Consider the following 144,179-nt stretch of genomic DNA (forward strand, 5'->3'; position numbering starts at 1 on the left):
TAATACAACAAAAATGTTAATATTAAACCTTGTTTAATTAAGTTGAATATATCGTTTAGCAAATATCAAATATATTTAAAAAAAAAGAAAATATTACAGGATGGCATAAGAACTTTTGCAATCATTAACACTTTACACTGTGTAAATCGATTGTACAACACTTGAGGGTATTTTCAAGTACCTGCAAGTAACTTTATTTCGACGTCTTATAACACATAAACGTCATGAATAGCACTCTTTTTGATGACGTCGTATGCTTTAACGGTACATTTTGAAAATAAAATAACAATGTTATTATAATGTCAACTATGTAACCTTAATGTTTACAAAGTCAAATACATCAATAAAGGCAAACCAGGTGAGGAATGTGTATTCAAAATATGCGGAAATTATGCATTTTACCTCGAAAAGATAGGGTTTTGCATACATGAAAATAATAATTATTTGGGACTGAGAGGGTTAACAGCTAAAACATGATAATTTTGTACTTCTTTTCAGCTAATCAAAATCCTTACCGTAAAATGCACGAGTCAAACACTACCCAAGTTTGTTTTACAAGTAGTTTCTTGCCGGACATATAATAACTGCCTAATACAATATCTTTACATCTATATACTAACGTCACGGTACCCAGATTTCACTTTTTGACAATAAACAGCTGAGAATTTCTAAAAGTTTACTTTGATACTAAACAATTTGTACAGTATACATTGTACTTGATTATTTAACATTATACATATCTTAAGATGAAGTTGCCCGTATTCAAAAGGATAATGTGGAATAAACTATAAGCTTTAGAGTTGAAATATCAATCTTTTAAATATGATTTGCAGATAAAATATCAAAGTACCTTTGTCCACAGGACTTTCTTCTCCCGTCAAACCGACAAAACTTGACGTGTCTTTCATCATTTCTATGATTTTTTGACTTTCCTGGTTGATGGGTGTTGCTGGTGGTCCTCCACCAGTTTGATGGGTGTGTCTCTGAACATCATGATATGTCTTTTTTGCATTTGACTGCATGTTTTGCCATTTGACTTTCACTTCTGCCACCGTCCTACCATGTAACCCCAGTGCATTAATCTGTACCGTAATATCTCTCCAAACGTCAACTTTTGCTCTATTTGTCAAACTGTTAGAAAATTTGCTCCTTATAGTGAATAAGTTTTTCTCCACTAACTGTCTTAGCAATGAAATTTCTGATGAATCCCAGTTTGAGCGTCTTTTCTTCTTCTGGGCGTCCATATTTTTTAAAATGACGTCGTGAAAAAAAATCCGGGAAATCGTGACGACGTCGTGAAAATGCAGAAATTCACGAAAATTCGCGTGCTTCATGACGTTACAATGAATATTGGGAATGATGAAGGACTTAATTGACTATTCAACCTTAATAGTCACTTAAAAGTATATTAGTTAATAGAAGCCTTAATAGTGAGTCGTGCAATGCTTTTAACTCACTCTATTAACTAATAGTCAATTAGATATTTAATAGTCTATTAGGAGTTGATAGTCTATTAACTTAATAGACGATTGTGCAACCCAGTCCTGAACATATACATTTTAACTAATTTTTCTTAATTTTCTTCAAAAATTAAAAAAAGTTCGTCTGTTTATTTATCATTCTACATTAGACATTTATGGCATATACAGTAAAAATGATATTTTAGGATCTGCACTTTACATACACTGACTATAGGTGAGTTAATACATCTATGGTTTATCTGAGTCACTGGGTGTACAGTATTAAAGTAAATCAGGTGTTTGATTATTTTTACACCTTCTGAAGAAAGGAAAAAGGTTCAACTGGTATTCAATATATTCTTTCTTTACTCATACAGTCCAGGCACTTGTTACTGTAAGCTATGTTTTCTTTTAGGCCGTACCAGTGTATGTAAAGTGCGGATCCTAAAATATCATTTTCACTGTATATGCCATAAATGTCTAATGTAGAATGATAAATAAACAGACGAACTTTTTTTAATTTTTGAAGAAAATGAAGAAAATGAGTTAAAATGTATATGTTCAGAAATACATAATACTAATAAAACAAAGTTAGAGATGCGAGCGGGGTTTTATCGCGCTTAAGGCCATCCAGCTGTGAAATATATACCAAAATAGGTGAATATTTAGGACATTTCACGAACAGATCGTGCAGGTGCTTTATAACTAACAGGTGAGATGTTGTTGCAGTACAAAATATTCATTTAAATACAATTATTAAAGTTGTATAACGTAGAATATGTTTTGTCTTTCAGTTTCTTCATATTTAACTAAATTCCACTATGATGATTTCGTAATGCTAGTCATGCTTACTGTCGAATAATGATACTATTCTTCCATTTTCACTGTGGAGCGAATCATTAGTATTGTATATGCGGTGCATTTTCACTGTATAATTTTTTATTTTGTTTTTATCTATTACAGCTCATTTCTTTAAGCATGTAGAGCAAGACTTTAGTTGATTTGCTTGCTTTTCTTTTATTGGTTAATCATTATGATAACACCCAATTTAATTCAAATATTAAAAATACAGTTTAAACTATGCCTAGTCATATTGTTTAAAAATGTCAATCTTATTTACAAAGTTTGTATACACAATTATACAAACAAAGCAAGCAAGCCAACCAAAGTTTTGCTTTACATGGATTAGGAAATTAGCTGTAAAGCCTTAATTTAGCCGATTTGCTCAAACAATAGATAAAGTAAGAGAAAGATTCGATAAAATTTAACTTACGGAGGAAAGTTTGGTTTTAAAACACTCTAATAAATTCAATAGAAATAACATTTATTTCAAATGTATTCCATTTAGTTTCTTATAAAGCGTATAGGGATCTTTATCCTTATTTTTTTTATCCATTTCCATGACACTTCACCACTAATTACGTACTACATCTTGATATAGATTGCACCTTTGTTTTCCCGTTTAAAAGGTTTTACACTGGATCCCTTTATAACTTGCTGTTCGGTGTGAGCCAAGACTCCATGTTGAAGACCGTATGTTGACGTATAATGGTCTACTTTTATAAATTGTGACACGGATGGAGAGTTGTCTCATTGTCACATACGACATCTATATATGGCCCAAAAACGAAACGAGACGGGATAAAAAGGGATAAAAAAATCTACGCTACTTTTTTAATATATTTATTATGGGCTTAATATGAGTCAAAAAATAGTGGGTCGTATTTGGGTATAAGCGTCACGCCGGATTGCCGATTTTTGCAAGCGTGACAGGTGAAAGTCAAATGATTGTGTAGTGAAAAACGGGAAATGAAGTCCAGCGGGACACGGATAATTACAAAAAAATAGAAATGCATAGTATAAGCGGGATGCGGGAATCTGACAAAACAATACTAGTAAGCGGAATACGGGAATCTGCGAAAACAGTAAGCGGGATCCGGGATCAGAACCCCCCAATGAGACCCCAGAATAAGATATTTGTGTATATTCATCCTATTGTTACAGTCATACCTTCAATAACAAATGTAGCCAGTGCATGCATTTTATTTATATTTTCGGTCCCTTTTTCAATTTTGTGGGGTCCAAATTTATAGACAAAAGTCCTTTAATATGGATATTTGGAATTCGTTGACATGCTGAATCTAACCGTGTATCTAGTTTGGGGATTGTTTGCCTAGTTGCTGAAATAGCCCACAGAGAGTTCCAAAGGGTCTAAAATCAACAAAAATGAATTGTAGCATGCATTTCGTGTACAATAACCCAAATGTGCATGGTTTTACCTCTGCGGTAGTATCCATTCGCGGATCTAGAATTACGTAAGTAGGGGCTCACTGACTGCCTAAGAGGGCCCCCTGCTGTCACGCTCCAGTGATTCCCTATATAAGTTAAAATCAAGGAGAAATGTAATCTGAAGAATACAATATGACATTTTGAGAATCGCTTTTGTTACAAGTTTGAAAAGCTATATAATTGATGAGGAATGAATGAGGAGTTTGTATTTCAATTTGAAAATACATGTATCATAAATCCTAAAGTCATCAACTAAGTTTTTTTTCATTTGTTGCAAGTGCATTCATCACATAATTCTACAATAAAAATTCCTCGCATCTTTGAAAATTCTACATTAATTATGACTGCACTAACAGTGATAATTCATCGCATCTATAGTTAAAATGGATCGCTTTCAATAATCGATATGCTATATTATGATGCTTTTATAACACTTATTTGAACTTTAATGCTATGTTTGTATATTATAAAGACATATCACAATGAAAATATGTTAAAACTTAACTTAAAATCCTTTAACTTGATATTTTCAAAACGTAAACAAATACAGTTTTCCCATGATCCTTTATTCTACAATAGACATACCCGCATATAACAGTAAAGATGAACTAGCTGGATTCGCACTTTATATACACTGTATAAGTGTGTGTGTTTTTTTCTTGTTTTTTGTTTTGCTTCACTGACTACAACGTACACTTGAACATATAAGAAAATACGTGTTTTGTTCATTTGAGCTATAAAATCATTGAAGTTACTACCCTTGAATATGCTCATTCTTAAAATTTGGAAGTTCTCAAAAAATAAAACATATCTAATTATTACAGGAAAATTCAATAAAAGGATTAACTACCAACATCAAATAAAGGCCAAATAATATTGGCATCCTTTGTAAAAGTTTAAATGCAAGAAATAAAAGTTTTAAATACCACATGATACATTACTTCTTTTTAAAGAAAAGTTTCACTTCAACCATTGGTATACGTAATGTGCTCATACCTAATGCAGTTTACTGAAAGTTTATCAAGAGAAAAAAAGTTTACTGAAGGTCAGTTTGCCGCCTTTCAAGATATAATAGTATGTAATCAAACATAATTTTGACGGATTAGAAGCCATTGCTGCAGAAGTACTGTACATGAATGCACAGGCACTTGTCTCTAAACTTTTTTTACCTAGATACTCTTGTATATATTATAGATTTATGTGGGGTTTTTTTATATTCATTACAACAAAGTTCAATTTTCAGGTTTAAAATTTTGTCGAGTTTCAAAATACATGTAACCAAATACTTTAATTGAATTCTCTTTTATTTTAATTAGGTGGCATCATTGGAAAAATGTATCACCACACAAATAGCCCTGTACTAAGTACTCCTTTCCGCAAAGATAGAGAAAACTTCTGGATAAGGGAATTAGGGACTGCAATGCCATATGGTTGCAATGACAATATTAAAGGAGAAGGAAATTTGTCAAGTCCTGCCTGCAGTGATGTTAATGTAATGAGTTTATTTAATACTACCTTACGACAACAACGTAGTCATGGGCAAAAACATTACCATCGGCCTAATGAAAAACAGTCTTCCAAATCTAGATCACCATCTGGGAGCTTTGATGACCTTCTTTCACATCTTTATCATCCACTAGGGTTACATTACATAAGAACTATTCTCTTTTCACTGCCAGTTAATTTTCTAAAACGTTTGAGAGATTATGCACTTGACAAAGGAGGCACTAATACATTTTCTGCAATATACAGACTAGTCAGTATTATTTGTGATGTAGCTCTTTTCCGTCTTTTCAAACCAGTAAGATCGGGACCTTTACATGAGGAAAAGAGGAGATTCCTTCCTATTGATTTTGCCAATAGAGGAATCGATGCAATCAATATCTGCAACGTTCTACATCACAAGGAGGTAACATCTAAAATTCATATTTATTTTCCAAAATCAGTCTGTTCCTATTGTATCATACAGTTACACCAAAACCATTGCACCTAAAATATTTAACTATAAACAGGCATTGCAGGACCTTGACTTAAAACAATATCTTAAAAACCCTCCGACATGTGACTGTTCCCACTCGCCTTATAATTACAGCCCCTCTGTCATGTTATAACTGGGGATCTAAACATGATTCAACATGAAAATCTCCGAAAGGTGATTTCTCATGGTCCTAAGTTTAGAGAACCCAAACACATCAATTGGAACCATAACTTCAAAATAATTATGGATTCTATTGAGGACTACGCCAGAGCATGGGCAAAGCGAGAAGAAGTTGAACTGGACACTTTGTCAGAATGGGTTAAAACTATCAGGTCTCTGATAAAACGTCGCATTCACAAGTTGAAAAAACTGTGTGAACGATCGACCAAAGTCCGTTTTCAGAGACAAAGAGGCCATGAAATGTCTATCAACTCTTCATGATAAGTATGTTGTTGTTCCTGCGGACAAAGCTTCAAATAAAATTGTCTCTGTATGTAAATCGTATTACTACGAATGTCTTGTAAAAGAATTGGGTATAACGGAGCACTCAGGTAATCCCACATACAAAGACATATCATTTGACAAGGATGAGATTTTAGCAAATCATAAGTCCTTCAGGGCTTCAATAAACATTACATGATTGAAGACCAAATCGGAGGACATACCTTGTTTGTATTGAATACCAAACTTCATAAAATTCCGTACAAACAACGGTATATTGCTGGCTCATCTTCATGTTCCACTAAAGAGTTGTCCATTAGATTGACTAAGATTCTGTCCGCAGTGAAAGAGGGTCTTCAGAAATACTGTGAAACTGTTAACTCGCGTACTGGTATTAACCATATGTGGATTCTTAAAAATTCTAAAGAACTTCTAGACAATTTTAAATCTCGGTCTTCTGAAATTAGTTCCATCAAAACTTTTGATTTTTCAACCCTGTATACCGCCATTCCCCATGTCAAATTGAAAAATTACCTAAAAGAAATGATTCACAATGCCTTTCAACATAAAAACGGTAGCATACGCTATAAATTTATTACTTTGGGATTTCATAAGGCATATTTCGTTAATAGTGACAAACAAACAGGTAAAATATGCTACACAGAAGAACAAGTGGTCAGTATGATAGAGTTTCTCATCGACAACATATTTGTTGAGTTTGGAGGTAGACTTTTCCAACAAATTGTCGGCATTCCTATGGGAACAAACTGTGCGCCTCTTCTTGCCGACCTCTTCTTATTTTCATATAAATCGGAGTTCCTCCAGACACTTGTCAAAAACAAGAGGATCAAAGAAGCCAGATTATTTAATTTCAATTCCAGATATATTGATGATGTTCTTTCCATAAACAATCCGAACTTTTCTGATTGGGTTTCATTGATATATCCCCCAGAACTAGAGATTAAAGAAACAACAGGCACCGCTTCCTCTGCCTCATTTTTAGACTTATATCTCGAATTTGACTTACACAGTCATCTCAGTACCAGAATCTATGACAAACGAGACGATTTTAATTTTGAAATTATAAATTTCCCCCACCTTAGTAGCAACATACCAACTTCACCTGCATATGGGATATATATTTCCCAACTTATTCGATATTCAAGAGCTTGCAGCTCCTACTCAGACTTTGTAAAACCTCATCAGTGTCTGAGTAGAAAGTTGATGAACCAGGGGTATGTCAAAGAACGTCTCGTTCTTTTTCTAAAAAAAAGTTCATCGGAAGGTACCAAGACCTTGTTGATAAATAATCCGTATCAACTTCTCAAATAATACACGATGGTCTTGATGTATAGATTCTGCGTACTGATGTTGTTTATCATCTTATCAACATGTTTTACTGTTCTTTCATTTGTCTTTGTTCTATTATTAATATTACTTTTACTGTTGAATGGTTTTATGTGATATCCGTTTGACGTGGCTCGGTACTTAAACATCTCGTTAATGTGTGTGTATTGGCTTTCATTTTTTGTGGTTTGTTTTGTATATGCGACTCTTTGTATTTCTTTTGTTCTTATTACGTGACTCTGTACTTTAAAAGATCCCGTCAATATTATTTTGGTCTATTATATGTCATTTTGATATATTTCTATTATGAATTACTGTATACGTTGAACCACAAACGTCAAAATCATTCAATCGCGTAGAGGAATTAACTATTTTTGGATTCTCATAAATTCTACCTATAACTTTTGGACTAGTTTAAATCTCGGTCCATTTCTGTAATTTGTTCTTACATACTTTTGATTTTTTAACTCTGTATGCTTACATTGCCTATGTAAATTTTAAAACTGTTTGTATGTACATTGAACGACAAACTTATGTGACGTATACAAATTTTATGACGTCAGACACTCAAGTCAATCCATGTGTTGGTTGAGATACTAGTAGATGTTTTTGTGTTCTGTTGAATTGTCCCTTTTAAAATTGTTATGCGATGATGACTGATGTACCCATATTTTAACTATTTTATTAATTGTGACTGTTTATTTCACGCGTCATGTAAATATAACGGAATTTGATGAGAATTTTATATAAGAGAGAGGGTTAGCGCTATAGAACCAGATGAAATCCACTATTTTCTACATTTGAAAATGCCTGTACCAAGTCAGGTATATGACAGTTATTGTCTATTCGTTTTTGATGCGTTTTGTTATTTGATTTTGCCATGTGATTATGGACTTTCCGTATTGATTTTCCTCTGAGTTCAGTATTTTTGTGATTTTACTTTTTCATGACGCATCCATCAATCATAGGCTTCTTCGGAGAGGTAAACGAGTTTTCTTGTGTGAAAATATACTTACATATTTCCCTTCACACACAAGTTCTAGCTTTTTGACGTGATACGTATTTACATAAAATTTTACCTATAACATTATGTCAAAATAGAAATCAAAGATAAAGATACGAAAACAAAATTGTTGTACAAAAGCAGGCCAAATTGTTTATAATTTTTTTTACACAAGTATTCAGTATGGCGCTACACAGATATTTTAATAACGTACGAGATGGGCATGTATCCGACCTATAACTTGAACTTATCAAACCTTCTGAACAGATCCTTGTATACACTATTTATATTGACTTGCTAAGGGAAGGCATATTTTTCATAACCTGCTTCCAAACCTTTTTTTTAACTGTAAAGATCAACTTTATCAGCGATAAATGTCCGAGTTTCAGCGTTATTGAAAAAATATATCCTCAAGGAAGTGCAAATTATATTTGGATACTTAGATATTCTAAATGTTTGTTAATAGTACGTGCAATGATGATCCAAGTATCTTTCTGAAGTGTTCACCTGCAACAGTATAAACAAACAGCATTTGACTGCCTTCTCCTTACACTAGTATTTCCAATTATAAACTTAGAGTTATATAATATGTACTCTTGTTTCATAAGTAGTTATGAAAGGTACCAGGATTATAATTTAGTACGCCAGACGTGAGTTTCGTCTACATAAGACTCATCAGTGACGCTCAAATCAAAAATATTTATAAACCCAAACAAGTACAAAGTTAAAGAGCATTGAGGATCCAAAATTCCAAAAAGTTGTGCCAAATACGGCTAAGGTAATCTATGCCTGGGATAAGAAAATCCTTAGTTTTTCAAAAAAAATAAGAAGAGTTTTTATAAGAAGAGTAGACACTGTAGATTGAAATACATTGTTTTATGAAGGGATAATTCATACTTTTCTTGATATACAGAAAGGATATAGTTACGATACTGTTGTAAGGTCATTAAGGATGGCATATTTTGGTATTATTATTGATTCATGCACTCATGGGGTCTTTGAATCGGAAATAAACTCATTTTCTCTAAAAGCAGTTGTTGGCATGATACGAGTTATGTTCTCCTCAAATATATTATGTTGATATGATACTCATCCATAACGGGAGGGATTGTGCTGGATTTTCATATGAATAAGACTTAATCTTTCTATCAGTTTAATTGGTGTCTGCAGCTGGCATGTCAGTAACTGCTAGTAGTCATTTGTAAATGTATGTATCATTGTCGTTTTTGATTAGTTGCCTGTTCTAACAGGACTCAGACTTCTTTTGAACCGAGTTTTACTGTGCGTATTGCTGTGTGTTTCATTATTCCACATTGCATGGCTAATGGTATAGGCCGGAAAGTGTTGAGATCTCACAAAACATGTTTAATTCCGTCGCATTTTTGTGCGTCTGTCCAATGTCAGTAGACTCTGGCCTTTGTTAGTCTTGAATATTTTTTTCTAATTTTAGTTCATTTGTATGTTTTGGAGTTTTGTATGATGTCCATATTCACTGAACTAGTACTCATTAAGGTCAAGCTGAGGTCCGCCTCGGATGCAGGATTTCCTCGCTGCGTTTAAGATCCCTTAGTTGACTTCGGCTACTTTCTGTTCTTTAAATGTGCATGAAATGTATGTTCTATGTCTTTTATGTTTTAATATTTGTATTGTGTATGATTGTTATGTAAATGTATGCATTTGTCGGTTATAAAAGCTCAGAGAGCTTATGTTTATTTGTTATGTGACATGCCGACTATAGATAAAGCTTTGAATAGAATTGGTCAGGTTGTTGTCTCTTTTGACATATTCCCTATTTCCATTCACAATTTTATTTGTAAAATAAAATATACTGACATCATCAAGGTAAATATTTGTTTGATACTGATATCATCAAGATAAATATATGTTTGATACTGACATCATCAAGATAAATATATGTTTGAACCTGACATCATCAAGATAAATATATGTTTGATACTGTCATCATCAAGATAAATACATATTTGATACTGACATAATCAAGGTAAATATATGTTTGATACTGACATCATCAAGATAAATATATGTTTGATACTGACATCATCGAGGTGAATATATGTTTGATACTGACATCATCAAGATAAATATTTGTTTGATACTGACATAATCAAGGTAAATATATGTTTGATACTGACATCATCAAGATAAATATATGTTTGATACTGATATCATCAAGGTAAACATATGTTTGATACTGACATCATCAAGGTAAATATATGTTTGATACTGATATCATCAAGGTAAATATATGTTTGATACTGACATCATCAAGGTAAATATATGTTAGATACTGACATCATCATGGTAAATATATGTTTGATACTGACATCATCAAGATAAATATATATTTGATACTGACATTAAAATAAATACATATTTGATACTTACATCATCAAGGTAAATATATGTTTGATACTGATATCATCAAGGTAAATATATGTTTGATACTGACATCATCAAGATAAATATATGTTTGAACCTGACATCATCAAGATAAATACATATTTGATACTGACATCATCAAGGTAAATATATGTTTGATACTGACATCATCAAGGTAAATATATGTTTGATACTGACATCATCAAGGTAAATATATGTTTGATACTGACATCATCAAGGTAAATATATATTTGATACTGACATCATCAAGATAAATACATATTTGATACTGACATCATGAAGATAGTTGATTTATTTATTTACAAAATAGTTGTTACGTTCAACAACCAATCGGTATTCCTATGGGAACTAACTTGTTTATTTGTCGACTTGTTGTTGAAGTCATATGAGGCAGACTATGCATGTGTTCAAGAATTTGATACACATTTTTTTTCACCAATCACTCGTTTCATATTACTTTAATAACAACCCAAATATATGTCATTAGCTTTTTAATACAAATCAAATCATGATTTGTAAATTTTATTCAGAAACATCTTATTTCATCCAAAGTCATTTCTACTATTTTGAAAATGACTCCTTCATTTACGATGTCATTCTTTAAAATAAAACGTACAAAAAGGTTTACATATAAACAACTACTTGTTGTAAGAAAAACATTCACAAATAAATTTTACATAATCTTAATTATATCGTATACTTATTTTCATATAATTCAAAGATCAAAATGTTCTTTAGAAAATCATATATAACAATCATGTTTGAAAGTTAATTTGATAATATGCTAATGTTTAATGTTGGTCTTAACCCTGAAGCTCAAGACTTTTCTGTTTTCCTTTACATTTTACATTGATTTCTGATATACTTCTAACCATGACTTTACTTCTTGTGGACTATATAATTGTGGACCGAGTCCGTTTGCCAAAACTACCTTTCCGTTATTGATGATGTAATATCGTTCGGGGAACGCACCATATGCCAGACATGTTTTATCATCCATGGTATCTACCAATATTGGACAGTCAAAACCTTCTTGTCTGAGAAGTTTAGCCGCTTCGATTCTTTCCTCCAATGATTTATGCTGTAACATATCTTCAAATTTCGGACCACGCATGTTCCAGCCATCTAAAGGGTGTGCTTCTCTGACGTAAATTATGACAAAGTCAGCAACTGAGGCAAACTCACGGATCATTTCCTTGAAATGCACCAGGTCTGCCATAAAAGGGGGTCATGTGCAGCTTCCGAAATTAACAATTAGCGGACGATGGGATTTTTCAAAGTCTAGAAGTTTACTAAATGTTTTCGTTTCTACATTACATACTGTTGTGTTAATAGCTGCTTTTCCAACTTCTGCTTCCCTGTATATTATTTCCCATAAATGTTTTTTCACTACGACTTGGAAAGTTTTAAGAGTTATGATTGGTTCTAACCCTACACCGTACATTTCCTTTGATTTGTCTGCAAATCGTCGTTTTACGATTGTTCCTATACCAGGAAGCCATCCAAGAATCAAAAACAAAATCCAAAAAATGACAGTCTTCACACATGTGACAAGAACATTTAATTTATAAATGAACCCAGACATTTTAGCTTATACTGGTATTCGTCAATGCATCTACAATTAAAATCAAAGACTAGACACAGTGGGAATTGAAAAATAAAAACAAAACAAAAGTAATTGAATTTCAAATCGAGCCCAAATACTTTTTGAATAGATATATATATATATATATATATACAGGTGTGAAATTTATTAGAATACATTGAATTATATGTTACAGTATGTAAAGGGTAAAAGGGGCACTAGCTACGAGATGTATAAAAAATCGAAAGTATGATTTTTTTTGTTCAATCATTAATAAAAGTGAAGTAGTGAAATGTTCAATTTTGTCAAATTAATCTAAATAACATTAATAATGGATTATTCACTTGTAAGTGAAAAACTCGACCTTATTAAATCCGTATTCATATAAACTCCAATTTAACCCCGTAAAAAGAGATAGAATAACGCATGCATTGTCCATGTACGGTTTTTTAAAGGGTGAGAATGTCAACATTGACAAGGGAAACAAAGGTAAATAATTTGATTATCTGATTCTATCCACAAAACATCATTCTTACATAGGTAAAAACAACGATAAACATATTTTTTTTTATCAATAATACAAAATTTAACAGACCTTTAAAAATCCGAGTGCACGAGTTGCTTAATCTATCCATATCTATGTTTATGTTTACATCGCTTATATGGTCATGGAATGTCAACTCGATAGTTAATTAGATGGCGTCTTGGCTAAAATTCACACAAAACGAAGCTAAATCATATTGAGATCATGTCCTGTAAATTGATTATTTTTTACTTTTGAAAGTTTGGAAAAATGTTTTACATTGTTAAAAATAGAATATGAGAATTTGAGTCCAATCGTGAATTTTTGCCCCTTTAAATATGTTTGCTTCTTGATTTATGAAAAATCTACCTTCTTTTATCCAAAGTATTTAGTAGCTATATATTGTTTTAATCAGAGTTGTAACTATATGACATCTTAAAGTCATAAGAAACCTAAAATTTTAAAAAAATATGCATAGGTTTTTTATAACTTAATAGATAGTTTTCATTATACAACTTATGTACATATACTTTTTTCTGAGGAACATTTTTTAATTTGTCCACATTTAGAAGAAGTTTACTTATAATTCATTTTTACAAAGGTAAAAACAACGATCAACAGGAAGCAACTCGCCGACATAATTTCCGTCAATCTAATTGAAATGTTGATCTCTGATTACGTGATACTCATATGCAGTATCACGTAATCAGAGATCAACATTTCAATTAGATTGAATTTCCGTATGCATAGTGACTTGAGCGTAAACCTCCTCGTAAAAATCAGGTGATCGCATTTACGCATAGATCTGTCATTAATATAAACAATTATCTGATTGTACATGTTAATGCCCGCGTCACACTGTCCCGATATTTACGCTGATGGCAACACGATTATGGAAATTTTCAGAATCGGGACTGATCGTAATTAGATCGGGCTATTCGCAGTGCCATCTTTAACCATCGTAGAACCACCGGCCACTTTTTCTAGCCTTCGGGGACAACTTCGGGAAGCGTTCTAAATTTTTTAACATGTTAAAAAATCCCCGAAGGTGCGTCCGATGTTGAGGGTTCGTATTGAGTTCGTATCACCATCCTGACCATCGTAATGTCACAGGGAATGCATCTTTGAACATCGTATTGCATTCGTGTTTCCATCGTTTCCATCGGGCAGTTTTGACATTACGATGTCTACACGAATTAATCACGAAGCTACCCGAAGGTCTTACGATGCCAACACGACTTCGTAAAGACCTCGTAATCCCGTCGTGTTGCCATCGAATAAAAGTATGAAGGCGACAAGATGGAACTACGACGGCAATAAATCCAGCTAAATGTAAGTTAATAAAATTAACGGTACCAATTTTCTTGCACCAGATGCGCATTTCGACAATATATGTCTCTTCAGTGATGCTCGTGGCCAAAATATTTGAAATCCAAAGCTTATATAAAAGATGAAGAGCTATAATCCAAAAGGTCCAAAAAATAATTTTCGCGCTAAAATACATTTAAAGTGCCATGCGCGATATGCACTATTCAGTCTAATACGACAGTTAGGAAAGACGTTCACAAAACATGGAGCTCATATCATATGATTCTTTGAGAACAAGAAAGGCGACGCGTTGTTTCTATTAATTCAAATGGAACAAGAAGAGCAGCTATTACAGGCTCAGGATTTACTTTTACAAGTACATGTAAATATTATTTTTTGTAAATTTTTCATATCAAGTAACATAATGAAAATCATAAACATGCCTCGTACACCATCATCCATCTTAAAAGACTGCCTTCAAGTACTTGTAGTAAAACAAAATAGCTATTCGAACACACCTATTCTGATTTTGTGATTCATTACATAGGTATTTCATTTGACCTATATATTTCATCTTTTGGTACTGTGATTTTTTTATGTTATAAAGTCAACCTGTAGCTTTGCTATATAAAAATGATAGCAAGCCAAACAAAGATTTGTCTTGCTAGCAGCTGTAATAACTTTAAGTTACCCATACGGCCTTCAATAGTGAGTAATTTTTACAAAGCACTCTCAACATTATATCTTTAACTTTAAATTAACAAATGCAGGAAATTATTCGTAAATATGTACTTAACACTGTGGAACATTTTGAAAAACATTTCTCTTTCATATATTAGAAATAAAACCTAGTCTGACTAAAATTCGTTAAATGATTATTTTAAAATTCTTTTACTTTTAGAAGAAGAAAAAACAAATGTCAAAAAATTTCAAATTAATAAGTACTGCCTTTGTAAACTGATATCAAACTGGTTGAAAACTAGTGATTTTGATAAATCACAAGGACGCCACATGATTTTTTTATCAATTTAATCGTTTTTCGTACTAGTACGTAAAAAGCAGTAATAGAAAGTGGACAAATAAAAATCATGATTTATAGGTTTTTTTCGGAATTTACTCATGTTTTAGTGAAGCCACTCGTAACGCATCTTTGTCGGAATTAAAATAAAAACAAAAAAGTTATAAATATATATATTCATTTGGTTTTCATGTCTCTTTCATAAACATTTTACCAAGCTGACCACACTCTTACTTATTAGTTGGCGCACATCAACATTAAAACCTATGTCAAATAACTATGTCGGGAAATAAATGAAACAAAAGCAAAATTATTTGTCCTTTTAATCATTTAATCTTTTAAATAAGAACAACACATTTTATTATTTTATTATGATAATCAACTATTAATCTTTTCGATACAATTGTCAATTTCTTAAATTAAAGAATATATGATTGTTTAATCAGTTGTTATATTATTTGGCACGTGTCAATCGGTTCATTGATTTTCGGTATATCAAAGAAAAATGGGCACGTGCCTAGAAAATGTTGAATATCTTTTTTATTTATGATTATTTTTCTATAAAATTTGAAATTTATGCATTAAATATCAATCTTTAACAGAATATGCAAAAATAACACGTATAACAGTAGTCCTTCTAGTCCTTAGTGGCATTGTATAGTCCTTAGTGCACTAAGGAGTCCTTAGCAGTGTTTAGACGTACCGATGATGCAATGGTGGAATTTAAATGCGGTTGTAAATAGACTACCAACCTATGAGATTCTAATATAGGTCCAGTGGCCGATCAATGCTTTTAAATTGGGACTTATGGTTGGACCCCACCCCCTTATCCTAGGCTTGGAACCCCCTTTTGAAAACGGCTGGATCTGCCCTTGAGGTCACACTGCTATAGCCTATCCACATGGGTAATATTGAAACAGACAAAACATATCCAACTATATCAGTCCTATTCATGACCGATAACTCTGTCGATAGATTTTATAGCGTATACAATATTGTTAAAACCAGATCAATCGTATCATACGTCTCTGCTGGAATGTATACAATAACTCTTTTTTTTTAACACAATTTAAACTTTATATCGATTCATTGTCTGGATTTAGCTTTAAATATTGAATTAAAAAATAAAAAACAATAACATCATATCATTTAAATTAAAATTTGAATCAGAATATTTCTTTGAAATAATTATAGAAACATATACATATTTGAATGCCTTTTAAGCAAAAAATATTTTTTTAAAGAAATTTTCATAATATTAATATCGGCGTTTTGCATTTGCGCCGATTTTTTCTTTCATTTGCTCCGATTTTTTCTTTCATTTGCGCCGAATTTTTTTTCATTTGCGCCGATTTTTATACAGGTAAGTAACAGGTAAATACAGGTGAAATGATAAAAGAAGATAGGGTATGAGTGCCAATGGGACAACTCTCCATTCCAGTAATGTTATTTTCATTTATCATAAAAGACCTCCTCTGTTAGCCAGTTGTACAAGTTATGAATTGTCAATCATAACATGTATGTAACTTTTGTCTCCTGCTTAAAATCAAGAAAGAAGTAAAAACCTAAGATAAAAGCACTTTGTTTATACTTAAATGACGAATTAAAAATATATGTACAGCATTCAAATCCATAAAAACGGAATACATTCAAATCATAAATCTGTTCTTGCCGAGTATGTATATTCTCCTAAAGTTTATTATGAACCATACTTCTTCTGATTTGACACGGGAAGGAGAATAAAGTTATTTGTACATTTATGAAAACTTTTGTATATCACAAAATTTAAACTCTGGTAATACATGTATACACACTGACAGGATGTTGAATGTCACCTGGTTGCTTTTGGTTTGCACGTCTACCTGACAATATATTATGATGTAACATTTAACCCAAGTTAGATTTCACCTGTTCGGTCAAGGAAGGTAAAGGTATAGAATATTTATCTATTATAATTGGACATCGTTTTTTTTTCTCTTAGGATGAAAATATTAATTTTTTTTTCTAAAAGGAATGTATAATATATTTCTAAAGAAAAAATAAAATATACAGAAACCTTAAAAAACATTTTTTTAAAAAGAAGAGAATTCTTTTTATTATAGATATTGTAAACTATTTTCTGGTAATAGTATCTCCTGGATGAACTTTTCATATTATGGTAGAAAATGATATTTAATGCATAAATTTCTATTTTTGTAGAAAAATAATCATAGATGAATAAGATATTCAACATTATTTAGACACGTGCTATATTATTTGGCACGTGTCAATCGGTTCATTGATTTTTGGTATATCAAAGAAAAATGGGCACGTGCCTAGAAAATGTTGAATATCTTTTTTATTTATGATTATTTTTCTATAAAATTTGAAATTTATGCATTAAATATCAATCTTTAACAGAATATACAAAAATAACACGTATAACAGTAGTCCTTCTAGTCCTTAGTGGCATTGTATAGTCCTTAGTGCACTAAGGAGTCCTTAGCAGTGTTTAGACGTACCGCTGGACGAATATCTGTCAAAATAAATGTTCCCGTGTCACGCTTAAAATAAAAAAAATATTAAAAAATTTTGAAATCAATGATATCGAAATATCACAAAAGAAAAATAACAGAAACATCAGAGATTCTTTATGAAAAATTAGATATAATCTAGGAAAGTCTTACTATAGAAATCATTGATGTGATGCAACATTTCCATATGATACATCAGCCGCCATTTTGAAAAATCTCGGAAAATTTCCTTTTTGAAATCGATGTTTGGCCGAATTTGCCCTGAAATTAAACTGTTTTAAGTAGTATTTTGCGCCAGCTATATGTTTGTATATACTTGATCGATTTGCAAAATTTGTGTTTTATTTACAGAATTTCTTTATTTGTTGTAAAAGTAGACATGGGTATCGGTAATTTAGCATTGAGTCAACGGAGAAATGACGAGAAAAAGTGCATGTTTTACGATGTCGATTTGACCGAATTTAATCAAAAAATAAACTGTTAGGACCAACATTGTTTGATAGAAATATGTTTGAATATCAAGGATTGATTTGCAAAAATAAGAAAACGGATCAAGTTTATAAGAAAATTAAACTTTATTGAAGCATATATGCATTTTATATGGGGAAATAATAATACAAAATGGCGGCTTTTATACGTCACAAAAGTCACGTGATGTCTAACTTAGTTGGATATGACTAATATGTCAAGGCAACACGAATTGTCTCGTCTTAAAATGTTGAAAAAATTGCAATTTCAATAACAAATGTGGACACAAACATGATGGTAGTCTCGCGTGTCAAAAATCAGCTCAAAATCTAGAGGCGTATAGAAAAGAGTCAGTATAATAACTGTGATTTTCAACAATTTTCGAAGTTGTTAACCCTAAATTTTGGCCAAAATTAGCGGAGCAAAACAATTTTCAATTTCATCTGCAAATCATCATAGTTATCTCACATACAAAAAAAAATCAGTCCAATATCTGAAAGCATTTAGAAAAAAGTCTGTATAACTGAGATTTTCAACAATTTATCAAAGTCCATAGCCCATAATTTCGGCAAAAATTAGCCAAGCAGAACAAAACTTAAACATGATCTGTAACTGATCATGGTTAACTCACATAACAAAAATCAGCCCAATATATGAAGGCGTTTAAAAAAATAATTCCGTATAATGGTTTGCTACGGAATGACGGAATTTCGAAATTACGGAATTTCAGAATGACGGAATTTCGGAATTACGGAATTTCGAACAAGGGTAAAGCTGTATGGCACCGATAACTTCGTTGCGGACCATACATATCATTACTTAAGAAGAAAAAAAACATTCTTTCAAACAGTCCAATCCAATACAGCTCCAAATGACAATAAATATTCAAATGGTAAAATAAATATTCCAAAAAATTTTTAAAAAATGTACAAATGCTGATGACCCCAACTTTGAAGATACCAACTGAGTAGCCTCAGACTATAAATTGAACAACTTCAGATGCAACGAAAATCTTGGCAAACAGAAAATGTATTTATTATAAACATAGAAAAAATATTGAGAAGGAAAACAGTTCTTTTTTATATCAAAGACTTTCCCCGTTGGTAAATCGATATCACGATGAACATAATCAGCTCGCCGCCTGGGCGCTCTTTTAAATCGCGATGACCGTGAGGGCATTCCGTTGCTTTGTTGCCACACAGATTTGACTTGCGTTTTTGACTAGTAATCGATCGTATAAATAACAATCCGTATCGCTTGTTATAAATTTATTTCTCCAATGAATACTAAAAAAAGGAAGGGAAAACAAATGAATAAGATGTAAATGTCTGTTGACGTTAGAAATGTGTATATATTTTTTCTATATTTATACATTTAGATCGTTCATTGCTGTTTATTTGGTATTTTTGTTGACGTAATCGCGTTTTGAAGGACAGGAAAGCCGTTAATTATAAGTGGTTTATCTAATATAAGATTTATAGATATATTAAGAAGATGGTGCATGAATTCGAATGAGAGAACTTTCCATCAAAGTAATAGTTTGTTTTAAGTAAACCATTATAGATCAAAGTAGGGCCTTAAACACGTAGTCTTGACTCTCAGCGAACACCACGATATATAGGAACCAAACAATTACTATTGTCAAACCCCTCAAACAGGAAAACCAACAGTCTTATTTGTATAAAAAAAGGAGATTCAAAAATGCACAGGCCAAATTTTGTCGAATCAATCTGAACGAGGACAGTATGATTCATCTTTGTCAAAAGTTAGTTTCATTGTTTTCAATAAAGAAAGTCTTCCATGCATGCGTTGCGAGCATATCTGATATATATTATTTCGGTGCGTTCCTTGTAAATTTGCTAAATGTTATATATTTGTGAACAATGATTTTGATACTAAGCTATTTGATTACGACATTGTTTATTAAACCCCATCGGTACTGGCATTTTCAAATTTTGAAAATGGTGGATTGAACCTGGTTATATTGCGCTAAACCTGTCACGTGTATGACAGTATCATCAAATTCTGTCATATTTACAACGATGCAATAACAAAACAGACATAAAAGGGTAAAATTGTCAAAATATGGATACAGCAGTCAAATATTAATACTAATAAGTACTAATATCGATATTACAAAAACACCGCTATGATATTTTAAAAGTATCGCATTGATATTTTAAAAGTATCCCATTGATATTTTAAAAGCATCGCATTGTTTATTTATGTATATAAGAAAAACACAGCACTTCAAATTTCACACGGACATAAAATTTAGCTTCTAACTAACTTCTGAATGTATATTTAGACTCAATTGTTGTTTATATTTGAACAATAAGTTTTATAGTTAGTATTTTCTTAATTTTTCGTTGCCGAAAACAACATTTTCCGCTTGGAATGTCTGCATATTTACAATTGATATTAGACAATATCGCTCATTGATATAAGAAAAGTTTTTATCGATACGCTTCTTCCATAGACTGAGACAGAGAGAAGAAAAAAAATGACGATTAAACGATATTTTTGCGTAAAAATGATAAATTCTTGCACAGAGGACTAAATTTATGATATATACATGCATTGGTTCAAGAATTGGATAACCATTACTTTTCACCACTCATTCGTTTCATATGACTTTAAGTATAACTGGATCTAGAAAAAGTTAGAGTGGGGTGCCCATTTTCGCCACATTTTTCCATGTTTTCTACAGTTTATGGTCAGGTCTAAATGTTTTTGAAGTATACACATATTTCTATATGAAGATAACTTCAAATGCAAAATTTTTCTTAAGCTTGAAAACGTGTTTGTTTGAAAAAAAATCTTCTGAAAAGTTAGATTAAAGGGTGCTTGAAATTTCCGGATATTTTGTCAATGGGGGACACATATTCGCCGTTTTTACACATCTATTTAAAACCAAATAACCGCAGCTTTTAACATTTTTTTTATCAAATCAATTGCATTATAGATGAATAGCAGAATTTTCAAAGGTGTAAAGAATTCAAAATTAGGGCATTCAGTCAAATATTTACTTAGAAATACTTCTTTGAAATCATATTTTTTATTCAGGAAATTGTCCGAAAATCGTTGTCCGTTTTTCGATCATTTTCGGTAGGAGCCGCAATTTTGTTTCAGTTTAAAAAAATATCATATTTGTTATAAAAATATAATTTACCAGTACATTTCTTCCATTTCAGCCATCCTTTGAAGTTTTTACACCTCAAAATCCTAAAACGGCGAAATTTGTGTCCCCGGCGAAAATGAGCACCCCACTCTAACTGCACATCAAGTTTCAAATATTGAAAACTTAACTGGATTTTGCCATCATTTATTGCATCCCTTCCCTTAGAAGGCACAAAATTAACTATGTTGGGAAAAAGTAAGAGAGAAGAAATTTTGTGAACTATATTGATGCTCATGAACAATAGTGGGACAATAGGTTTCTGCATAACAATAGATGATTTGAATTGTGTAACCAAGTGGGCCGTAACAAATGAAACTCATATGTTTTTTTTTATTTTACTACTTTCCAACTAAGCTGTTAATTTTGTGAAACATCAAATAATATACTGTAACAGGTAACTTCTATATATCAAGGACCAGCGATGCCGGCTAAAAACGTGTCTTAATGAATCGGTTTGTCTGTAAACATAGCTATATCTGTCAATTCCTTATGATAAACCTATTCCAAAATGTTTTAATGCAGGGAACTCGGAATACATATCTAAACGTGTAGGTTCATTTATAACAAATGAACAAAAAGGCGGTCTTTACATCTAAAAAACTACTCTTAGTACAGACTAACCTGTCCAGTTGGAAATGTTTTAGACCTGACATCTACTAGACATATAAAAGTTGTGTGCATTTCAGGAGCGGATCCAGCCATTTAAAAAGGGGTTCCCAACCCAGGACAAAGGGGGGTTCCAACTATATGTCCCCATTAAAATGCATTGAGCGGCCAAAAAAAAAGAGGGGTTTCAACCCCGGACCCCCTAGATCCGCCACTGCATTTTGTGTTTCAGACAAATAAAATCTGTTTTTGGATTTTGATGAACATTTTTTTTTTTCTGTTCCTTCAGTTGTAAAATTCATAAGTTGGGATACAACTTTGAGATGCTCCCTCTCAGATAACAACGGTATTGTATTGTATTAATTGTCCTTGATTAACATGGACAAATAGACAGACATGAGAATTTTACACAACGACAAGTGGGTTAAAGGGTGTAACTGAGTGGAAGTGGACAGTATCAAATGAAATGCAGGTGTTTATTTTTCACTAACAACAGGAACAAAAACAAAATGCCCAACAAAATCCAAAAAAGATTTTATCTTTCTAAAACTTTATATACATTTAGTGGTATTAGCACTTTTCCAACTGGACAGGTTCGTCTGTACTTAGTAGTTTTAAGGTGTGAATGCAGCCATTGTGTCCATTTGTTGTGATAAACCTTAAAAAAAAATGATACTGGCACTCATACAGGTATACAGAACTTGTAGATTTTTCTATTGCTCTGTGCTTTTTTGTAGAAATTTTACAGATTGAAATATACAAATAAATAACGTGTACATGCTAAAAATATCTGACTCCCTTTTCTTGTATAATTAGCAAAAATAAACGAATGCATAAAATTTTGAATGTAAGAATTAGCATTCAAAATAAAGTAAAAAAGTAATTTGTTTTGAAGTTTTTACAAAAAGTAAAGTAGATTCAAAGTAACAGATAAAATCAACTTACCCCTAGAATACCAATGATGTTAATGTCAAATCTGTGAGTTTTTAAACTGCATGACAAATCAGTGTTTGTTTAAGCTGTGTATATCAAACAGGTTAAAAGGTGGGACGTCTATCCAGTTGTTAAATCGGTTCGAGTGTTAAATTTTAGGACAAATACAGTAAACACAATGTATACGAGTTAATTCATTAATAAAAAAAAATCCACGTAGGCACGTACCTAGAGGGTGATTTTAGAGATGCAGTGCTTATTTATGATGTTTCTTATTTAAACTTTTGCTGAGTTGTCTTTAAAAAATAAATTCTTTCAAAAATTATGCCGTGTTATCAGTAAAATCAAATAGCATCTCGAGTGATTCAGACGAAACATTCATTAATTAGAAGAATTTCTCTGTAAAATACGTGTAAAATTCATTTTTTTTTCAATATAAGAATTCAAAGTAAAGACGATAGTTATCATATGTTAAAGTAAAATGATATGCGACCATTCCGGAGCATTGGTATTCACAACTGCATGGACCACGGTGGGAAGCATGTTGCTCCTGACCATCCCGGAGCACTGCTATATAGAAGAAAAAATTCTGAGACAATTGCCTATGGTTGGTAGAAATAAACCGAGGAGCGAAATGATAAACACCTATCATAACTCTAAATAAAAGTTATTTCAAAATTATAATTATGGAAAAAAATGTTCGCACCGAATCACAGGCGCTGGGGTCATGGACCCTTGTTTTTATCTTTTTGTGATTTAATTTGTTTAGTATATATTCTTTGTATTTTATATTTCCATCTGTATTTGTATTCTTGCTTGCGTATGGTACCCCTTTTTTCTCCTTTTCAGGGGTGTTTTAATTTTGTAGTTGACTAATCTTATGTGTGCTTAAATTGCTCTTATCCATACGATAGTCTACATAGATATATTTATGCCACGCTCTTACTCTTGCTGGAAACAATCAACTGGACCCTTTTAAGCCAACCTGACCCAAAGGGCGAAGTGAGATTTTCTCATCACTTGACATCCTTCATCGTTTTTTTTTTACAAAACTCTTCTCCTCTGAAGCTACTGGGCCAAATTTAACCAAACTTGTCCACAATCATTATTAAGGTATTTAGTTTAAAACATGTATCGGATGACCAATCAAGATGGCCGACATGACTAAAATAAGAAAATATGGATAAAAATTTAAATGCAGCTTTTAACTTATATCTCCGAAACTAATTTAAAGCATTTAGAGCAAATCTGACATGAGATAAAATATTTGTCAGGTTGAGATCTATCTGCCCTGTAATCAGTTTCAGAAGAATCAGCGGAGAGGGGGGCAAGGGGTTTAACTGTTATGCTGTTATGGGGCATTTTAATTCTTTGTTATCTGTTATTCTGAAAATATATTCACTGTTAGCTGTTATTGTCTAATTCTTTGTTAGCTGTTATAGGACTTTTTTCTATTTTGTTATCTTTTATTGTGAGAATCTATTTGCTGTTAACTGTTATTGAAAATTTGAATGTTAGCATTTTGACAGCCAATCTTCTGTAGAAATTGAAGATAATTGAAAATTGTGATTTGAATGGATAATAGTCTCATTGGCACGCTTACCACATCTTCTTACGGTGTATATCTATTGGGGTCTTTCTACTGGTGATATCCGGTAGCCCTGTATTTGCAGAAGAATTTCAGTAACATATACATCACAAAAAACATATAAAATCAATTGGACCAAGGACCATTCCAGTATATATTATTATTATCCTTTGTAATAAATTCCATTGTCTGTGAACATGTAGCATTTTGTACAAATTATAATTCACTTATTACTTGTGCAATAACTTATAGTATGGATTTTGTTATAAAAAAGCATTGGTACACCCTATAGATTTTTTTTTATTCAATGACCACATAATAATCTTCTTTATGTTGTACTAGCTTTTACACCACTGTCCCTGATTAGGGGAGGGTTGGGCACCAACTAGTATGCTAAAGTTGACACAGTCACATTCTGTATGTGCCTATTTTCAAGTCAGGAGCTTGGATTCAGTGGTTTTAGTTTGTTACTGTGTTACTAAGTTTCTCGTTCACTATTTTGTGGATAAATTAAACAGTTAGTTTTCTCCTTTGAAATGTTTTACATTACTAAGTGGTGTGGGTTTGAGTTATGGCTTTAGGAATTATTACTTTTAGCATTTATATTATAGGTGCAACTCCCTCTCTTTTCATTTACACAAAAGAGAACCCTGACCTACATATTTTTAAAAGCTTTTTAACTGCTTCACATGGCGAAAATTGAGGCACAGAAACCATTGATGCAAATACAGATGTGTCTTCAGTTTAATTTTTCGACAAATACCCTTTTTAAAATCCTACAGCTTCTCCAATGCTGTACCTAACTTTTCCATATTCTATAATTTCACATAAGATACATAATTGGTGTTTCACATGGTGTCATCCAAATTTTCACTAGGTCCAATTTCTATTATACTATCAAAATTTCTATTATCAGAATAACCATAACTGACATGCGTGTTTCAGTTACATGTCCTGCATGTCCTGTCACCACTGATCATGGTATTTTGTATTTTATAAGTAAGTTTTATCATGAGGTCATTAAATAAATAAAAATACTGTGCATCAATGGTTTTTTTAATACTTGTAAAGTATATATATTGCTTTTCAGAAGAAAAAAAATCTCAAAATCAAATTGGTAACTTAGTATCACTGGCTGCACTATTTTCAAAAATTAAATAAAAAAACCTAAATCATTAAAAATTGATCCCTCAAATGCTCTAGATTAAAAATATCCCTATATCAAAAACAGAAACTAGTAATTTCGTTCAGAAAAATTCAACATGCATACTATAACTTCATAACTTATTGTACAAGTTACAGAAACAAAATCAACCAAGGCAGAACTGCCTCAACAGCCGAAGCGTTTTGTTTACGTGACAAAGAACAATTTTCTAGGTCCATACCACAAGTTATATAATAAGATCTGGGAGTTATCTTCTGGATTGGTCCTGGACAGATTTAGTTCAAACAATATTTTATTCAAAAAGTGCATGAAATATAATAATACAATATAAATACAGGGATTCGGAAACAAGAAGAACTTATATATGAATCCGTCTCCCCTTTATTTTCATATTTCATTTAATGTTATCTGTTATTATTCCTATTCAATTCCTTGTTATCTGTTTTTCACCAAATCAATTCACTGTTTTGCTGTTATGGGGACCCCCTTGCCCCCCCCCCCCCCCTCAGCGGACAACCTGTTGTTGAGTTGCGGTCCATGGATGGTAATTTGAATGAAATGTTGCAGTTTTAATTGGTTAACTTGAATATTATTACTATAGATAGAAATAAACTGTAAATAGGATAATGTTCTTCAAAGTAAGATCTACAGGCGCGGATCCAGAGGGGGGTCCGGGGGTTGGAACCCCCTTTTTTGGACGATCAATGCATTTGAATGGGAACATGAAGTTGGACCCCCCTTTTGTCCTGGGTTAGGACCCCCCTTTTAAAATGGCTGGATCCGCCCCTGATCTACCATGGATTTGTATCTACCAGTTTATCTATATAAGTACCAGTAAATCAAATAATCTCATTGTATAGGCCCCCTAATGACTTATCAAGTACAAACAGAAGAAGATTTATTTTATACAAAACAAGCCCATTAATTTCACAGCAATTGAATTTGAGTAGTCTCCCTTATTATATGCAATCAGGTGTGTCCAGGTGAGTAATCAAACGCACAGGTGAAATCGACGATGTTGTAAATACAGGTATTTCAAAAATGGCGACAGAATAAAAAAAATAGTTTGAAATATTTGACAGATCAAGCACACAAAGGTATCATTTTCTTGTACGAAAAAAAATGCATTATTAATACGTTTCTAATAATTTTGTTTTACTATTTACCTGTATTCCTTATTTACACAAATTTGTTCATTGCAGTTAGTAAACAAAAAGTCCGGAAGTGTAAATTCATAATGGGTTCTAAAGAAGAACTTGATACCTTGAAATTGGAGGACATTTCTACTCTGTTTAAAGCGGGATGTGTTGTTCTGATAGCAGCATTCCTCTTCCACACGATAGGTATGGCAACCAACCACTGGGCTGTATCAGTAACGGATGCCCATGGCACCATTCAGTATAATGGTTTGTGGGAGAAGTGTGCTGATGTTAGATTAGGGAAAGGAGATTTTGAATGCCAAGGTTTTATCTGGTCAGATCCACAAGTCAGTCGTAAGTATTGCTCTCTAGCTGCCGAACTGTAACTCTTATGGTCCTTTTTATTTTATTTTTATTTTGTGGTCCACAAATACAAATAGTTAAAATAAAACATAAGGACCTAAGAGCTATGGTTCCACAGCTAATTTATCTCCGTAAGAAGGACTGTAGTATACATGTATGCGTGTTAACTGAACATGTAGATTGTTGTTGTTTTGCTTAAATTTACTGGTCATATGAAGTACAGATCGTATACATGTTGTATAATTGAGTTTAAACAAATGTAAAACGATTCAAACGAGAAAACTAACAGCCTAATTAAAGAACAAAACAAATAAAGCTGTTCAACATGTTCAAGCAAATATGTCATACAGCACATGCAGCAACAAACTACTGAATAACATTTAAAATAAGACTACATATTCATTTTCTAATTAGAAATCTGCATTCCCTAATGATAACCTCTCAGGCTGTTGGAGCTGTGAGAAGCTTTAAAGTTTCAAATATGTCATTATGAAATGTCTCAAATTATACCTTTAACCAGTGGCTTAACTTGAAATGAGGTATAAACAGAGGCAACTGCCTTGTTAAAAAAATAACTTAGAAAAAAACAAACATAAATTTAACAGTTCAAATTATTTTCAAATTGTAATTCTATATAAGAACTGGAAGGACTTTTGAATTCAAACAATACATGCAGTTACATGTACAATAAAAATAATTAAATTGAATTGAAATCTGTCAAGGAAATGTATTCTTACATTGGACATAAAAAAATCAGCTCTGATTCGGAAAAGAATTATCATTTAGTTTCGGTTTTTAATGTTCATACCAAATTTGGAGCCAGGATTTTGAAAAAAAATAGGCAACTTATGGAGTTGAACATGTAAGAAGTTTCATTCTGTATATGTATTTTAAATGTACATTATAAATAGTATATTAAATACATGTACATCAAAGAGATACAAACTTATTGGTTGTCTCTCTCTCTTTATATTTTTCTTTATTTAAGTGTTACATTTTATCTTTATAGTCTCACTCTTTTCATTTGCCCACCTACATGTATTATATAATATATAAACATGCAAAGCAGATACTCCAAATATCGCTATTTTTTAAGTTACATATTTTGATCATTTCAGATTGGTTTCGTTATGTACAGACAACAGAAGTGCTAGCATTCTGTGCAATGATGATAATGATTGCATTTGCTTTATTGTACCTGTTTGCTAAATTCATCAACGAAGATCATAAAAAGAATCTAAGAGTTCTGGCCCTTGTTTTAGGTTTCCTCAGTGGTAAGTTAAAGGGATTCTTTAAAGTTCTATAAAAAATTTGAAACCCTCATATGAATAACCCTTGTCATGCACTATTGCACAAATTACTATAAGTACTGTGCTTGTTCAGTAATGTCGTTACACTTTCTTGTAGAGATATATGTAAATAAGAACTTAGATGTTAGTTGTATCCCCTTTACAATAAGAAATATGCAGTAATCATATACAAAAAGCTTTCTTTTGTCAGTTTTTTTTTTAAGTGGTGACATTTCTAACAAAATTTGAAAGAAACACATACAGCAGTCTCATTTGCAGGGACATAAAAATTTAACAAAATACATGAGTCACTTGTACAATTATGTTGAAAATTTTATATTGGTTTTAAATTGGCTGTAATATGCAAAATGTTGTTTCAATATATACATTGCCTGAGAGGTTGTGTCCCTATTTGCTAGAGGATTCTTAAATCTTTTAATAATACACAATCTTAATTTGCATATGATCTTTATTTTTTTTATCAATATGTTTACAAAAGACTGGAAAACTTGATTCACAAGGCAAGATATGAACTTATGCCATTTTTTTCGTAGTTGAATGCATTGTAAAAAGTTTGACAAAATACATGTACATGGGATCTGTGAATCAATAAGACATGGCCAATGCATCCTTAGAAGAAACACCACCTGGTTTATGTAAAATTTAGCCAAATTAAAAATGAATGTTATATTTACATTATACATCATGTACTTATAACCTAATACTGTACACATTTGTATTTTCAGGTATTCTTATCATTGTTGCCTGCATTGTATTTGGATCACTTAAAGATGTACAGAAACCAAGAAGGATGCAAGCAGCCTCTGTCAACTTATCATGGAGCTTTGCCTTTAGTTTGATTGGTGGATTGTTGTCAATAGCAACAGGAGTCATTTTCACAATTTCATCATAAACATTTAAAAAATTCAAATATTGATATCAGGATATTGTATATATTCATGTGTAAAAATTTCATATCATTTTCTATAGTTAATTTGAAGCATTCATACATAAATGTACATATAATGATAATTTTATAACATTTTTTGTATCTAACAATATCATACAAGACCATTACATAAGGAGAATAAAATATAAAAAAAACAATTTTGAAGATTTATCCTCTGTAAGTACATGCATCTTATTTTTATTATTGTTTGACTGTAGTACAGTTGGAGTGTAAGAATACAATTCCGAGTTGCTAAAATGTATACCGTAAACTGATGTGTTGCTTAAATAGCAATTACCAGATAGCATTTTTGGAAAATACTAATGTTTTGGTCAAATGTTTTTAAAATTTTATGAATTTGAATGCAATTATTCATTATCCTACATTCACCACATATACTCATTACTTTAAAAAAAAAAAAATTGTATAAACAATAGACTAAATCTCAGTTTCTCAATAAAAATGCTGTTTAAAATGCTTGTTTTACACAAGTCTTAAGTGAGCTTGCTGTTGGAAAACTGTCCATTATTCTTATTAAAACTATGTACAAATCAAACTGTATCATCTCATATTTCTTGTAATTAAATTATTTTATTATAATTAAAAGAATAGAAGTTGGTGAACCAGTACTTTAATAAATAAGAGAAATAGTTTTTTTTTCTACCTGTATTTCACATTTTGTCAGGAGAAAGATGATTTAATGAGTTATCAACATTATTTAGTATGAGGTTTGTTTTAATCAAACCGTTTTGCAAAGTTGTTTAGTTTCTGTAATCTTCTACAAAACTTTATATGTAAGAAATAAATCATCTTGTGCCATTTTAATTACAATATGTAATCTTGACAAGTTTTATCATGTATATATGGTTATTTTTTATATCAAATCTTGTATAAATAAAGATAATAAGCCTATTATATTATTATTATGATAACTGTGGAGTAATCAATTTTTTCCTCAACAGAGGAAAATTTGAATGGGTTCAGGGTTTTCACTAAGGCTAGTCCATGTGTCCTGGACTCATCAAGTTCTGTCTGGATTCATCATTTTTAAAACTGGTGAGTCCACAGATGCATCAAGATTGAAATATTTTGTATAAACTGAACACAGTTAAACACAAATATCATAGATCATAAGTGAAATATTTTGTATAAACTGAACACAGTTAAACACAAATATCATAGATCATAAGTGAAATATTTTGTATAAACTGAACACAGTTAAACACAAATATCATAGATCATAAGTAAATGTTTTTTGAGACAGAATTTTCTAATAATTTGCCAAAATGAAAATTTTACTATGCTTTTTTAAAAATTTGGTTAGTTTGTTCTTAAAAAAACACATAGGAGTGCATAAAAAAAATTTGAGATAGAATTTTGAAATAAATTGTGAGAAGATAGGTTTCATATGTTTTAAGAAAATAAAAAGAAAACATGTTGTCACCGATCTTGTTTTCTTGCCACAAGTAAAAATAAAAAATTTCTCTATTAGCCAAGTATAAATTTTGTATTAAAAGAGTTATCTCCCCTTAATGGCTCATTTGAAAAGAATGATTTTTAAAAACCAAAAAGTTTGATATTTGTTTAAATAATTTGTATAATACAATATATTAACAAGTTTTCTTCATATAATAAACAGTCTAACTATTCAATTGCAAATCAGTGGCAAATAACTTGACCGATTTTGTACTGTGATTGTACAATCCAAGATGGCGGTATACCATGAATCTACCTTAATAGCAAAAGTTTAAAAGTAATCTGAATTTAATGTCATTTCAATCCTCTGTTAGGCCATTGCCACTAAAATATTACATTATATTGCAATAAAATATCTTTTTCTTGTTGTTGGACTCACCATGGCCGAAAATGATGAGTCCCTGGATTAGCCTTTAAACATCCTTAGCAAGAACCCTGGGTTTATTTATCGCAATGGAACCCCAAGAAAATTGGTTTCACATGAATGAGACTGTTTCAATAGCACATGTTTTATTTTATTATAAGTGTTATAAATTTTAGTTGTTGCCCAAATGAGGAGTCTTGTTGATGAAGAATGGTAAAGATCTATCCCTTTGATACAAGATCAACTCCAGTTTTGGATGCAATATTGTCTCTTATACATACTTTCAGCTTCATTTTAGTATAAAATAATGAAATGCTCCACAGGGCCCAGCTTGATACTACTGCAGAGGTCGTACTCTGAACAATAAGGGCCAGTATAGACACAACATTCAAGCTTGATAAAGCTCTGAATTTGGATTGTGATTAAATATTTAACACAGCATAAGTTTCTGACACAGAATGAATGTGGTATAATGAACCTAAAAAAAATAATTTACCTATTGTGGTCCAATATCCAAAATCTAAATAGGATTGATTCAGCATATCAAAGAATCCCAACTATTCAATTGTTGATAATACTAAATCAAAGAACTCTATACATTCATTTTTTGTTGAAATCAAACAAAGTTGAATTTTGGACCTTCTTGAAAACTGGACCCATAATCGAAAATCTAAATATATGTTTAGATTCAGCATATCAAACCACCAAGAATTACATTTTCGTTAAAGTCTAACAAAGTTAAATTTTGGACTCTTTGGACCTTGAAGATGACCAATTGTAAACTAAAACTAAAGTTATTGTCCAGAAACTTAAGTGTCTTCTGACAAATCTAACAATGACAGGGAGATACCAATATATGAATGCAAAAATTCTAAGCAGTCGTATGAAAAATAGTCAAACAAGCAATCATAGCACTAAAAGGATCAAGATTTATTTCATAAATGCTTTTATACTGAATTCCTAGGTCATAAACAAATCTCAGGTGAGTTGGTAAGTTCTTGATCATACATGAAAAAGTTGACAGGTATTGGGTACCAAGTTTAATGGCATATGCTTTATCAATATGATGCTGACAATTTAATATAAAACATTCATGATAGACATTTTAATTTAGTATTTGAATGACATTATATACTCCTGTATAATGTGTGTAAAGTTTATGGATGATATGACCACTACTCATTGCCTTCTTCAGCTTCGGCCTCATCATCATCCTGTAAAAATAAATATATAAAATTAACAAAGGGGGTATCTAAACAATCTATTTAATAATGAAAGATTCTAGAAATAAAATTATGCCATTTTTAGTGTTAATAACATGGGAGGTAACTCTGAGGTGTTCCAAAATTTAAAAGATTTGAGGTACTTTAAATGAACCTGGCACCCCATTAAATAATTACTTTTTATTGAACATATAATCCTAAGGTAAATGCAATTATCCATATATATTATAAATCTGAGTTCCCACATCACCAGAAAAAGTTTGGTCCAGTGACTCCACTCTTCACTGAAATTAATGCAAATAAACAATACACGTAATAGAAAGAAAAAAACTGATGTCAATGTCTTCTTTTTATTTTATTGTGGTGAAAGAATATCTTTATTCTTTGTCAATTTAGGCAGTTAAACAAATTGTCATGATGACACATTCAATGCTTATGAGCTAAAAATGAACACAATCATTTCAGGTCCTTTAATAGCCGACTATGCAGTAGGACTTTGATCATTTTCAAACCGTACAATGACCTATAGTGATTAATTTCAATGTCATTAATTTACAGACAGAAAATATGAGAGATAATATACTAAATATAACAGGATTTGACCACACCTACCAATAAAACATGACTCCTCTGAAATAAACAAATGTACAAAGATGTCAAACAACAAACACATGCAGGTCAAAATAATCTGAGTGCGAACAGTCACAAAATATTGTTTTATAAGTTTCAACAGTTTTTCATTTGCACACTGTTTTTTTTGCCAATCTAATTCAAATGTTTTCAAATCAAACAATAAAACAATTACAGTGCAGCTACCAACAGGATGACTACTAACTTGAACAAGAAATTAAAGACATCATTTAATTGGGGTCCGGATGTGCTCCCTACAAAATGCTGTTTTTTAATTGCACAAAAAAGTTTGCTGGTCAGACAGCACTATGATGTTGAACCATCAAAAGAAAGATGCCAACCTAATAAAACTATAGGTAAAATGATAAAAATCATTCTAAAGGCAAATAGTGAAATACATCAATACAGAGGTATTATATCACTTACAGAGTCATCTGTAGGATCACATGCTTCACAATGCCACGACTATCCTCTCTGTTTAATTACTTTTATTACAATATTTAACTTACAAAGTCATCGTAGGATCACATGCTTCACAATGCCACGAGTATTCTCTCTGTTTAATTACTTTTATTACTTTATTCAACTTACAGAGTCATCTGTAGGATCACATGCTTTACAATGCCACAAGTAGCCTCTTTGTTTGATTACTTTTATTACAATATTTAACTTACAGAGTCATCTGTAGGATCACATGCTTCACAATGCCACGAGTATCCTCTCTGTTTCGGTGTCTTCTTCATAGGAGGATCCAAACATCCAAAGTGATACGATAATCTGCACTCATCACACCTAATAATGGAATTATTAATATCAAAGAATCAATATAAAACTTGCTCATATAACCATGAGAATTTATTGTTAAGCCTATCACTGGATTTATTATTCTTTGTCAAAACATTGATGTATCATATTGTTTCTGTGTGTATTGGTAGAGATTTCTCAAGACTAATGATTTAAACTGTTTCTAGAACCAAGACCCTATTACAAATATCTTTGGATTGGCTCGGGCTATTTCATTATTTATAGCAAAAACAATTGATGGTGTATACAATCAACATGGTTTTAGACAGCTGTTCATCAATAAAGAACCTTTATAAAGTTTTTTCTCACAAGGCTAATTTTAAAATAATAGAAGAATGTGTCAAAGCTATAACTCTCGAAAGGGAAATAATTCACAACTCAAATTCGAGATCTGTCTGCTTGTTATCATTCCTAGCATTGTGATTTTTGTTTCGTAAAATTTTCTTGAAGCAAACTAAAGTTAAGAGTGCAGAATTGAAATTGAAAAGAACAGCAGATGGTTAAGGGTAACACTGTAAAATGCCTCCATTGCTAAGGCCTGGTGCATAAAAATATAACCAGATTAAACAAAACAGTTAATTGTAAATCCAACTAGATATTTTAAACTGTAAATTTAGAAATTATTGCAAGATTTTAATTAAGGCTTATTATGCAACTGGGTGAGTATTGCAATAATAAGAACTCGCATTCTGATATTAGTATGCAGAATTTCCTGAAATCGCAATAATTAATCTTGCATTTTTGTCAATTTTTGAAAAATGGCAATTATAAATGCAAAAAATATTTTCTAAATTTACAGTAATTTACAGTGCCAACAAAAGAGCTATGTTGGAGTAAATTTGTACATTTTACACATGGTTTTCTAAACCATCACATACCTGACAGTATCAGAAGGGGTACCAGGTTTACAACAAACCACACATTCTAGTTCTATTGTTTCTTCTTTTAATTTCTTTGCTGGTCTATTGTGTTCTATTGGTCTCTTTTTCTTAAAAACAAAAAGATCCATATAAAATAAAGAAAGTATGAATAAGAATTAAAAAATCTTAGTTTTAAGTTAGTGAAGAAACAGATTATTTTTTATTCCCCAATAGGTTTGTAAACCAAAATCAAACACTAAAGCCAAATTAGAAACAAGAGGCTCTCAAGAGCCTGAATCGCTCACCTTAATTCTTTTGGTTAAATCTCTCATCAATGATTATTTTGGCTTTTCAATTTATTTAAATGTTTTTTGGATCGTCCTATTTTCTTCAAAAGCCAAAAAAAATAATCATTTTCTCCTATGTTCTATTTTAGCCATAGGAGCTATGTTTCTTGACATCCAAGGAAATAAAATATAAAATTTATACTAGATACTCTGAAACTCATTTAGCCTAAGTTTGGCTGAAATTGATACAGCAGTTTCAAAGGAGAAGATTTTTTAAAGTAAGTCAACATGATGAACAAATTGTGAAAAAAGTCTTTAAAGGGCAATAACTCCTTAAGGGGTCAATTGACAATTTTGGTCAAATTGACTTAATTGAAGATCTTACTTTGCTGAACATTATTGCTGTTTACAGTTTATTTCTATCTATAATTATATTCAAGATAATAAACAAAAACAGCAAAATTTCCTTAAAATTATCAACTCAGGGGCAGCAACCCAACAACAGGTTGTCTGATTCATCTGAAAATTTCAGGGCAGATAGATCTTGACCTGATAAACAATATTACCCAACGTCAGATATGCTCTAAATGCTTTGGTTTTTGAGTTATAAGCCAAAAACTGCATTTGACCCCTATGTTCTATTTTTAGCAATGGCGACCATGTTTGTTGATAGATCATAACTACGGATACAATTTACAAACTAGATACCCTAAGGAACATTCAGTTCAAGTTTGGAAGTATTTGGCCCAGTAGTTTCAGAGGAGAAGATTTTTGTAAAAGATTACTAAGATTTACGAAAATGGTTAAAAATTGACTATAAAGGGCAATAACTCCTAAAGGGGTCAACTGACCATTTCCGTCATGTTGACTTATTTGTAAATCTTACTTTGCTGAACATTATTGCTGTTTACAGTTTATCTCTATCTATAATAATATTCAAGATAATAACCAAAAACAGCAAAATTTCTTTAAAATTACCAATTTAGGGGCAGTAACCCAACAACAGGTTGTCTGATTTATCTGAAAATTTCAGGGCAGATAGATCTTGACCTGATAAACAATATTATCCCATGTCAGATTTGCTCTAAATGCTTTGGTTTTTGAGTTATAAGCCAAAAACTGCATTTGACCCCTATATTCTATTTTTAGCAATGGCATCCAAGTTTGTTGATAGATCACAACTTCGGATACAATTTAAAAACTAGATACCCTAAGGAACATTCAGTTAAAGTTTGGAAGTATTTGGCCCAGTAGTTTCAGAGGAGAAGATTTTTGTAAAAGATTACTAAGATTTACGAAAAATGGTTAAAAATTGACTATAAAGGGCAATAACTCCTAAAGGGGTCAACTGACCATTTCCGTCATGTTGACTTATTTGTAAATCTTACTTTGCTGAACATTATTCCTGTTTACAGTTTATCTCTATCTATAATAATATTCAAGATAATAACCAAAAACAGCAAAATTTCCTTAAAATTACCAATTCAGGGGCAGCAACCCAACAACAGGTTGTCTGATTCATCTGAAAATTTCAGGTCCGATAGATTTTGACCTGATAACCAATATTACCCCATGTCAGATTTGCTCTAAATGCTTTGGTTTTTGAGTTATAAGCCAAAAACTGCATTTGACCCCTATGTTCTATTTTTAGCAATGGCGACCATGTTTGTTGATAGATCAAAACTTCGGATACAATTTATAAATAAGATACCCTAAGGAACATTCAGTTAAAGTTTGAAAGTATTTGGCCCAGTAGTTTCAGAGGAGAAGATTCTTGAAATAGTTTACGATGACAGACGACGACAGACGACGACGGACGCCAAGTGATTGCATAAGCTCACTTGTCCTTTCGGGACAGGTGAGCTAAAAAGATGAATAACTACATCATACCTATATATTTAACGCCTTGTCAGGGTGTGTACTTTCTCTAGAGAAAGGTAAGGTAAGCCTCCTTTTCAGTAAGTAATATTGCCCCTACATTTAAATCATCCATATCTTGTTTTCTATTTTTTACTTGTTATTAAAGATGTGAAAATAGCGACATATAATTTCTAACAAGAAAATTAGCTATTACAAATTTACCTTTAAGTTTTTAGTCATATCAACTATCATTTTTTCTGGGCTGTTAATTATCTTATCTTGGCTATCTGTACTTTCAACCTCAACTTTCTCTTTCTTTATCTTCTTTGTTTTCTTCTTCTTCATTTTATATTTTGTTAACTGAAAATATTTATCATTTATACATTTGTTAAAGGTAATATCATTATTATCTACTATGAATTCATTATTATTTGTTGGATACTAGTTTTTATGCATTTCATGGTCATTAGGAAACCATAAATTTAAATTTTCAAAGAATTAATAATTTTTTTAAAGGAATGGATGCAGACTTCTATGAAAAAAATAGTCACGCAAATGCAAATTTTCCTCAATCAACGAAATTGGTACCCACCAAAATAAATGAATCTACAGTATCTGAATCAAATTGAGAATGGAAATGGGGAATGTGTCAAAGAGACAACAACCCGACCAAATAAAAAAACAACAGCAGAAGGTCACCAACAGGTCTTCAATGTAGCGAGAAATTCCCGCACCCGGAGGCCTCTTTCAGCTGGCCCCTAAACAAATATATACTAGTTCAGTGATAATGAACGCCATACTAATTTCCAAATAGTACACAAGAAACTAAAATTAAAATAATACAAGACTAACAAAGGCCAGAGGCTCCTGACTTGGGACAGGCGCAAAAATGTGGCGGGGTTAAACATGTTTGTGAGATCTCAACCCTCCCCCTATACCTCTAACCAATGTAGAAAAGTAAACGCATATCAATATGCACATTAAAATTCAGTTCAAGAGAAGTCCTAGTCTGATGTCAGAAGATGTAACCAAAGAAAATAAACAAAATGACAATAATACATAAATAACAACAGACTACTAGCAGTTAACTGACATGCCAGCTCCAGACTTTAATTAAACTGACTAAAAGATTATGATTTCATCATATGAACATCAGGCACAATCCTTCCCTTTAGGGGTTTAGTATCATACCAATCCATCATAACATATATGAGAAGAACATATCCTGTGTCATGCCAACAACTGTTTTTAGAATAAATGTGTTTAGAATTTTGAATACAATATTTTACATCTGTAGTAGAAAAACAATAGTATTCATATAATTAGATATGGAGCACCCAGTGATATTGTTGGCTTTTTACCTCTACCCTTTTTAATTGGGAAAATATGCGTCATTTTCATCAAAGGAGTATGTTCGATAAGGTCGTAAAATGGCCCCGTTTTTTAGCCTAAATTTCAAAATTCATATTTATCGACCAATATCAAGATAAATTACAGCAAATACATTGACTAGCTAGGATATAAACCATTTTGTTGAAAATTTTACGTTTCTGCGTTTCATTATGACGTCACAAGTTGTACTCCTATCGATTTTTCACGAAAAAATCAACCAAAATGGGTAAATTTCCATAGAATATTGGACCGGAAACATAGAGCGCATACGTCGACAACAAAGATCTTTTAAAATAATGTTTGTGAAGACATTTAACATGTCTTCTTTGAATCTTAAGCTTGTCGACGCCTGCGCTCTTAGTTTCCTGGTCCTTCATTTGGTTGAAATCTAGCTGATTTTGTCAAATTTCACCAAAATCCCTTATTTTGACCTTTTTTGGATGTAAAAATCAACGTGTTAGAATAAAACTTTGACAAAAACAGTTCTGTTTAACTTTCTAACATGTCTTTAGGGTAACTTGAAACATAGTTATTGTATTGTAACTATGAACTTTATAATTGGGGCCAAATATGGCCCTAAACGAACTTACTCCTTTGGGAAATTTAAAATAAACCATGAATTTGACTGAAACTCCAATTTACAGGCCCATTTTCAAGAGTCAAACCCTGCTTGAAAATAAGACCCCATTTTGTCAGTGATGATACATAATTAGACACTTAAATTTGCACACATGGTCATTTTAGGCAAGAAAATTGTGTAAATGTGTGTTTGTCAGTTTGTATTCATGCACAATTACTACTGAAACTCCCCTGTTTGGGAAAAAAGTTGTCTCTTTGGGAATAAGTTGAAGCCATTTTTTTTTCAAATTGGGATTTTTCTCCAGGGGAAAAAGCCTGTATTCTCCACTAATTTAAGGCAAACAATATCACTGGCACCCCATTAAAGATACAGGACAGTCTTTAGAACAATCATACTATAGGGTTATGCACATACAGCATTCATAACTTAAGTCCATAAAATAGAAATTTTCTTATATGTATTCTAAGAAAAATTATACAAGGTCCAAAGTAATTTCCTTGATTAGAGGAAAGTCGTCTCCTGACTTTATATTTATAATCCATAGTGTGCTGATTAGAACAGTTTTGAAAAAACTGTCCCTTTAAAAAAGATTGATTTCTAGTATTTTATGGATTGGTCATCTCTTGTACATCCAGTCCATATCCCTTGTATCAGTTTACTACATCAATGATCAACAAGATGACACATCTTATTCCTTGTTATCATTTGGCAAAATCTAGGATGGTAATTTCTAACAGTAAACAACTTTGTCTTATTGTTTTTGTATAAAAAAAAATTCTGATCAAAATATATATTTCAAAACTTTGTATTTTTTACTACAAGTTGACAAAATTTCATATTCATCCATAAATCTGAAATAAAAAAATAAAATAAAACAAATGTTTGTAATTCCAAATATATCAGAATCTAATGGTTTTATTTAAATATAAGGCATTGAATAGAGGATTGCCTCCTGCAGAATTTCTTCGTGACAAAGGTTTCTTTTCACAATACATTTCTCATATTTAACACATACCTTAGCAAATTCAAACTGTAAATCATTTCCCCATTTGTTTGGTTCTTTTATTTTTTCTCTAAGTTTTCTGGGGGCTTCTAGTTCTTCAGCAGGGACATCCTGTTCATCACTACTGGATTTGTCACATTCTGAACATTGCCTTAATATTCATAAAAGAATTGTTATCAAATTAATATATAAAATAAGCTTTCTAAAGATTTTTTTTCTCTAGGTCTTTGCTAGTTTGTACTTTATCTTGGCATTTGTTTAATTTTGGTAACCAATGCATTGCTTGTTCTCATCTCCATATTGTTCAACGTTATTTTTTTATGGTAATTCAACAAAATAACCGGTAAACCTTAACAAAGCACCAAATGACCTCAATAAAATCCTAGCTTTAATGTGAATGTCAATCATTGAACTTGCATAACAACCATTAATTTGACAGTAAAATGAATACTGAATTCATTGGATAATACTTCATTTTCATGACCAATTGTTACAATTGGTATAAAAGTTACCATATAGTGTTTTTTTTTTATACTTATTGGCCTGGAAACAGAAAGTATCCTGCCCAGTTACTTATTACAGGTCATTTTATTTCTCTTTTGAGGGGATTTCCAATAATGAATAATGGCATTACATATTTTTCATTAAGGTTTCTTAAAAATAGTCATTCGATTCAGTTACTTTTATTTCCCATTGTAAGCCCAAAAAAAAATTCTCTTTTTGAAAGATTTAAAATATTGGCGTTACATATTTATTTATAAAAATTTTGTTTATAATACAGTTATTTGCCTCATTGACATCCATTTTCCAAGTCAATAAAATAAATAAATCCACGAAGAAACAGTTTTAAATTTAACAAAGTATTACCATCCCATAAGTTTTGTTTTCTTTGGCATTCTTGTGAGTGGTGGATCTAAACATTCCAAATGGTAATACAGTTTACAGCTATCACACTTCACCATCATGTGGGTATCTGTTGACTTCTTACATACAGCACAGCTAGAAACATAGTATAAAAAGGTTATAAATCATAGAACAATTCTATATGTTTGTTCAATCTAATTTAATTCAACTATTCAAGGTTAAAATATCCAAATATGTAATCATAGTTTTATCTGTTCAAGAACTTTATAAAACTTGATGTGTCTGTACACCATGATTGCCCCTGCATGCAGACTTATTGCAATAGTGAGCTGATATTCTGCCAAAAGAAAGTCAACCGTCACAAAACCCAAACGTACTCAGTAAGTCATCATTATACACTAATGTATAAAAAATCAGATCAAGATCTCCAGGCCTTACAAAATGAACTTACTTTTGGTGTCTTAATAGAGGGTGGTAATGCCCGTTACCATCTGGCTTGAATTGGTCATACTCAGCTACCATTAGCTTCAAATTGGTTAAATTTTTTAAGGTGAATTGTTAAAATATCCTTTTCATGATTTGTCAGAGGTCTCAAACCATTATTGTTACCGCCATTATAGGTAACAATTTAGCATGATTTGTCAAAATCAGTTGATTTTTTTATCAACTAAAAGAAAGTGTACATTTTATGGTCATGCACCAAAAAATACTGATAAGATTATTTGGCAAGAATTTTGACCGTTATTCGTCATGAAGGTGCCCCCATTACCACCCTCTTAACAGATAAAGTGGGTAACAAGTACCTAGTGCACTAACAAGTAAGGTGATTAACAAGTAACTTGTGTACAAAAAGATTAGTTGAATGTTATTATTTACAAATGAATTAACGGATAAGTTGTGAGTAACAACTTACTGGTATATTAACAGGTAAGGTGAGTGTAACAACTTACTGGTGTATTAACAGATTAGGTGTGAGTAACAACTTACTGGTGTATTAACAGATAAGGTGTGTGTAACAAATTACTGGTGTATTAACAGGTAAGGTGAGTGTAACAACTTACTGGTGTATAAACAGGTTAGGTGAGTGTAACAACTAACTGATGTATTAACAGATTAGGTGTGAGTAACAACTTACTGGTGTATTAACAGGTTAGGTGAGTGTAACAATTTACTCCCCATGTTACTTGTATTTTCTCTTCTGGTGGTCATTATCAACTTTACTGGTGACTTCTTTACTTTGAACACATCTGGTAGTGGTAAATTCTAGAAAGAGAAAAAAGAAGTTGAAATTCTGAACATGTATTTCAGATATTTCCAATAAAGAACAATAAAGGTTACATTAAAGCATAAGCATCATGTTCAGTATCAACTTGATTTACCAATGTCAACTACTGAAGGACGCCTACGGGTGCCAGAGTTTCTCGCTAGATTGAAGACCCATTGGTGGTCATTGGCTGTTGTCTGCTCTATGGTCAGGTTGTTGTCTCTTTGACACATTCCCCATTTCCTTTCACAATTTAACATAGCTAAAGGCATGAGAGCTGATATTGGTTAGGTTTGATGAAAATAAAACTTTTTCCATAATACTATATGAGGATCAATAAAAAAAAAATTCAGATAAGCAAAAAGAGAAATTCTTTCAGAGTTCCAATTCAATAGCAACTGATTACATTTTTTCAATATTTCATTTGAACTTATTTAACATATCAGATACATTTAAAAAATTCTAAACTAGAAAATATTGAAAAATCTCACCTTTTTACCAATATCATTGAGAATATTCCATAAGCTTTCTCCTTCCTTCCTCATTTTCCTTCCTGATTCTCTCAACTCTTCTGCATCTTCAAATAACTAAAACCAAAACTTTTTTTAATATAAATAGAGAGAGATGTGGTAATATACATATGATTACAAATTCAAAAAGTATTCACCAGTGATCAAAGGACAAGGATGAAAACAACTATAGGCCACTGTATGACCTTTAATAATGAATTTCTACCCTAAACTAGTTAAAGACAAGAATGTGTTCATAGTAAAGGGTTGCCCAACTCACACTATTATTTTCTATGTTCAGGGGACCGTGAAATTGGGGTAAAATCTCTTTTTTGGCATTTAAATTAGAAAGATAGGGAACTTGTGTACTACCTTGACCAAAAACTTTAACCATAAGCGGGACAGAAGACAAAGGAATGAACAGATGAACAAACAGACGTTCAGACCAAAACACATAATGACCCTAAGTGGTGCACAATAAGTGGGGCATAAAATGTGCAGAGTTCTTTAACTGCTTTGCCTATTATTTCTTAGTTCGAAAATGTGATCATTATTCAATGTTACAACTTCTGATCTTTTTTTATTTATCCTGTACCCCTATTCATATAATTATAACTTGGATGAAGAGTTGTCTCATTGCCACTCATACCACATCTTCAAGATATTCTACCAGTTGTTACATCAGAATGTATTGGTTTAATTCAGAGATAACTGTATTGTACTTTAAGATCCAGCGGCATTAATTGAGGATTTGATGGTCACAAATAAAGTTGACTAGTGACGCATAAGCAGAGACGTTAAATTGGTTTTTGCTTCCATCAAATCACCAATTGATGCTGTCGGAGCTTTAAATACAATATTGTTATCTCTATTTTAATAAAACTGTCAGAAAACAACATCAAATCATACATTTAAAATCTGTCGTACATCATTTGTGCTTGCTCATACATTTTCATAGCATCAATTGTTTATAGACGCCATGAAAATAAGTGATGTTATCCAAATAAAATAAACGTTACAAACAATGTTGCATTTAAATTTTGATTCTTTCCTCCATTCTTGTCATATACCTGATCATACTGTCTCCTCAGTATCTTTTCTTGTTCTTGTAGTTTTTTGTTCTGTAATATTGTATCTTTTATACTGGCTTTCATGCTGTCTATTTTGTTATTTCTTTCTATAAAACAAAGTAGTATCAAAGTTTAGGATTTTCAATTGCAAAAATGAATTACTGACCTAGTGATATATGTGTTTGCCTGCTTATAAAATAAATTTTTTTTAAACCAAATTTCTACAAAAACTTTATTTCTGAATCTGATTTAATGTCAAGCAAGAACACACCCAGCTAGTTACAAGAATACATATTTTCCCTATTAGGATCACGATGAATAATGCTAAAATAGTCTTCTGATAACATTTTTTCCTTATTAAACATAGGTATATCAATTATATGACAATATAATAAATAGTTAAAAGCATGCAAAGCAAACCTTTGATCAACTTGCTTGATATGTTTGTTTTGATGTTTGTAAACAGGTAGGTAGTTAGTTTCAGTATGTTTACTATATTATACTGGAATTTGATTGGAGAATAAACATTAATAGACCACTTTCGATTTCATCCATCACCGGAAAAAACTCGTCAATTAGACGCGCCTTAGTGACGTCATTTACCAGATAGAGGGGGTCACCTGTATCCCTGCACTATTTACGCTCATCAAGCGTTTAGGTGATCATCATTGTGCAGGATAAACTAGAAATAATGGTTGTTCTGTAGGTAGTTAATGACAATTCCCTAATGACAGCAGTGTAAATTAGCAATTTTGAGAATTCAATTTGCCAATTAATTCGTACAATATATAATTATAGTTTTCCAACCACTTGCTCAACATTGGAAAGGAAGTGACGAAGCCCCTAAACGCACAAGATGTTCTCTAAAACAAGAGTTTTTGACGGAAATGCATCATTCTCGAAAGTTGTCTATTCATTTCATGTCAATTTTTATTGTCCAATCAAATTCCAGTATATATAAAAACAGATTGAAACTCCACCTACCTATTGTTTGCGAACATTCCAGCAAACATAGCAAGTAAGTTGATCAAAGTATTGTTTTTGCATGCTTTTATAGAAGCGCTGTAATCCTATTATTTTTCAGATCCAGTACAGTTTTGTTACAATTATATACCTAAGAAGTAGCTGACAAATTCTACAGATAATGCTGCTGGTACATGGGATTTCTTTCTTACTTCCTGCTTCTCATCAGATACATGTGTGGTCTGTAAAAAAAAATTAATGTCATCTATAAGTTTAACAACAAATATTTCAAAAGAATATAATATTTCAAATGCTTGTATCTATGACAAATTTTCTATGTCGAAGGAATACCACTTTGATTCCTAAATATGCTCAATTGAAATATAATAGAATTTAAGTCCTGTACTTAAATTCAGTTATCACGGTGCGCTGTACTATTACATTGGTTGGTTATTAGTGAGTTTAAGAAAACTCAAATTTCATTGGTGGTTAGTGAACCATACAATTTGACGTCACGATCCTTTTTTAATTCGGGTCCAACAGGAGAGGCTGCTTTTAAAATAACTTGTTGTTATCAGAGGAAAATTTTATTCAAAATAACTCAAAACTCATATTTTGACAAATAGCACATAACTTATATTCTCAAGCAATTTTCTATGTCTAAGGACCACAATGCTGCAAAAAACTATCTTCACCATCTTATGATATGACTATATACCAAATACTTTATCAATTGATTCTGAGGTACGATTGAAAAAAGTGAGAAAAACTTAACTATCGGGTAATATTGCTAAGGAATAACTTGTCCATGGAAGCAACCTTGCAAAAATCACTTAAGAATGTATTCTACTGACATTTCAGTCTCGCTGAAATCTCGTTCTAGAATTATTTCCAAACATGTAATAAAAGTGCCAAATATCAATGAATTTAAAAAATGTTATTATCAAAAGTAAGTCTATGAACAAATTGTGTATTAGCAATAAACAATGAGTAGCTTTTGAGTAATTATTTTTTCAAATTTTATTACCAATCAAGTGAGTTTTGGATTATTATTATTTTTTATTTAAACTGGTTATATTCCACAGATAGCCAATAATTTCTTTTGATGTCAAATAAGTATGAAATGTCTTATTTGCATGTTACACAACAGGTTCTTTTAAGCCACAACCGCTGGTAGGAATTTGACAGTTTTAAACCAATTATCTGAACTTTTAATTCATTATGCTTTAAGTTTCCCGACCCATGATTTTGCAATAACAACAATATAAGCTTGGAGTCTAAAGTTTTAAAACAAATGTCTAACAACAGTAAAACAAATGTCTGAATTTCTTTTTACATAAAATTCCTACAACAGATTTCAGATGAAATATAAGATAGTTTTTGGAGATTCATTCTTGCATTTCTGTCTGATAGAAATATAAAACAAACCTGTGTAATAACACCCATTAATTCTGCTTTCTTTAACATTTTCCTCACACACGAAGGACTTGATGTCAAATATCTTACTAACCTGTGTAATAACACCCATTAATTCTGCTTTCTTTAACATTTTCCTCACACACGAAGGACTTGATGTCAAATATCTTACTAACCTGTGTAATAACACCCATTAATTCTGCTTTCTTTAACATTTTCCTCACACAAGAAGGACTTGATGTCAAATATCTTACTAACCTGTGTAATAACACCCATTAATTCTGCTTTCTTTAACATTTTCCTCACACACGAAGGACTTGATGTCAAATATCTTACTAACCTGTGTAATAACACCCATTAATTCTGCTTTCTTTAACATTTTCCTCACACACGAAGGACTTGATGTCAAATATCTTACTAACCTGTGTAATAACACCCATTAATTCTGCTTTCTTTAACATTTTCCTCACACACGAAGGACTTGATGTCAAATATCTTACTAACCTGTGTAATAACACCCATTAATTCTGCTTTCTTTAACATTTTCCTCACACACGAAGGACTTGATGTCAAATATCTTACTAACCTGTGTAATAACACCCATTAATTCTGCTTTCTTTAACATTTTCCTCACACACGAAGGACTTGATGTCAAATATCTTACTAACCTGTGTAATAACACCCATTAATTCTGCTTTCTTTAACATTTTCCTCACACACGAAGGACTTGATGTCAAATATCTTACTAACCTGTGTAATAACACCCATTAATTCTGCTTTCTTTAACATTTTCCTCACACACGAAGGACTTGATGTCAAATATCTTACTAACCTGTGTAATAACACCCATTAATTCTGCTTTCTTTAACATTTTCCTCACACACGAAGGACTTGATGTCAAATATCTTACTAACCTGTGTAATAACACCCATTAATTCTGCTTTCTTTAACATTTTCCTCACACACAAAGGACTTGATGTCAAATATCTTACTAACCTGTGTAATAACACCCATTAATTCTGCTTTCTTTAACATTTTCCTCACACACAAAGGACTTGATGTCAAATATCTTACTAACCTGTGTAATAACACCCATTAATTCTGCTTTCTTTAACATTTTCCTCACACACGAAGGACTTGATGTCAAATATCTTACTAACCTGTGTAATAACACCCATTAATTCTGCTTTCTTTAACATTTTCCTCACACACGAAGGACTTGATGTCAAATATCTTACTAACCTGTGTAATAACACCCATTAATTCTGCTTTCTTTAACATTTTCCTCACACACGAAGGACTTGATGTCAAATATCTTACTAACCTGTGTAATAACACCCATTAATTCTGCTTTCTTTAACATTTTCCTCACACAAGAAGGACTTGATGTCAAATATCTTACTAACTTTTGGGTAGGTACTGAAATTAAAAACATCTATGTAATTTTTGTTTAGTGTATATTCAATAAGTGTCTGTTTATGTATAAATAAAATCAGACTTAAATAAGATATTTCCTCTAATATCTTTTCTAGGTAGAAATTTGATACATAGTTCTTAAATGATAAGGGAATTTTAACCTACAAAGTCCATTATTTTATTTGAAATAAGACAGTTCACCATTGAAAATGTATTAAGCTGGTAAATTTGGTAAAATAAATAATATTATCAACACTGCATCAGGCTCTTAAACTGTATTCAAATTAGTACTTTCTATGTTGATATAATGTGGATTAATTAATGTTCTTGGATACCAACTTTCATGGGAACAGTGGAAACACAAACTTAAATGCTCAACAAAATACAAATTTTCTTAAGTAATTTATGCAAACTTTTCTATAACTACGAATTTAAATATCAACAAAAAATTGCAAGTTTTCCTAAATCCACAAAAAAATTGTTACCCACAAAAAATAAATAAATCCACAGTATTTGATATTTTGATCCTTTTTTTTTTTATCTAAATGGAAAAGAATATTTCTAGTTATTCTCCATCACTCCAAAAGTAATTCTCATTATGTGCAAGACAATGTTATTTTGAAACATAATATTTACCCCATGCTGGAGGTCTCTTTCCCATTGCTAAGTGAAACTTCTGCCTATGTCTGTTTAATTTTCTCTCAAATCTAGCCTGAAGTATAAATATGATATCAAACTAAATATCTAGAAGACTCGACTAAAATGAACAAAGTTAATTTATCATATACTTAGTACAAAATACAGCAATTTTGCATATCTGATAAAGGTTCTTTTTCCAATCGGTATCACCTACCCTGTATCGCTAGCTAAACCCTTATTGCATACCTGTATAGCATAGCAAAACCTGTATCGCATACCTGGCGTGACGTCATAATTCGAATGACGTCAACATTCTTTGACAAGGTATGCACCAGTCAGACAAGAGATTTCTATGACTTGTTTTCTTTTTTCTTCCCTGGTTTTACTTTCAAATGAATTCAATAATATTTAAAACAAAATGTGTCCCTAGTACACAGATGCCCCATCCGCACTATCATTTTCAAAGTTCAGTGGACTGTGAAAATTTTGTAAAAACTCTAATTTGGCATTATAATTATAAGAACATATCATAGGGAACATGTGTACTAAGTTTCAAGTTGATTGGACTATTGTTTTGTTGTTTAAACAAAAACTACCATCACCAAAAATGTAACCTGAAGTGGGACAGACAGACAAACAAAAAAATGAATGAATGAATGGATGGACACAGGCACATACCAGAAAACATAATGCCCATAAATGGGGCATAAAAGAAAAAACAAACTAGATGTTTCAAAGCGACATGAATGGTCCCGTCTCAAAATTTCGAAAAATCTGCAATTTCAATAACACATGTGGACACAAACATGATGGTAGTCTAACATGTCAAAAATCAGCTCAAAATCTGGTGTCGTATAGAAAAAAAGTCTGTATAAGTGTGATTTTCAGCAATTTTCAAAGTTGTTAACCCTTAATTTTTGGCAAAAATTAGTGGAGCAAAACGAAATTAAAACTTGATCTGCAACTCATCATAGTAAGCTCACATACAAAAAATCAGCCCAATATCTAAAGGCGTTGCCAAATGGCGGAATGACGGAATTTTTTAAATTACGGAATAACGGAATTTCAGACAAAGGTAAAACTATATGGCACCGACAGCTTCGTTGCGGGCCATAAAAAAGAGGGTAAAGGGACCTTGTCTCATCCAAGAGGTTGAAAGAGACCTCAATTCTCGACCATAGCAACAATTTGATTGATTACTGAAAACAGGACTGAGAACTTCCATATATTTATATTGTTCATCTTGCTCTGTTCAGTTTCTGTTTAACTCTTTTTCTTTTTATTTATACTGGGGAAGGTTATTGTTGACAAAGAAATGCAATGTAATGTAATTGAATACATACTGCTAGTTATTATTTATTTTCTATATTAAATCCTAACCTTTTCTTTTTCATCTTCAATTTTGTTTACTGTAGCATGTTTCTTTATATGTGACTGTATTGCCAACCAGTTTCTTCTCTTAGCTCGTGCCATGTGTTTTTCTGCATGCATTTTACAGTAGGCAAAGAAAGGGTCTGCTATATCCTAGAGGCATATATAAATACATAAAAATACATAGCCTAGAAAACTGACATGAAAGCAAGTGTTTAGGCTTGCCAGTTTTTATGAGAAAAAAAATATATTATTCTAATGCAAACAAGTGACTAGGGTATAAAGCTTTCTAGATTTTTTGAAACATGAAATTAAGGATTAAATTTCATTGAATTTATTATAGCGGTATTTTTGTTGGACAAATAGCAGTTTGAATAACACCAATTTTGATAATTGAGAAGCTTAATATTTTCTTTAAAAAAAAACTTAAAAGGAACAGCTGATTTTTAGTGAGTTATCTCTGTGTTGTATTATGTACAACCTTAAAGACTATGTATATACAAATTTGTTACTTACCATACATTCATCTGGTGCAGCCTCTGACAATAATCCTTCTTTCTGAGCACTGAAAAAAAGACAATAAGAAAAGGTTTACATTTGTACTATTTACAGATAGTTGACAAGAAAAATGATTTGCATGATTTCAATAAATAGAAAATAACACAAATCAATATGTATGTATCTATTTTGGAAATAGGCTGTACATTAAAAGATAGCCTTCAACAAATGGAAGGGATGTCTCAAACTTGCAGTGAGGTGAGAGGTTTTACTCTGTGTTGAAGGCCTCACTATGACTTTGAGATGAAGATCAGCAATAAAAGCACTGTTCTTTTCTTTTATGTGCTTTTGCTGTGCATGTTCTGAATGTGTGTCATGCATGGATACTCCTTAGCCTTTCTTTTCTATAAAATAATTTCTGTCTTACCATGTGACATTAAAAGATGTCCTACATATTCCTGCATCATCTACCATGTGACATGAAAATATGTTCTACACATTCCTGCATCATTTACCATTTGACATTAAAATATGTCTTACATATTCCTGCATCATTTACCATTTGACATTAGAATATGTCTTACATATTCCTGCATCGTTTACCATTTGATATGAAAATATGTTCTACACATTCCTGCATCACTTACCATGTGACATGAAAATATGTCTTACATATTCCTGCATCATTTACCATTTGACATTAAAATATGTTCTACACATTCCTGCATCACTTACCATGTGACATGAAAATATGTCCTACACATTCCTGCATCACTTACCATGTGACATGAAAATATCTTCTACACATTCCTGCATCACTTACCATGTGACATGAAAATATGTCCTACACATTCCTGCATCACTTTCCATATGACATGAAAATATGTCCTACACATTCCTGCATCACTTACCATGTGACATGAAAATATGTCCTACACATTCCTGCATCACTTACCATTTGACATGAAAATATCTTCTACACATTCCTGCATCACTTACCATGTGACATGAAAATATGTCCTACACATTCCTGCATCACTTACCATGTGACATGAAAATATGTCCTACACATTCCTGCATCACTTACCATTTGACATGAAAATATCTTCTACACATTCCTGCATCACTTACCATGTGACATGAAAATATGTCCTACACATTCCTGCATCACTTACCATGTGACATGAAAATATGTCCTACACATTCCTGCATCACTTACCATGTGACATGAAAATATGTTCTACACATTCCTGCATCACTTACCATGTGACATGAAAATATGTCCTACACATTCCTGCATCACTTACCATGTGACATGAAAATATGTCCTACACATTCCTGCATCACTTACCATGTGACATGAAAATATGTCCTACACATTCCTGCATCACTTACCATGTGACATGAAAATATGTCCTACACATTCCTGCATCACTTACCATGTGACATGAAAATATGTCCTACACATTCCTGCATCACTTACCATGTGACATGAAAATATGTCCTTCACATTCCTGCATCACTTACCATGTGACATGAAAATATGTCCTACACATTCCTGCATCACTTACCATGTGACATGAAAATATGTCCTACACATTCCTGCATCACAGCTTATACAGACACCTGTTCTACTGAATCTTGGGTCTTCACAAAGGGTGCAGTCCTTTTAAGAAAGAAAAAAAAGAAATTTTATTACTGACAATACTTTACTATTCATGGTAAACTGATTTTCGTGGATTTCATGGGTAAAGGAAAACAATGAATTTTGAACTTCCAAAGAGTATAAATTTTCTATATAGCCTTGTATAAAATTTAAATCTTTGACAAATCAAGGAAATCATATATTCATGGAGATACATTTTTTTCATCAATCAACAAAATCAGTACCCCCAAAAAATGTATCTGTTCATTATTTCTGATAGAAAAAGCATGCTTTTGATCTGGAACATAACCATTGAATTTGAAGATTTTTGAAGAATTTTTTTTTAAAACTTATTTTCCTTTGATAATTACCCTTGCACCCCATCTGGAATAGGACATCTCAAACAAAGTTACGGGACTGAGTTTATCCACATCACCAAAGGCAACGCCAGGAGTATATAAAGCACATACAAGGTGGACCCATCTGAAATAAAATAACACTGAGTTTATCAACATCACCAAAGGCAACGCCAGGAGTATATAAAGCACATACAAGGTGGACCCATCTGAAATAAAATAACACTGAGTTTATCAACATCACCAAAGGCAACGCCAGGAGTATATAAAGCACATACAAGGTGGACCCATCTGAAATAAAAATAATTCTTCATAGTCTTCTAATTGTCTGTTATGGCAGATTTTCACATCATAGTGACATCATAAGTGATATCATAAAAGCAAGGCTTCCAAAATTGTCATATATTCCGGACTTGACCGAAACTTTCATAAAAAGTCTGGTTTGCCACTTTTTGTTATTCAAGGCATTTTTCATAAAATTTAAATGGTCATTTCAATTTTGACCAACTATCGATCATTAAAAATGTCTGTTTGGGTTTTGGACATGTTCGCTTGGGCATACTATTCACAAAGACATTTCGGTCATAATTGGGTTCATTACACAAAATGCAGCATATTTAAGATTCTTTGAAGTGTCTCAGTTTAAGACAGTTAGTCTAATTCTCTGGGTACATAAATGTACGACTTGGTCTTTAGCTTGTGTACATCAAGAAAAATTAGAAAAAACAGGTTTTCTTTTATTTAAATAATAACAAGCTGTCAAACAATTATTCCTTCAATAAGTTATATTGAAGCCATAAATCATTCACTGATTACAGGTTTGTTACCTTTGATGAGGTGTCCTTAGCTTGTCTTTATCAATAGAACTTTTATAATAAAAGTGAAATTTCTGAACTTAAAGAGTACAGATCTTATCATATTTCTCATTCTCAAGTGATATAGTTTTGAAAGGCTTGGAGTGTTGCACTTTTTGGATAATTTCAAAGCCAAAAAATATCAAAGCTCCTCTTAATTCCACAAGCATTCACATATTGAAAATTAATTTGTTCTTTTAGTAGATCACATAACAGTGAGTAATGTTAACAATTGTGAAAGTTAAGAATAATTACATGTGCTGACGCTTTATATTTTGCTTGGTCTTTTTTACTTTGAGCTTTGTTTACTCTTCAACACATTTGACTTTTAAAAAATGGGTTTTTTTTAAAGATAAGGATAAAAAAAAAGTCATGTTTTGAGAGTTTACAGACTGACCCCAAATTTTGATTTGATTTGTTTTTGTTTTTTTATTGCCATTTTTAAGCGCCGCATTTAGACTCTTTCATAGCGGCCAGTTTTTATTGGTGGAAGAAGCCGGAGTGCCCGGAGAGAACCATCAACCTTGAATAGGAAAGCTGACAATCCTAGTCAATTGAGATTGGAGTCAAGTGCACCTGCACGAGCCAGTTTCAATCTCAGAACCTCAATGTTGACTGGCTAGTGATTACAGTAGTAACTACTTAGACCACTTAGCCACCAAGGCCCAGACCAAAAATTTTGAGAATCACCTTTAAATTTTATGAGGACATATAACCACTCTTTTGATCAACATATCAGTTGTTGTTACAGCTAATTGTTCTATCAATTATATAAAACAGAACTGTAAAAACCATGACTCTGTTCAATTAGAATAAGCTAACTATTTGGTAAAACAGTAAGTATAATACTGGAACAGGACTTCTAGCTTAAATTGCAAAAAATCCAACCAATAGGTACTTAGCTAGGGGAACCATAAGCTAGCTCATAGATCTTTATGTAAAAAAATATCATAAGGACCTATGAGCTATGATTCCTCAGCTAAAAGGTACTGACTACATATAGTTGTTTCACACAAAAACCCTTAATAAACATGTATTTTGTTGGTCTTACCTATCTAACTAAATATTTCCTTTTCAATCAATAAGCACATTTGATAAAGCCCTGTATAAAAATAGGCTTGCCATATGCTTATTAAGCAGTGCATGATCAGTTTTCATAATAATGAAGTGTTTCTATGAAGAATGTTTTGTTAAAGTATCTAGTCATTCTTTTTTTTCTCAGAACCGCCAGTTACCATATCTATATAAATAGGGTGCAATCATTAATCCACCATTATTCCTCTGAAGAAGGTCTTTTTTGGACCAAAACCGGACAGGCTATGAAACATCACCAGGCGCTGTTATTTATGTGTATTGGCATATATACTATATTTTTATACTTTTTTTTTCAATTTGTACAAGAAGTAAACAGCTTTTCTATAAAACTTACTTTCCAGCATCTGTTTCCTTGAAAATACCTCCAAGGTTAGGACAGAGTTCACATGTCTGAAAATAAAAATGTATTCTAAAGCCCATGTCAACATTCAAACTATATCAATCATATCATAATAAAGAAATGAAAACTAAAGTTATTGAATGAAAACCTATAAAACTGATTTAATTTATGGCCATGTAAAAATCTTTAAGGAAATCATCAAAATTCAACTTAAGTGTGCTTAACCTTCAAAAAACTATATTACTTTCTTCAGGCATTATAGATTATGACTTTATACTAGATTTAAAATATTAATTTATTAAGGGTTTAAAAATGTGAACAAACCTAATATTTTCAAGTAATTTTTTATGTACTAGATCCTGATCTTCATAAAAAATCTCCAAGTCAAATAAAAACTATATCTTTAAAAAATTCTCAGATAGACTGACTTGTGACAAGACAGGCTGAATGAAAACTTTGGTGCACTTTTGGTTGCCGGTATGGGAATCATAATAAAATTTTAAGCTGCAAACTTGCAAGCCTTGAAAAAAATGATCTGTTCTACAGACTTACTGGATTACATCCTGCTTTACATGCATCACAAAACCATGGTTCTGTACTAGCAGAGGACACTGTACTGCATGTTGACTGATTCTCACTGATACCATAGCAACCTGAAACAATTCATTTGGTAACTTCTATACAACATTGCAAAGAAAAAAAATTATTATAACTTGTAAAGCTTTAAAATTGGATGGCAACAAAAGTGCATATCTAAGTCAAACAATTTGCAAAAAAAGATTTTTAAATAGGCATTTATGAAAGATATTTTTCATGTATATGAATATTGTCTTTCATCCTGTTAAAGTGCATGATTATAATCATGTTAGATATGAGATCATTTAATCAACATGCAATAATTTCAGAAAGGAAATCTATAAATTTCAACATTTTTTATGTTAGGCAATCACAATCAATATTCCTATCAAGTACACTAGTTTCATGTAATGAAGTTTGAATCAAAAATTTCAACAGCTAAACACTCGATTTAGTCACATAGTTGTGATTCACTGTACTAAACTAGACCGTTGGTTTTCCCGTTTGAATGGTTTTACACTAGTAATTTTGGGGCCCTTTATAGCTTGTTGTTCGGTGTGAGCCAAGGCTCCGTGTTGAAGGCCGTACTTTAACCTATAATGGTTTACTTTTTAAATTGTTATTTGGATGGAGAGTTGTCTCATTGGCACTCACACCACATCTTCCTATATCTATTTTAATGCATTATTGAAACATGACTTACAAAGTTTCAAAGCTTCAAAGATTAGTCTATTCTAGGTTTGGAAATGTAACAGCCACAAAAAATCATTCAATCTTATATTACCTTCATGAACAGATACTCCACAGTTGTCACACTCAACAATTTCATCATCTTCTACACTGAAAATACACGACTTCTGTTTTATTTTAATAAAAGATCAGTCTTTTAACAACTTAAATCTGTCTAAGGGTAAGAACAATAACTCCAGCAATTATTTTGAATCCATACTCCTTTTCTTTTTATTTTGAAAGATGTATTGCCAATATAAACCTTTCATATCAATTTATAGATAAAGTCAGTAGCCCTTACCAGTTAAAAGGACACACTTTTATGTAAAAAAATACCAGCACTCATTTTCAAACTCATATGAGACATTGCTGACAGTACCCTTTATAAATTGACATGAACTTTATTAAAATCTAAAGAGTAACATAGGCTTGAAAGAGTTTTCTATGGAATTTTTCATATAATTTACATATACAAGGAACATAATTCCTATAAAAATATTCAATATGCTGTGTCCAAAAAATTGGAGATATGAACTTTTGATATTCTAAGAGTACTTGTAGGCTTGATATGGCTAAGAAATGTAATTTTTCATACAACTTTCATTTCAAAGGGGCATAAACCCTGTAAATATATTTGAATGGAACTGATTTTCTATGTCACTGTCAGAAATAAACATTTGATAAAAAAAAAAAAAAAAAATCGTCAAGAAATGAAGGCATGAAAGTGTAAACAAATTGTTAGCCTTTAAAGTTCAATTATTTAACCTCAAGGAAAAAACAATGAATATTTCTCTTCCTTTGTATATGTATGATTAATGAATAAAACATAAAAATAATCTTTACCTTACATCCCCTAGACAAACACAGCATATGGTCAATTTTAAATTCTTTGGTCTTGCTGAATTGGCATTTGGTACCTACAAGATAAAGTACTTTAGTCTAACACATTCAAAAGTCTCACTGCCTTCATTCAATTCTAAACTGCTTATCTGGCAGGAAAAATGAAGCTTGCAGTCTTTCTAATGTATATATTTATAGTATTAACATGATATTGTCTGGAATTTGTCCTTTATAGATAATAAACACATAAGAAATATGATAAATCAAAGAGCTGAAAGCTCTGAAGAAAAATGACGCCACTGTCTCTAATATTGGGATAGTTTTTATGCAAGTCTTGATTTTCACATACCGTAATTAGTTTAACAATGCAACATATCTCGTAAGCATATAATTGATATTCGTATATGTGTGTGTGTGAAGTGAAGGTGCCAACTGGCTGTTTTTTTTTAAGACAAATGAATAGGTCAAGACTACCTGAATTGTACAAATAAATACTGTAGAAAGGCTTCTATATTTCTCACTGGTACATAGGCTGAATCCGGGTCCGTTCGAGCCCATTCACGTTTGCGCCAACTCATGTTCGCCCCCTTTCACTTTCACACCCTACATGTTCGCAACTAATCTTAATTGGTTTTGTGTTTAATAACTCTGTAAGCAAGTGTTTTCTTATAAGTATAATTGTTGTCATTGTCTCAAAATAAAGTGAGACAGCATTTTTTTTTGTGTTGAATAAATCTTAATCATGTTTTGGATAGCGTATTGTTAAAGATAATAATAATCCTTTCTAAATAAAGTGGTATTTTGTCAACGTTTTATTTAGCGTGGAATAACTCTTAATCATGTTTTGGTTAGTGTATTGCTATACTTTGTTTCATTGACCTCTTTCATAATGAAGTGAGATTCTGACTATTTTCTTTTCTGTGTGTTGAATAAATTTTATCATGTTTTGGTTATAATAGTGGATTGCTATATTTTGGTTCCTATATTTTATTGTTTCGTTGTTTCAGATCAAAGGGCTTAAAAACAATTATCTTTTGTGTTTTTCCTTTAAAATCTTCAATGTTTTACTCATACCAAGCTATAAATACATTCAGTATTTACACCAAAGCAATTTAAAACAACAATCATGATTTTCCAATTATTCAACTTGAATTTGAATTAAAATTGGGCGCAAATGAGTAGAGTGCGAAAGGACCTTGGGTGTGAACGTGCGAGGTGCGAAAGTGTATTGGGCGCAAACAGACCTGATACCTTATAGTCTGAACCCCCTTCTCCCACAAAATATGAAGTAAATTAAAAACAAATTGTTCAGAGAACAATTGAAGTCTTTCCACTAGAAAAGATCTATTTTTATATTGAAATATGAAAAATCAGTTTAAAATGTTAGTTCCTATGGCTTTATGACGTCCTATTAACCTATGACCTTGACCTCAATTTCAAGGTCACAAACCATGGACCTTGAATCAAAATATCCTAGGTCTTTAATATGTTTGGTTAATGAGTACTACCACTTGACGCGTAATTTTAAATGTAAGATGGACAAAAACTCCCTTTTATTGTATGCGCAGCCTTTCAACCAAAATATACAAGTAAGGACATGTCGCAACTAATAATTTATGAAAAATTATTTGTCAAAATGTCATACAGTATTTGAAAAGAAGTGAAAATAAGCCAAAATCAAAATTTATAATATGACCTTGACCTTTGACATTGACCTCATTTTCATTTTTAGTACCAATGACCTCATGAAGACCTTAGGTCTCTATCAGTTATGGTTTACCAGTTGAAAATGCATATCGCTTGAATCAAATGAAAAAGGGGGAATAACTCTCATATGGAGTCCCCATAGAGCTATGGTTCAAACGAATATTCTTATCCTAAATATGTAACGAGCAATTTGGTAAAATAAAATCTTTTACGGTTACGAAGGAGAGGTGGCCACAAGAAAAACAGTGTTTGGGGAGATAACTCTTACAATGTAATGTACTTTGTTATAACTACATTTGATATATGTTTCATTATAATACTTTATTCTGATTGGCTAACTGCACATCACATGTTATTCCTCAAGCAATTGCATCACTCAATAAAACTTTTCATTCATGATAACACGTGGTCCCACAATAAAGTGCACAGATGAATTGAATAAAAAAGTAAAAAAATTCGTGTTTTCATGATCCTAGCTAAAAAAAGTAATTATAAGTATTGAATGTTTCTTTTTGTAACCTCATAGGGTTGCAAAAGCGTTGACCGTGTGCACATTTTTAGAATGAAGCGCTTACGCTTACGCGCTTCATACAAAAAGTACTTCGGTCAACGCTTTTACACCTCAATGAATTTACAAAAAAAAAGCATTCAATACTTAAATGCAGTTGTAAATTTTTAAAGCAAAAAGAGTTAATACTAACTTTCACTTTTTTGGATGTTCATGTACATTTTGTATGTATTTATTTTTCTCAACTACATGACTTTTTTGGTGTATTTTTAATGATATATATGAGTAGTCCAAATAATTATTACGTCTAGCAAGGCTTTTTAAATTTTATTCTGGGACACCTTCCTATGACCACAAGGCTATGTTAATTTTTTTCTGGGACGCCTTCTTAGGAAGCCTTCCTACGAACGTCTTAGGAAGGCGTCCCAGAAAAAAATAAAATAGCCTTGTCAGACGTCATTATTATTTGGACTAATACATGAGATATTGGATATTTTTATGCATTATTTAACCAGTTGAGTCTTTTACAGGATTGTTTGTTTAATGCTGTTTAAACATTACTGGAAAAAAAAACCACCTTAAATTTGCTAATTATTTGGCATGAAAGTTTGATTTATTGAAAGGGACTCATAGTTTTCCATTTAATTTTAATAATTGTCTAATGGTTAAAACAATAGCTTCGTTGTTTACTTTTATACACAACAACATATTCACTTTGGTATCGTTGTTTACCTAATATTCACTATGTACTTGGTAACAGTTATTAATTAATTGAATAGAAAATATTATAATAAATATTATTGGAAGCCGAATTGACGTCAAATAGGTGCCGATTTGACTAGATGCCAATTTAACCAGGTGCCGACTTGACTTGTACGTTTCAATTCCTTTGCGATCGTTTGCGGTATTTTCTTGAGAAAACCTATTTTCCATCATCAAAGAGAAGAAGAAACTGCTTGAAATGATTCCCGAACGCTTCGTGATTGTTAAAATAAGTTTAATTCACTCAAAAAACAATTTTAAAACTTGCGATGTTTAAACAGGAAGTTTCAAAAGCACGTGTAAAAGAAGAAATTAAACGGTGAGAGTGGAAATCCGTACATAACATATATCACTATAGTACGACTTTTAAAGCAAAACAGTTTCATCCTTTTGTAAAACAGTCTTAAATATACCTATCACATTAATGTTTGAAGGGTCTTAAGCTTATTCAAACCATATAAGTCGGTATGAAACACCAAAACGGAATGATAATAACCGATTACGTTTTGTAGTTTACAAAATTCTGGACTGGTTCCTGTCAAACTACAACACTTTGTTCGACTGTAGTGGAATACAAACAGAAACCAGTTAGTTTGTAAACTGGTTCCTGGCTGATTACTACATAATGCTCATGCATATTAATGATAACACAAGCACATTCCAGTTTGTATTGAAATTAGTAAATACGAAACCAAGCGCGGTAGGCAGAGAAATCAGGTCGGCAGTTATGGAACAATGACTGCGTCATTTTCCAAAAATGAGGTCAAATAATTTAACTTTGATTCAATACATCAATTGTCTATTATCAATATTAAAATTACAATATAAATTAGTCTTTTCATTCCTAAGTTAGTTAATCATTCATCAAAAAGAATCAAAACAAAACAATCCAATCACATTTTGGCAAATGTTCACTAAGTTGTTTATCTTTTGTTATTTGTTCAGTTGATATGAATCTGGTTCCTGGAGATTGACAAAGGTTACTGTAGTTATGAGGGACAAATTTTTAATTTGTCGCTCATTACTAACAAAAATACATTTTGTAACTTTGTTAGACATCATGCATTGTGTTTATTTGTTTACAAAAGTCTTACGTAATCTGAATCTATGGAATTATCTCCTGCATCCTCATTCTCTTCTTCATCAACTTTAGATTCTTCGTCTTTATCACTGTCGGATGACTGAGATGATGAATAATCATCTTTATCATCTTCTGAATCTTTATCATTTTCTCCTCCTTCTCCATCAGATTCTTCTGAATCTATTAATAAATAAGCATTAAAAAAATCAGTTTAAATATAGTTAGTTCTAATAGTTGAAGCAGAAAAATTACCAATGTCTATAAGAAACAGGAAGGATTATTCCAAATTTTTTAAGGATGTATATGCATTTATTAGAATCGAATAGGTGACCCCAAATTTTAAAACAAACTATTCATTGTCATTAAACATGACCTATTCTATTTTGTTTTGGTTAAATTGTTTTATTATTTATTATACGCTGTAAGTTTTCTCAATTGAATGGTTTCATGTCAGGAACTTTTAATACCTGACTATACCTGTATACATGGTATACAGTCAGGAACTTTTAATACCTGACTATAGCTGTATACAGTCATGGTATTATGTTTTTTTTTCATTGTTTAGAATTGAATTGTGTGTTCTGTAATCTACCTTATTTGCTAAACTTTAATACCACCTAAATAATCTAAACCAAAGTCTACTTGAATTAAATACCTGCTTTATGGTCTCCTACTTCAAAGTCACTGTCATCATCACTATCATCTAAACCAAAGTCTACTTGAATTAAATGTTTTTCTACTGGTTTTACTTTTCTCTTCTTTGGATCTCTTTCTACTACAATATAAAGGGGAAATGTAAACATACATGTAAGGAGATGTGGTATGTGCACATAATACAGCAACATTTTCTATTTTTATGTAAATAACAAAATTTTGGTCATGCATTTTTTGGGTAGAGTCGTCATTCATAAAAATAACATGTGGTATGATTGCGAATTAGACAACTCTCCACCATATACCAAATGACATAGAAGTGAAAAAAAGGTCGAAAAATAAGTATGTCTGAATATGTAACAAGGTGCTCCGCAGGGCAAAGATTTATATGACCCCAGTGATCAAACCCTGAACAGTTGGGGCAAATTTGGTCACAATATTCAAGCTTGTTACTGTCTGAATTGGATTGTGATCAAATTTTTGACATAATGTAGGTTTTTGTCACAAAACTAAATTTGGTCAAAGATCTAACAAATCTATTGCACAATATTGTGAAATTGAAGATTTCTTCTGGAAACTTTTCAAAATTTTCAAAATTTTGAAAAAAAAGAAATCCCTTAAAAAAAATGGTAAACAAATAATTCCCCCAACTTATTGAAACCTACCTTGGAGCAATAACCCTTAAACTCAATCCAATGCTCTCCTTTGTAGTATTGAACCTTGTAGTACAATTTCAGAGAGATCCATACACTTTAACACAAGTTATTGTCATGATTGTTTGGAAACTGGAAACATGCTTCTTTTTGGCCCTTTTTTGGCCCCTAATTCCTATAGTACATATTTAGGGCAATTAACCCATAACTCAATCCCAGCTTCCCCTTTGTTATATGGTACATTGTGGTACAATTTCAGAGAGATCCATACAATTACACACAAGTTAATGTCTGGAAACAAGAAAAATGCTTGTTTTGGCCCTTAATTCCTAAACTTTGGCCCCATAACCCCTAAAATGAATCCCAACCTTCTACTTATGGTTTTAAACATTGCGGTATAATTTCAGAGCAATTGAAATACTTGTACACAAGTTATTATCCTGAAACTAGAAAAATGCTGGTTTTGGGCACCTTTTCAGTTTTGGGCCCCTAATTCCTTAAACTGTTGGGCCCATCATCCCCAAAATCGATCCTAAACTTCCTTTTGTGGTATTGAACCTTCTGAAAAAATTTCATAAAGCTCTATTTACTTAAACTTAAGTTATTATCCGGAAACCATGTGTCTTCAGACAACGCAGACTATGCAGACGACGATATCATAACCATTATACGATCCATTAAATTTGTTGGGGTTGTATAAACATGAATTAATGACCCTAAAATCAAAATAGTCCCTTTTTTAAAAAGATTTCGTAAATGTTTCAATAAATTTGATATCATTTTTCACACTAGTAATAATTAAACAAGACCTGGTATGTACACTGAAAAAGTCTTTAAGAGATACAGCAGGTGTGATTTTGTGAAATTGCGTTTATTGTCTAGAAGAAATGCAATATGAAATGTCTGTAATTATGGCCATTTATGGGGAAAACTCAAATGACCTCACATGGTAGTCCCTATAACATCATTTGGGCAACAAGACATTTTGGCACCCAGTTCCAAACACAATTCAACCCATTTTTGACATTTCAGCATGCAGACAATTACCAATAAAGTAAGAAATTTTAGTAGTAATATTAATTCATAAATTAAATAAGCTTTAACCACTAAAACGTCTGATTCAGTCTATCAAAATATTTATGATTTTTTGTTTACATGATTTTTTTCAACTATTAAATTTTATTAAAAGGTAAATTTTTTTTTTTTTTATTAAAATGAAGAATTATTATGAAATTTCGTATGCCAAAACTGTATGGTCAGACTTACATGATTGATATAAAATTCAATACCTTTTTTATTTTTCATTTTTAACAAAACTAACATACTTGCCAACTGTCACTATTTGTGGGGGATTTCCCCCATAGAGGCTCCCAAATTGAAATTTTGAAAGAGCAATTTTGTCCACAATTAATTTTACAATGACTTTATGCTTATAGAATTGTGCAGAAGCCAAAAAAACAACATTAAAATGTATTTGCAGGCACCCTTGAAGGTTATTTATGACTTATGACAGTCATCTTGCATGCAAAACCCCCATGGGCATTTTGAAAAGTTGGCAGGTATGAAACTTCTCTTTTAAACAACTATATTTGCCTCAAATTATATCCAAAAAAAACTTGGCCACACGACTTTTCCAAAGTATGGCTGAACAGGCATTTTGGGAGTATGGCTGAATCGTCTTGCATCAATACTTGTACCCTCATATATAGAAATTGGTTATCATCTAGTGTTCTCCCCACAAATTTTATATTTTTTTAATGTCATTTAACGTGTCGTGGCGATGTTTATTTCCTTAACATTATACATGTATATGTTATTGTTATCATAAAATGTATTAACGTAACGGTACCCAAATTGCACCTTTTTAGCAAAAATAGCAGCCGAAATTTTACAAGATCTCCTACAGACTGAACAATTTGTACTTTTATGATTTGATACTACGCATGTCTTTCAAAATAGGTAAATATATTTAGATATACACAAAGCGTTCACAGTATTTATCAACGGATGAAGTGTTTACTGAAAAAGCAAAATGTACCAAAAACGTTGACATGCGACGTCATAAAAACGTCATCATTTTAAAATTAGCAAATACAATATGTTTTAAGTATCCATTTCTTACAAAAAGAAGAGTAAGCATAGATAAATATCCAAATGTTCAAAATATTTGAAAAAAAATTAACAAAAGCTCTGTTATTCGACCTTTGGCGATGCGAATTTAAGCATGGATGCAATTTGGGTACTCCTCATTACAATATCATTGATGGTTTGGAGGTTAGTTCAGACCAATTTTTCTTTGATTCCATATGAATTGAAAATCAAATTGGTGTACCTATAGAATGAAGAAGGATACAGCTACAAAATAAACACAAAATGGAAATGTTTGTCTTGATCATAAAAAAACGTAGTTGAAAAAACTGTCAAAATAGGTGCAATTTAGGTACCGTCACGTTATATTGTTTGTGTGTTATAGGCCCTCATTTGGTGAATAAAATATTCTATTCCATCCTATTCTGTATATTTATATTGTTGAAAAGGGCTCTTCACGGTTAGATAGGGGGCAGATTTTTTACTGACATGTAGATCATAAAATATTTCCATACACCAAATATAGTTGACCTATTGCATGTAGTATTAGAAAAAAAGGCTAAAACTCAAACACTAAACTTTGACCACTGAACCATGAAAATGAGGTCAAGGTCATATGACACCTGCCAGGTAGACCTGTACACCATACAACCATTCCATACACAAAATATAGAAGTTCTATTGCATACAGTATAAGAAAAACAGACCAAAACACAAAAACTTAAATGTAACTATAACCACTGAACCATGAAAATGAGGTCAAGGTCAGATAACACCTGCCAGTTGGACATGTACACCTTACAGTGCTTCCATACATAGAATATACTAGACCTATTGCATATAGTATCTCAGATATGGACTTGACCACCAAAACTTAACCTTGTTCACTGATCCATGAAATGAGGTGGAGGTCAAGTGAAAACTGTCTGACGGGCAAGAGGACCTTGCAAGGTATGTACATACCAATTATAGTTATTCTATTACTTATAATAAGAGATAATATAACATTACAAAAAATCTGAACTTTTTTTTCAAGTAGTCACTGAACCATGAAAATGAGTTCAAGGACATTGGACATGTTACTGACAGAAACTTCGTAAGGTATCGGGACCGTTCGCCCTAGTAACATGTTCGCCCTGGGTCCGTTTGCCCCGAGTTCGTTCGCCCTTAGAGTCCGTTCGCCCTACTAAAAATATTAATATTCAGGGCATTGAAGTTGAATAAACTTAATCAGATATATATCTATGGTATATATTCTTGAAATTTATGGAAACATGGAAATATCTAAAAGTTTATGGCTTGTTAAGGATCATTAATTTATTGTTTTATGACAAAATAATTCGGATCACTGCTTATTGTGATACCTGTCTTTTGATGGATTTATAATATAAAAAAACAAATTTGTTTTGATAATATATTCAGCTTGAAATTATTTTTTTAAAAATGTACGAACTGTAAAACGGATTTACAAGTTCATTCATTAAAATACTCTGAGACTAGTATAAGTTATACTGCATACATTAGTGAATGACTGAATACAATTATTTTGTTAACAAATATCAACCAAGATAAATACATTGTATTCCAGTATTTTACTGCAATCAAAGGGAAAATGATGAAATTGATTGTGGCAATATCAATATTCGGTGATTTTTTTCAACAAACTTCAACATATTTTATTCAAATACTTAAAATTATGCCACTAGACAACAATTAGTAAAAAATAAAAATCAGGGCGAATGGACCCTGGGCGAACAGGTATCAGGGCGAACAGGTACTAGGGCGAACGTGAATTAGGGCGTACGGACCCGGATTCACTTCGTAACATGAGGCATCCATATACAAAGTATGAAGCATCCAGGTCTCCCACCTTCTAAAATATAAAGCTTTTAAGAAGTGAGCTAACACCGCCATGGTTGAGCCGCCGTCTGATCACTATCCCTATGTCGAGCTTTTTGCGACAAAAGTCGCAGGCTCGACAAAAATTAGGGTCGGGGCTAAAATCAAGTTACCGGAAACTCAGATTATTTTTTTTTGTCAGTCTAATGATGTTTTCTCGTATCTTTCACAGCATTTTTACCTCCATTCTGAACATCTGCCCCCTATCCAATATGGCCAAACTAACCGTGAAGAGACCTATTCTTTACTGATGATTACAGTTTTTTCAGTTTCTGTTTTCTATATATCATTTATTATTTACTTAATTACTTATGACGACTGGCAAGGCTATTTCTATTAATTTTTTTCTGGGACGCCTTCCTGTTTAAGCTGTTGTAGGGAAAATTAAGCCAGACGTCATAATTGTTTGGACTAATTAGCTAGCCACATAAAAATCAAATTGTTAGAACCAATGGAAATGCACGTACACATTGTTTTGTATAGAAATTCGACACTTGGGTCAACATCTTCTGATAATGTCTCCTCCATGCTCCTTGTTTTTGCTATAAAAAGTTTAAAATAATGAAAACCGGTAAAAATAATCGAAATGTTGTTCGATTTGACTGTGATCAGTGTATTTAAAGTTTTTATTTGCAAAATTCAGTTTTCACTTCAATAAGAACATTAATGACTTAGAAAAAACTTAGACAATTTCGTACCATTTTCATTTCGGACCGGCTCACTTTCAATATTTCCACCTGTGATCTTGCTACCAATGGAATCCAATGTTGTTTTTTTTTCAACTGATGAAGACAAGACATAATATAACATAATTTACTTACTACTAAGTTTGTTTAAATTTTACACAAGGAAGTTTATTTTTCAAAATCATCATCAAAATGTTTTCTTGGTTCGTTTCTTTGTTCGAAAGGCCGTATAGTCATTGGTCCGAAAGAAATTAGGACAAATCGCCCCACTGGAAAACGCACCTAATCGCCCCACTTTTCCACAAACTAGTCCCACTTTTAAAAAAATCGCCCTAAACATGTTTACCAATTCGCCCCACTTTTTTTTAAAGATTAGTTAAATTCCGTTAATTTTTTCTCTTGTCAACTCGCCCCACTTATTGAAAAAAGGTAAAATGAAAACTAATCTACACAGAATAGAGGGCCCTCATGGGGGTTTTGATTATGTGATTACTTGGCCGTTTTTTTAATGATTATTTGATTATTAAGCCAAATATTTCATGATTATTTGATTACCTAGGACTGTATTTTTAGTTTATGATTATTTGATTACTAAAGATAAGCAAATATTTAATGATTATGTGATTATATTGGCAAAAAAATGGTGATTATGTGATTACTAGGACCCCCCACCCATGAGGGGCCTCAGAATACAAAAACATATATCTTATAATATTATTAATTCGTATATCTTAACAATTTTGATTTGTTTAGGGATAGTCACATGTTAAACTATATTTTCGAAGGTAGAGAGAAAACGGCGTATAGCAAGAAGCATATTGACCGGCAAAAAGCATATCGCACAGTTATTTTTAGAATATCTAAAAACCGATATACTATGACCTACTATGTGACGTCATTTCATTAATTCAAGGATATTGAAACACATGATGTCTGTGAATGATCGATTATTTCACGAAAAAAATCTTCAAATACATAAGATGCACAAAAAAATGTAAATGAAATAACAACTAATATGTTGGTATTGTTAAGGAGATAATGTAATGAGGGTGGTAAAGGGTTATTTTCGTGCAACGTGATCGCCGTTTTTTATTTCACGTTCAACGTGTTTTTTACTTTTTTATTTGACGTTCAGTCGTGCAATTATGTCTTATTTCACGTTTTTTCCTTGCAAGCACCCCCCCCCCCCTTTTACCACTCTCTGTAATATCCACAGGCATTTGTCTCAGAAAAAAAATATCCTATATACCTTATTATAATATTATAATAAGGTATATAGGAATATTTTTTTCTGAGACAAGTGCCTGTGGTAATATCTATAAAATTCCAACAAACCTAAATGACGATTTAGATACAAATTTGGTCGGAAATTAATAATATAACAAATATATAGCCTTTTTATGAGGTCAATACATGATATATCGACCCAAAGAAGTTTATCGACCTCGGACTACGTCCTCAGTCAATATACTTCTTTCAGGTCAATATATCCTTGTATCGACCTTATTCAAAGGTTATATTTGTATAATAAATATTATTGCAAATAACATTTTCGTATCATTATTGGAGAATAACTGTATGCTTGTTAGCTTAGTTATTTGTATAACAATTGAAAAGAAACCTGTTAATTATATCAAAAGGAAGGATTTCAATTAACAGCAATGAATTTGATTTTATAGCACTTCACTAAGGTTTTCATAGACCTGTATTGAAGTGGGGCAGGGACATAGATATACTGTCACGGAATAGAAGTTCCTTCATAATATAAGTTCCAAATGGAAAAAATATTCTGGAATATTATTTCCACAGGAATAAATATTACAGTAGATGTTCCTAACGGAATAAATAGTATAGAATATTTGTTCCGACAGGTACAGGTATTATGACATTGTTTATAATAAAGTTTCCACTGGAACTTCTGTTAGGTGGAACAAATATACGTTGACAATACAACGAGGTTTATCTATTTGTCATGAGTGGGTCGAGTTGGCAGTCCTTATTTCATTGTGATTTTACCCTTTTTCATAAGTGGGGCGAGTTGGCAATTAGGTGTGGGGCGGGTTTGTGAAAAAGTGGGGCGATTAGGTGTGGGGCGATTTGTCATGGATTCGTCCGAAATAATGTAGTGACATAGTCTTTAATAAAATGTTTTTAAACCTGAAAACCTTAAAATTGCAAACTGATCACAATCCTATCGTTAATTCAATAAATAAATAATAAATTTGCACTTTTGTTTACAAAACTTTATTCTTACCGTTCTTTTCTTTCTTCTTGAGTAGAGATTGCAAAACAACTTCCTGTGTCCTCTAGTGGTGCTCGTCGTTCTTCACGATTTAAGAAACTCTGAATATATATAGCCCACTTTGCCCTCAACATGGGAGGTGGTGGTCCGAGACATCCACATGTATCTGGAGAAGGAAACTGGGGAAATTACACTAAAGGGACCTTTATACATTCCCTAAGCAAGAGGAGGGTTCTTCACCATTATTCGGTATGACCTATAAATAAAATTTCAGTTCTGTACTTGCACTGACATACAGCATTTATAGTCTACAAACAAGAGCTTTAAAACAAATAAAAAAGATCTGAAAACAATTAACACTATACATACTACACAGGAGTATGTTACAATTTGCTGAGTTTTATACGATCCATACGATGAAAAAAACACAAGGTAGGTAGTCCGAGATTACTCTGACGTCCAACGGCTGTTTTGCCAGACAAGCTGGGGCTGTTGGACGTAAGAGCTTGTCCCGCATCAAAAAGTGGATATTTGCCCACCCAAAATGGATGCGCTTCTTCATCGCTTCTGGAGCCGACTGAGGGCCTTGGAATAATATAAATCGGGCATCAATCTCTTCATTTTTCATTTATCTTTTCATATATGTAAGTTTCACCTACCTGCCAACCTTTATTTTCTTTATTTTAACAGTTTTTACAGAGACCCATTGGTTTATGCATTATGCCCTTCATTTTCAAAGATTATCACATGACCACGAGAAAACAGTCCAAATGACCATAATGTAACACCTCGTTCATTTACGATGCAAGTTACCTAAATGTCTGAGAGATTCCGACTGTTATCGTGGTCGGAACTAGATGCTAACTACCGATCTCCTGTAAAGGAGGTGAAAAATCGTGGTTGCTTCTAAATGTTAACACATCGATCTCCTTTAAAGGAGGTTAGAAAACATAAATATTTGCATATTTGAGTCTCAAGGCCACGAACTCTCTCATAACTTGACGTCCTTTTGAAAGTGAAAGTCAAAATGCCTAAACCGATGGGTCTCTGTAAAAACTGTTAAAATAAAGAAAAATAAAGGTTGGCAGGTAGGTGAAACTTCAAATATGAAAAGATAAATGAAAAATGAAGAGATTGATGCCCGATTTTTATTATTCCAAGGCCCTCAGTCGGCTCCAGAAGCGATGAAGAAGCGCATCCATTTTGGGTGGGCAAATATCCACTTTTTGATACAGGACAAGCTCTGACGTCCCACAGCCCCAACTTGTCTGGCAAAACAGCAGTTGGACGTCAGAGTAATCTTGGACTAAAGGTAGGAAGCAACCATCATTGACCATACGTTTTTGATAGTCATGATAGTGAACATAATATAGACAGACAAATGTTGATTCAAATCAGCAAAGTAGGTGCAATGTAATATGAGGTAGGCATAACCTGGCTGTGAAAGGGGACGAAGTCTGTACAAATTATTTTTTTGTAACTTCAAAATCTGTTAAAAAAGAAACGGAAACAGCGTAAAGTAACGTCATTTACGATTTTGGTTCTGTTGAAAGGTATTTTACTTGTCACGTAACATAAGTTATGAGGTCAGGTTCAATGTAAACGAAGAAACGCTATCATCAGATAAAAATCAAAGACAGGATTAAAGACGAAGAATTATTAAAAATGAAATTGGTATTGTGTTCTTTGAGTTCCTATATTTTAATAGACTACTCAGAGTCTCATGACAATGAGACCGGAAGAAGGTAGTAGATTCTGCTGTTGTTTTTTCTATGGTCGCTTTGTTGTCTCTTTGATACATTCCCAATTTTCATTCTCAATTTTATTCTGCACAAATGGGTGAATTTAAAAAAGTGACATAAAAAAGTTAACGATTTTGAGTTCATTAGTACAATGAACTGGGAAATTTTCCTGATTTTTTTTTTTTTTTTATTGATTTTTCAACTGTAATAGGGGACTTCTTACCCTCAGTATAGACAATAAGTTACAATTATTGCTGCTTATTAAACTGTGGTTAGATGTGTTTTGTATGTAAAAATAACCAAGGTTGCCGAAATGTGATATTCAATGTTTGTAAAGTTAGGTTAATACTAATACTGTAATTCCATGGCAGACAAATGCAAATAGCAATAAAAAATTGAAAACAACACGTTTGATAATTTCTTGCATCCAAAACGCTTTTCTGGATTTACCTTTATCAGGAACGCTCAAAGGTGTATTTTAATATGTGGTATGCCAAATATCTAAAAACTTGCAAATACTGGTTTAAAACATAAAAAAAAATCTTTTTTATATTACCCAAAAACTCTCAACTTAAAGTCATAAGAAACCTCAAATCCAAAAAAATAATGCATATGTTTTTGGGGAAAGACGGCTTCAAGCCGTCAATCCCCTATGGGGTTGACCAGAGTGACACTCCCTCACATCATTCATTTTGATTTTATACATGTTATAGTGTGGAAAACCCCCCCAACAAATCTTACTTAGATTGAAGAGAAGGAGACCCAGAAATGAATAGTTTGACTTTAAACACTTTTTTACACATTTCCCTTCTGTTTCTCACAAAATTATCGTATCTTGAACTCTCCTTTACACTATTAACGCTTAATTTACAATCCGGAAAAATTAGTATGACGAGATATTCTAAATATATCCAACCTACATTGCATTTTATAGTGACGTCATTCTTGGAAGAAGCAGGGATATCCTTCACCAGTTCACTGGTTTAATATTTCAATCATTCTTAGAGATCGTACACTAATTACAAATTTGTATTTGTTAAATCTAAACATAATATTGTTTACTGTAGATGATTTAAACATCAACATACAATACTTTAATTTGTAGGTCAACAACTTTCAAAATCAACTAAGATCGTGGGGTTACATGAGACAGGGGAAAGAAACGATTTGATTACTTTTTTCGAGTCCTACTAATCAGAGACAAGAAGCGTCAAAAAGCGACAAGAAGCGTCAAGAAGACTATTTAGCGACAAGAAAAAAATATTCTTCTTGTCGCTAAAATTCTTCTTGTCGCTAATTAGTGAGACCACTTTTTCTGTAAAAATTCTGAGAATCTTCCTCCAATTCAGGAGCACCTCAATTGATGAGTAATTATCCACTAAAATAAAAGTTAATGTATTTAAACACTTCAAATGTAACATTTCATTGGATTGGTAGTCTTCTATTAAAACTAAATTTTTGTGTACCTACATAATCATTGTAATGGTAAAAAAAAAAATAATAAAAATTTGCATTTTGTAGTTTAAACATATTCATATATTTATTATTTACAAATAATTCAAAATTAAGATTTGGAAACAAGCTTCACACAGTTTACATCTCTCATATTGTTTTTTTTATTAGTACCTGATTCCCTGTGATGAGAGTTATAACTCCGAACTTCATAAAATTCATTGGAAATTTAAAACTGAATAGATTTTTCAGTCCACACTTTCTAAAGAAAAAAACAAAAAATCCAAGAGAACTGTCACAAAAAATGGAAAAAGGCCTGAGCCTGCAGTTCAGTAGTACACAATCAAGATTTCAGAAAATATTGTAGTTGTTGTGAAATGACAGAATTCAGTTGAGTTTTATAATTAGCTATCAACTTTAATCAAATGTTTAGATTTAGGGAAGATGCAGAGCTCTTTCATTGGTCCAAATTGAATCCTAAACTAAGGAAATGAAATTACATAAACAACAATTGATTTCAATATTGTCAACCTTTCTACATGTTCTAGCTGTTCTCTTTTTCATTCTTCATATGAAAACTATCAAAAGATACCCCCCCCCCTTTCCAAAAACATAATTAAATAGAAACAAGGGCCGTCTTTCCCCTCAGAGCTATTCAGCTCTTTGATTTTACTCAATGGATAGTTTTCATTATGAGACTTATGTACATATACTTTTTTTTTTCCATGAAGCAATTCACCCTACATATTTTCCGTATGCAAAGTGACCTCAGTGTGACCCATCTCGTAAAAATCCAGTGATCACAATACGCATGGATGTCCTTTAAATAAACTATTATCTGAATTTACATGTTAAACACGTGCTCAATTTCCATGCTTTTTTGTTTATTTTTCGTCAATTGTTGACAAACAGGTGACAATCGTTAAACTTCGGCTTCAAAACACGAACTTTAATTACCTGCCATATTTTCACAACAACACTGACCAATTGGAAAAAAAATTGACGATTATACGAAATTTTCACGAAAAAAATGATAAATTCAAGCACAGAAGACTAAGTTTATGATGTTTGTATGCATTGGTTCAAGAATCGGAAGAACATTATTTTTCACCGGTCACTCGTTTCTTGTGACTTTAATGACTTATATGGTTAATAGAGCTGATATTGATTTTAAAGAAAACAATTTGAGACAAATGATACCTCTATAGCATAATATTGGGAACACCCTGCTTAATCCAACATATTTTTCTGGCCCCCAGTGTGTCAGATTACACAGGTTACACTGTTACAGTAGTAGATTGATTTTTTATATTAGATTTTTCTACTTAAAATAACGGAATTATGTGCATAAATGTATAATATATGTACATTATGTCTAATACGACTAACATCCATTTGTATAGCAGATACTTCACATTAAGATATGTTTTCCTTAATATAATTTTATTTTTCTAGCGAGTGCAATCCGATTTTTTGTATTTTTTCAGTTGAAACCTTTGTATGGAAGTTATGCCTTTGCAGCTTTTCTTGGAATATATTTTACATTGAGGAGTTGTATAATGAACCCAGAAACAAAGTAAGTACTAACCATACAGAACACAAAATTCAAGGTACTATGTATAAGTATTTAAAGTAATTGTATTAAATAAAAAAAATTAAAAAAATAGACCACTGTTTTACCATGTTTTTAAGTAATAATTTAAAACACAGAAGGAAATGTTTTAAAGAATTGCTTTGTATCAAGGGACTGGAAAAGAGATGAAATAAGGCAGCAGTAAATTGAATGTACATGTACATGTATTGGATTGTAAAATTGGATAAAAACTGAATATGTATTGGGTTACTCTTAAAAAAAATCCTAGTTTGATGTTGCCTAGGCCACACTTAAAAATATTTTGGTTTGCCCAAACCCTACCCAAAGGTAGAGACAATGGGAAGGTAGTTATGTATTTTCTTTTTTTTCAACAAAGATAAATTAAAAGTGTCAGATGTTTTTTAGTCGGAGTGAGTGATGCTGATGGGATTTTAAAAAAACTTTTTCAAATCACTGCAATAAACCAGATTTTGAGAAGGCAGCTTATTATTTTCTGGGTAGGTAGGGTTAGGTTTGGGCAAACATACATACTCTTTTTTATGGTCCTACTAATGCCTTGTAGTGTTGGTAGGTAAGGACACCCCCCTGAAACATCAGTTACATGTTTTAAAAACCAAATTATACCATGAACTTGTGGCATCTAAAATATTTAGTTCCCCTTTATAATCTTTTGAGTGGACTACCAACAGATACATAAAAGAACATATAATACAAACCAGTAAAAGAAAATCAATTATCTCTTATGATAGATGCATAATCAGATGATAGATAATAAATGCACAAGAACAAACACATATGAAATGATTAAAAATATCATAAAATAGTTACTGCTACTGTATCAAAGATTTCTTATAGTTACTGCTAGTATGAAACCATACTGTCCTACACTCATATATAGATATACATTTTTTGTAGGAAGATGTGGTATGAGTGCCAATGAGACAACTCTACATCCATGTAACAATTTATAAAGTTATATACCATTATAGGTCAATGTACGGCCTTGTCTATTTTGTCATCCTTTTTTATGCAAATATTTATGGTTCATGAAAACCATCACAAACAATAATTGCTATTATGAAAGGTTATTTGTAGAAATGTGGTCTGTAATTCATTGTTTAATTGACACAAAAAAGGAGGACCAGTACACATAACAGAGGATAAGTTAATTTTGTAGTAAGTTTGTCTTTCGTTTAAGTGTTAATGAAAGTACAAACAAAAATGATGCATCCCACCTTAAATCTAAACTTTTCAATGGACTTTTAAGATTCATCTGAGTACTCCAGTACTTGTGAGTGTCACGACCGGGTATCCAAGTAATAATATATTTTGACATCCCTACAAATTTTATTTATGCCTGTATGCAGACTTAGACAAAACCAGGAAATCAGATATCCACAAAAATGCAAATTTCCTCAACCCATGAAAATATATGAGTCTACAGTAGTAATATCAGTGGCTCTTCTTCATAGATTTCATACAGAAAAATCATAAACACTCAAAATGTTATCACTTTTAATTGTTGTAATTAGGGGGGGGAGATAACTTATGATTGACCTATATGCACTAACTTCTTGGAAATTCTTTTACACAGCTTCTCACCTGCAGGAGAAAAGGTTTCATCAAATAATCAATGGGGATTCAAACAGTATCTTGTAAGTACATGTATTTTGATTCTTTTAATAGGATTCAAGAAAAGTATAGTGTGTGGAAAAGGATAAAGACGCACGTTTCCTAAATGATTTTTCCTGTATTATTTCTTTCTCAGTTTCTTTTGTATTTGAATGGAAATTAGTTCTAATAATTCCTTAATCAGTTTTGATGGGTTATATTCCAAATTATTGAAATCTTAAGAAGAAATCTTTTTTGATTTATGCATTATGATTAACAAGTATTTGGTTATTTTTGGGAGAATCAAAAACTACACTTGGACTCTAGTCTTTAACAAAAAACTACAAAAGTTCTAGGATCTTTTGATATTGATCTAAAAATTGGTGCGTTCATTCAACTTTATATAAGGTATTTAAAAAATAGTTGGACAAACAGACAACTGTCTTAATTACACGTTATAAAGGTGGTGATACCAGTCAAATTCCTTGTTTTAAATTTATCAATAAAACAAATATACATGATCCAGTAGACTATTTTCATATTACCCACTTTTGACTGCAGTTTATATTATTTTTCGACATGTTACCTACAACATCCTGGTACTCTGTCAATTTTGAGCAGTCATAATAATTAAAATCAAACATTTAATCCGTGCAATTTGAGGAGAAATTTTACCCTCTCCGATGAGTTTGTCGAGTAAAGAAAATATGAAGCAGTAAACTTCAGAGTCTTAAGTCAGAAAAATGAAAATAGTCTATTGACCAAGGTTATAAAGAACAAAAATGACTTACCCTGATTTTGTTCAACTATACTAGAACACACTCGTGATATCACAGGTCCGTGACTGAATAAAGGTATATAGCTATGGATAAGCCTTATTTTAATATTGGTATTGTCATCTGATAAGTCATACCTATAATAAGATACACAATTTTCTCTACTTTCAAATCTTTATGTTTGAACCCGTCAACCTGGAACTTATCAATTATTGGTAATATTAATTATTTTGAAAACAAAAGGTCCTGGAATGGAGTATTTTTTACTTCAACAGCATTGTCCTATATAAGTTATAAATTTAGTTGAATTATTTGATTTCGCTGTTTTATGTCATGCCCTTTAAAAATTGAAAACTACTTATACGCCTTTTTTTTTTTTAAGTCCATTTTTTTTTAATCATATTTTTATCTTAGAAAGTCTTACTGATTAAAATACTACAATAGAGAACAATTTGACTATGATTGAATTTAGTAGTGTCAACCCTGTGGTTATGACCCGTGTATATAGCAAATTCTTAAATACACTGTTTGGTTGTGGGCCTGTCAGATGCGGAAGGTACAGATAAGGTAATAGATATCAGGTGAATATACTATTGGTATCGGTATCAGATTCGACCTGGAACGTGTTAATATATTGCCAATATTAATTATGTGGAAAACAAAAGGGTCTGGAGTGGTGTAATTTTATATCTACACCATTGTCTTATATTAGCTACCTGTATATATGAATTTGAATTCTTTGATTTGTCGTTTTAACCCCATGACGGCTGACAAATTGGACCTGATTATTTTAGTATTATAGATGTATTGTAAGTGAATTACGGTATATCATTACAGCAAAAACTGATTGGCATTGAATCTTAATTTTATACATATATTTGTTTTATTTTTAACAGTACTTGAAAAGTGGTAGAGACTATAGCAAAGGAGAGGGCAAACCACCAATGGAGGATGTGTAAACATGATTCGTCAATAAATTGTGTGGAGTTTTGTACAAAAATTTGACATTTCCCCATAGGGGAATATAACATCGAATGGAGAATATTTCAGAAATAAAAAATTGTAATAATTGATCTATTAAAGAAAAACAACTATCGTTAAGGCTTGTTAATTTTGTTTTTCAAGATTTGAATTTTGTATAGTAACTTGAGTCTTTTATTGTTGAACAGTTTAAAGTTATTCATAATATCATAGTATCGGGGGTGGGTGGTGTTTCTCCACCGCGCAACACATTGTTTGGGACGTAGAAATACTGAGCTTCCAACTGTCTTTCCATCTGGTCTTGTTAGCACTCTCACATGTAAAATTTTGCAAGTCTTTTAGAAAACTTTACAGGTTTATATCAGCAATGTCTTTGATGAGTTTGAAAATCAGTGCCCATTATTGTTTTAAAAGAGTTGTGCCCTTTTGAAATATTAATTTTATAGAAAATTGCATTGTTAGCGCTCTCAAATGTACAATTCTTGCCAGATTTTATGAAACTTATATCATAGATTTATATCAGAAATGTCTCGTAGGAGTTTGATAATCAATGCTTATTAATTATTTTTAAAAGAGTTGGGCCCAAATCAAAATAATTTTAATGGGAAATTTCTTTGTTAGCGTGATAATGAATTGTGTTATAGAATAGATTAGAAAATGGAAACAGGGCAGGTGTCAAATAAGACAAAAACCTGACCAAATAGCAGAAAACAGCACAAGGCTACCAATTGTTTTCAACACGGCGAGAAAATCCAAAACCTAGAGGCATTCTGCAGCTGGCCCCTTAACCTTTAATATACTAGTTCAGTGAAAAGGACGGCACACTAAACTTCAAATCATACAAATATACCAAATTAAAAATACACAAGACAAAAGCTAAAAGTACCGGTACACTATATATTGAGATGTGCAAGGAGCAAAATTGATGTAGCCAGGATGCACATTTAACAGTTTCAAAGTAAAATTTACTTATACATTGTATAGCTGTATTATTAGATATCCCTCTGATAGCTCCCTTTTCATTTTTGACAAATTCATGTATTTATGTCATCAATGGAAATGGTCAACAACTTGTTAGCTTCAGTTAATAAAATACATGTCTTGATTTCCTCACACAAAAATCTGGGAAATATTATTTTAAAACCATGTTTAATTATGTATATTTACATTATTTAAATTGGTGAAAGAAGAATCTGGTATTGTAATGTTCACTATGAAATATAAAAGGGACCACTGATGTCCGTTCCCTCTTAACATTTATTGATAGTACAGTGAAGGTATAAATGCATAAAGAAGTGGGAGCAGGGGAAAAACATTTTTATTGTCTCCCCTGTGATGCAAGACATTGATTACTATATTTCCGAGTTTTCCGAGTTTGTGGTGTAAACTTTTTTTATAAAGCCTTATATTTCAAAAGGTAGAAGACCTGGATGTTTTATACCTTGTATTCAAATGCCTTATGTTTTGAAGTTTTCTTCTTTCATTTGTCCATTGTCTTGGACCCCTTATTTTAATGGTTCAGTGATTGCTTAAAATTGTAGCTTTTTTTGTCATGTGAAACCTCGTTTTATAGTACTTACTTATTATGAGTGATAGAATAGTTCCATTTGGTATACTTAGTATATGGTATCCTTAACGGGCCATTGTGTCATTAGACAGGATTTACCTGTCCTCAACATTATTTCATGGATAAGTAATCAAGTTGTCATGGTTATTTTAGAATCTCTTAAAAGCCTTATATTGCAGAAGACCTGGATTCTTCATACTCTCTTAAAAGCCTTGTATTGCAGAAGACCTGGATTCTTCATACTTTGTATATAGATGCCTCATGTTATGAAGTTTCCATTGACCTTGACCTCATTTTCATGGTTTCAATGACTTCTTTACAGACAGTTAAGATCTCTTATTATAAGTAATAGGATAGGCATATTTGGTATGTGCATACCTTGCAAGGTCCTTGTTCCCATCGTACAGTTTTCACTTGACCTGAACCTCATTTAATGGATTAGTGAACAAGGTTAATTTTTGGTGGTCAAGTCCATATCTCAGATACTGTAAGCAATAGGTCTTGTATATTAAGTTAAGTTTTGTGTTTTTGTTCTGTTTTTCTTATACTGTATACAAAAGGTCTACTATATTTGGTGTATGGAATGATTGTAAGGTGTACACGTCTAACTGGCAGGTGTCATCTGACCTTGACCTCATTTTCAGGGTTCATTACTCTGGGTGTTTTTTTGTGTTTTTGGTATGTTTTTCTTAAACTTAAAGCAATAGGTTAACTATATTTGTTGTATGGATGAATTGTAAGCTGTTCATGTCTCTCTCTGTCTGGCATGGTTCAACCGACATTGACCTCATTTAATAGAAGAATAGTTAAGAAAAATGAAGATTCAAGTCAGGAGAATAATCAAGAAGAAAATGGTCACGATTAGAATACTTCCCGGTCTGTTGAAGATGTTTTAAAATTTGGACATATCAATGTAAGCGGTTGGACAAGTAACAATGAAGTGTTACGAATCGCATTGCTCCAAAGTATTGGTGCTGATGTTGTTTAATAGCGTTAACGAAACATTGGTGCTGATGTTGTTTAATAGCGTTAACGAAACATTGGTGCTGATGTTGTTTAATAGCGTTAACGAAACATGGGTGCTGATGTTGTTTAATAGCGTTAACGAAACATTGGTGCTGATGTTGTTTAATAGCGTTAACGAAACATTGGTGCTGATGTTGTTTAATAGCGTTAACGAAACATTGGTGCTGATGTTGTTAAATAGCGTTAACGAAACATTGGTGCTGATGTTGTTTAATAGCGCTAAGGAAACATTGGTGCTGATGTTGTTTAATAGTGTTAACGAAACATTGGTGCTGATGTTGTTTAATAGTGTTAACGAAACATTGGTGCTGATGTTGTTTAATAGCGTTAACGAAACATTGGTGCTGATGTTGTTTAATAGCGTTAACGAAACATTGGTGCTGATGTTGTTAAATAGCGTTAACGAAACATTGGTGCTGATGTTGTTTAATAGCGCTAAGGAAACATTGGTGCTGATGTTGTTTAATAGTGTTAACGAAACATTGGTGCTGATGTTGTTTAATAGGGCTAAGGAAACATTGGTGCTGATGTTGTTTAATAGCGTTAACGAAACATTGGTGCTGATGTTGTTTAATAGTGTTAACGAAACATTGGTGCTGATGTTGTTTAATAGCGCTAACGAAACATTGGTGCTTATGTTGTTTAATAGCGTTAACGAAACATTGGTGCTGATGTTGTTTAATAGCGCTAACGAAACACACTTAAAGGAAAATGATAAGTTGGAATAACGAAATCAAGGATATGAATGGTTTGGTTTTAACAGACATTCTGTACATAGGAAGGCGCCAAAAGGTTCTGGAGGTGTTGGTTTTTTTGTTAAATGTACAGTTTTAAACTTTTTTCACGTATGTGTGATTGACAAATCTATCGATGGTATATTGGGATTAGAACTTCGTCATAGACAAACAGACTTGTGTTTCGTTGTATTTTCCTCTTATCTGCCCCCTGAAAATTCACCATGGAGTAGAGACGCTGAAACTTTTTTTCTCATATTCTGGCTCAAATTTACTTGCATTGCGATATGGATGCCATCTTTTTATTAGGCGACTTTAACTCTCGAATTGGCCATTTGAATGACTTCAATTTTGAATTTGATAATATTTGTGAAAGGACCACTATAGACTCTGTTTGCAATAAACACGGACAAGTATTGGTAGAGTTTCTAACTGACAGTAAATTCTGCGTTTTGAATAGTCGTATTGGTGAAAAATCAAATCAGTACACGTCAATTTCATCAAGAGGCAAATCTGTTGTCGATTATATATGCGTTCCACATGATATCATTGGCAGTTGTAAAAACTTTAAGATTGTACCGTGTGGTGACGTTGTTGGTGCCGAAGGAATTCAAAATCTCATAGACACTCGATGTGAAATTCCTGATCACGCATTTTTAGTGTTTGACTATCATTATAGATACAATTTAAATTCAAATTCGGGTAACGGAAACAAAGTGGATATAAATAACGATGTGAAGACAGATCAGAACCGAAAACATTTCAAACTGTGTAGTATTCTTGCGGATTTTATGTGTTCCGACATTATGAAACAAACGATAAATGAACTTATTAAAACAATCGAAATTTGTAGAGAAGAACAAGGCGAAATAGATAGTATATATGTAACACTCAGAAACGTGTCCTTCCCCCCAAACGTGTCCGATTCCCCCAAACATGTCTAGTTGAAAACTGCGCCAAAGCGTGTCATTTGTATAAACGCTCAAACGTGTCCATTTCTAAACTAACCCCCAAACGTGTCCAATTCCCAAAACGTGTCCATATCAAGCGTTATTTGGTTATTGCTATTTCATTAACGTATACTAATTTTACCATTTCATTAAAAATAATAAGCACGTTAGCACTTTTTCAAAACGGAAGAATTAAATTGGGTTAAATTGGGGGCGTCATTTCGGCTATATCGTATGTAAATTGTAAGCAAACATGTTGAACTAAACTGTACAGTTAACGGGTCAAAGTGTCCCTTTCTCTGCGTGTTAAAACTTTAATATTCTCTCTAATTATGCATGAAATATTGACAACTGGACAATTCGCAACAGTCTAAAGTTATTTATTCAGTAGAACTGAAAAAACATTAAAACTTGCATGTTTTCTCTAATTTGCATGAAATACTTGCAACTGGACAATACGCAACCATCAGTAAAAAGTTTATCTTAAAACTTGTATGTTCTCTCTAAATATGCATGACATACTTGCAACTGGACAATACGCGATCATCAGTTGAAAGTTCAGTTTAAAGTTAATTTGTACAGTAGAACTGTAAAAACATTAAAACTTGCAAAACTATTGTGCGCTTTAAATATACATAAAGTACTTGCAACTGGACAATACGTAATCAACAGTCTAAAGTTTATTTATACACTACAAAATAAAGTTGCAATTAAAACCGGCGTTGATCACATAACAGTCATATTCATAAAAAAAGAATCTATAAAATTTATGCATGAAATATTTGGCAGTGGATGTTATGTTTCTTATCTGGTGTGTCTTTAGTGATGGTGGAAACCTAAAATTTATTAAAAAACCGGATAACAAGTTTATAATTTGATGGGCTTTTGAAATACACAAAGACTTGATAGAAGTGAGAAAAAAAATACTGTTAAAAGCCCGCCATGCAATATTCGGATAAATATAAAAGGCATCATCGGAGTTCATGTAAGTACAAAATAATTAACAAAGTTAACGATTAATTCAACTCCATGTGTATGTTTGCTCATAAATGAATATGAAATACTTGCAACTGGACAATAAGCACTTTTATTCAGTTTGTGAGTTAACCGCCCCGGTTAAGACATCAATAACCTCTAGAAAAAATGTGTTTAATCCTCATAATTCTTCAGCCAAACATACGCGATTATTAATTTAAATTATTACTTTGATGGCTACTATATGTACCATCAGAAGCACATTGGCATGTCGTAACTAAGGAGTACGCCGCCATCTTGACTTTCTAAAAATTTAGTTTCGGAAACATGGTTTATCGAAGTGTAAACCAAGAGAAAAATTCTACTTGACCAATCCAATTCAAGTATTTATAGATATGCAAATGATATAAGAATTATTTAATAATAACAGATTAATTTTGCAATTATTATAATCAATAAAAACCTACATCGAACTAACTTAATCTGATAAATGACAACTTCATCACGTGTATCTCCCATCAAAGAATTACCGTTAACGTTATCAGCGATTTTTTAATTAGGAGATACATGTATTAGCGCTAAAAGACGTGTGACGTTTTGACGTTAAATATTGGACACGTTTAGGCGAATAACAATTATCGGACACGTTTGGGGGTTATGAAATCGGACACGTTTGGGGAATATTGTGCATTTTGGACACGTTTAGGGTGAAAAGACACGTTTGGGAGAATCGGACACGTTTGGGGGGAAGGACACGTTTGGGAGTGTTACATATATGCAGCTTTTTGTGACACAGTTTTTCGTGAAATGGAAGATAAAGTACCGTTCACTGATTGCTCAAAACGAACACGGAGAAAATTTCGCAATAATAAACCCTTCTGGAATGATCTCAATTATGGAAAAATATGCGAGACAAAGAAAAGGCATTTCTTAAAACAAACGGACATGGTGCCCGACGAAAAGCTAGGACAGAATTCTCGACTTCTCAAAAAACATTTGATAATCGTTTACGTTTCTTAGAGAGAAAGTACAAATCGAATTTGGCGCTTGACATATAAAAAGTCAGGCTGGTACAGGATTGGGGAAATGTTCGTAAATGTCGCCAACGTCGCCAACATTCTGAACAGTACCCTGTTCGCCAACGTCGCCAACGTCGCCAACATTCTAACCAGTACCCCTGTTCGCCAACGTCGCCAACATTCTAACCAGTACCCCTGTTCGCCAACGTCGCCAACATTCTAACCAGTACCCCTGTTCACCAACGTCGCCAACGTCGCCAACATTCTAACCAGTACCTTGTTCGCCAACGTCGCCAACATTCTAACCAGTACCCCTGTTCGCCAACGTCGCCAACGTCGCCAACATTCTAACCAGTACCCCTGTTCGCCAACGTCGCCAACGTCGCCAACATTCTAACCAGTACCCCTGTTCGCCAACGTCGCCAACATTCTAACCAGTACCCCTGTTCGCCAACGTCGCCAACGTCGCCAACATTCTAACCAGTACCCCTGTTTGCCAACGTCGCCAACATTCTAACCAGTACCCCTGTTCGCCAACGTCGCCAACATCGCTAACATTCTAAACAGCAACCCTGTTTGCTAATATCGCCAACACTCTGAACAGTGCCCCTGTTTTAGTACCACTGTTTGCATACTATCTAAACATAATGAAGGTTTGCCAACTAAATTAATTTAATATTATTTAAATATAACATCTTCTTAGTTTTGCTTGTGTTTGTAACACTGCATTTAGTTCAAATAAAAAAAATCTCTATTACTAAAAAATTATTACACCAGGGTTTTCATTATCACAAACCAGTCATTACATTATCTAAATTTCATCATTGATACAAAGACATAATTAAAAAATAAATCAACATGCAAACTTCTTATATGTCATGTTCAGGACAATAAGGTATTTAATAACAAACCTTTTATGGTAATATACTATACAAAACACAAAAATGTTGTCATTCCTTAAAGCTAACAAAACCTAGTTATTCAGAAGGGATATCGATATATAGATATATTATTTTCTTTTATTTTTTAAAATAAATAAGGACTTTAGTTTTCTCGTTTCAATTGTTTTACCTTGTATCATCAGGGCCTTTTAAAGCTGAGTATGCGTTATGGGCTTTACTCATTGTTAAAGGCTGTACGGTGACCTAAAGTTGTTAATGTCTGTGTCATTTTAGTCTCTTGTGGAAAGATATCTCATTGACAATCATTATACCACATCTTCTTTTTTTTTTTTTTTTAAATAATCCCATAATCCTGTTAGCCAAATTCCACAACTTCCAAATGGTTTTAACAAGTACCCCTGTTTCAACAGTTTATTAAAGAGTCTTTCAAACAAGTACCACTTGTTTGCCTTAAAATTCCCAACATTCAATCATTAAAAAAACATATAAAAATAAGAATAAATAAAAATCTCATAATGACAATCAATACTTAAAAATATAAGGAATATATTCTTGACCATCTTTTGTGAAATAAAAAAATCATGCAAATCTAATACCATCTCTAAAAAGTAATAGTTTAATCAAGTTGAACAATTGCAACCTATCCAGAAACTAAATAGTGCTACATTTTTTATGAGTAAATAGCTATAGCCCATAAATAGTTTCCAAAAAGGAATACAAAAATCTTCAAAAAACACTTCAAGCCTGCTAACACCCATTTAAACATCATTATAAAATGTAACAAGTGCTTTTAAAATAAAAAGCAGTAACTCAACAATAACCAGATGCTTCGCAGGGCGTAGCTTTATACGACCGCAGAGGTTGAACCCTGAACGGTTGGGGCAAGTATGGACACAACATTCAAGCTGGATTCAGCTCTAAATTTGGATTGTGATTAAATAGTTGACACAGCATAGGTTTCTGACACAGAATGAATGTGTTCTAATGAACTTAAAATTTTTGTTTTCTCTTAGAGCAATTCACTATGCTGTTCAATATTAATCCTCTCAAAAAATGTTTGAAGAAATTTTCTTTTTATTTATGATATTTCAAATGAGAAAAATTGAACCCAATTTTTTAATCACATCCCCCTTTCACTTATTCCAAAACTAATCTCAATTAGAATATTCTAATGGAGTTTGCAACAATAACTACTCATTTAAATACATCATAAAATATTAAGATGTAAAAAAACTGCTTGTTATCACTGAATGGTAAAGATTATTTAAATTTATCAGTTGGTAGTAAAAAGTGAATATACATTGTATATTGTATATAACAAAGATTTAAGTTGATTCTGGACAAAGAAAGATAACTCCAATTAAAAAAAAATCTTGCAATAAGATATTTCTTGCTTACTATTTTGAACAAAGAAAGATAACTCTAATTAAAAAAAAAAATTGCTATTTCACAATATTGTGAAATTAGGTATTTCTTGCCATTGCACAATACTGTGCAATTGAAAAGACTTGCTATTCCACAATACTTAATATAATAATTTTAGATCCTGATTTGGACCAACTTGAAAACTGGGCCCATAATCAAAAATCTAAGTACATGTTTAGATTCAGCAAATCAAAGAGGCCCAAGAATTTAATTTTTGTTAAAATCAAGCTTAGTTTAATTTTGGACTCTTTGGACCTTAATGTAGGCCAATTTGAAAACGGGACCAAAAATGAAGAATCTACATACACAGTTAGATTTGGCATATCAAAGAACCCCATTTTTTCAATTTTTGATGAAATCAAAAAAGTTTAATTTTGGACCCCGATTTGGGCCAACTTGAAAACTGGGCTCGTAATAAAAAATCTAAGTTCATTTTTAGATTCAGCATATCAAAGAACCCCAAGGATTCAATTTTTGTTAAAATCAAACTAAGTTTAATTTTGGACCCTTTGGACCTTAATGTAGACCAATTTGAAAACGGGACCAAAAGTTAAGAATCTACATACACAGATAGATTCGGCATATCAAAGAACCCGAATTATTCAATTTTGATGAAATCAAACAAAGTTTAATTTTGGACCCTTTGGGCCCCTTTTTCCTAAACTGTTGGGACCAAAACCCCCAAAATCAATACCAACTTTCCTTTTATGGTCATTAACCTTGTGTTTAAATTTCATAGATTTCTATTTACTTATACTAACGTTATGGTGCGAAAACCAAGAAAAATGCTTATTTGGGTCCCTTTTTGGCCCTTAATTCCTAAACTGTTGGGACCTAAACTCCCAAAATCAATACCAATCTTCCTTTTGTGGTCATAAACATTATGTTTAAATTTCATTGATTTCTATTAACTTAAACTAAAGTTATTGTGCGAAAACCCAGAATAATGCTTATTTGGGCCCTTTTTGGGCCCCTAATTCCTAAACTGTTGAAACCAAAACTCCCAAAATCAATCCCAACCTTTCTTTTGTGATCATCAACCTTGTGTCAAAATTTCATAGATTCCTATTAACTTAAATTAAAGTTATAGTGCGAAAACCAAGAAAATGCTTATTTGGGCCCTTTTTGGCCCCTTATTCCTAAAATGTTGGGACCAAAACTCCCAAAATCAATACCAACCTTCCTTTTATGGTCATAAACCTTGTGTTAAAATTTCATAGATTTCTATTCACTTTTACTAAAGTTAGAGTGCGAAAACTAAAAGTATTCGGACGACGACGACGACGACGACGACGACGACGACGACGACGACGACGACGACGACGACGATGACGACGACGACGACGACGCCAACGTGATAGCAATATACGACGAAAATTTTTTCAAAATTTGCGGTCGTATAAAAATAAGGTCAATAACATGTACATATGACAAACATTTATAACTTCGTAACATTATATATCTGTATAAAAATAAAATGTAAAAAGCATTCAATTCTTTAACTTTAAAATAACTATAGGCTTTAAAGAGCCTGTGCTGTTGACCTTAGTCTAAGTGCATATTCTACAGACTCAGAACACTTACTCTCCAACATTGATCTTGTCAGAATATCTCAATTCTTTACAGTTAATAACTAGATAATAAGACAAAATTTCATTTTACACTGTGTACTTTTTTTTACATGTCTGCCATCTTGATTGTCAGGCGGACAGGCTCAAAAAACATATTTTTCAAAAAAAATACATACTCCAATTATAATTGTAGCCATGTCTGGTAAAATTTTACCTACAAGTTTCAGATTACATCTTTGTTAAAGAAAACCATGTAAATAGACAATTTTGAATAGTAATTATATAAATTAAATTTATATTCAACTAAAGATTTCTTGCTGTTGTGCAATACACAGTGCAGTTGCAATACTAAGTATGCTGTTGGGCAATACTTTGTAAATCTTTTGTTAAAATTTCAATATTTTTTATTTCTTAAACACCATAAAATTACAATAGTACAAAGAAGTTCATCAAAAGTTATATAACATAACACAAACACACTATTATCAATATCACTCAAATTTATTGTTATTTGTTATGTCTATACTTGTCAATTCAATTGTGTATAAATCTTGCTTATGGGGAAACATGGGTGACTTGTATGGTTGTGTAACAAGAGCCTGACTGAATGGCCTCTTGTTACTGAAACTGTGTGATGCACCTGATCACACGAACGAATGATTGCTGTGAATAGCAATGAGAACTCTGACACTGGAACTCTGGTGAAAAACTAACTACTGAGACTCTGGAACTAGCGATGAATAAACCAATAATTCAGCATGGAATACTATTACTTTTATTACAGATGGACTGTGTTCAGTGTAAAGTCCTGAGTCCGAATCTTGCTTATAAAAATTATAAACAAGTATTTATACACAATTGAAATGACAAGTATAGACATAACATATAACAATTAATTTGAGTGATATTGTTCACTGACAAAGATTAAACTATTTTTAGAACTTGAAGAATAGATATTGAATAATAAGAAAAATGAAAAACAAGCATTGGAAAAAGAAAAGGCAGACCTATGTTCAAAGGTAAATTTTCAAACGGATTCGATTTCTCAATTAACTTTTCAACTTCAGGACCTTAACCATGAACTCCATCTTGTATCCCGCCAAAACCAACAGCGTCCCAATAACAACAACAGACACTATAACAACCGCAGAGGAGGCCGATTCAGATAGTGCTAAGTCCGAGGACGGACTTAATTGGGAGGAGAGGCATATGTGACAGTGGAAAAAGCAGCTTCGCTTCTTATTTTGGACTTTAATTTAAAATTCTCAATTTTGATATTTTAGACTTTAATTCTCTGTGTTTTATAATTCATTTTATTTTATATTTTCGTTTCTATTTACATTTCGTATCCAGGACTTAAATTCAACATGCTTTTAATTCTCAGTTTGGACATTGAGTGACATGTTGTAATCTGTTAGCTAATTAGCGACATTTTACCTTATTCATAATGTATGTTTTTAATTGTCTTAATCAGATTATTATTCAATATCTATTCTTCAAGTTCTAAAAATAGTTTAATCTTTGTCAGTGAACAATATCACTCAAATTAATTGTTATATGTTATGTCTATACTTGTCATTTCAATTGTGTATAAATACTTGTTTATAATTTTTATAAGCAAGATTCGGACTCAGGACTTTACACTGAACACAGTCCATCTGTAATAAAAGTAATAGTATTCCATGCTGAATTATTGGTTTATTCATCGCTAGTTCCAGAGTCTCAGTAGTTAGTTTTTCACCAGAGTTCCAGTGTCAGAGTTCTCATTGCTATTCACAGCAATCATTCGTTCGTGTGATCAGGTGCATCACACAGTTTCAGTAACAAGAGGCCATTCATTCAGGCTCTTGTTGCACGACCTCACAAGTCACCCAGTTTCCCCGGTGACATGTGACAGTGGAAAAAGCAGCTTCGCTTCTTATTTTGGACTTTAATTTAAAATTCTCAATTTTGATATTTTAGACTTTAATTCTCTGTGTTTTATAATTCATTTTATTTTATATTTTCGTTTCTATTTACATTTCGTATCCAGGACTTAAATTCAACATGCTTTTAATTCTCAGTTTGGACATTGAGTGACATGTTGTAATCTGTTAGCTAATTAGCGACATTTTACCTTATTCATAATGTATGTTTTTAATTGTCTTAATCAGATTATTATTCAATATCTATTCTTCAAGTTCTAAAAATAGTTTAATCTTTGTCAGTGAACAATATCACTCAAATTAATTGTTATATGTTATGTCTATACTTGTCATTTCAATTGTGTATAAATACTTGTTTATAATTTTTATAAGCAAGATTCGGACTCAGGACTTTACACTGAACACAGTCCATCTGTAATAAAAGTAATAGTATTCCATGCTGAATTATTGGTTTATTCATCGCTAGTTCCAGAGTCTCAGTAGTTAGTTTTTCACCAGAGTTCCAGTGTCAGAGTTCTCATTGCTATTCACAGCAATCATTCGTTCGTGTGATCAGGTGCATCACACAGTTTCAGTAACAAGAGGCCATTCATTCAGGCTCTTGTTGCACGACCTCACAAGTCACCCAGTTTCCCCGGTGACAGATATGGCGGAGTTGACCCGGGCATGATAAAAATTAGATTCTGAAACTGCATAGCTAGAATGTAGGTTGACAAAATTCATTCAAAATTATTTAAAACTAAAAATTTCAAAATTGAGACAACAGCAGGAGAGACTATGAGAGGAAGAGAGAACCAGTAGCAGGAGAGACAAGTTGAGGATTAAACAACACATAACTAAAAGATAAGTACATCTTGCCTATTATAATACACTTTAATAACTTTTAAGTGAAAAGTATAGATGTATGTTGATTCTTGGTGTGAATCTGTTAACTTTAAATATATATATTTGTTTGTGCAAAAACTTTACAGGAGTTAAAATTCAGTTCAGGAGAAACTGTACTTGTGCAAATAATTTTATACGATCTGGAAATTTGACTCATAGTAGAGAGAATTTAACATTTAGTTCATGAGAGATTTTATTTGCATAATTAATGAAGTTATAACTTAAGGTAGAGAGAATTGAACATAAACAATATACTGACAAAAATACTTTAAGTTTCAGTTTGGTAATTGGAATAGAAATATCATCATGGGTAGAAAAAGGATTTCAAAAGGATGGTGCTGCCAAAGAGACAGATGTGCCAGGCTATCCAGTGTAATACCAGGAACAGCAAGTTTCCAGTTTACTACAACCATGGAGAGGAACTTTGTCGAAATTGGACTGGAGGACCACCAAGTGAGATGTTTAGTTGACAGCGGAGCATCTTTTAGCTGTATCAGTCAACATCAGCTGTACCGTCTAAACACCACTACAGCGATACAGAAATCAACGATAAATAGTGCAATAGGTGTCTGTGGAGAAGTGCATGCGATAATTGGTGAAATAGTACTACAGCTATCTTTTGGACAATACAAAATTTACCAGAAATTCCGTATATTTGAAACACTACATGCAAAAGCTATATTAGGATTAGATTTTTTGAGAGACAATAAAGTGAAAACCGACTTTGAAAATATGACTTTAACAATACCAACTCAGAAGAATTCCGCAATGAACATGGAACATCAAGATAGTGTTGCTCATGTTACCATAGCAACCTTTCAAGACAATAGTGCAGTTACAGCTTTGGCAGAAACCGTGAATTCAGTGATTTTAGAACCTCAATCAGAAACAATTATACCAGTTAAAATTCCAAAATTTCAAATAGGAAGTATAGTAATTTTAGAACCGTGCCATAAACTTCAGTCACGCTTTTCTATAGCTGGTGGAAAAACAGTTTCAAATATTGATAATAATAACATGGGAATTTACAGACTTTTAAATCCAACGAATCAAACTATCTATTTGGACTCGAAATTACAAATTGCTGTTGCACAACTAGTTGACTTCAGAAATATTAATGCTTTCAAAGACCAAGATGAAGGATTTTTATTCAGTGTTTTAGAAAGTGAGAAATATTCAAACAATAACAGTGCTGATATTTTAGCTGATTTAGGGATTAATTTAAGTGATACTGACTTAAGTTTAAATCAACAACAAAAACTTTATAAATTTTTAAGCCAGAATAGAGACATATTTGCCAAGGATTTATCGGAACTGAAATGCATTATCATACCATCCATACAAAAGGTGATAAGGTGGTTAGTTTAGCACCTTATCGTCAATCACCACAGATGCGTGCTGAGATTGAACGACAACTAGATGAGATGGAGAGACATGGTATCATCGAAGAATCTACCTCTCCTTTTCACAGCCCTGTAGTTCTCGTGAAGAAACAAAATGGTGAATTTCGGTTTTGTGTGGACTTCCGTGTGCTCAACAAGATAACAGAGCCACTTTCATTTGGAATTCCACACATGTCTGACATTTTGGATACATTAGCTGATGCCAAACCTGAGCTATATTCAACTATCGACCTTCGTTCAGGATTCTGGCAGGTACCGTTAGACCCTGCCACAAAATACAAGAGTGCCTTCATTACCCACAAGGGAGTTTACGAGTTCAACAGACTAGCATTTGGTATGATGAATTCACCTATGACATTCCAGTGTTTAATGACCAAAGTGCTGAAAAATCTAAATTTTAAGATCGCGTTAGTCTACATAGATGATGTTTTAATTTTTTCCAAGAACTTTGAGGAACATTTACAACATTTAAATTTAGTGTTTACCAATTTAAGAAGTGCTAATCTAAAATTACATCCGTCGAAATGTAAATTTGCAAAGAAGGAAGTTAAGTATTTAGGACATGTTATTTCTAAAAATGGAATTAAAGTGAACCCAGAAAACACAGAAAAAGTGAACAATTTTCATACTCCTAAGAATGCCAAACAAGTGAAAAGTTTTTTAGGAATGGCGAACTATTACAGAAAATTTGTGAAGGACTATGCGTGTATTGCCACACCGTTAACATCACTTTTAAAGAAAAATATGAAATTTAACTGGACATTGAAATGTCAGAAGGCATTTGATACTCTGAAAAATGCACTTATTTCCGCACCTATTCTAGTGTTTCCAGAATTTGATAAACCATTCATATTATCCACAGATGCATCTGAATATTCAATGGGATATGTGTTAAGTCAGATTCAGAATGGAGTGGAGCATTCCATTGCTTATGGTGGAAGATCTCTTCGTGGTTCTGAACTTAGATGGCATATTACAGAAAAGGAAGCACTAGCTCTAGTGGATGGAATACAGCACTTCAAACATTATTTGGCAAATCAAGAATTCACTGTGTATACCGACAATGTATCTGTTAAGTATCTGCAGAAAATCAAAGACTGTCAAGGTCGTCTAGGAAGATGGAGTTTGCTACTTCAGGGATACAACTTCAAGATTATACACCGTGAAGGCTCTAAGAATACTGCCGATTGTCTATCCAGGCAACAGTACACAAATTCAACAGCACAAGATTCAACCGATTTGGCAGAACATTTGTACAATATTAATGAAAAAGAGTATACTGAAACTGTGTTTTTTTATAAAGGAGAAAGTGAGGAAAATGTAATCGCGAACATACAAGAAACTGAAATTCAAGAACCGGAACTTATGAATTTATCCAAACATCAAAAAGAGTGTCGAGACTTTTCCGAAATTTACAATTATAAGTTTAATAGAGAATTACCAGATGATGCAATTTTAGCGAGAACAATAGTAGCGGAATCATACAATTTTGAAATAGAGGATGGAATTTTAAAACATTTTTATTCAAAGAGGTGTAAACAAGTACCAAGACATGAGCGTTTAGTGAAACAGATAGCTGTTCCTAGAATTTTACGTGACGACGTTTTGAGGTCTTACCATGACTGTATTCTAGGCGGTGGTCATCAAGGTTTCGACAGAACATACTCATCACTGCGTAATAAGTACTTTTGGCCTTCAATGTATGAGGATATTAAACAATATGTTAAGACATGTGAAGTGTGTCAACAATCGAAAAGGAATTATGGTGCTAAACGACCACCTCTTAAACCACAAATAAGTGATGACATATTTAGTAGATGGCATATGGACATACTTAGTGGTCTACCTACAACTCCAGACAAATACAAACATGTACTTTTAGTGGTGGACAGCTATTCTAAGTGGAGTGAAATATTCCCTTTAAAAACACAAGAAGCTGGTGAGGTAGCAGGAATACTGTACAGGGAGATTATCTCACGATACGGAGCACCTAGAGTTCTCATATCAGACCGCGGCAGGAATTTTACGTCGAACCTTGTAAAAGCATTATCTGAAATGTTTCAGATTACAAGACATTTAACGAGCTCCTATCATCCGCAAACAAATGGATCTGTTGAAAGAATGAACTCCGTTATTCTCCAATCTATTCGCAGTTATGCTAAAGATCAGCAAGATGACTGGGTTCATCTATTACCAGGAATCATGATGGCATACCGAGCCACTCCAGCAACTCAGTCAACTGATTTCTCACCATTTTTCTTGTTGTTTGGACGAGAGATGTGTCTGCCGATTGATACTTCTCTCATACCTAAGGAACATTTAGCCCAAGATCATAGGATATTTTTAGGAAGAATTCTGCAAAATTTAGAAAGAACCAGGAAAATTGCATCAGAGAACATAGAAGTAGCCCAAGAGAGAAATAAACGCCAATACGACAAGAATACACAGGAACCAGAATTTAGACCTACCCAAAGAGTTTGGCTATACTGTACTAAAGTTCCTGTAGGAAAGGCTCCAAAATTGCATCGTAAATGGGTAGGTCCATATTATATAACTCTTGTGAACAGATCAAACCACACTTATAGAATCAGAAATTGTGCGAACAACAAAGAAGTGAAGTCACTAGTAACTGCGCATAGGTTGAAGCCGTACTATGACCCTAACACTAGACCAACTAATCCGCCTCCAGAATATGAAAATGATGACGATGAGTTAGATCCAGACGAAATAGGTCGACAAGATAACAACAACAGACAACAACAAAATCGAAGACAGCCAAATGGAGACAACAATGACAGACAACAACAGAACAGGGGACAGCAAAATGGAGACAACAATGACAGACAACAACAGAACAGGGGACAGCAAAATGACAACAACAATGATAGACAACAACCAAACACAGACCAGAGAATTGGTAACAACAACCAGAACCAACCACGCAATCTGCCTGTTGGCAACACAAAACCATCGTGTCAAGATTGTAAACGTGGAAATTGTACTCCATTTAGTGAAGAAAACATTGACCGTCTAATGGCTTCAAATCGAGGTAATGGTACACTATATTACAAAATAAAATTCAAAACAGGACAAACCGAGTGGCATTTTCCATGTAAAATTCCAACAAATATAGTGCGTCAATTTCATGCAGACAGAACAATGAGCGGGAAAAAGAGAAAAAGACCTCTAAATCAAACCAAGCATAAATTCTTTAATAAATCTGACAAACCAGGAAATGAAGAAAATAAGGAAACTAGTACCAATTCGCAAAAGGAATCTGTAAATGTGCTTTCAACCAATAACAACCCTTCTTTGGATTATTCACAACCTGAAAAATTACTAGCAGTGCGTTTAATAAATAAAAAGGCTTATTATCTGATTCAATCTGGAATTATTCAGAGGTGGCATTCAATTACATCTGTTCGAAACCATGCTCATAATTTTATCAAATACTTTACAACAATCTTTGAGGAGAGATTGCTGAAAGAGAAATTGAACTATCTTCAGGAAAAACACCAAGGAACACTGAAACAGGAATTTAGTAGCTGTGGTCAAGGATTTAAAGTACATGAAGCAAGAGTTGACAATAGTGGAAAAATGGAGTTTTTGTTAAGTTGGATGAACCCAAATATGCCTCCAGAATGGCAGACTTTTGATGAAGTGCCGAATGGGTGCATTGACACTTTCTTAAAAGAATTAACTAAAGAGTTCCAAAGTGAGATAAATCCATGGTGATTTGTTTTAAACAATTTGTGACTCGTTAGGACAGTGTTTGAGACTTGATAATAGTATTTTAGGAGCAAGTAAATCTATTTAGTTTTTCTAAAACATTTTTTTTGGGGGGTAGGTAGTTCTAGGACTTAGTGTGAGTGCACGCATACTATTTCTTATTACTACATCTTTTGATTTTGGTTAAAGTGTCTTGTCTTTTTGGAGATTTACACAAAAATATAAAGGTTGAGAGAAGCTAGCTAGCTGACAATTATTGTATATATATTTTTTTTTTCTGGCGCCAGGTTAAATATAATTTGTATAGAGTGTATTGATATATTTTTAAGATGTTAATATGTGAATGTATATATCATGTTTGGGGACAAACATATTGGAGTAGGGGGGAATATGTCATGGTGTGTAATTTGGCTTAAATTTGTGTTAGTGTTATTTTGGATAAAAATATGTTTTATTTTATGAAAGAAAATTTAATGTTTGTATTTTGTAAAAGTTTTAATTAATCTGTTTAATTAATTTTACCTATGTTGTGGCATTAGTACTCGGAATGTCACAGTTTGCTCAAAGCACTTTATTTTGAAAAATTAATTGTAATTAACACATGTCACTTTGAAAATTAAGAATTTTATCAAAACATTACAGGATTTAAAGGCTTTGTCAATTAAAGTATATTTTGCTAATGAGAGTATTATTAACATGTCGAGACATATTTATTTATTTTAGATTTTAGTATAAATATCGTTGGTAAATTTTGGGAAGGCAGTCAGTGTTTCGGAAGCGTAACCTCACACTACTCATGTCATTATACTGGCTCTATAAGACTGTCTACCAGTCTACCAGTTGACTGTGTAGTGTGAGATAAAATTTATCTCTGACTCATAAATTTAACTTTAATAGAAAATACTTTTGAGAAACTTTATTTTGAGACTTTATATTTTGAAATTGAGATTAAGTACATTTTATGATTTCGTAATTTTGGCATTGGATTTATATCTTACATTTTAAGGAGAAATAACTTTACTTTGGATTTGATATTTAGATTTGATACTTTATATTTTGATTAGATTATTATTATTATTTGGAATTGTTTACTAATTGATTTGTTATCATCATTCGTTTAAATTCGTTTACAGTAATTAAATTATGAAAACCTTCCTTGCGTTTTAGCTATGCCTATCAGAACATTAAGTCTAGCGATAGACTGACCCCCTGTCCCTTGGTTCAAGCACAAACGAGTTAGCTCCCCCTTATCTAACAGTGCTCTCGAGGAACCTTGGTGACATATCCAAAAATGGCGGACAAATAGCGATAAGGTGTATTTTTTTTTACTTCTTCAAGTAAATAAAGATAACTTGTACAAGTAGTACCCCTGACTGTATGTCCCATAAATGGGCGTAAAACAAGCATTCTGTGAGTATTGCATGGCAATGCAAAATCCCCTACCATTTAAAACAAGAGTGCACACACTAAAATGTCTCGCCTTCTTTACTAATTATTGATATTATGTTGATAGTCCTAATAATAAAGCTTTATTACAATTGTAACATAAACTTAACATAAACCAAGAAAACTAAACATTGACCTTTGAACCATGTCAATGAGGACAAGGTCAGATGAACCATGCCAGGTAGACATGTACAGCTAACAATTCTTCTATACAACAAATAAAATTGATTTATTGCTTATAATTTAAGAAAAACAAACTCAAACACAAAAGTTTAACACTGAGCAATGAACCGTAAAAAATGAGGTCAAGGTAAAATTAACCCTGCACGACTGACATGTAGGTCATGAAATATTTCCATACACAAAATATAGTTGACCTATTGCATATAGTATTAGAAAAAAAGGCCAAAACTTAAAAACTTAACTTTGACCACTGAACCATGAAAATGAGGTCAAGGTAATATGACACCTGCCAGTTGGACATGTACACCTTACAGTGCTTCCATACACCGAATATACTAGACCTATTGCTCATAGTATCTCAGATATGGACTTGACCACCAAAAATTAACCTTGTTCACTGATCCATGAAATGAGGTAGAGGTCAAGTGAAAACTGTCTGACGGGCAAGAGGGCCTTGCAAGGTACGCACATACCAAATATAGTTATCCTATTACTTATAATAAGAGAGAATTTAACATATTTACATTACAAAAAATCTTAACCTTTTTTTTAAGTAGTCACTGAACCATGAAAATGAGGTCAAGGGCATTGGACATGTGACTGACGGAAACTTTGCAACGTGAGGCATCCATATACAAAGTATGAAGCATCCAGGTCTCCCACCTTCTAAAATATAAAGCTTTTAAGAAGTGAGCTAACACCTCCGCCGCCGCTGTAGCCGCCACTGGATCACTATCCCTATGTCGTGCTTTCTGCGACAAAAGTAGCAGGCTCGACAAAAATCATTGTATTGAAACAAAAATGTAATTTGATTTATAACTTGTCATTGTAAACCTTAAAACAAAAGTCAAGTTAATGTATTTAAGCATGACAAGAAAAGTGTTTAAAACTGATTATTTAAGATAATTATCTAAGCCCAACAACCATTACTCTGCACAAAATTATCAAACAAAATCAAAATTTAACTGTTTCTTGGTATGATAAAGTTATATACTAATTATCAAATCCATATATTCAAAAATAACAAAAAAGGTGAAAAAAATTATTATTTTAGTGAATTTTCAAAAGTCAAAGGACCATAACCCTGCCCTAAATTAGACTGAAACAAAATTCAAACTTCTTTGTAACTTGCAATGATATAATAATCAAAGTGATGAATATCACTCATGGAAAGATTAGAACAGAAGTTTGAATTATTTCATATTAAGGTACGGTGGGGAAAAATGAACATTTATAAAGAAAGCGCTATTGCTGAAAATTGTATTTACAGCAGGTCTTTAGAAGGAAACTTGCTTTTCCAGTATGAGGATAAATGAGCTCAAATCAAATAATATGGGTCTCTTAATATGCACAATTTTATTTAAACTGCAGTTTATATCTCATCGAAATTATGTTGCCGGTTCTAAACATGTTTAAAAAAAACAAAAAAATTGCAAAAATTCTTCTAGTAAATGTTACTAGTAACACATAAATTTAGACCATCAGCTAAAAGCTTTAACGTGCTAACAAAAATAATCTAAAAATGTTGTTTTGGGGCATTTTGTAAGTTGAAACAGAGGTTATATGGCATTGAAAATTAAAGTTTTAGAGTGCCTTTTGATCAAATTTTGATGTATTTTTCAACCAATTTTATTTTTCAACGTAAACTAATTAAAAAACTAATTTTATTGAAATGTGGATTCTTTCTTGATTGCAAAAATATATATTTACTTCAAATGAAAATTTAAAAGACTAAAATAGACAAAATGATTGACATGATTGACTAATAAACAATGGTTTGTTATAATTAAATATTTATAAATTTTAAAACTGTTTCAAGCCAATTCCTGATAAAAAGTGAACTAATCTAAATTGTTAATTAATTACAGATGATTATTGGAAATTTATCAAGTAAATTATAGGCCATACTTAAATACCTTTTATATATTCATATTTATATTCATATTTCATTTTTTTAGATCATTTTAATCCATTAATCATTTATCTTTCAGATATAATTTACAGAATTACTTTATGTAATGTAGATCAAAAGTAATTGGCAATAAATAAATCTATCATCCTTATAAATATCAAACAAACAATCCACACATTTGTGTAATCAATTATGAGGTCAAATACTTGTGTATTAAGAATTAGATGCATATTGTAGTGGTCAGTAATTATGTAAGACTGAGGTTGATAGGTAATGTGGTCAATTTGATTGGCAGTTTAGGAGGTGGGGCATTGTAATTAAAGGTCCACCTTGTCTCTGATTGTTTAGTGATAATGACAGTTGTCAATCATACTAGTTGAATCAATACCACTTACCTAACCAAATGTTTTTAAAAAAGCCTGCACATCAACACACCTTAATGACATACATTCTTGAATGAACTGCTCCAATAATATACCCAGTTTTTTTCAGTTTATTTGTGTATTATGTGCACATACATGAGAACTATAGGGAACTATATCTTAGTGTGAATACATTTAGTAACAGCAGCTAACCTGTCCTGTTGTTAGGGAGGGTGGTGCCTAAGTAAAGATTTAGAACAAGTTCTAATCTTTCCAAAAAAACAAACATCAAATCTTCATGAATAACAAAAACAGTGAGTAAAACTAATTTGCAAAACTAATGCTGATTAAAGAAACAAACCAATACTTTAAACTTAAACTGCTCAGTGGACCGTGAAATTAAAATAAAAACTCTAATTTGGCATTAAAATTAAAAAGATCATATCATAAGAAACTTCTTTTACCTAAAGAGAAACAAATGAACAAACGAGCGCACAGTCCAAAAAACTTAATGCCCATAAATGGGGCATACAAATTATTTTCAGGGGAGGATCCAGTCATTTCAAAAGGGAGGTTCCCAACACAAAACAAAGGGGGGTTCCAACTTTATGTCCCCATTCAAATGCATTAATCGGCCAAAAAATGGGGGGTTCAAACCCCGTAACCCTCCCCTGGATCCACCAATAATTTTAAAGGGTCTTGCTGATAATTTTTGTTGTATACATTTTCTTTATCAATTTGTTCCCCAAATAAGACAATCTTCTGAGCCCTTAATCAAAAATCTAAATGTTTAAATTCAGAATATCAAAGAACCCCAAAAAAAAACATTTTTTGTTAAAATCACACTAAGTTTAATAATTAACCCTTTCAACCAAATTAAAAACCGGACCTAAAATTAAAAATTAAATTTCACAGTTAAATTCGGTATATCAAAGTACACCAAAAATTCAATTTTTAAGGAAATTAAACTACACATGTAAGTTTAATTTCAAACCCTATAAACCATAATTTAGACCAATTTAAAAATGGTACCAAAATTAAAAATCTATATACAAAGTTATATTAAGCATATAAAAAAAACAATAATTCAATTTTTATTAAAATCAAACAAACTTTAATTTTGTACCCTTTGGACCTCAATGTGGACCATTTTAAATTTGGGGTCCACAATCCAAAAAAAATAATACATGGTAACATTCAGCATATTAATGTTAAAATTAGTCAAAAAAATAAGCAATTTATACCAAAAAATAGAAAAGTATTGGTTGTGTCCCCTAATTTCCAAAAAGTTAAGGCCATAACTCTCAAAATAAATTTAATAAGAATAAAATAGTGCTATGAAACTCCCAAGATATATATGTTAAAAAAAGTCTTCAATCAAAAGCAGGTTTAGCTTCACAATATGCTTTCATATAAAAAATGTTATAAATTGAAACAGTTATAAATGCAAAGAAAGTTGTTTCTGTGGTGTAAAACATTAAAACAAAGGTTGATTACTACCCTAAAAAAATTGTCGTCATAAAGATTTAATAAAATTATTTGATTTTTACCTGTTACATGAGGGTAGTAAAGGGGGGTATTAAACACGCAAACAAATGAAATAAAAATCTCAAAAACGTTGCACGAAAAATAAAGGTCGGGAAAAAATAAAGCATGACAAAAATAGCTGTAAATATTAAAGAAAAAAGTACCAAAAGTAATTATTGAGTCGTTCTTCAAGATCATGCAGCCTTTATTAATGAACATAAAAACCTTGCAGACAACTTTTAGCATCTGCTACTTGCATCTTAATTATTTGAAAATAAAATATTATTCATAGTAATTTGATAGACTTCATTCATACAATAAATTTTGCAAAAGTAAAACATACATCAATAACTATTAGGTTACACAAATTTCAGAAGATATTACACTGTATTCCACACTTTTTAACCAAATGCGGTACATGCAAGAGAAATTAATAGCACAAACACGAAACACGGAAAACAAATAAGGGGAAACACAAAGCAAGCAAATCAAGCCAAACACGAAAAAAGGAGAAATTTAAACATCAAAACACTAAATTTACGGAAAATAAAAAGGCCGAAAAAGTTAAAAAAAATTACCCTTTACCCCCCTTTTACATGTATATCATAGCCGCATACCATGTATATAGGGCAGATATCATAGCCTAATATAAATACTGTATAAACTCACAAAAATCTCATTTATTATCTCAAATAAAAGTATTTTACCTTAAATTTTATTATTTAATAGTAAATAAAACAGTTAAATGAGCATGACTGCACTTTTAATCAGTTAATAGTCCCATTATGTCCAAGACCACACTTATTTTGCAGTGCATTTCTTTTAAAACAAAAATTAAAATTAAAAAAATCCCACCTGCGCTTTCTCAAAGAAACTTTTACAGTGTGTTGTCCTATTTTGGGACAAATTATAGAAAAAATATAGAAAACTTCATTGGCTCCAACTCCAAATATGGACAATTTCATGGTTATGGCGTCTTGAAATCTTTTCACAGCTTCCAAAGTGCTAATTTTAAGCATGTTAAGTGTAATTTAACCCTCCTACTTGTAATTTGAGGCATTAAACATGGAAAAATTAATTTGGAAGGCATATAAAAATTAATGGCAAGTAACCCACTGTAAAACACTAGGGACTATATTTGTAAACAACGAAAATCAAGAGACGACAATTGTGGTCTCAAACCTAATGGAATATAAAGAGTTGTAAAATTTTAAAAGAACTTGGTATGACCAAAGCTTAATAAATTATAGCACTAATTACAAAGTTTCATAACAATAGCAGGTATATTATATACAATAAGGTAAGGTCTATACTCATCTTTGCGTGTAAAATTTTGACGTAAAAATAAAAAAAAATCAACTATCAACATTTTGGGCTTTAAAAATTAAAATAGTGCAAAAAAAAAACTTTTTAAATGCCTTAATATAGCTATGCATTTAAATGGAAACATCAAGTTTGACCCCACAGGGACTCATCTCAACAAAAATTTCCTATATACATGTATATAATATATATAACTTATATAGGTATGATTTTTTTCTAAGACGAGTGCCTGTGTTGGACCCTCCCCCCCCCCCCCCCCCTTTTTTACCCTAGGTTGGGAACCCCAGTCTTAATGCTTATCCACAAGTCCTACAGCATTGATTGTAAAATTGCTCTCAGGCTTGTAAAATTCTTCTCTACAAGCCAACAAAGTCCAACCAGACATATAATACAACATTGTATTATACTGTTCATTGTTTCTAATCCAACTAAAATTTTCAAAAAAATAAGTCTCTGGCTTCAAAACGCAAAAGTTAAGCGTAACGGCTGGAACCCCTTTTTAAAAATGTCTTAATTTGTCCCTAAGTGTTCTAATAGTAATAGTAGTCAAAAGAAATACGTTTCACATTCTTATTTATAAGTTGCAACATGTCGGTCATGGACATTTGTCATTTACATGTAACGTTAGGGCCTATAAATCACTTTTAAACTAAAATTTAATTCCTTTTTTTAGTCGGTATTTAATGTTTAAAACTTACAAAAAAATAAGGAACATACTGTATACCATTTCACAGCATTATAATGTTCTATATCACCTATTATTTTAAAATTAAGACTCAGCAAATGGTTAGCGGTCAATATTTCCAGGGAAAGTTAGAGAAAACGGATGTTGACAACATGTGTATTTCCAGAGACAAGGACGGATACAATCCGAATTTAATTTTTCGCCATAAAATTGTTACCTAAAATAATATATTTATATCTAAATTTAATGTTTACAAACATACTAAACAAAACGTAAAAAATATTTTTTGCAAACTGTGCAAACAGTACTTCAAAAAATAATGTTGGATATGTAGTATTCGTAGGGTTAGTTTTAGGTCATCAGACAGACCATCGAGAGATGTCCGAAGAACTACCCAGAAAGCATCCTCTTCCGGTTGAAACTACTAATGGCTACAGACGCTAATATTCACTAGAAGAGCAATCGGCCGTTCCTGACTGCAGGAACGACCATCCAAGGTATTTATCGGTCTCGAGATATACTCGGGGTCACAACATTGGCGCTGCGAGCAATTAGCGGACAGTGTAATTGCTTGAAGTGATATTTTTTTATGTTTTTGCCGTTCAGGTTGCGAACGGCAAAAAATAGTAAGGCAGGAGGGGGAAAGGTGATTTGGTTTATTCCAGCGCGGGAATAAGTCATTTCAGGCACTCGTGGAGTATTTTGGAGGAATACTTCACGGTTGTTTAGGAGAAAGGATTGTGCAAGTAGACGTCAGGTTACCTTGCTGATCCTGGAGGGACAGCTGGGTAGCAGTCGACAAGTTATTGTTTTGTTTAGGTTACCAGTCGTGTTGTTATTGTTTTGTTTACCTCTGATAACTGCAGACCAGAAGGACGGGTTACCAGTCGTATTGTTATTATTTTGTTTACTCCGATAACCGCAGACCAGAAGGACGGGTTACCCGAAGCAGAAGTATTTGTGTTAGTCAATATATAAATTGTGGTTTAAGTGTGTTGTTTATTCTTTAAATAAATAAACTTTGTTATAAATTGTTGTTCAGTGATTTACAAAAACAAATGTCAGTTGTAAACCTAAACACTTGTAGCTTTCAAGAGTTACTCCAGCTCCCAGGTATAGGCATACAAACTGGGGAGCAAATAATGGACATTAGGGAGAGCAAGGGCTATATGACCGAGTCAGACTTGGATACGATCTCCCAACTTCGAGTAACAAGGGGTCTCTTATCAAGGCTGGACTTCAGACCAAATGAAGGTGGCCCAAATATTCGGCCACCACCTCAGTCCCAAGTCAGGCATGGTGAGATGTTAAACATGGCACACATTGCCCCACAGGGCACTTCATCCCAAGTACAAGGCCAATCTGCATTTAGGCAAGAAGCATGGCCCCAGGGGCAAAGTCCCGGGCCCTTGGAAGGGCCCAGCCAGAGGGACTCTACCTTCCTTGAATATAGTCCATATCCTGGGGATGCTAATGCTAGACCTGAACCCACAGGGAATTGGGATGAGGGCTACAGGGAACCGTTACAGAAAAAAAAGTGGAGTCCCCATGATATTGGTGACCCAAACAAAGGTAGTCCCCCTCACCACATGTACAGGGGTAGTATTGGGAACAAGCCTGATTGGCCAGGTAAAAACAGTGTGTGGGACAAACGTACCCCAAACTATTGGGGCACACCTTCACAACCCATGGGTCACGCATGCAACTATGCAGGTCAGGGGTCAGCACCCTGTACCCAACCAGCTTACACTGGTGGGGGACAGTATGAGATGGCCTGTAGTAAGTATGGCAAGAGACAAGACAATAGGGGTGCAGACACAAGGCAGACCCCATCTCATGAGTATGGGGATAGGCAACCCAATAACAAGTATAATCAAGGATATACAGCGGTGCCCCCACAAGGGGTCACCGCAGGGGTGAGCTATGGACAACAGGCCTACCCAGTACCATATAATGAGGACAGGCCTATAAAAAACCCAAGGGCACCTGACAACAGAGATGGGGCACACGGAACTTTAGGTGGCGTCTCTAGAGTTACCAGTGCCCCAAAAAATATTAAGTATGACGGAAAGGGTAACTGGCAGGCCTTTTTCACAAAATTTGCTAGATACGCAGAGGTTTGTGAATGGGGTCCCCAGGAATGTAAAGACCAACTTTGCTGGTGCCTTGAGGGGAAGGCCAGCGAATATTATGCCCTCATAACGGAAAGGGACAGGGAGGTAAGTTATAGGGAGCTTGTGGAAAAGCTTCACAAGCGCTTTGGTTTCAAGGCACTCCCCGAGACCGCCGGGTTCAGTTTAACAATGCTCTGCAAGCCCCTGAGGAGTCTCTTGAGGACTGGGCTGATCGGGTGTTATCCTTGGCCACCAGGGCATTTAGAAACCTCCCTGATGACTATATGTATGAGCAAGCCGTAATGCGGCTGTGCCAGGGTATTGAAAACAAACAGTTGGGAGTGCAAGTCTCTAACCTTCAGCCCCAAAGTATTGAGGAGGCCGTAGATAAAATACGGCTGTTCCAACACAACACACAGGCAATATATGGCAAGCCAAACAGGCGTGAGGTTAGGCAAGTAACTGATGGGCAGTATGAAGCCCACCATGAGGCCTTCCACGAGTATCAGGGGCCCCATGTAAGGGATACAATGGCCATCGAGGGGGCCCCATGTAAGGGATACAATGGCCATCGAGGGGGCCCCAGCCAGTACATGGAAAGTGGAGTTAGAAAAGTCTAATAAGAAGTTTGAAAACAAACTTAGTCAAGTCAACGAAAAATTAGACGACATGATGGACCAATTCAAGCAACTCCTTACAAGCCCCATTGCAGGAAGTTGTTCACCTGGCAGACAGTCAGGGACAGAAAGTTGCCACCACTGTGGGGAGAGGGGCCATTCCAAAATGGAATGCCCAAACTTAAGAGGTAAGTCCGTCTCAGGGAGTCCCTCCACTGATAGAGGGCCTCCATTGGAGGGAGTGTGCTACCACGGTTTAAAGCCTGGACATGTTAGGAAGGACTGTCTTTATTTACAGGGGAGGGATAAAACTGTTTCCTTTATAAATCAGTCAAGCAGAACTGCAACAGTACCATTAAACTTAAACGGGACTACTCAGGAGGCCAGAGTGAGTCCCTGCAAATGAAGTTAGGCCTCTCGGTAGTTGAGTCTGTACCCCAAGGCAGAGTAGTGGAGGTAGCTATAGGGAGCCCAGGGGTATGTGCAAGGGACAGAGAGGGAAACAGAGAACCCCGTGTGTCGGTACAGGTTAAAGCAGAGATTGAGTCAGAGCAGTGCTCCGATTCTGACAAAGAGGCAACTCCTGCAGGCGGCTTGGACTGCTACTTATTAAGATGTCTCACGAACATATTGAGGCATTGTGCACCAGAGTTTAACCACAGCTTTCTTCCAGGTGGGTATTTGTTGGTTGAGGAAATCCTTAAAAGGGACCCAGGCTTTGCGAAGTACTCCTTACTTGATATTCATCAACTGATTAAGGTTGATGTGGACAGTAGGTTCACTTTAATAAAGGACACAGACAGTGACTGTTGGAAAATAAGGGTCAACCAGGGGTATTCCTTGATGGTGGATATCCCAGCTACACCATCAGTAGAGAAATACGAGGTGCCCCAAGGCAATTTAGTTGCTCCAGCATTGCTCACATCGGACCAAGAGGGTTCAGTGGCCAATATAATTAGAAAACCCATAGGAGCTGCTATTTTGGCCATTGAGAATAATAGTGACATTCAAAAGGTTGCTGTCCCAACAGAGACAACGTTGGTAAGTGATGCGGAGGCCCAAGAAAGTTGGGACTCCACCTCCGACGGTGAGGCTCCTACCACTTTGGTAGAAGGGGCCAGTAATGAGAAGATAGTCACAGTTTTCCCTACTCCTGTTGTTGACGGAGGAATGACTGACAATACTGAAAACAGTCCTACATCCCTCACTTTTGATGACCCTTCCTCAACAGGAGGAACTGACAGAAAAGTCGCAACAGAAAGCAACAGTTGGCTCAACAATGAAAAAGTTATAACTTTCAAATCATCTGTCAACCAGGAATCTGTATACATTAATCCAGAAAGCCCTGATTCAGGATTAGGGCTACTTTTTAAAACAGATAATGTTGGCACTAGGTATTTCAATCTGCAGCAGCCACCACCAGTAGACAGTGGGACATCAGCCTTTTGTGTGAGCACAGTTAGATCGGGTCCCAACAGAAGACAATGGGATCCTGGAATTCCCTACCCAAACAAAGGTATAAATTCATTGCAAGTGAGGAAAAATGAAACAAGACTCTTCACGACGGAGAATGGATCAGCACAACCTCCTGGGTCCAACTATGTAGTGGACACGCAGCTTCTAAATGGCCTGTTTCTAGTTGGTATAAAGATGGTGAAAAGTTGGCATACGGTCCAGACTAGAACAATTCACAGTTTTCTGGGTTCCCAATTTTAGGGAACCCATTGTACTAAATTTTAGTTAATCAGTAGACCCATGGATACAAAGGGTCGTTTTGGGGGATAGGTTTTATACTTTTTAAAAATTGTTAGGGGGATAGGATGTATACTTTAAAATCGATGCTTATTTTTTCAAAATTTGGTATTATTTCAGTATTTTATTGATTTTGGGCGAAAAACACAGGGCCCCCATCATTAGAGGGGGCCTTATTAATAAAACTGGGGGGAGTGTAGTATTCGTAGGGTTAGTTTTAGGTCATCAGACAGACCATCGAGAGATGTCCGAAGAACTACCCAGAAAGCATCCTCTTCCGGTTGAAACTACTAATGGCTACAGACGCTAATATTCACTAGAAGAGCAATCGGCCGTTCCTGACTGCAGGAACGACCATCCAAGGTATTTATCGGTCTCGAGATATACTCGGGGTCACAACAGATAGATTGGTGAATAAAACATACAAAAATAAATATTGGTGAACTCGGCTAAATTGGCAAACTTCAGTAAGTTGGCAAATATTACAGATACACATTGCATCTATGCATGGCAAGCATTAATGTTTTCCTGAATGTTTGCAACCAAGCGAACAGTATTAGTTTGTAAATGTTTGCGAATAGTAATGACTACATAAATACTGGCAATGATAGCGACGCTGGCGATATTTGAATGAATTTGTAAATGTTAGCGAACAGTATTAAGTTTCGTAAATGTTGGCGACATTGACGAACAGTTATGAGTTCATAAATGTTGGCGATGTTGGCAAACAGTAATGTTTCATAAATGTTGGCGACGTTGGCGAACAGTACAGTTTGTAAATGTTGGCAACGTTGGCGACGTTGGTGAACAGTGATGTTTCATAAATGTTGGCGATGTTGGGGACGTTGGCGAACAGTTATGAGTTTGTAAATGTTGGCGCATTGGAGAACTGTAATGTTTCATAAATGTTGGCGACGTTGGCGAACAGTATTGAGTTCATAAATGTTGGCGACGTTGGCTAACAGTATTGAGTTCATCAATGTTGGCAACGTTGGCGACGTTGGCGAACAGTATTGAGTTCATAAATGTTGGCGATGTTGGCGACGTTGGCGAACAGTATTGAGTTCATAAATGTTGGCGACGTTGGCAAACAGTATTGAGTTCATAAATGTTGGCGACGTTGGCGAACAGTATTGAGTTCATAAATGTTGGCGACGTTGGCGAACAGTATTGAGTTCATAAATGTTGGTGACGTTGGCGAACAGTATTGAGTTCATAAATGTTGGCGACGTTGGCGAACAGTATTGAGTTCATAAATGTTGGCGACGTTGGCGAACAGTATTGAGTTCATAAATGTTGGCGACGTTGGCGACGTTGGCGAACAGTATTGAGTTCATAAATGTTGGCGACGTTGGCGACGTTGGCGAACAGTATTGAGTTCATAAATGTTGGCGACGTTGGCGAACAGTATTGAGTTCATAAATGTTGGCGACGTTGGCGAATAGTAAGGATTTCGTAAATGTTGGCGACGTTGGCGACATTTGCGAACATTTACACAATCCTGTACCAGAATGGAAAAAGTATCTACAGATAATCCACGAAAGTTCTGGGATGAGTTGAACAAATTGGGCCCGAAAAGGAAGAAAGATATACCTATGGAGTGTGATATAGGCGGTGGTAATATAACGTGTGATAGATCGGAAGTTTTACAGAAATGGGAATATGATTTGTCGAATTTGTATAAAAAAGTAAATATGACATCTGATGATACATTTTACGCACATGCTATGTAACATGTTCCTGGAGCACAATATGTTATACACTCTTTTTGAGCCAAACGAAAAATTAAATGGAACGATTTTGATCGAAGAAGTGAAGAAGGTTTTTTTTAATTCTAAAGACGGAAAATCGCCAGGCATTGACCTGTTGCATTATGAAGTTTTGAAGAATAATAGTGTTATATCTGTGTTACATAAGCTATTTCAATTATGTTTCGAAACTACCTTCAGTATGGGGAAAGGCTATAATTCATCCAATTCCAAAATGTACACAATTAGATCAGAGAGTTCCATTAAACTACCGTGGTATAAGTCTGTTTCTGTAGTAGCTTAGTGTTACAATTCGGTTTTAAACAACAGATTGCAAAACTTTTTAGAAGAAAATGATTCAATTGTTGACGAACAGAACGGATTTCGAAAAGATCGACCATTTTGGACCATGTCTTTACATTAAACAGTATGATTCAAAATCGGAAGTCAACCTTTGTAACTTTCGTTGATTTGCAGAAAGCATTTGACTTCGTTGATCTCAACTTGTTGCAGTACAAACTTAGATTGAATGGAATAGATGGTTACATGTACAATGCTATATCCAGTTTATATGTTATCACTGAGTCTTGTGTGCGTGTAAGGGGACGACCATTTGATATTCTGGGGGGGGGGGAGGATTTTGAAAATAAATAACTCAGCCTTGATAATCACAAAAATAAATGGTTTGTTCTGTGGTAGTTTGAAAATAAATTACCTGACTTTCAATGTATTGAAAATAAATAACTCAGCAGGTCTATAGCTTATTGGGCCTTCAGCAGTTCCAAAACCCTGCAAACAATTTTTTTTTTCGTTCAGAAAATTATAAAATACTTAATCCGATAATACCAATTGTCTTATAATATACTTATTACTATGTATTTGTGTTTCGTTTGTCCTGTCTCGCTATGTATTATCTTAAAATATTTGTATATATTGTCCTCTTGTACACAAGTATGTGTCTGAGGTTATGAATGAAATCTTGAATCTTACAATTTCTGAAGGGGATGATCTACTAGTATTCTGATTAAATGGTACACAATGACTTGACTATACATGTATTAATGGTTTGCCTTTTTTTAAATGGTTATTTGGATGGAGTGTTGTCTCAATGGCACTAACACCACATCTTCCTATATCTAATTATTCATAATTAACAAATATTTAAAAAAAATGTATGTTTTTCGAATATCATAAATATAGTGGTAAAAATGAATGATCAGTCCCTTGCTTTAATGAAAATGAAAAACCTTGCTTCAAAAGTGCAGAAAATGAATAATCTGTCCTCTCAGTTTACAAAAATAAATAACCGATCAAAAACAAATCCTCCCCCCAGAATATCAAATGGTCGTCGATTCCAAACAAACTGGTTCCCTTGTGTAAATGGTGTCCGACAGGGAGACAGCCTTTCGTCGACGCTTTTTTCGATCTTTATTAATGACTTAGCTGTTGAGATTAAAAATTTAAACATGGGTATCCCGGTAGAAAATGAAAAAAAAACAGTATATTGTTGTACGCCGATGGTATTGCTTTAGTGACTGAAAACGAACGCGATATGCAAGTTGTTCTTGACGTACTTAATAAATGGTGTGAGAAATGGAGATTAAACGTAAATAGTGCAAAATCAAGTGTTATGCACTTCCGGAAAGGTCGAATTCAACGGACCAGTTCAACATTCAAAATTGGAATTGAACAACTACAAATCGTTAAGCAATACAAGTACCTGGGCGTTATTTTTAGCGAGAAACTTAAGTATACTGCTGCTGCGGATGCATTTGCCAAAGCTGGTGGTAGAGCACTTGATGCTGCCATTTACAAAGTTCATTCATACAAGGAAATTGGATTTAAAACCTTTGAAACTGTGTTTATGTTTAACTTCTGTGTCAGCCCTGTTTTAGATTATTGCTCTGGTGTTTGGGGCTACAATACTTTTCATGGCATTGATATGATACAAAACCGAGCAGTACGATATTTCTGTGGTTTACATCGGTTTGCACCCACTATAGCATTAAACAGTGAACTTGGCTGGCTACCACCAACGCAAAGACATTGGTTAAATATGGTACGCCTATGGAACCGTCTCATTCTTATGAACGACGAGGGACTCACGAAAAAAGTTTTCGAGTGGGAGTATAAGAATAAGATATATGGACATCTTTAATAAACTTGGTTTAAGTAACCTCTATGAAACAAAACAAATAGTGGACGTACAAGAAGCTAAAGAAAAACTTTAATGTTATACTGAAAGTGAATGGAAATACAAATCTGCTTTATCACCGAAACTACGAACATTTGTGACCTTCAAAAAAAATTACGAACTAGAACAGTATATCACATCAAATCTGTCTAAACAAGAACGATCGGCTCTTTCCCAATTAAGATGTGGGATTCTTCCTATACGCATTGAGACTGGAAGGTTCCGTTACGAAGCGCTACCAGAACGAAAATGTGTACTGTGTGAAAAGCAGGAGGTCGAAGATGAAAAACATTTTATGTTAAACTGTCCATGTTATGACAAACTTAGACAAAGGTTTCTATCTATGGCCGCATTAGACAATTTTAGTGACAATAACGAAAAACTTATCCATTTATTGAAAAACTATCAAGGCACTGGCTACGGTTACATGGAAATGTAACAATAATAAAAATATTATTGTTACATAGGAGACTAAATGCCGGAATGCAAAGGCGGATAAGGAACTGATTAATTACGCATGTAACAATAATTACTGAGGCTACGGTTACATGGCGTTATTGTTACATGAAAAACAGCAATCATTAAACTTAAATTTTGTATAGTTTTGTTGCCTTAATCTTGCATATGCACGAAATAATACTTGTAATAATGATAAATAATAAATATTATCGTTAACAAATGGTGTTTAAATTGTTTTTTCTAACGTTTAAATGGTTTTGGTGTTTAAAGATACTATACTTTTAAAAGATAAGTAGTGCCAAAGGCGAAAATATAGACCAATGGTTTGTTGTTGAGAACTCGGGCTGAGAAAATTGTTCACTTAAAGTATTTAACTGCACACCTACTCGTATAACTGTCATTATACAATGCACAATGGATGAAGAGATTCTTGTGACCAATTTTGTTGTGGGTGAAAAATTTAAAACTTGGGATTCGTTTGAAACAAAACTGAAACAATATCAAGACACAAATTTCATTCAGCTATACAAACGCAGTTCTAAAAAAAATTGATTCATCTATAACAAATTTTGCTAACTGTGAAGTACAATACTGTGAACTTCGGTATACATGTATCCACGAAGGACGTAATTTCGCTTCCAACCAAAATATTAGATGAGAACATAAACATTGCTCGAGTGAAAAAGTATTTCTCACCGGAAGCATGGCAAACATTAAAGGTTGCATTATCATCAAAAAGGGATATCGCAGAATGGAACTGTACAGTATGTGATACGGACGTTCACAGTGCGGCATCACTGGTGTGTGATGGCTGCCGCAGTTGGAGTGGTTTCACCAAAAATGTGTCGGACTCAGAAATGCTCCAAAAACCACTTACTGGATATGTAGAAAATGTCATTGCAAATAAATAATTAAAGAATTTATATTTAATAATTGTATGTATTATAAATATAAAATAAATGTCTTTAATTTTTATTATCTAGTACATTTTAAAAGACCCATCGTATATTGCTGTTTTTCATGTAACAATAACGCCATGTAACCGTAGCCTCAGTAATTATTGTTACATTCGTAATTAATCGGTTCCTTACTCGACTTTGCATTCCGGCATTTAGTCTCCTATGTAACAATAATATTTTTATTATTGTTACATTTCCATGTAACCGTAGCCAGTGCCAACTATCAAATTCAAACTGCAAAATTTGTAAATTCGGCTTTTATTCATAGAAAAAACAACTTTACGTCTAATTCTGTATTTTTATTTTGTAAACTTTTACGTTTTCGGATATGATATTATATTGCTTAAAGTGACATATAGGTCCAATGGGCCGGGTGTAAATATCAAATTGCTTTGTATATAATTGTATAAATGTTTGTTGTGATACACATGTCACTATAATAATTACTTACTTACTTACTTACTTACTTACTTTCTTACTTACTTACATGGTTCATTGGTCAATGTGTAGTTTTCTTGGTTAAGTCTATTTCTTAGAAACTAAAAGCTCAACTAGTATATTTAGTGTATTGCATGATTGGAAGGTGTACATGTATTTCATGTTTGGTTTATATGACCTTGATCTCATTTTCTTGGATCATGTTAAGTTTATGTGATAGTTGTAGTAAGGCTTTATAATATAGAGGACTCAACAAAACATCAAGTTTTAGTAAAGAATGCAAGACATTTCTCAGCCTGTGCACTCTTTGTTTTTAATCTGTTTTTCGAATACTGTTAGCAATAGGTCAACTATATTTTGGTGTATTGAATGATTGTAAGGTGTATTGAATGATTGTAAAGTGTATATGTCTGTCTGCCAATTATCATCCGACCTTGACCTAATTTTCATGGTTCAATGGTTAATCTTAAGTGTTCCTAGTAGTTTAGTTTGTTTCTAAGATACTATAAGGGTCAACTAAATTTAACATTTGATGGTTGCTAGATTTCCATGTCTGTCAAACATCATTCATCTGTCCTTGGCCTAATTTTCACGGTTCATTGATCAATGTTAAGTTTTTCTGGTTTATGTTGTTTCTTTAATGGTCAATAGGTCAAATATATAAAAAGCATATTTGGTCTAGACTATGGAATGTTTGTAAGATGTACATATAAAAAAGAAGATGTGGTATGATTGCCAATGAGACAACTATCCACAAGAGACCAAAATGACACAGACATTAACAACTATAGGTCATCGTACGGCTTTCAACAATGTGCAAAGCCCATACTACATAGTCATCTATCAAAGGCCCCGATATGACAATGTTAAACAATTCAAACGAGAAAACTAAAGGCCTTATTTCACAGGCACTTGTCTCAGAAAAAAAATTCCTATATACCTATATATCTTAATAGGATATAGGAAATTGTTTTCGGAGACGAGTGCCTGTGCCTTATTTGCATAAAAAAACATGAACGAAAAACAAATATGTAACACATAAACAAACGGCAACCACTGAATTACAGGCTCCTGCCTTTGGCCAGGCACATACATAAATAAAGTGGCGGTGTTAAATGTATGTATTTCCAGTTTGGTGTATCTGACCTTGAGTAAAGTAAGTAAAGATGGCGAGACATTTCAGCGTGTGCACTCTTGTCGTAATTAGGCCTGTTTCTCATATACTATAAGTAATGTGCAAACTATATTTGATGTATGGTATGGTTGTGAACTTGTGAAGTGTTTTTATGTTGAAAGTGATGGTGGGTTATAAACCTGCTTAATTTGCCAGTTAAATGTCTTGTTAAGTTATTGTTCAAAGGGAGATATAACCAAATTCATTGGCGAATCCAGGGGAGGGTCCGGGGGTTGGAACCCTTTTTTTGGCCGCTCAATGCATTTGAATGGGGACATATAGTTGGAACCCCCTTCCCTTTGTCCTCGGTTGGGAACCCCCTTTTTTAAATGGCTGGATCCGCCACTGAAATTTCTTTTCTTTAGATAAAATTCCATTTTATGTTCACATGTTGATGAAGCAAGACAAATTATTCTTGAACAACATTTTCCAAGTATTTCCCTGTTAGTTTAATCTAACCCTCTAGGTTATACTAGTAATGTGGATGATGACTTACAAAGAATTAGTGAATTTTAGATAAGATGAGTAAAACTAGACTTCATATGACTAGCTCCCTTCCAACTATAAATAGTGTTATTATAGTGCTTTGGGAAATTTATAATCATTGCTATTTGATAAGAATATTTAAGTTTTATATTTTTTTGTGACCGCAAAAATTCAAAGAATTTTAGTCGTATATTTTGTATCGCATCTTCGGCACAGTTGGTAGCGTCGTCCGAAGACAGATGTCTTTTTGGATAATAACTTAAGTATAAGTAAATAGAAATCAATAAAAAAAAAACGCAATGTTTAGAACCACAAAAGAAAGGTTGGGATTGGTTTTGGGGGTTATGGTCCCAAAGGTGTACAAATTAGTGACCAAAAAAGGGGCCCAAATAAACATTTTTGTAGTTTTCTTTCAATAACTTGTGTTTAAGTATATAAATCTCTCTGAAATTATACCACAAGTTTCCATAATACAAAGAGGTGGTTATGCTGGGGTTATGGCTCAAATCATTTAGCAATTAGGGGGGAAACAAGGGTTTTCCTGGTTAAAGGACAAATAAGACAATTCAAAAGCAGTATAAGGGAGGTAATCCAATTTAATCTAAAGAATACTTTTATATATATTTTTGATTACCTCCCTTACACTGCTTGAAAATTATGTATGCAAATGATGATAGTCTTGAGATGATAACTGTAACTTTATTTGTAGAAGTTAATATTAATTTTAATCATGACTGTATGTAATTCTATATTTTAATATTTTATGATGTATTTTAAAAACGATAAGATATTGTTGCAAATTCCATTAGAAATTTAAGTTATTTTGTGTTGGGGGGAAAGGGGGGGGGTAAATCAGAAATTGTAGGGGATACAAATTTTCTCATTTCAGATTTCAGAAATCAAAAAGAAAATTTCTGCGAATATTTTTTTAAGGGGATTAATATTCAACAGCATAGTGTATTGCTCAAAAGCAAAAAAAAATAATTCATTAGACCATTCATTCTGTGTCAGAAACCTATGGTGTGTCAACTTTTTTTTATCACAATCCAAATTCAGAGCTGTATCAAGCTTGAATGTTGTGTCCATACTTGCCCCCAACTGTTCAGGGTTCGACCTCTGCGGTCGTATAAAGCTGCGCCCTGTGAAGCATCTGGTTATTGTTTGTCTTCCTAATGATTCATATATTAATTGAAATGCAATTTGTCAGTCCTATTATTTGGAATGAAAACAAAGAGCTAGAGCCATTTTCCCGTGAATTCTTTTCATTTGATAAGATAGGTAAAGCATGTTTTAAATAGCCAGATAGATGCTTATTATAGTACATGAACATACGTCACATTATTTATTTTTATACCTTGAACCAAAAACAAGACCAAGACTATTGTTTTTTTTTATATTTACTTTGTTTAATTGTTAACCCCCTTTATACGCATAAGGTACCATACCACGTAACTTGTCAGACAAGCAAATAATATCGTACAAATTCAAATGGGATGCTGTTTTTCTCATTTTGAATATATTTTTTTTGTATGTTTATCTGTATTTATCTTTTAAGGTTTTATCGTCTATAAGATAAGAAAAGATAATATATATTTTAACCGGAGAACATCTTACATCCGTTGGTCATAGAACACCTTGTGTTACTAACACATGTTATATGGCCTTTTCTGGCATTTTAACAAATCGGCCCTTCGTTGTGATACAGATGCAATAGCTTCTTGATGCTTTACCTACAATCACGATTTGTAGTGTAATTGGTTTGTTCTGTGGTGTTGTTTTATTTTCTGATGACTTAGTTACCGGTGCAGGGACGGTGGTAAAAATGTCATTAACAGTATCTGCACAGTTAGTGAATTTGCGACAAAATTGCTGCTGACTGCATTTGTAACACATAATCCCATGTTCAAAAAAGGTTTCGAAAAATTGTTTTTTGTTGGTTTTGAAACTTGTATACAATGGCCTCATTTTAAGTTATGTGTATACACACGCAGCATTTGGGCTTCATTGCAATATAATAAATGCTCGTGTTATTGGTAATGTACAGGCACCTGCATCAGTTTGACGGCAGCTGTTCCTTGCATATATGTAATAAATGTAAACATTGAATAGAAAGTAAGTCAAGAGTATGGACAGTCATGAGAATGCACACAATAAACGATGCATTATTTTTTCTTTAATAAAATGATATACTAGTATACTATAAAGTCAAAATGAACCTTAAGCCAACATCCGAAAAAATATGATAGAAACATTAAAATTTAATATAACAACACAAAAAATGCAAAAAGTCTAAGCGAGATTCGAACCTTATCTTCACAACAGACTTTGATTAGTAGTTATATGCTCTACTGATGGAGCCACGGCGACACCGTGCTGGGTTATGCTGTCTTATTTAGAAGATATAACAGTACAATTTAGCGTATTACAAAGTTGTTTTTTATGTTATAAGGACACACCAAACCAATTTCATTTTTGAGGGAAAAAGTAGTATAAACTACAACAGTCACTTTTTTGTTGTTGTTTCAAATGTCCGTCTGGGGAGATTCCGTTTTCCCCACATAAATTCCGCATATTGGACTTGCATCCTTTTTTAGGGTCAAATTAACTATTTATCACACATATCATAATACTAGTATATGTAAATCGGGATATTGATCAAAAAGCATTTTTATTTTTTGTTTTTATAGTAAATTCTATTCTGTCGGCACTTTTTGAAATTCACCTTTCTGTGAAAAAAAAACGACAAACTGGCCCTACCTCTTTAAAATTGAAAATGGAAATGGGAATGTGTCAAAGAGACAACAACACGACCAACGAGCAGATAGCCGAAGGCCACAACTCGGTCGTCAATTCCACACTTTTTGTCCAGCTTAGTTCTCGGAACTGAATGGACCATGCAATGTTGATGGAAGTTCAACTATAGCATAATGTTAATCACCATGTGAAGTTTTGCACCTTACTTTGGAATTACAACTCCCTCTGTGTCTCTATTGTCCACGAAAAACATATCTCTTCGTCCATACCTCTTTTAAAAAGAGGAAGTATAATGATTGTTTTTTTGTCAAATTAGTAATTGATTTGACAATTCAAAGCACAATTAAATTAAAAAAAAAATTACCACTGATTTTCAATTGTCATGTGCAGTTCAATTTGCAAGTAGATTTTGAAAACTCCAGAATATGCAGTTCATTGGTATAACAATCTTGTCATTAGGTTTGCTGATGCCACACTTTGATACTTAATTTATCTTGAGATGTTATACCAATCATATTGTTCAGATTACTACTTAAAAGGAAAATATTGGTGTAATTAATTACCACTTTTATAAAATTCATGCAATTTGAATCATATATCAGTTGTACATTTAACCTTAATTGTTTAAAGTTATTGTGTCTTGATATTAAAAATATAAATCCAGTGGTGTTCCGTTCGGGTCTTTGTGATGGTTTTTTTTTACGGACGAAGTGACAGACAGGACAAAAAGGTCACAGCATGTGGTATAAAGCATACTGTATTGTATATAGGTAAAAGTCTATATTATTGAATTTTATTAACCAATAATACTTAGCAGTATGGAAAGTCATATACCTGGGACATAATATATTCAAACTTGCCGTTTACACTTTTAAAGAGCTGCACCACTTTCGCGGTGAACATATTATTCTTCCACTTTCCATATAACTTAACTATTAAAACAAAAATCTATTTCCAATCATCTTCAGCGGGTCCTGATAATTCAACCCATCATATAGCAAAAAAACATGTAAACAATGAAACATGCATTTCAATGGACCATGATTTAAAAAACGGTGGAAGATTGGTTGAACCCCAAATAAGCTTCAATGTAACTTGAGTTGCATGTTGCCTTATTAATGTCGATCTTCTTCACAACATATTTTTTTCAATTTTATCAGACGTTTTTGCAAACTGCAATAAGTTTAATGATCTGATGTCTTACTTAATCCAATATTTTACTTTTTTTTTTTATATAAATACAAGGATGATATGAATGGTATATTGCACACCATTCCCTTTCTTCCCAGCAACAGAAACAAAAAAAAACAAGGTATTTAAAATTATTGCATGAAACACTTCTTTTAAAAAAAAAGTTGAATTTCTAAAAAGTGTACAATGTTTGTCCCACCAGAGAAGCGATCTAATTAAATTAGTTTTTTTTGTATACCGGGAAACTAAATTTCACAGCTGCATGTTTTTATTATCATTCCTATCAATTTTAATTTTGTAAACTCAGAGAATATGGCATTTGTTTTCTATGTGTATATATCTTTCCTCAATATTACCAATTATATGCATTGCAAAGGACGATTCCTCGGACTTCAATATTTCAGTGGTAATATATGTTTATTCAAAATCATTTTATAATTCACTAATGTATTATTCAATTTGATGTAAAAAAAAATTGCTAAAGCTTTCTCTATTTTGTTGTTACATTGATTCGATCTTTTTTTTTTCTTCTTCGCATTTTATGATTAGAGTTGTCTTTCTTTGAGTAGTCACTTAGTACTTTTCTGGGCACGGGAGGTAAAATGCGTACTAATTTATTTTGAATATAAATTATAATGGTTGAAGTTTCGAATTAAGAACAGTCATATCTTTGACTAGGGAACATTTGAAGTGCAGAGACGGTTTCCTAAGAATATTTGAAAAAGACTCCAACCCAAATCCCCTGCAATTCACGTTTTTTTCATTCCCTTTTTTCTGCAGACTTGATGAGATTTGAGCACTTTTTTTATTTTCAAGAATGTTGTCAAGCTGATTATAAACCTTTAACAGACATATTTTTGTGAACAATTCATTTATATACGTGCTGTTTATCTCAAACATCTACATCTACATCGCTATGTCGTTACTTGAAAAGGGTACTTCGACCCATCATGCACTCAAGTATAGTTTAACTTTTGACGTCCTCCAACATGACAATAAACTTTCTATATTTACAACCAATGGTTCCAAAATTGTGCTAAAAATCTATATACAGGTGCAGGTTAAAAACATTTTATACCAGTATCGAGTGTCTGTGTTGCTAGCCACTACAGAGGAGCTTGGTGAGTATGGTCTTGAATTCCTCACTGCTCTCGATCTCTAATAGTTCATCTGGTAGTTTATTCCAGTCTCTGATGGTCTTAGGGAAAAAGCTGTATTTGTAGATATCTTTGTTTCGCCGTATTTGTACATATCTTTTAGTGTTCGGTTGATGGAGTCTCGACGTTCTTCTTGATTTTATAATGTGCGTTGGAATAGGTATATAGCAACTCTTTCATGGATGGCTTTATGAAAGAGCGTTATACGTGCTACTTTTCTTCTTATATCTAGTGGTGTTAGATTTAATTCTCTTAGAAGAGTTGTTACTGTTCCAGGCTCTCTTGCGTAATTGCTTTTGATAAAGCGTGCTGCACGGCGTTGGACCATCTCAATCGGATAAATATGTTTTTGTAGGTGAGGGTCCCAAACATCCCGTACTCTTGAAATCTTGAATATTTCGAGAGTGAATCAACACATAGTTTATGTATAAAGACTATATGGTCAATATAAAAGGAATCCTTGAAAACGATAAAAGGGCAAAAGTCTAATTTTCAGTTTAAAATCAAACTGAAGATGAGGAGCATTTTCTTATCAAGGGTTGCAAATTTAGAAGCGACTTGGGTTGGTGTGAGTTTTTTTTAAAATACATTTTGCCATGTTTCATCAAAGTAATAATTTAAATATCAACATTTTTTGTCATTGAGATCGACAAATTGTTTTAGATTCATCTATGTAAATTAAGACTACGGGTTGATTTTAATTAAAATGTTCAAAGACTAATGACTAAATTAATTTACTTCATATCATTTCACTGTACAAAAGTAGTATTATGTTTTCAAGTTTAATGTCACGTAATTAGATTTATTAATCAGTCTGCCGCTCCTCTAACTTTGATAAAAAAAATCTTTGCGCTAAATACAGAAGATTAAAAATATGTCACAATATGCTTTGGTTTCTGGCGGAGAGCTGTCTTATTAGCCTGGCAATCTCCTGCCGGAAAATTGCCCCTAATTTCTTTATTTTTTAGGAGAAAATAAATTACCGAACTCCAAGGAAAATTCAAAACGGAAAGTGAGTTTGCCAAAAAAAAAACACCAATTAATTAAAAGCAAACAAATGCATGCATGGTCAGAAATTCAGGCATCACTGTCATGAATGTCCCTAAGTAGAATTTAAAAAGCTCATCTGCAGTCCTTAGCATACACGTTATTCAAAAAGATATATTGTTTATTCGTATAATTATAAAGTTCATTGTAAACTTGTCTTACTCCAACTTAAAAAAAACACAACATAAACATTAAATCAGAAATCATTTTTCTCTAGTTTCTATGTTTATAGATTTTATATTATTTAAATTCTTCGGTCACATTGTATATATGATTTTTTTCTATTCAGTTACGTGAATTAATTACTTTCCAGTATACTATTTTTAGATTTAATAGAACCCATAACACACATGCATTTTATCAATTAGTCAACAAGTTGTAAAATAGTATTGCCGAATAAATTATAATTCACCATGCGACAAGTGACGAGAATCTATTTCCGTCCTCGTGCACACGTGCTAAGGTCAATCCCGTCATGCATTTATCAACATGGAGATGAACGAGGTGGTCGCGATCGTTACTGCATACCTATGCTTATGAAAACTACAACACACATGACCGGGATATTGAAAAGGGATTGTAAAAATGCCCAAGATATCAAGAAGAAAGCAGTCAAAACCTCAGCACATATGTGGTAAGTAGTAAAACGTGGGATTTTTGTCTATATTTGTATATTTTGCTGGGCGTGAACAGCCTGCATGCACATACATCACGCGTGCGCACGTGACGTTTCATCGACTTAAAGCCTTTACAATGCATAATGTTTTATTGATTTTTAGCAGCCTCGAGTATTGATTAACTGCTACAGCAGTCGCTAGCTAGAAACATCAAGTTTATCATTTATTATTATGAAGAAATTCGTGTTGCGTTTGTAAGGATCGTCCGCTATATTTACAAATCGGTAAATAGGTCAAATATGTCAGCTGACCAGGTTTACCTGTAGAATTGTTGACATACACACTCACCTGTATAATTTGAAACGTGCATGCACAAGCATAAGTTCTTGATATAAACTGGCAATTGTTCAAATTTATTGCATGAAGATTCACAATTTTATATGAATTATTTCAAAGAACAAACTGTCTACTTTCACTTTCTATAAATATAAATATTTGTTTAAAAATAGTAATATATGAAGCATTTTAAAGTTCAAATTATAACTTCTCTGATCATGAGAATATTTTTGATATTGATAAAAAAAAATCACCTCTAATTATGCAAACTATAAAATATCTACCATACATATATATAGCTATATAATTTATAATGATTGGAATTACATTTTAATTTTGAAAGAACTAGAAAATGATGAATGTATTTTGGGCATATTAACAACAATACATGCACTTCAGTTAAGTATGACTGTTCATGACTGAAAATTTATTATATTTTTCACAAATATTAGCCTTTGCAAACTTGTATTTATATACTGTAGGAAATATCCATTTGAGAGTAATTTTGCTATAACAGAGCGTCCACCCTCCCCAAGATCAGCAGATATCTTAAAGATTATCCTTTTGAGAGCTGGTGTACTTCATTTAATTTATCCGTATGTGGCTTAGCCATTTAAAATGGTTTCTTCATCTAATTCCAAAGGCGGATTTACGGAAAAATTTGGTTGATCATATAGAGAATCATTGAGGCATGACCAAGGTGGCCCCCACTTATGAAAATTTCTAGATCCCCCACTGCATCCTTTATGTTCTTATACTTACATTGGCTTCTTTTTTGTTGATTTTTTATGCCCTACCTACGATAGTAGATAATAGATCTAAAGGGGCTATATGTTTTCTGGTCTGGTTTGTCTGTTCGTCCGTCCCACTTCAGGTTAAAATGTTTGGTCGAGATAGTTTTTGATGAAGGTGATGTCCAATCAGCCTGAAACTTAGTACACATGTTCCCTTGTTATTTTAATGCCAAATTAGATTTTTTTCCCCCAATTTCACTGTCCACTGAAACATAGAAAAATGATAGTGCGAGTGGGGCATCCTTGACTTTGGACACATTCTTGTTTATTGCTGATTTTATTTGTCCTAAATATATTTTAAATTTTGCAGTGTTTTCTATCGTCAGTATGTCAGGGTTGTCTAATTTACCAGCATTCTGATCCATACAGCATTCTGATCCATACAGGACTGATTTTATATAGCTGGTTTATAGTAAAAGCTTGGTGCTAATGTTGATATTATTTGTTCCCCTTTTCAAATTGCCAAGTGAGCATTTTCCCCATCACTTGTATTTTATCATAATCCTCTTCTATTAATTAATATTTACAAAAACACTTCTCTCAAACTATTCGGCCAAATTTAGACAAACTTGGCCACAATCATTATTGGGGTATGAAGTATATAGAAAAAAAGTGTCTGATGAATGCTCCAGACTATCAACATACATTTTTTGTAGGTGTCCATTTAAACACAGAGAACTTTTTTTTAAAGAAAAGGAAAGACAAGATCTACAATTAAGGATGTTTGCTCCTCTGCTTTTTGATTTTTTTGCCAGATTTTCCGAGTCTTCTGGTATTATCCATGCATGTATTAACATTAAAAAAAAATGCCTACTAACCCCTACTTTTCTTTTCATATTTTATTACATATTATTTAAAAGCCATATTTCAAAATCTTATGAAATCCTGTGTGTAGTGTGGCTGTAGTCTGAACTTGCTTTTGAAAGTGGTTTGGATTCTTTTCTTAGCTAATTGTTAGTACTAAATACCCTGGCAAGGTAATTAAGGATCTTGTATTAAAGAAGACTTTTGTAGTTTGCTGTACAGTTGATGTTTTGCTTATTGTTGAAGCCTGTAAAATGCCCTACAGTTGTTGACATTGTTGACCTTGTGTCTGACTGTCTATGGTAGATATTTCCTCATTGTCCCTCGTACCACATCTTCTCATCTTTCTATATTTTTAAGCATAGATTTTGAAACTACCTGTATATAAATGTAGCTATAACATGTTATTTTGTGGAATCAGCTACAAACATATAATGATTCGAATTTGGATTTATGTTGGTTATAAATTTGTACGGAATTGATATAGGAATTTAGTTACACATATTTTCTTAAAAGGTGTACATGTTGTATGTCTAAATAAAAAAAAAATAACAATTTACTGATTTTGTTTTACTTCATAAATGGAACGAATTTTAGAAAAAATAAATAATGTATAATCAAAACATTGCTACTACATGCCAAATGTGGAGAAGATTTCTAATTCTCAATAGCCATGTTTTTCACTTACATGTATCATCTCCTGCAGATGGACAGAAGTCTCACGATCAAACAGAAAAATTCCTTATTTAAGGTCTTTAATCAACAAAAAGGGCAGAAATGTAGTAAGACCTTTTAAAACCAACTACAAAGTATCAATTAAACTGTACTCATACAGATACTACATTCACATATATATCCAATATACATGTATAATCTCATTATTTCCCTTTTCAAGGGAAAAAAGGGGGTAGCCATTCCCTTGTAAATTTTAGTTGTTTTAAGTATACCCCTTTTGCATATTTTGTAATACATTTCTAAAATCTTTTTTTCATTACTTATAAGCCAAGTGCTTGTTTTTATTTCCATAATCTATATGTTAATATTATTTTTAAAATTTTTGGATTGTAATTTTTTGTGGGGGAAATCATTCACCACATATCATGCCTTTGAGTTCACACACATTGATGGCTATCATTTTATTTTGGTTTCACCTGTAGGTTAGATATCAGTAGTGATCTTTACAGGTATGCATATTATGTGAATTGACATGGTTAAATTTCCCATGAAGTAGTGTGTCATACTAATAGATTAAAGATTGTTTCTTCCTAACTTTTCAATCAGAATAAGTTTTGAAAGCATGCAGATCATCAGTTTTGATGTCACAATTTGGCAGCATGAAATAGTTACCACTCTGTCCTGGGATAAAAACATTTCTGTGACTTTTGTGTAAAATTGATTTGTATAAAATTTATATTTTTTAATTTATTTATTTATTTTAAAAAAGTTGTCTCATGTTAATATAAGCGATCAGGATTTACTTTCCCTTCCGGAGTACCATACATCATAGTTTTTGGTTGTTTTTGTGTTGCTCATTATTCTCTTTTCTATATAGATTTTTGTAGACTTTTTGTGGGTTTTTTACATGCCACGGTGTTGTCAATTTTTCTTTTCTTAATTATTGAATTCCTCCATTTGGTATCTTTTACCTCCCTATTGTTTAGATTCATAGTACTACAGTCTGACTATATTATAATTTGGATTCTTAATTAAGAAACCAAGTTGCTTTATCAAAAATAACTAATATCATCTACATGTACATGTATCAATAAAATGTTGACCAAATGGGATTTACAAACCAATTGTTTATGTCTGAATATAAGATGTGGATAAATGCTTAGAGAAACAGTAAAAACAACTTTACATTGCAGGTTTAATACATAAAGAAACTGAAATGTGTGTTGGAATAGATTTGCAACATGTGTGTTTGTGATGTTTTTTTTCCAAAACAGAATACTGAGAATAGAGCTTTTTAAGTTGTAGTAGAGTACATACAAAATATAAAACTTAAAAAGCGCATATATTGATTAGAATTTTCAACACAAATATAGACTATGTAGTGAACAGTGATTATAATGAATTAAACTCTAATTATAAAAAGAACCATAGTAGTGAACAACAATTTAAAAAGAAGTAGTGTCAATTTAAAAGAGAAGTGTGAAGGGGTAGTATAGAATGGCCACCATGAATTAGCATATAATTCAACACTAACTTATGTACTTATCTCTGAATAAAATAATGTTGAAAAAAAAGACATACATGATCATAAGAATTTTCTAGTAATTTTTTTTAATACACCGTTACACGTCTCCAATCAAAATTTGTATATTCTTTCTGTGTGTGTGAAGGAGTTCAAATAAAGTTCTAACTTCCAAAAATATTAATTGTCAAACCAAACTTGGGGTTTTTTTTGGCAAAAGAAGTAATAAAACTGTGAAGAATGAAATATTGGTATTGTATTTTAGTTGTTGAAAGAAGAAGTTCAAGAACTCTAAAAATGTATAATTGGGTTGAATCATTTCTAGCTGAAGGCATGAATTCACAATGAATTGAAAATTTTAATTTCCTGTTAAATGCAAAGTTTAAAGGCCTGAAAATATTCATATAATTTTCACGTGTCATGTTAAAAGCTGGGATACAAAATCAGATCATTTTATTGTTCATTGCCCACGAACATTGAAATAGTTTTAACATGTTTGTTCTCCATTCAATGACAAGAATGCATAGCGTGTACCAGCGCCCATGCATGACAAGAATTAGGTCAACATTTAAACAGGTAAAAACTTTACCTGTTTCACCCCTAATTCATACATGTAATGTACATTCTTATAGCTTGTGGGGAAATAGATAAAAATGTCCACTAAATTTAAGCCATTTAAAATGACCATTACATAATGAGACTAAATGTCTGTTCTAAGCTGTGATGTTGTGTAACTTATTTGATCAATAAGGGAGATATTGGAAATCATTAAATGTTAACAAACCAGTTTTCCTTGTAGCGTGCAACGTTATATAGATCTTGGTTTTCAATGATTGTGCAAGGTTATACCAAATAGAGGATAGGTTCATGTCATGCAGAAAAAAATGGTGTTAAGTTTACTACAGATCATTTTGGCATATGGAGTACTTGATTAAAATCAATACTAATAAAGAATTTGATATGTAGTCAGAAAATGTATGGTTTATAAACAATGCATGTCCTTATAATTACCTAAAATGGAATATACTACACTACAATTTTGTGTATAATTTGATTTTTATCCCATTTTTTGATCAAATCATATCTTTGACAGTTTTAATAGAAGAATTTCATATCAGATTCACTAAATAGTTAATTTAATGGACACTAGACACTGTATAGACATTGACTAACAGAAAATTAGATTATAAGTTATTCAGGTTTTTTTTTTTAACTTCAGTTATGCTAATCAAATGATTAAATAAAAATGATAATAATCGGAAGATTATGCAAAAGATTTAAAATTAGTCAGTTTAACAACTTCTTGAAAGAAATTTTTTAACAAAAATGAGAAAAAAGAAAATGAATGAGGAAACTACCATCCCCCCTTTTTTCACTAAAAAACCCAACATGAATAAATAATAAAAAAATTTAGTAAGTTTGTAATTATTGATGTTTTAATTTGTGTTCACTATCACCCTTTTACAATTAGAGAAATATTCTATAGTTGTTACAATTGTACATGTGTTAAGTGGCCTACATATACATTATTTACTAAAAGTTCAACCACTAACTTAAAGATAACTATTAATAGGTCATGACAATTTGGTTCTATGTTTGGCATGACAATCTGAGTTAGAACTACAATTTTCATTGTAAATTTTGTTATCAAGGCAAAAAGATTGTATTTAAAAATAAATAAGAAAAGATGGTTATATAATATATATGGATTTCTGTTTAAAAGATGATTTAATTTTTCCAGTCAGAAATTAATGTAGGAATCACTTTATCTCTTTGATTTCAATCCTTTTCCACCATGACCCCCTTTAGACACTTGAACTCCTACCATGTGTTTGTACACATTGTTTTGTTTAAATTTGTGCAAAATCGTTACTCTTTTTGGTAGTATTTAAATTTTACTCAAAAGAACAAATATTTCAAAATGAAAGATGAAAATCAGTAAAGAAATGAGGTCAAAGTATTTTAACTTACAAAACATTTCAAACAGTCTTAAGATTTGCACAAGCATATGCAACTTATTGTAGGTTAGTTAAGAGTAACAGTTCATATTAAATACATGTTAACCTCTAACCATAAAATCTCTATTATGGCGTAACTTTAAGGCAGATCATACTAAACAAAATCTTGAAATTTGGACACAGTCAATTTTCATATCTCTAAATATATGCAAAGAAAAATATATCTTCATATCTTACTTTTTTGAAATATTTTTAAATTGGTATGGTTAAAATCAAAACACAATTTTAAGTTTAAATTTTTTTTCAAAAGAAGAGACTAGATCAGCAAGATTTGATCTACAAGTAGAGAGGCTGAAATCATCAGTCAACTCCTGATATAAGTTATTGCCTTGATTGATGATTTTATACAATTATTTGTATTTTTGCCTTTAATCTTTTATCTTGAAAACTGAAATAAAGAATAAATTATACAAGATAACCTTACAGTAATATATCAAAAGAAATGGGGATAATTGTGCTATTGCAGAAGGGGTAGTTGAGTGATAAGGGGGTTTGAATGAGAAAGACTTAAATTAAATTAGAAGATGTGGTATGAGTGCCAAAATGATACCTCTCCATCCAATTCACAATGTATAAACAATGACAAGATGATCAAAGAACAGCCTCTAACACAGAACCTTGGTAATGGTCAGCAAGCTTTAAAGGGCTCCAAAATGACTTGTGTAAAACAATTAAAACAGGAAAACAAATGTTGTAATCTATATAAAAAATGAGAATCCTATGAACCAAATCAACAAATGACAATCACTTAACAACAGACTTCTGACATAGGACAGGTGCATAAAAATGCAGTACACTTGGTCATTTTTGTCTCACTTGACGGAGTCAAAAAAGCGAGACATAGGTATGCTGTTTCCAGCAGCAGCGTCAACAATGAATTAGTTTGTGATTAGGTCTATTTTATGGTGAGCCACTAGTGGTAGGTCAATGATATTTGGTATGCAGTTGTATAAGCATTGGCATATCTTATTTTCATGGAGATTATTTGGCCCTGCCCCCTCTGTCATGGTCTATTGACTTTGAAATTTTGCTTAGTTTACATGTACATGTATTAGTTTGTGATTAGGTTTGTTTAAAGAAAACTATTTATGATAAGTCAATGGTATGAGTATGCAGTTGTATTAGCATTAGCACATCTTGTTTTCATTGAGAATTTTTAGCCATGTACCTTCAGTCATGGTTCATCGACTTCTTTAATTTTAACATTTGCATTATCGAAATTAAAAAAAAGCGAGACATATCTCTGTGATAACAGTTTATGATATATATATCTGCTGTAATTGTACATAAATTTTTACATATGAAAACCTGGTAAAATCGTTCATTGACTTCTTTAATTTCAACATATGCATTACCGAAATTAAAAAAAGCGAGACATATGTCTGTGATAACAGTTTATGATATATATCTGCTATAATTGTACATAAATTTTTACATATGAAAACCTGGTAAAATAAACCCTCTATTTGCATGTAGGCAATATAGGAAAGGTGTACTGACAAAAGAGGTTTCTTAACACAATGACTCCAAATGGAGCTTTCCTTAGTAGAAGCCATATCAATTTATGTGTATCAGCGGGGGAAAATGTTACGATTCCCTCCCTCTATTTACATGTACTTACAGTAGATTCATACATGTGTTTGTTTGTTGCAGGTGAAGACGAACCAACAAATGGAGAAAGCAACAATGGACCAGTTGGAAAGGATGCTGTAGAAGACAACAATGCAAATATTGTAGTAACAGAGGAGGAGGAGAAGGATGAAACATCCAAAGAAGAGAGTGGGGAGGAAAATAATGCTGAAAACTCAGATGATATCATCCCCTTACAACTAGAAGCTGAAGATGTTGATGATTACTCAAACTTGAAATGTGATGAAACTGATGATAGAAATACTTATGACACCGATTCTAACCACTCCTATGATCAAGGTGGTGGAGACTCTGAAGTTGGACAGTCAGAGGAACATAATTTCCATACTCCATCATCATCTGACCGCATGTGTGATTTCTGTGGAGCTGTAAAGAAAAGTCCATCTGACCTTGCTCGCCATCTCCTAAAACATACTGGCGAACATCCTTTTAAATGTGATGTAAGTACTAGGGTAGCCTTTAGTTATAGTTTTGCAGCTAAAGGGGAATAATTATATTTTAGATTTTTATGACCAGTGACAAATGAATTTTGATTGTTACACACTTTTTCAGCACAAGATGGTTTATCAATGTTTCTAAGTAGGGACATTTATACAATTGTGGCAAGGACTAACTATGAAATGGAAAATTAAGAAAATTAAATGAAAGGTTCAAACATCAATTAAACAGGAACAAAGTACCCAAAGTCGAACATGAAATTCTGCTTGACTTAGTCTAACTCATTGCATTTAAAGCATTTACACATACAAAAAATCCATGGCATTGACATTCTGAAAAATAGGAAGCAGTAGTTTAAAATAACAATGAAAGGTGCATTGGTGTGTCTAAGATATCTTTGGATAGGAATCATAATTTGTCAATTCATTTGTTTCCCTGTAGGCTGTATGCATGATTATCGAGCTATTTGATGACTTTTCAATGTAATATATTTATTTTTAACATTTTTTAATGTATTTATTTTCAGCTTTGTGATAAAGCTTTTAAATCTAAACGATCCTTACAGCATCACCAACATACAATGCATGGGATCAGCCTAGCTGTTTCCATGGTAGCAATTGATGCCAGTATCACCGCCAACAGAAAACGTAAATCTGATGAATCAGTGGGATGCCATTCTTCCCCAGAGAGTGAAACTAAAAAGATCAAATCAGAAGTTCAGGATTTATACAGTTATCCATCTATGGTCTATTGTGGAGAACCTCAGGGATCTGTTTACATTTCGGACGCATCATGTAGCAGTACTGGTAGCTTTAAGATCAGCCCAACATCAACAAAACTGTGCTCAGAAGATGGCAACAACAGAACTTGCCAAGTATGTGGAAAGACGTGCAGTAAACCAAGTGATCTTAAAAGACATATGATGAGTCATACAGGAGAAAGACCATTCAGATGTAATGTAAGTTTAAAGATTTAATGGTATGCATATTCAAACTGTCAGTTGAGACAGTCATAAGATAAATTATATAGCTGCACTTTTTGTACATTAATATATAAATGAAATGAAATGAGTAAGCTGTTCAGTTAAGAATAATGTAGATTTCTGCTAAATTTTGCTACCTTGCATTCTTCTATAAGCAAGTCAGATCACTAGATCTACATGTGAATGTAACATTTTTATACTGGGGATTCATTATTATTTGTTGGATACTAATTTTCGTGGATTTCATTGGCGCTGATGAACCACAAAAAATTAGTATTCAACGAATTACAATTTTTCTAAAAGGTAAATGCATATGCAGATCATGGCAAAATCACAAAATTAAATATTCACAAACATGCAAGTTTTTCTCAATCCATGAAAGTGAATCCACATGTAACAGGACCTGTCCAAAAAATGTCAGTTAGACAGAAAGCTTTTAATTTGAATTGAATTCAGGTCAAATAGCTTTTGGAAAACGTTTGACAAGATATTTAATGTGATCCTCAACTAATTTTGTATAATTAAGACATTATATGTATGGTATGATTACCAGTGAGTTGACTTTTTTGTTTGGTATCGTTGGCTTTATATACCAACAAGAGACTCAATATATACATGTACTAAATCTATTCAACATTGATTAAATTGGAATCCCAACAAAATAAAAAAAATAAAACTGATAATGAGCATTTTGAGTAAGTGGTAGCATTCAGTATATGGTTATTAATAAATAAATGTTCTTATATTTAAGTTAACTAAGATAATTCACTATTCTGAAGATACGTATTCTCTTATCGCTATATGAACTTCAACAGAAAGCAACTCAGGTATCAATGTTCGTATATCATATTTTTCAGATTTGTGGCAAAGCTTTTCGAGCCAAAAATAGTATGTTTTACCACCAAAAATCATCACATGGCCTCAATATTGAACTAAGTCCCGGACTGCAGGAGCGTTTCATGAAATTAAAAAAGCAAAGTCGTGTGAATACTTTGATGAGCCAGCCAAATGGATGTTCCATATCATATACAAATGAAGAATCTAAAGATGTCCATATCCACAATGATCCACAGATGGCAAGTTCTCTACTGTTACAAAAACTAGGACAAAAAGTCAGATGTGCTAACAATCAAGTGCTGTATAGTTATGATATCAATACACATGAGGAAGGGGAGGTGGAATTGGATGAAAACACCGGACTCTTCAAACAGTCGGGAAGCATCTTTAACAAACCACTAGTAACAGCAGGAGATATAAAACCAGAACCTTTAAAAATTACCAATAGTATGGTGGGCATGCAAATTGTACAGGAATCACACAAAGTCAAGCGCCACATCTGTGTTAAAAATGAAACTGTTTTGGTGACCAGGTTAGATGGGGTGGATGTACTTACTGCAAAAGATGTCTCTTTGTATAAATGTTACCTGTGTGGCAAGCTTTTTGATGATCTGCTGAAAATTCAGTGCCATCTATCGATGCATTTTCAAAGGGATCTAACTCTGTATCGTTGTCAGCTATGTGATGACACATTTTGGTTCAAGTATCGGGTCATAAATCATATCCGTAAGAATCACCCTAAAGAATCAAACCTGGCATTAAAAAAAGCTGAAAAAGATTTAAAGGAATCATTAGATGATAAACCATCAGTAGATGTCAATGAAATTGAAGTTACAGTTAAAGAGGAAAATGACAAGAAAAAGAAAGAGAATTCATTGATGGAAGGTGATGAAAAAGTGAAAGTCGATGAAATGGAAACTGAAAAAGATTCAAAGCAGACTGAAGAGATTGGGAAAAACCAAGAGCCCATCAAAGACCCTGAAAAAGGGAAAAGAGAAGAGCAGCAAAATGACCAAATGGAAGAAACTACCTCAATCAAAATTGAAGAAAATCCAGTTAAAGAAAAAGAAGGGGATGAAGACGTTACATCTACCTCAGACAAAGATATTACCAAAGATGTCCCTGTTCCTGACCTCTATGACTTGTCCAATAAAGCTATGAAGTCTGATCCACTAGGAAAGTTATACAAAGGAATAAGATTTAAAAAGAAACCTAATGGATCTTTCATATGTTTACTTTGTAGGAAATCATTTTACAGGGAGTCGGCTTTACTGCAGCATATCAAAATTCACAATCAACAACACATCTGCTACTGTGAGCAATGTGGTGATGGCTTTATGGAGTATGGAAAATTAAGGTTGCACATCATGGGAGATCATAAGAAAAATGATGATGATGATGATACAGCACTGCCATCAGCTACAGCAAAGAATACTTTACTCTCTTCTTTGTTATCAAAAACCTCACAATGGCACAAACCTCCAACTCCTAGTATTCCAGTACCAAATGATATGATTTTTGAGAAAGCCAGAGAAATTCTGCAAAAAGAAGGAATACAGGAAGATGTAACAGTTGTGTTACCAAGTGAACCAGATGAACAGAATTCTACAGAGACAAGGAAGGCTAACTTAGACAATATTCTATCAAACCAAGAATCTGAGATATTTGTACAGAAGAACTCTGATGAATCTGAAATCCAGATATCCCCAAAACGTCTTTTGATGTCCAAACTACTCTCAAAATCAAAAAGAAAATCATCACAACCTATAAAATTAGAAAATACTGACCCTATGGATTGTGAAAATGTTGTGGTTACCAGATCTGACTCAGAGAGAGAGATATTTACCATAAAACAAGAACCTGTTGTAGATGAAAAAGAGTTGCTTCCCCCTCCAGTCTCAATTCCAGTTCCAATATCTACTTCTTCCTTTCCTGTCATCAACAGTGAACTGATGGCAGCCAAACTCAATAATCTAGCAATGTTGCATCCTGGGATACATCCTGTTGTTATGGCAAACACTCTTGCTACACTAGCGGCCCAAGGTGTACCAATCACTTCTCAGGGAATGCTGCTTGCCAGTGGAAATATTCTCTCTGGAATAACTCCTGGTCTCCCCATGGTAGCTCTTCCACCTCAAACAAGTAATGGGCTATTTGGAACATCAATACCACAGGTTCAACAACCAGTACATTGTAATCCTACAATTAGTGTACCCATTTCCCTGACAATTGCAAAACAAGAAAGTGAGGACCCAGTAATTATTAAAGAAGAACCAAAAAGTCCTATAGAAAATATTGATTCTAATTCTAATCATTCTTCTAATGTCTCAAATGATGAATTATCAGAATCCGACAGAGAAAAACTTGTTGGATGTCCAAGAGTTCAGTGGAATGATTCAGATAAAAGTGAGCCTATGCTTGAAGGGAATCCCAGCAATTTACCATTAAGTTTGCAACAAGGATGGGGGTTGTCATCAGATGGGAGAAAAGTCACATCATTATCAAGGACACATTCAAGGTCAGTTATTTAAATATACTGAAAGTCATAAAAATTCCTTGTATGTATGAACTGGTGAGACTAGTAATTTCATATTTGCAAAAATTTCATTGGAACATTTTCTTGTATAATTATAACTTTTTCTTCTTAAATATTAAAAGGTCTTACTAATGACTGAATGGAGTTTGTTAAAAAAAATCTTTCGAGGATACGGAGTAAAAACCTGCAATTGATTGGAAACTGTTATTTTATTTCGGTTTCAATGTGTTTAAATGTCAAAGAATGGCTTTGATAATATTCTCTTTGGCAGTTAAAGAGTTATAGTGTTTCTAAGATTGACAGTAACACTAATATATATATATGTTAATAAAACCTGATTTCTGTAATTCCAACAGCCTCTTTGCAAGTTGAATTGAAATCTACTTTAAATTCAGACTTAAAACATTTTATTTTATGGTAATTGGTACTTAAATGGTCAGTAATTATGGTCACAAAATAATTGAAAATTAAACATTCATATTGTTTTACAGATTGCCAGTAGTAAGCACTCCAGTAGACAGAGAAAAAATTTGTAAACCAACAGTGTTAGCAGATGGAAGGACTGTGTTCAGATGTCCTTTTTGTAATAAAGACTTCTTATCTTACTCAGACATCAATAGACATATGGACTTTCACGAGGGTAATTAATAATATTGCAGATTTCAAGTAATGAAAAATTTAATATTGCCATTTTCATGTATTCTTTTTGTACATTTCTCTGTATGCTATATTAATGATGGAATTTTTTTAAATATTGAAATATTTTTTTTAATCTACATGAACATTGTAATTAATAAAAATTAAACTTTACGTTTCAAAAGAATCATATTTTTTTGACATATTAGAACATTTTTTGTCATAACAACAGTTCTCCTTTCCAGACCACGACTAAAAACAAAATGAAGAGACTTAAAACTATGATTCAAACTTGTGCATTGTAGAGATGTAAATAAATCCTTAAGGTGACATGTGATGCCATTTAACCACATAATTTAGTAAAATAATACAATCAACACCTTTATTAATTAGTCCATTGTTGTCTACAGCTATTAAATGCACCTAGCTGATTATTGATTTTTCTGTTAAAAGTTGTAATGAGTTCAAGGTGAATTCTGATTATTGTCTGATCAGGTAAAGTCTGAGAAACGCCCATAAAAGTAAACAGGATGGATGAAATTGAATTGTTATATTTCTTTTGACAAATTCTTTCGCAAAAAATGAATTTTAATCGCCATAATTTCAATCGCCAGCGGAAATTTGAATTTAACAGCTATGAAAAGTATATCCACTTACCCCTCCGGTACCAAATAGAATTGCTCCAGAGGTATATAATATAAAGAATTTACTTGTGAATCTTATTGCTTAATATATATATTAGATATATTCATTAACTTGTAATAAATTGTTTCTTCTATTTACAGACATCAGACCATTTAAATGTAAATACTGTGAATATTATGCCAGGACAAACAGCCAACTAAAAGTACATATGATGAGGCATCAAGGTTGGTGTTAAGGTTCATCAAATAAAAAATCACGTTTATCTTTCCATGTTTGTTTTCTGTTTATGTAAATGATAGTTGTCTTGTTTTAAGGGGTTAACAAATTCAGTAAGGTATCAATAAGGGACAATTGAATAAACTTTGTCACAAAAAAAATGATTAATTAATTGGTGGTAAATATGAATGTTGACATTGCAGCCAAAGGGAGATAATCAAAAAAACTTTAAAATTTACATGTTAAAAAGGCATATTTTATTTATAATGTTTTTTTTATTTACAAGATTTGCTTGTAACGGCTGTAGATAAAATATACTGCCCCTATGTTTCACATGGCAGGAAAGTTCATTTAATTTTTTAAATCTTCCAACTTCGCACAGATGCTTGCCTCTGGCAAGCTTAGAAAATATGAGTTTAAGAACTACTGCTATCATGGCTATTGCTAATTTTAATGATTAAGAGCAAGAAAACATTTAATTAGAAATTTTAAGTTGAAATTCTAAAGAAAATTAATTAAAAAAGTTTTAACAAAAAAAGAGGCCTTTATATGTGTTAAAAACCAAAACACTTACCTACCGGTAATGTGGAGAAAATTATGTTAGCTACAGCCTACAACAGAAACACATTTATCTAGGGAAATCTATTTATTTTTTTCACAGGTTTTCAATCTTTACATGCAAGTAAATTAATGTTGTAAACACTTTTTTTTTTACAGGAATACGTGAATTCTGCTGCAAGCTATGTAACTATAAAGGTGTTACTCAATCTGATCTGAATCGTCACATGAAATCACAGATTCACTTACTGAAGGCCAAGCATGCATGTCCACATTGTGACGAAGGATTTGTTACCCCACGCAACCTGGATCGTCACCTTGATGGCAACTGTATTGTCAAAATGCAAAAGCTTGAAACTGGGGAACTTATTTTGAAGTGACCTACATTTAAGTTTTATTTTTAAAGTAGCATGCTTGAGGTTATTAAATAACAAGATAAAAATCCTTTGAATGTCTTTTTCAAGGATGTTTTTTGCCTACTGTGTGGAGGAAATTTTAAGATTGATATTTTTAAAGAAATGCCCCTAGAAAGGACAAGGGAATAGAATAAACAAAGTTAATGTTATTTAATGATGTTTAAATAGACTGAGTCTAGCCATAAACTTTTAAAAAGAAAGAAATTGTTTTAATGTGTTTTTGTGTACTTCAATCAAAGTATCATTGTTATTTTTAATGTTGGGTAAAGATGATGGTTATTTGTTAATATTTTTTCTTATTTTATATATGATGCTTTTGTGTTGCAGTTTTACCTCAGTTATTAAAATACATTCACTATTTCATTCCAAAATTGATCATTCCGTTTGTTTATGATTCCAGAATTATATATATATAGTTGGAAGTTTTATCTATCATTTAGTTTGTACATATTTATATTTTTATATTGGTTTATCTTTTCATATTTTATTACATATTTCTATCATTCCAAAAGATTTTCTGTACTAAGGAAGAAAACAATTGTTTTTTTTCTGTTATGTTTAATCTGTTACAATTTATTTTTTGTCAGATTTATTTTATATAATTCAGTTTGTTAACTCCTGTATGCTTCATTGATGATTAGCTTACACATATCTAAAGATGGTGTCTCATTTGGGATAGTTCAATTATTGACATTAGTAAGCTATATAAGAGAATGAGTGATAACTGTGTATATAATCCTCGAGGGGTCCACTTCCTGTATACAAGGTGATAGGACGTGCTGCTGGAATAGTTCAGCTTTTCAAGCTTGAAAATATGTGAATAGGTGAGGAAAACTATCAGAAATATATGATAAGGTCAATAAAGTTCTGTCATCTTTCTTGGTGTTCACAGCTGTGTTTTATCAACCAATTTTCACTCATTTGACACTTTGGTATTTCACTGTTACATTACACACTAAACCAAACCAAAACCATATGGGGAAATGGTAACATATTTACCTACTTAATATATAAAAAGGTATACATTTTTGAAATCTAAATTATATAAAAAGGGTGGGGTAACGAAACTTAGCGGCACACTCTATCAATTAAATATTGAAGTGGCTTCCCGGGATATAATCTGTAAAATCAGAAAACAGTTTTTCAAAAACTGCATTACTTTGCTTTCTTAAAATGTATCTTTTAATTAGGATTCATCAATCAGTTGTAATGGTCTGATAAGTGTGATTAATGTATTGTGAAATGACATTCATTGATGTTTGGTATAAAAATTAAAGTGTATTATATATTATGAATTAGAATTTATACCTATCCACTCATACTACCCACTGTATATAGATATAGAATATAGATTGTTTAGGATTTTATTTTTATGAATACTTGTGTTATGAAAATCAAAACAAAGAACATTGTACTTCTTTTAAAGCCTATTGCATTGAGTGTGTTGGCAAAGGTTATATATTTTTATAGCTTGCTTGCTTGCCGAACTGTGAAGTTGTTATTATGTTAGGTAAACTACCCTCCTTTAAGATAAGATTAATCCGATAAATAACCAAACTATCTGTCTGTAGGACCAGACTTCTTTGAAAGGAGGCTAGTATACCTTACCTAATAATGACTTCACAGTTCAGCTAGCAAGCAAGCTAACCAAAAAAAAATACCTTTACCTACACACTCAATGAAATCTGCTGTAAATTTTAAGAAAGGCTTCCCCTTTGCTTTTATACATTTCTTTTGGTGAACCTACTTTTTGAAGCAGAGTTTTAAGAAAACTGGGTCGTACATTTAGATTTCTGATTAATCACATTTGTTTTAAAAAATAAGAGACATAACATTAAGAAATTTTGTAATTTAGCTTAGCAAATATAACACCTTTGAAAGTTCATGCTGTTATAGAATTGTTTGTGAAAATAATCCATATAAATAAGTAATTGTTCTTCAGTTGTGTTAGTAAAGAGTTTTAACTCTGTGCAAGAGGTATAGTAATAGCAATAAAAGGAATATGCGAAAAAGACATATAACTTTTCAATTAAAGATAAATTACATGTATTTAAAATAAAGTAGACATCAGTTACCTATCTTATTATGAATGAAAATTGGTTCTGAAAGTAAAAACTTAGTTTACATGGATATCTGTAAAATTAATAATTAATTTGCCAAAGGTTTTCACTCAATTAATTAAATTACAATTCAAAGACTAGATTTTTATGATCAGATAACTCATAAGATTATTAAAAAAATCTGTGAAGATAATGAATATTCCCTCAAAATTTTAATGACTTATCAAAAAACTTATTTTGTAGAAGACCCCTAATTCATTGAAATATGTAATGATTTGCCTTTCTTGTCAATCATAAATAAATTTCAGCTCTGGTTCATTTCACTTTAAACATGCATGAACTTTAAGTTTTAAATTACATCTACTATAAACATCTTCTTTGTACGGTACATTCCAAGCATGATTTTTTAATGGCAGTGTAGTATGGTGATAAAATTGTGATAGCACTGTTATGTTTGTAAAGTTTATGTTTTTGAGGGTGGATATTTTATGGACATGTATATATAAATTGTTTTTATCGATGTTTATTACCCAGTATATATGGTGTACAATTTTGTTAATATCGTTATATAAAACCATCACCAATAATGTTCCACATCTTTCAATTGAGATTTTCCTCAACACAATTTTTAAGTTCTGACCCCAATTTTTCGCGGTCCACTGAACACAGAAAATGATAGTGCAAGTGGGGCATCCGTTTACTATGGACACATTCTTTTTACATTTAAAAAAAAAGTTAAATTCCAGTAATGATAGCTGTTTAAATTTAAAAAAAAAAAATTAGAAATTAATTCATTACAGAAGCTTCAGTTATTTGACCTGATGCAATATCTTTGTAATTTGGTTTGTGAGAATAAAGATATATATATATATAATACATGAGTAGGGTAAATGTCTCGTTAAGTCCCATCAGTTATTATGACATTTTGGAAGTACATGTATATGGTATATATTTTGCATTTTTAAAAGTCTGTTTAGAAAATTGTTGAAAATTATTTTACTATAGATTGAAGGTGTAATTTCCAAATAGGCCCATTGCTGGATAATGGTTGTTGTCTGTTTGATTTATATTCCAATAAATGTAATGTAAAATATATGTAACTTTGTTGTACAAGTTTGTAGACAAATACATTATGCTGTCTTCAGAATTGTGTCTGTCTATTCATTTTCTATATTTTGATTTTGAAATGGAAGTTAGACATTGAATTTTTTTTAGAACTTACAGGGTTCAAATAGCGGTAAGTCAATGAAATCTGATGGCAAATTTTGATTAGACTTATTGAAAAATCAATCATTCCAACAAGAAATTTTGTAAGTTTATCAATGCGAAATAATGTGTGATGAATAGGTAAAATATGTATATAATTGTTCTTCTAATACTGGGTATTGTTGATTGACATTTTATTCTATTGTGAAGTTTTATTTTTATATAGATAACTAATAGGTCATATGATTCCGTTTTCACAAATCAATATATTGTGGTATTTCATCTTTCACAAGTTTTCAAAGATTATAAGGTTAATTTTGTTATTGTTATAAGAATTTTAATATTATTATAGTTTATTATTGACTCAGATGGTTTCCTTTTACTGAGATTAATAGCATTGAAACATTTTATTCCAATATATAGAAATTTTATTTGTCTTTCCCAGGCCAGACTCGCATCTATTGCATTCAGTCTGTGATAAATTCCATGAGCAACAAAAATGTTAAAAGGAAAATGTATATCTAAATGTTTATTTACACTTGAAAAAAAAACTGTTTAAATTGAAGTTTTCCTAATGCTGATATACATCAAGCACTACTCTTACACCTTACATTTCATGTAATGAAATAGAGGTTGGATAAATGAGTTCTCTCACTAGCCAGAGAGGAAAATTTTTCATAAAGTTTAAACGTGAAATAAAGTAATTGAATTATTTGGGAAGCTAATGATTTTTAATTATTTATCTATTTTCTCAAATATTCAAATAAAAAAAAGAAGACACAGAGACAAAATAGCACATGCATTGTACAATAATCAAAGCGAAAATTTCAAGCCATTAAATAAAAATGTTGTCAGAAATTTTAAGTCTACTGAAAAGATCTGGGAGACCAAGTTATAGCTTTTATATCTTCAATCACAACAAATAAAAATATTTAGGAACAGTAGTTAGCAGCATATATGGGTCCATTTGTGTACATTCCAATTTTACACTATTATTTTGTTGTTGTTAAGAATATATATAAGAAAAATTACATTTATAAAAGCATGTTACAATTTATTATTTGTTTATATCTCTCACATTTCTTTTTCTTTTTTTTAGAAAGTTTGTTTGATTTAAAATTGAAAATAATTAATTCACAAACAAATACTTTGCCCTTATGTAAGACTCAGCAATTATTTTTAAAAATTCGTTGATTCTGTTTGTTGTTTCAAAAGCTGTGATTTGCTGAAATTTTTAATGACCAATATTGTTCTTATCATATTTGTTGATAGACTTCCGAAACATTTTATGCTTCTGTTTTATAATTGTTTCATTTAATTGGTAGATATATGATGATGAAATTATTTTCAACTGTATTTTTTCTGAACCCTTGAATAAGTGAATATTCACAGAATTTGTTTAACAATGACCAGAGTTTTTTTATTGATCTGAAAATTTGTATTTCATCATTGTTGTTTTTAAAATATATCAGAATTCACAAACCATTTTATTGATATCATCTTGGTAACTCATTAGACGCAAATGTTTAGATATATACATTCCGTGAACACTTGTAAATGCTGTGCACTTTACCTTTACTTGTGCTTTCATTTGTAAAAATCCATCATTTAAGTAGTTTTAGTCAGGGAATATTGATACAAAGTCAGACCTCTGTAACAACTGGTGTAGAAACGGTACTTTTGGGAATTTCCAACAGTAGAATTCATCTTACATTATATGTGTACCATTTACCAAAATTAATTCATGGGAAAATTAAAAAGAGAAAGGGGGGGGGGGTGTCTCCACATACAAAATTGGGTACTGGCAACACATTTTCACAGACATTTAACTGAACACATATGACCCATTGATACCTCAGTGAAATTGCACCCTAACTCTATATTTTACATTCCAAAAAAGATGCCCATACCAGTTGCACATCTTAGTATAACTTTATTGAGCCCCCCAAATCCCCCTGAGATGGTCGTCTAGCTTTATTCGTTCATCAAATAATAAGAAATTGTTGGGTTGCAGGAGTAAATTTTTTTCAACATAATAATTTAATAAATTTGCTGTACACACTTTTCTATTAACTAAATTATCTGATTTATCTCCCCTTCCTCTGGATTAAATCTTGCTTATTATAGTAACAATTTGGAATGATCATTTACTCTCAAGTGAGATCCAAGATGGGGAAAGACTCTCATGCTACCTCAAGTCTATATCTTAATCAGTTTCTTTGTATTGTTTAAACTGTAAAAGATCATTTATGGTGAAAAGTTTATTAATCGCAACCATAACCAAACAATTGTTAATGTATTTTCACTTATCTGGTTAGTTTCTAGCTGAATTGTAGGCTATTATGTTTCCTCTTTTATGAGAATTGACAATATCTTAGACTTTCTCTTTGCACTGTCCAATTCCGATTGTTTTTGGATAAACATAACAAGAAAGATACTGATTTTGATGAAGATTTTTATGGTTAAACCACCTCACATGAAAATATAGAGATGTGTTATACAAGTGTTTACTATAAGTTCAAAGTACACAGATGTAATCACTATTTTTACATCAATGATTAAGAAGTTGAATTATGTAAGCTATAAAAAAAAATCTCCATAAGTCTATGTATGTTGTCTCTTTTAAAAAAAATACTGTTAATAAGCAAAACCAATCAAACAGATGGTGGCAATTAAATACAGCCTCAATAAGAAATTATTTGCAATTTTTTGTTTTGCTTTTTAGAGTATAAACTTGTCATTTAACGTCTTTCTACACCAGTTTAGTCCTACTTTTGTTTATATCACTACCTCCTCACAGAACTTGTATTAAACCAAAATGTATATTGGTAATCCAACAATAAATGTTTTAACACCCCAGTATCTTGTTTCTTATTTTGCTGCCTGTTCATTATTAAGGCCCCGCCTTTAGGCGGGTCGCCCTATAGTGATCAGTCTGTCCGTCTGTAACACTTTCGTGTCCGCTCCATATCTAGAGAACCACTCATACTTTAAACTTTACCTGTTTATTAACCACCACCAGAGGGCGTGTCATGATGTATGTACAACTTCCTAGGTCAAAGGTCAAGGTAAAAAAACTTTGGTTTCAGTTGACAACCCTGTGTCCTGTGGTGAAGATCGTGTCCGCTCTATGTCTTGAGAACCGTTATGATTTCAAAGTTTATACTTGACATCCATTTTAACCAACACCAGAGGGTGTGTCATGATGTATGTACAATTTCCTAGGTCAAAGGTCAAGGTCAAAAACTTTGGTTTCAGTTGACAACCCCGTGTCCTGTGGTGAAGATTGAATCTGCTCTATATCTTGAGAACCGTTATGATTTCAAATATTATACTTGACATCCATTTTAACCAACACCAGAGGGGGTGTCATGATGTATGTACCACTTCCTAGGTCAAAGGTCTGTCTGTCTGTTGGTCAGTCCATCGCTAACAAAGAGGTATAGCCAATTTACCGGCAATTTGTTTCATTCGATAAGATAGGTAAATCATGTTTTAAATAGCCCGATAGATGCTATTTATAGTACATAAAAATACGTCACATCATTTATTTTCATACCTTGAACAGGTATTCCTACAAAAACAAGGCCATGACTATTGATTTTTTAATATTGATTTTATTTTATTATTAACATCCTTTATGCAAGGTGCCATACCATGTAACTTCTCAAGGAGCCAAATAATATCGAACTAATTCAAATCGTGATTTTCTCATTCTGAATACAATGTATGTATATCTGTTACACAGTATTGGTCCTGGTCTTTTAAGGTTGTATCGTCTAAAAGATTAGACGAGAAAATACATGTACATGTATATATTTTAACCGGAGAACATCTTACATCAGTTGGTCATAGATCACCCTGTGTTTCTACTTCATGTTGTATTGCCTTTTCTGTAATTTTAACAAATCGACCCTTCGTTGTGATACAGATGCAACAGCTTCTTGATGTTTTACCTACAATCACGATTTGTAGTGTAATTGATTTGTTCTGTTATGTTGTTTTATTTTTCTGATGAGTTATGCACCCGTGTATAGACGGTGGTAAAAATTTCAGTACTAGTATCTTTACAGTTTGTGATTTGGCGACAAAATTGTTGTTGACTGCATTTGTTACATATAATACCATGTTCAAAAAAGGTATCGACGAAATGTGTTTTGTTGTTATGAAAATTGTATACAATGGCCTTATTTTAAGTTATGTGTATATTACACCCGCAACATGTAGGCTTAATTTCTATAGAATTAATTCTCGTGTTATTGGTTAGGTACAGGCACTCACATCAGTTTGACGGCAGTTGTCCCTTGGATATATGTAATAATGTAAACACACGAATAGAAAGTAATTCAAGAGTATGGACAGTCATAGGATAGCACACAATAAGCGATACATTGTTTTTTCTTTGATAAACGTAAAATTATTTACTAGTACACTAAACTGAATAGTCAAAATGAACCAAAATGACTCTATGAATCAAGCAAACAACACAAAAAAATATGATAGAAACTTTAAAATTTAATAAAACAACACAAAAAAATGCAAAAGTTCTGAGCGAGGTTCGAACCCTTTCTCCAAAACCGTCGTTTAGTAGTAGATCTGTGCTCTACTGGTGGAGCTACGGCGATTCTTAGCATTATATTTCTTATTTAGAAGCTATATTGGTACAA

General features: G+C 32.5%; 5 protein-coding genes and 1 pseudogene across 8 annotated transcripts in view; 3 read left to right on the forward strand and 3 right to left on the reverse strand.

The window, feature by feature from the left end:
* LOC134705193 (uncharacterized) overlaps positions 1 to 1,334 on the reverse strand; it is a 5,251-nt gene extending 3,917 nt beyond the window's left edge. Inside the window, exon 1 of the mRNA XM_063563952.1 lies at positions 851 to 1,334. Within this exon, the coding sequence (XP_063420022.1) occupies positions 851 to 1,334 (484 nt within the window). The remainder of the gene's footprint in view (positions 1 to 850) is intronic.
* Positions 1,335 to 11,413: 10,079 nt separating this feature from the next.
* Positions 11,414 to 23,348, reverse strand: LOC134707440 (thyroxine 5-deiodinase-like; annotated as a pseudogene).
* A 3,447-nt stretch (positions 23,349 to 26,795) lies between these two features.
* On the forward strand, positions 26,796 to 30,479 carry LOC134707442 (uncharacterized). Of its 3 annotated transcripts, none has more exons than XM_063567184.1 (4): positions 26,796 to 26,857; positions 27,030 to 27,320; positions 28,448 to 28,603; positions 29,365 to 30,479. In XM_063567184.1, exons 2-4 carry the CDS (start codon positions 27,065 to 27,067, stop codon positions 29,529 to 29,531), a joined length of 579 nt encoding a protein of 192 aa, XP_063423254.1. In that variant the 5' UTR covers positions 26,796 to 26,857; positions 27,030 to 27,064; the 3' UTR covers positions 29,532 to 30,479. The 3 variants fall into 3 exon arrangements, with proteins under 3 accessions (XP_063423254.1, XP_063423253.1, XP_063423255.1); XM_063567183.1 differs by having other exon boundaries at positions 26,807 to 26,924; XM_063567185.1 differs by having other exon boundaries at positions 26,824 to 26,937.
* Positions 30,480 to 32,492: 2,013 nt separating this feature from the next.
* On the reverse strand, positions 32,493 to 66,480 carry LOC134707441 (PHD finger protein 14-like). 2 transcript variants are annotated; one of them, XM_063567181.1, is made up of 24 exons: positions 66,311 to 66,480; positions 61,205 to 61,324; positions 60,563 to 60,729; positions 56,495 to 56,568; positions 55,707 to 55,762; positions 54,899 to 54,999; positions 54,341 to 54,396; positions 52,073 to 52,184; positions 51,628 to 51,722; positions 50,075 to 50,123; positions 49,568 to 49,711; positions 48,185 to 48,260; positions 47,539 to 47,551; positions 46,227 to 46,308; positions 44,868 to 44,958; positions 43,754 to 43,860; positions 42,666 to 42,761; positions 42,046 to 42,173; positions 40,914 to 41,045; positions 40,059 to 40,197; positions 37,294 to 37,431; positions 34,943 to 35,052; positions 33,935 to 34,052; positions 32,493 to 32,621 (listed from the first exon to the last, which is right to left on the reverse strand). In XM_063567181.1, exons 1-24 carry the CDS (start codon positions 66,369 to 66,371, stop codon positions 32,583 to 32,585), a joined length of 2,304 nt encoding a protein of 767 aa, XP_063423251.1. In that variant the 5' UTR covers positions 66,372 to 66,480; the 3' UTR covers positions 32,493 to 32,582. The 2 variants fall into 2 exon arrangements, with proteins under 2 accessions (XP_063423251.1, XP_063423252.1); XM_063567182.1 differs by lacking the exon at positions 46,227 to 46,308 and adding an exon at positions 46,965 to 47,046.
* Positions 66,481 to 68,799: 2,319 nt separating this feature from the next.
* On the forward strand, positions 68,800 to 77,047 carry LOC134707444 (uncharacterized). Its single transcript, XM_063567186.1, has 4 exons — positions 68,800 to 69,020; positions 73,453 to 73,541; positions 75,154 to 75,214; positions 76,843 to 77,047. Exons 1-4 carry the CDS (start codon positions 68,904 to 68,906, stop codon positions 76,903 to 76,905), a joined length of 330 nt encoding a protein of 109 aa, XP_063423256.1. The 5' UTR covers positions 68,800 to 68,903; the 3' UTR covers positions 76,906 to 77,047.
* Positions 77,048 to 121,030: 43,983 nt separating this feature from the next.
* On the forward strand, positions 121,031 to 142,371 carry LOC134707445 (zinc finger protein 236-like). The gene is made up of 7 exons (XM_063567187.1): positions 121,031 to 121,200; positions 128,986 to 129,422; positions 129,947 to 130,378; positions 131,260 to 133,757; positions 134,267 to 134,415; positions 135,197 to 135,280; positions 135,990 to 142,371. Exons 1-7 carry the CDS (start codon positions 121,152 to 121,154, stop codon positions 136,208 to 136,210), a joined length of 3,870 nt encoding a protein of 1,289 aa, XP_063423257.1. The 5' UTR covers positions 121,031 to 121,151; the 3' UTR covers positions 136,211 to 142,371.
* The last annotated feature ends 1,808 nt before the right edge of the window (positions 142,372 to 144,179 follow it).

This window comes from Mytilus trossulus, chromosome 2, assembly GCF_036588685.1.
Source record: "Mytilus trossulus isolate FHL-02 chromosome 2, PNRI_Mtr1.1.1.hap1, whole genome shotgun sequence".
NCBI lineage: Eukaryota > Metazoa > Mollusca > Bivalvia > Mytilida > Mytilidae > Mytilus > Mytilus trossulus.

What these genes read in the sequence shown, in the direction of transcription:
- LOC134707442 (XM_063567184.1), top strand. Translation starts at nt 27,065, where the DNA reads ATGGGTTCTAAAGAAGAACTTGATACCTTGAAATTGGAGGACATTTCT. An exon ending in GTCAGATCCACAAGTCAGTC is followed by an intron (nt 27,321 to 28,447) that starts GTAAGTATTGCT and finishes TGATCATTTCAG; the next exon opens with ATTGGTTTCGTTATGTACAG. An exon ending in TGTTTTAGGTTTCCTCAGTG is followed by an intron (nt 28,604 to 29,364) that starts GTAAGTTAAAGG and finishes TTGTATTTTCAG; the next exon opens with GTATTCTTATCATTGTTGCC.
- LOC134707444 (XM_063567186.1), top strand. Translation starts at nt 68,904, where the DNA reads ATGGGAGGTGGTGGTCCGAGACATCCACATGTATCTGGAGAAGGAAAC. An exon ending in GGGTTCTTCACCATTATTCG is followed by an intron (nt 69,021 to 73,452) that starts GTATGACCTATA and finishes GTATTTTTTCAG; the next exon opens with TTGAAACCTTTGTATGGAAG. An exon ending in ATAATGAACCCAGAAACAAA is followed by an intron (nt 73,542 to 75,153) that starts GTAAGTACTAAC and finishes TCTTTTACACAG; the next exon opens with CTTCTCACCTGCAGGAGAAA.
- LOC134707441 (XM_063567181.1), bottom strand. Translation starts at nt 66,371, where the DNA reads ATGGAGGAGACATTATCAGAAGATGTTGACCCAAGTGTCGAATTTCTA. An exon ending in ATTTCTATACAAAACAATGT is followed by an intron (nt 61,325 to 66,310) that starts GTACGTGCATTT and finishes TTTATATTGTAG; the next exon opens with TAGAAAGAGATCCAAAGAAG. An exon ending in TGGAGTATCTGTTCATGAAG is followed by an intron (nt 55,000 to 55,706) that starts GTAATATAAGAT and finishes GAATTGTTTCAG; the next exon opens with GTTGCTATGGTATCAGTGAG.
- LOC134707445 (XM_063567187.1), top strand. Translation starts at nt 121,152, where the DNA reads ATGCCCAAGATATCAAGAAGAAAGCAGTCAAAACCTCAGCACATATGT. An exon ending in ACATATGGACTTTCACGAGG is followed by an intron (nt 134,416 to 135,196) that starts GTAATTAATAAT and finishes TTCTATTTACAG; the next exon opens with ACATCAGACCATTTAAATGT. An exon ending in ACATATGATGAGGCATCAAG is followed by an intron (nt 135,281 to 135,989) that starts GTTGGTGTTAAG and finishes TTTTTTTTACAG; the next exon opens with GAATACGTGAATTCTGCTGC.